We start from the raw sequence: 134,018 nt of genomic DNA on the forward strand, positions 1-134,018 counted from the left end.
TGAGCCAACAATTCAAAGGTTGTTGAAAAAATTTCAAGGAATTGATTCTGCTTCTGCATCTGGGCAAAAGAAAATCCTCGTGTAATCTCAAATCCATTTGTGGAAATCCTACAAAAAGTAGTATTAGTTTATGTCACCATTACGTGAAATTGATCAAACGCGGCTCAGATCGCATAATGCAATTTTTTCCCATGTTTTGGGGCTGGCGGCTCCACCCTGTTGAAAATAAACATCATCTATGCCTATCCTTCAAGCTCAGGCCACAAAAAATCTTCAGTCAATTGTATATTGCGATATCCATTGTCTATTAGGCTCCCTCATTTTCATCTTCATTTGAGCCAATTACTTCACCAGGCCACAAACCAAACCAAACAGTAGATTTTAGTGGATGTACGATTTTCTTGAGATTCAAAATAAAATAAATAATTGGTGCGTACATTTCTGTTAGTGTTTTGGTCGAGCTCCTCCTCCGATTTGTGGAGTGCGTCTTGATGGTTTTCATTAAATGGAGGAGTCTACAATTTTAAGCCGACGACAAACGGCAGATGGTTTATTTATGAGGAGCTTTTTCATGATAGAAATCCACTTTCTGCCGAGAAGTAAATTACTTTTTCTATTTTTTGGTGTTTCGTGACCAAGCTTTCAAACCTGTGCACTTCCGAATGCTAGTCACGCAACATCCATTCGGCTACGGCGGCCCCTCCATTTAGAGTTCTTATAATTCGCACAAGAAATAAAAAATAGTTTAAAAAAACTAAAAAACACGCTTTTATTGCTAATCGAACTAAAAAGTAGAAAATAAATTTTAATGACAAAGAGACCTATAATGAAGTAATAGCAAATCGAACGATGAGTCATAGTCAACTACCTCAGAACAGAATTATAACAAAAATTAAGATACAAATAGAGTAATTTAAATTAGAGTTAAAAGCGTGGGATGCATTTTGCTTCACTTTCATAACCTTCTGTACATAGGTAGTTGCCAATAGAATAATTTTAATATTTAGTATATCAAGCATCCCACGCTTTTAACTCTAATTTGAATTACTCTATTTGTATCTTAATTTTTGTTATAATTCTGTTCTGAGGTAGTTGACTATGACTGATCGTTCGATTTTCTATTACTTCATTATAGGTCTCTTTGTCATTAAAATTTATTTTCTACTTTTTAGTTCGATTAGCAATAAAAGCGTGTTTTTTAGTTTTTTTAAACTACATATTTTTTATTTTCTACTTTTTAGTTCGATTAGCAAAAAAGCGTGTTTTTTAGTTTCTTTAAACTATTTTTTGTTTATTATGAATGAAAATTATTGTTATCATTGCAGTCAGTGAATAAATGATTCGATATATTCGTGTTATATTTAATTCCTTTCTTATCGACTGTGAGTCTAAAGCTATGCAGTTATCGGCCGTGATAAAGAAGTAATCGGGATGAAGAACTTATTTCGTGGAGGGAGCCTGAGAAACTTATTTACAAGAATAAAAAAAGATTTTTCATTTTACAACCAAATTCACCTTACTTTTTGCCCACAGGTAAAAAAAAGAAAATATTAATCCTGGCAATCCTAATAAGGATAATGGAAAACCTTTATCAAATTATTGCATTGTCATCGGTCCTTGATAGGTGTGCAAAATTTCAAGTCGATCAGATGTTTAGAAGCCAGTGAAAATTAAGCTCAAAGATTCCGTTCATACATACATACATACATACATACATACAACCCGACCTAATAAAAGTGTGTTAAAAAAAGAGCTCGGTCATGAAACAGAAAACAGAAACAAAATGTTAACGATAGCTGACCTAATCATATGACCAATCAATTAGCTGCCTCACATTATCTCTCAGTATATTCCATTTTGTGTAGACCACAATCTCCAACGGTATATTCTAGGTATACATTACTCCTGTTGACTTATCTTCACTGAACTTTTACTCTCCGCCATTTGCCTGACTTCCATTTTTGCCAACGCTGCAGATCAACTAGCATGGACTTTCGCTGAACTTAGTCTGACCTGAACGGATTTATTGTGCTACCGTTGTACGGCCAACGAACGGCGGATGTGAGATCTACTATGCTGTATTCTTCACTCTCTTCTCCACCTCAATCGTTCCACTCGTAGTGCTGTAGCTTCGCTCACAAAACTATTTATATGCCGGCTACGACGCCCACGCGACTCCTCCCACGGCAGGGGAAGGCAACGGTAACGACGAAGCTTAAACCATCGCCATTGTCCCGGTCACAGATACATTCCGAGTCACATCGTCAGCAACAGGCACGAGTAAAGGCAAAGCCACTCACTGGTAGTGCATTAAATTTGTTTGTTGTTGTTGCGGTTGTTTGTATGGTTCTTTGTTGTACGTTGTTAATGTTGTAATTGTTGTAGTTGTGGTTTCTGCTTTTTCGTAGGCGTCGTGTAAGCGAAAAATACATATACAAGTTTACTAATGCATGTGTGCAGGTATGCGCGTGTTTATGTATGTATGTTTGTGCATGCAAGTGTATTGCTCTACTATAAGTATTGTATGCATATACATATACCTTTGAATACTTACTTGTATCTGCAAATAAGAACAACAAGCTCATTCATGTTGTACATATCCACATACATATATAAGTATATATATATATATAGAAATACACAAGTGCATGCATATATTTATGTATGCATGTGTGTGTGTTGGTGGTAACACCTACAACATTTGCCAATTTATAACCATAAATAATAGTGTTTTCACTGTTGATGACTTTTGGCTTTTGTCAATATGCGCACATATGCGCTATTATCTACGTACATATACATATATTACATGATCTAGATATACTTACATAGATAAATATGCATATATGTATGCATTACAAGGCATTCATGTGCATATGTAGGACATTTACATACATATAATATCAATAAGGGCATTGGTGTATTCGTACATATATACATACATGCATACATATTACATTCAAACACATTTTATACACACATACGTACATGTGTATATATTATATATACTCCTACTGTCCCACTACATTGCATCGCTTCATTGTTGCTTTTCTCCATATATTCCCCTACTCTCCGGCTGCTACAACCACTTCATTGGCTACCACCACAGTCAACAACACCGACTTGTGCACTAACAATTTCACAAGTAATGTTACTGTTAGTGCCTACATTGCACACCAGCAGTCACGCTAACACCTTTGTTCTTCCTTTTGAGAACCAACCAACATCGGTAGGTAGTTTGGTTTGTTGTTGGTTTTAATACTATACATGCGATCTTCAAAGCAATACAAACACACATACATATGTAGGTACATCTGTACATAGACAGTAAATACAAGGTGCCGGATGGTTGGTTTTTACAGCGAAGCGAACTCTACAAATTTGTATTTTCTATTGCTAAGGACAACCCGAGTTTCCACAACTCAGCCACTTGACTGGGATCAGCATACAAATTATGACTCTCTATGAGTCCCGAAATGCTCAGAATTTTTTTAGAATACGTTGGTTTGCACGAGGTCACCGCTATCAACTCATGGCAAGAAGGACTTTGCAACCTTACAAGTGCTGGTATCAGCTTAGGGCTTGCTCAGTTGGTCTGAATCACACCTATCAATGAAATTTCACGCTTTCAAGAGAGGGATAAGGGTGATATTTGAACGATAACGATTACGAGTTACAGCTGCGGATGAGAAAACCGCACAGAAGGCTATTGTAAAGCTTGATAGCCTATAATCGCTAATCAAATAGTGAGCGTCAAGAAGCCTGAAACTTATCCTCGCGAAAGGACACACACGATTTTTTAGGTCGAAGTGTCGGCCATTAGACACACCACAGATACTAAATTTACCCTCGCGAAAGTAGGGCAGCTGAGAAGAGTGTGATGAAATGATGCCACGTTTGCATGCGTTTTACCCCACATAGCCACCGCATAAGGATATAAGAGTTAGCCTCTCTGCACACCCACTGGATACCCATCGGACAATAAACGGTTACAACAGCCACCATTATCGAGAGCTGTGGACTGTTTAGCCTTAGAAGCTTTCTTGAGCTTCTCCCATTCCCACTTTGTTGCAAGTACCTCTCTATCAGCGCTCGCTGAACTGACTCGATAGCCAACTATCCAAATGCAGGTAGCCAAGGGCAGATTTGGTATATTACAGGGTAGTCATGGGAAAATTAGGTGGATTTAGAGATTTTTCTACTACTTTCGTTCCATGAAAGAAATTATTTTGTTACGAGTCGCATAGATATATCGGCCTTATTTGGCCCAAGGATGATATATTACCAGATTTGTCCTGCAGCCGATCAGTTGATTCTTTGAAATTCGCTGAGAGCTGATTAACGATTTGATTTGGTCTTTGGACTATCGTTAGAAGAAATAGGGGTGACCATGGCTTGGTTGTTTCCGTTTGTTAAGTAAAATTTCAAAAAAAGCTTATTAAAAGAGTACACCGAAGTTCCATGGGATCTGACCGCTGTTAAGCTCTTCAATTCACTTTCTATGCGAAGGCATTTTTTAAAGTTTGGCCAAAGCCGAAGCAGCGTCTCCACAGTCAAACTTTACTCGTGCTTTCAAAGATTTGCCGCAGGTGGCAACACCATGCCATCGTCATCGCTGTGGTTGCAACAACACTTGAATTCTTGTTGTCATTTGAAGTAGTATTTCTTTTGTTGTTGTTTTTGTTGCTTATGTTTGCCAACAATACAAATAAACTGCAAGTGTTGTTGCCAAACTGTTTGCTGTTGTTGGTGTTGTAATAATAGCTGCCTGTTGTTTCTCTTTTGTTTTTGGTTTTTAACACTTTTTTGCACTTGCACACAACATAGTGTCTACATACATACAGATGTGCATACGTATGTATGGATGCCTCCGCTTGTGGTTGCGGCAAAAAAGTAAAATACGCGCAAAAAAAACATATTGTTGCATTAATTATTGTGTTTATTATTGTTTTTGTTTTTGTTTTCATTGTTGCTGTATTTTTGTATGTTTCTTTTTGGTTTTTTTTGCTCCTATTGCTTTACGTGCTTCTGCGCTGGTACCTTTTATCGTATGCACTTACTTACTGTAATTTATGCTGCTTACTTGGCAAAATTTTTGCAATACACACACACACACACACACACACACAAATACATACTCACACACGTGTATACGTAGATGTTGAAGTTTTTTCTCGTTTCATTAGATTATTTTGTAAAATTTTGCCACTTGTAGTTTCTGCAGTTGCCGCATTTTGTAGTTTTGTCATGCCATTTGTTCATTTTTCAGCTGATTTGGCAAAAACTTTAGAAAATCGTGCATTTTGATGAGTCATCGGTAATAAGTTTTAACGCCAACCGCCCGCCGCCACCTACCACCGCCGCTCCACCCAAGCGCCGACCCAATTGTCCGAACTGCAATTCCCCAGCCGACAGCTGCAACAAAAACATCCATCCTCTGTCGGTATATAAAATTTACAAAAACAAAGCCACATTGCCAATATTGCCTTTCATCGTTATTTTCCAATTTAATAGCTTTTTGTTTTTGTAGTATTTTTTTTGCAACATTCTGTTGTTTTTGCTGTTATTGGAGTATTTCAGAGAAATACGAGCGGAAATGATAAATGTACCTTTAGAGTTTCTCACTGTATTGGAGAGGAAGCTGAACGTCAACAGTGGTCAAGCACAAGTTTTAGAGACTCATACACGCAGGCATTTATAATTATTCGTGTATAAAATAATTTCACCTAAGGCAATATCTAAGTATGATCAAGTGAAATACGCTGGCCGTTAAATTCACCACCACCATGTAACTGCCTAGCTGAACAATCGGCAAGCAAATGAACCTCTCAGGCTGACATCAGTACCGCTCAAGCTCTGGCCTAGAACTAATTTAATTAATGCCAAATCTGGTCTAAAATTAAATAAATTTCAAATCTGGTTCAAATACAAAGTCCACTGAAAAATATCTACCCGCCCCAAGTGATTTGAATCGTTACAGACATACAGCCAAATAGTTGTTGCCTTAACGTCGAAGAAGTCCAAATCTCGGAATACTATTTTTGCACAGCAGAGATCTCTAACGAGGGCAAGTAAGCTCTCCTTTTATCTTCATTTATTATCTTAAATTTGGTTCTCTAGAGGACCTCAGTGCATGTTTAAGGTTTGGTGCTACCGACTACAAAGCCTCTACGCCTAGTCGAAGTGCTACATTTGCCAGTGCCTGAGCCACACCCAGGTGTGTCAGGATTCATCTCTTCAGCTACACGGAATTAGCAAAAATTCGGCAAATATACATCTAAATTTCCGACTTTTTACTCAGAGTTTTCAGAAAAATTTCAGGTATGTTATTTTACAGATAATTGAATTTTGGTTTAATAAATTGCAACTTCAAGTAAGTCAAAAATCACATTAATTTTTGACAATTTTTTTCGGTCGCGATCTTGTGCATTTTCTCCATTTAACACCTCATTCACATTTTTTTATATAGAAGAAAAAATCAACGCGTTCTATGAGCCACTTGAAACTTGTACTTCATTTAACTTTATTAAACCACCTGCCTCTTCTAAAAACATAAAAATTCCATGCAGTGTCCACGACAATGTAGGATAAGATCTAATGTGAAACAACTCCTTTCGCACGCTTTCATGCCACTGCACTAAGTTGTAGGTGTACAAAAATGTGCAACAGGGCACTCAAGAGTCAATTGCAAATGACCTGACAACGTAGTACTTATATATATTGATACATATATACATATTGTGATAGAAAATGTGTGTATGTATATACATGCGTTCAAGGTGGCGCCAAATTAATCATCCCATTTTGTTTTTGAATAACTTTTTTACTGAATGAGAAAAATAATTATTTTGAGCGATAAAAATCTTTACGCACTCCATCGCTTTGTATGCTGAAGCTGTCTAGTTCGCAAGTGTCAAATATGATTGACGTACGACGCCATTTGCAAAAATTATAAATATTCCGATAGGGTACATATTGTTGTTGTGTTGGTATGATAATTTCCAAATGCCATGATGCCAGGTCATTTGCACTTAATTGTGAACTGCCCTATTGTATTTTTTAATTTCAAATGCATTACTGCATACATACATACATATTTCCATTCACATGCCGTAGGTACATACATATGTAAGTATATTTATATGAATGCACATAAATCGACTTGTTTGATTGAATAAAAAACAATCTGTCACCAAAAAAAGTATGAATGCGAACCTCTCTTAATTACGCTGACCTTAAAACCATTAAAAATAAAAAAAAATAAAATTTTTTTCTCTTTTGTGTTACTTTTTAATTTAAAAGCACAAATACAAATCCAATCACAAAACGTCTAACACAGCCGCATAAGCGCATTGATATTCGTATTTTAAATGGATTTTCGCTTTAAATTTTTTTTAAGTTTTATTTTCACCGAAAACTCTCCAAACTTAAAAGAACAACAGATCTCGCGAATGAGTGGCGGAAGAAGCACTAAAAGGACGGCGGTAAATATGTAGTATATTAGGGTGGGTCAATTTGTATGGAACTAATTTTTTTCGACTTCGTTCCTAGCAGATTCGGTTTCTACACAAAATTATAAGAAACAAGCCCTCTAGAGCATAGCTCCAAAGTCAAGGTATCGGAGGGGGTGAAAGAAAGTATTTTCCACTATTTATGCGAGTGCCAGGTCTAGCTAAAGCAAGACTTCGCCCTTACGGTAAGCCTTTCTTACAGCAAATTAATGAAATTTCAGACGTAGAGATAAAAAGTTTGCTGCTATACTTGGATCTCACGAAATGGATTTGACTCAAACAAAAACAAAACAAACAGGACATCACACGAGAACAATGGTAGTAAAACTGCGCTAGTCGCTATTTAGGATTCTTTCAATAGGAATATTCTAACACTTCAACAACAACAACAACTACAAGTTAAAGTTCAAAACTTTACACTAATTTCAGAAAAGTTGAAGAAATCTCAAAACACAATTATTAGAAAATTTCTGGATATGCAGTTTTATTGTTCACTAAATTTAAGCCCAATAAACTTCAAGTTTAAATTCACTAACAATTTTTTTTACATACGATGTTGAGAATTTTTCTTCGTATAAAGCACATTTTTGGAAGCCTTTTACATATATCGAAGAAAATCCTTAATACACAAAAAAAAATTATTTTCTTTTTTATTTAAAGAAATTATATGCATATTCTAATAATACAATAAAATATAAAATAAAATATTTAATAATATTTTTTTATTTTTAAAGCGAGCTTCAAAAACAAAAAACAAAAATTAAATTTAAATTCAAAAATTCCCAAGTAAAAGTTTTGACTAAATATAAAAAATAAATAAATAATTGGCGCGTACGCTTCTGTCAGGTGTTTGGCCGAGCTCCTCCTCCTTTTTGTGGCGCGCGTCTTGATGTTGTTCTACAAATGGAGAGGCCTGTAGTTTTAAGCTGACTCCGAACGGCAAATGGTTTTTATGAGGAGGGTTTTTCATGGCAGAAATACCATACACTCGGAGGTTTGCCATCGCATGCCGAGCAGTGACCGGTATTAGAAACAACTGTTTCTATTATTTTGCTGTTTCATGTACGGAGATTCGAACCCATGTACTCCTGAATGGTAGCCACTAAAAATGTGGGGCGCTCGAAATTTAGCTTAGAGCTTTGCTTTAGAGGACTTTTTATCGTATAATTTTATGTAGAGCCGGAATCTGCTAAGAACGGTGACGTAAAAAATGGCCCGCCCTAATGTGTATATACTATGTATATAGTTGGTATGAAATATATGAGAACCATGCAGCTAAAGTGGGTGAAAGCAAATATATGTATATGTAAGTATGTATGTACATATGTTAATATGTATGCTTTGGGTAACCCAAAATAAAGGCACATTACGGAGGAGGAAAATATGATATTCGAAAGTTGCTGGCTTGGTGCAGAATTTAATTTTTAATGTATATATGTACGTATATTTGCGTATGTATTTAGGTGTAAATACATCTCACGGTACATATCTCTTTTGTATTCACAGTTATGGTACCTGCAATCTTCCATTTCGAGATCACATGACCCAGTATGACCAAATAACAATGGCGGCTGTGCGGGGCAATGGCGAAGTTTTCGACCAAAGAATAAACGAAAATGTGTGGAAAGCAAAATGAAGACTTACACATATTCTAAAACAAATTTTTACAATACATATGCGTATGTACATATATGTATGGCTTTATGCATGTATATGTCTTCCATATACTCATACATACATACATACATATGTACATATGTACATATGTATCATAGCACCAAAGTGTTCGTAATTGGTAGTTGTGTTGGTTAATTTTCGTTTTGCTCGGCTTAAGCACAAATTAAATTGCTGCGATAAATCATGTCTTTGTTTACAGCGCCAACTGCCAGTGCTCCATGCCACAATACAACCCAGCAAGAAAAATAATATACTTGCAAACTCATGCTCAAGAAGGCCTTCTGCTTTCCTTATTAATTTTTTTTTTTTTTTAACAATAGAATCGAATAACTCTCGATTATTCCCTACGGTTTCAGTCTGAGATCCATTTTCGTCTAAGTTTTTGTTTATCGCAAAAACATTACTTTTGAGGAGAATAAAATGTAGAAAAGGTTCACATGAGCATTTGAAGAATTTCATATTGAGTTCTGTGTATTTGTGCTTTTTATTATAAAGGAGTATGTAAAACAAAGTTATCTCAAGTCAACCGCAACAGCCAATAGACACATAGTGATCTCGTATTTAAATAAATAGCACATATAATTTTTTTTTATTTATTTATGATTCACTGACTTCTGTCGTTTCTGCGACCAGTTCCCGTGGACTCCAACACTCTTTCTTTTTGAATGTGATGCTATAGCGCTGAGCAGGTTGAGACATCTCGGCCAGATGCAGCCAGAAGAAAGGCATACACACTCAGCCCAACTCAGCTCAATCTTAAGTTTAATAATGGAACTGGGTTTGGTTGAGGTATTTTGATAAGTATGAATATGAATTTAAAAAACAACTACATCAACAGTTTTTTCAGTTATTGTATACCTTCTGGGAAATGCTGCTGTATGTACACTTACATAAGTCCTTCACTGTAGCTATCTCGCTATCTTAAAAGTTATTTATCGTTAGAAAAATTCAAAGGCCTAGATGCAATATTTTCCATATTTTATAAGGTTTTTGATTATTTTATTTAATTTTGAAAAATTTTCAAAAAGCAATTTTGCCCCATCTGTTTTGTGGGAGTCACAAAGTCATAATTTTTGTTATTAGCACTCGATTTATTTGTATGAAGTTTTATTTTTCTACAGACTAAGCGAAATTACAAAATAGTTGCTTAGAAAAAAATGCAGGTTAGTGTCTCAGGAAAAGGTGCCGTTTAGTAATGATATGTAAATGATATTTTAGGTTTAACAGCGGTTATGACACCCTTTTTCTATTATCCTGTAAGAGCAGAGATTTTAATTCCCGGAAAAGTTTTCGTTGTGAACATTTTTTGCTCCTAATTGAAAAATTTTCCTACAGAGTTAATTATATGAATAGACCCACACGCACACATACATACGTACTATATACCTTTAGGTACTACTTTTATACCCTATTTTTCCATGTATGTCACGCTTTGATAATTATAGATTTTTTCTTCTCAAACTTAATGAATTTAATTCCAGTCAATTTACGGGTTTTTTTGAGCTCTACTGATTTTCGTATTCGCGCTAATTGCCAAATGGCGACTACAAAGCAATAATAATCGATACTACAGTGTTGGTTGGATACATGCGTCGGAGTGTTTAGTGGAATAAGCATTTCCACCCCTGAGAAATTTTGTATTATTTGTTGTGAATATGTACATAACATAAATAACTCTCGTTTGTCAGAAAAACTTTGTAAAAAAAAAAATCCAAAATTCGAGAAAACGGATTTAAAGTTTCAATTTGCTATTTCTCACTAAAAAAGTATTTTATTTTAATGACGCAGCTTTAATAGGTACAGCTATGAATTTTTTGAACAACCCCTAGGAAGAGTTGACGACAGTTCCTGCTTATTTAACTAAAAAAATATTTCTTGGGTTATGCCGTTGTTCCAGCAAACGAGCGATATGTTAAGGAGTTATGTAAACGACTCGTGCGCCCTTTATCCCTGTTGTCGACAGCGTGAATTACTAAATAACGAAAAACTTTGTAAAGGGTGTTTTTTTTAGAGGTTAGGTTTTCAAGTTGGCACTACTTTTTTCGTAGATGGTGTTTTTGACAGCTGTCACTTGATTTATGCTCAGTTTGGCTTGCCATTTCGTAATGAATAGACTTACACCTGAACAACGTTTGCAAATCGTGCAAATTTATTACGAAAATAATGGTTCGGTTCGCGCGACGCATCGCGCGCTGCGTCCAATATTCGGTCGACATAATCGTCCATCAGAGTCACTAATTCGATTAACCATGGATCGGTTTCGCACCACGTTTGCTCTAGTGGATAATACGCATCCTCAGAGACGTCGTACAGTGCGCACCGAAGACGCTATTGCTGCTGTGGAGCAGAGTATCGAAGAAGACCCGAATGAGTCCATCCGCCATCGCGCGCAGCAATTGGAGATGTGCCCATCCACTTTATGGAAGATTTTGCGGAAGGATCTTGGTTTGCGGGCTTACAAAATCCAACTCGTGCAAGAATTGAAGCCGAACGACCATCAAGCGCGTCGCACGTTTGGTGAATGGCCACCGATCCCGATTTTCACAAGAAAATTTTGTTCAGCGATGAAGTTCACTTTTGGTTGAATGGGTATGTCAATCAAAATTGTCGCATTTGGAGTGAACATAATCCACAAGCCATTGCAGAGACGCCGTTACATCCTCAAAAAGTCACTGTTTGGTGTGCTCTATGGGCAGAGGGAATCATTGGTCCATATTTCTTTAAAAATGAAGCCGGCCATAATGTTACAGTCAATGGAGAGCGCTATAGAGCCATGATTAATGACTTTTTCGTGCCTGAATTGGACGATGCTGATGTGGACGACCTTTGGTTCCAACAAGACGGCGCTACATGCCATACAGCCAACGCAACAATCGATTTATTGAAGGAAACTTTTGGTGAGCGCATTATCTCGCGCCGTGGACCTGTGGCGTGGCCTCCAAGATCGTGCGATATAACACCGCTGGACTATTTCTTGTGGGGCTATGTGAAGTCGCTTGTCTACGCAGATAAGCCCGAGACGATTGACGTCTTGGAAGAGAATATTCGGCGCGTTATTGCTGACATACGGCCCCAATTGCAGCAAAAAGAGGTCGAAAATTGGGCCTCTCGGCTGGAATTTATTCGAGCCAGCCGCGGTGGCCACTTGCCCAAAATCATTTTTAAAACATAAAGGCAAACCCTTATCTTTATAATAAAGCTAAATTCTTGGCCATAACATTAAATTATATACGTTTTATTTCATCTTGAAAACCTAACCTCTAAAAAAAACACCCTTTATGTTTATTCCAGTAAGGGAGGAAAATATGAAGTAAAAACTAGTTGACTAATTCTGTAAAGTAAAAGAGGACCTTTCAATTATATATAATTGGCGCGTACGCCCGTCTTGGGTATTTGGCCGCTCTCCTCCTCCTATTTCTGGCGTGCGTATTGATGTTGTTTCACAAATGGAGGGGCCTACAGTTTCAAGCCGACTCCGAACGGCAGATATTTTTTTTGAGAAGTTTTTACATGGCAGAAATACCCTCAAAGGTTTGCCATTGCCTGCCGAGGGGAACTGCTATTAGATTCGAACCTACGTTCCCTCTGAATTCCGCATGGTAGTCACGCACCAACCCATTCGGCTACGGCGCCTTTCAGTTGGGTTAGTATATTTTATGACTTACACCAGAAAAGCAGAAGCGTGTTGAAAGTAACTCTAACGATTTTGGTTTTTTTTTACTATTTCCTAGTAAATTGCCGCAGGTAATAGACAAATTTAAACATAATTGAACTGCGTCAAGTTTTTGAAAGCTTTGATATTCCTAATAGGGTTCTCAGAACGACTCACGAATGACTCTGTGTTGAGCTAAAATATCCGGGATTCATATCAAGAAGATCTTATGGCGTAGAGTAGTCACTAACAGGAAGAGCTTTCTGGCACACTATGCCAAGAGGAACGTAGCTACATATTGGCCGAGAAGCGCGTAAGTATTCTAACTTATAGTGAATCGGGAGGCTCAGTTCGCAAAATAGCGAACTGGTCCGAAGCCTAAGATTGACGAAAGGTGTAAGAGAAAGATAAGACAGTTCGCTGTCAAAAAAGCAGCCGTCCTAACAAAATTAGATGTCGAGTTCCGCTTAATGTTGCGAAGAGAAGAATACAGCAAATTTTGAGTCAAGATTCGGAACTTAAAATATCCAAATATCCACAGCCACAAAGCAGCTAGACTCGAATTCGCTGATAATCATAAGTTCTGGGATGATGAATGTCAATCCACAATTTTTAGCGATGCAAGAAAATGTATACTCGATGAGCCTGATGGTTGTCAGAAGTACTGGAGTGATATTCGCGAGCCATGACAAGCGCGTCACTCGGGAAATTTCCACGGTGGCTCTCTTATGGCCTGGTCTATTTTTACCTACCGTGTCAAAATCCCAATTTGTTTTTTTTTTCGCATAAGATGAACGCTGAAAATTAAATAGATGTCTTAGATAATGTTTTATTAAACTTCGTCGAAGAATTTCAGGGTGAGTCTTGGACGTATCAACAGGATGCAATGCTCCAATCAGCGCTAAGCATACAAAGTAGTTCTTCGCGTCTAAAAATATTCCTGTGCTGAAGTGGCCCGCAGTTAGGGCATACCTAAATCTAACGGAGAGCCTATGGAACATTTTTAGCAAGCACGCCAGCTTAATAGTCAAGTTTAGTAGTCTATTGCCGCTTAAGGGGTAGTCTGTGGCCCGAAAAAATGATGATTTTCATGATTTTTGTTTGTTAGTCAATTGCTTTATTTAAAAAAAATAAAAACATAGCATTAATGCATCAAGTTTCGACTTGACATTAGCAAAATTTCAAAAAAAAAAATTAATAATTGTAAAAGCTATCGCTGTTTGTGTGGAGCCCCTTTCTCCAGAAGTCTCTTGCGGTGATCATCACAAGTTCCTAGAGATTCATCTTAAATCAATCGGATAAGAGAAATTAGTTTTATTAATAGATAATCTTGTGCCTGATCGAAGTTTTTTTTTTTTCAAAATTAACAATATGGCGGCCTCAGGAAATATTTTTCAGATTTTCGAGAAGATAACCGACAATCTAAGTGTATATTTTGAAAAAGAAATCCTTCGATCAGGCACGACTTTTTTCTGTTTTTCAAAAGCAGTATAAATTGTTGAATAACTCGTAAATTCGTTGCCACGATGACTCGTATTACGACGACGAGACTTGCCCGATGTATCTATTTCCTTTACGCCCTTGAAAATTATTAAATTTTTACAATAAAAGGTTGCAATAAATTATTTAATATGTTTTGCTTTTTACGTTTCTTTTCTTCCCTTATGCCGAAAGGTGAAAAATTTAACCTTTATTTTTATTTTATTTTTATTTATTTTGTTCAAACAAAAATTTTTGTTCAGTGTCCCGTAAGCTATTTAAACGCTACTTCCAATTTTTTTGTTTTAGTTTTTCTTCATTTACAGTAAAAACCAGTTTAGGAAAAAATCTAACTTACCAACATCCCCTCGCTTGCCTTGAGTCAATATACATATACTACAGAGGATGCAAGCACATACATATGTATGCCCATATGTACACATGTGTATGTACCTACGATAATTGGCAGCTGCGGCGTTTTCTTCTACAGTTTTCAGCTCTCCTCTTCCCATAGTATTCTCCACTATGAACATTTCTCAGCTTTCCAAGTATTTTCTTTTCCAATTCATGCCACTGCTTTTATTAGTTCTCGTTTTATTTTTTATTTTCTCGTTTTTGTTTTTATTTTTTCTTATTTCCATTTCACCGCGACCGCTCCCGCAGCCTCCACCTAGTACTTTCAAATCAAAATTCCATTCAAGTCGAAACTCGCGTACTTCGAAAAACCGGTTCGAGTTTTTTGCCATTTCCTTTTTAATTTTATTATTTTTTTATTTTTTCCTAGTTGTTGTTTCGACTGCACGTTGCTTTTGTTGTTGTGTAAGCTAGGTACTCGTCGTGCTTATTTGAACTCTGTGCAAAATGAAAAAATGAAAAGAAAATAAAATGCAAGCAAAATGAAAAGAAAAAACAAAAACAAAGAAGTATGAAAAGTGTTGTATATGGGTGTAAATACAGCCACATGCATGTGTGTGCGTTACTATGTACTGTATGTAAAAATATGTACGTACATATTTAAATAATTTGTTTCTGCCTGGGTGCGTGTGTATGTAAGTTCGTGTGCTAAAAACTTGAAAATATCAACAAAATCAAAGTAAAAACATAAAATTATATTTTAGAAGCAAAGAAACAATTAAGCGAATATTTAAAATTACAAACGGGTTGAGAATAAAGATGTTTATGTATATATACATATGTACATACATACATACACTTGTATATGACACATTAAGGTGGACCGCATTTCTGTTGGGGCGATCGTATGGCAGAGGAAAATTAAACTGATCCTGCTGGGCATTAAGCAAGGCACATTCAGTAAAGGTGATGGTCTAGACCACCAACAACAACGTTTTGTAATATTCGAAATTTTTCGACAGACGGGAGATTTAAAAATGCAAGAGGATTTTTCAAAGTGTTGTGCACTTCATTCTCGACTAACGTGAATTCTGTTATACCGCGGCAACTTGTTGTAAAATCATCACAAGATTGCTACTCGAGCATCTAATTCAAAACTTTCTCTTTCTCTCAAAACTCAATTAAAATAAAAGACTTCTTGTACGGCAGCGGGCAGATATACCAGGAAGTGGAAGCAGTTCCTGTTAGGGTGCTACCGTAGGTTTCACCCTTGCAGACACCTGCTTGAGCCAGAGCCGCCTCCCAGGGACGTCAGAAGACACCTACTACACTACGCCGACGAGATCCAGGACAAAGCAAACAGATACCTACTGGACCGGACAGTGTTTAGACAGACATTAAACGACATTCACCGGGAGACTGTTATGTTATCACCTTCATAAGCTCCCGTCCAGTGAATGCCGTAAGTCGGTCCAGTGAATGCCGTAAGTCTGTCCAATGAATAACGGAGTCCAACCAACACCCATTTCAGATGAAGAGCTCTAGCTTCCCCGTGCGACCCGCGTAACACTGGCACAATTACGTTCTGGATATTGTAGCAGGTTAAACTCCTGCTTATCCAGAATTGACCCCGACATACCAAACTTATATCGGGCATGTGAAGGCACCTCGAACGACACTAACCACCTTTTCAAATGCCCTTTAAAACCCACTCATCCAACACCCCTCTCCCTCTGGACCCAACCTGTCGGATCAGCATGTTTCCTGGGCCTACCTTTAGATGAGCCTGACGAAGACGACCGATGATATACTCTACGTTGACGGGCTTCTCTTACTGCTACAACAACAACAACAACAAAACAATAGCAACAACCAGGAAGTGGGGGGATAATCGAAAAATAATACCATGATTTGAGGCACGAGATTTCGGCACGCCTGTACTAGAACTCGGGAGTCTCTGATCCACAATGCACCCTCTTTCATAGCTATTAACTGAGTTTGAAAGGCATTGCAGTAGTCAGTTAACTGTGGGCTCAGGTTCAGCTGTGCATCGTATACGTACATCCTTTGTACGATGTCTGACCGAGCTCCTCCTCCGGTATATGGTGTGCGTCCTGTCCGGCTAATATAAAACCGTCAGCTCCCTCTCAGCGAATTTGATAGAATCAGCTGATGGGCTGACGTAGCAGGAGTTAGCAACCGGTTTGTTTACTAAAAAACTGAGACTGTGTAACGAAAAAAGATCTACACAACACTCCGTTGAACGCTTCGTTGCTGTCTGAACCACGACTGATTGGACGAGTGTGTGAATACGTGTGAAATGAGCGGGCAGAATTCGGCTGCCGAGTACTCCTGTGATGTGGCAGCCGAAGTTGCTTGCACAATTTGGTTTTCCACCATAGTTAATGGCCAAACCTTTTATATGGCAGATTTTTTTTTTAAAAAAACTTTTTTATATTAGAAAAATACTCAGCGATTTGCCAACGCAAAATTCTATAAAAAACACTTTTAATTAAATAAGTTTAAATTTTGTTTATTTTTCTTTCCTATACTACTTGTTTTTTAAAGCAAGATTTCTAAAATGTCTTTTCTTTTGGCGTTTAATAGCTTCGCGTAGCTGCGATTCGGCAGATCCTAAGGTGTCTGAAACTTCAATAGATTCTGAAATGAAATATTTATGCCGGGTTAGTAAAATAAATACAGTTTGGTGCAGAACATAAGCAACACAAAGCCAATTTTTTAAATAAAAAAATTTAAAAAGTTGCATTAATTTAAAACGCATTTTGTTGCTTATATTTTGCACAAAACTATTTGCATTTGCATACCCAGCAAAGCTCCATAAAAATTGTTAAAACTCTTCAACGACTTTTTTCCTTGCACTCCATCCACATTGAACTCCATCGTTAGTTGGTCCGTTAGAATGCAGTTCATAGATTTAAGTACACCTGGCTGCAAAATTATTCTCATTGTTTTAATCTGTAATTCAAATAACAAATAAAAATAATACCTGCGAAGGCACAAATACGTCTGAATTTACAACTCACACAGGAGTTCCTATTGTTGTCATTTATTTCCGCATTTAATTTGACTAACTCCTGCTCGGAATTAATAGGGAAATTAATGTGCAGTGGCAGCTCTTCTGCTTGCTGGCGCTGAATTTGGCGAATTACGACTTTCTGCTTAGCGAGCGCCTGCTCTACAGCTATTAGCTGTGCTAAAATAAAAAAAATATATTATTTGCACTTATGCATATGTTGTTGTAAAGCTGATGTTATCACCCCGCAAAATAGAATGTTCTTCTTGGAATGTTTCTGAAAGGACATTGATTATGAAAAGTCTGCATACTACGTACTTTTTTGATTCACAATACTCACTCGTCATCTCCTCGAATTTTTGAGCCGCAAATGAAAAAATTTCTTCTTTGTTGAGAGAGGCGTCTGGAGTAATACGATTATAATTTGAGTAAAAGTTAATCAAATTTAAAAAACAAACCATCTACCCTTGAACGGCAGTCGCTGAATTTTTGGTGGATCTGGTGGTGGCATATTTTATTTATATTTGCTTAATTACCAAAATATTTGCTCAAGTTACTGCTTCACTGTTTACCACAGAAGAGAAAAATTTGCAAACGACAAAGCGCGACAAAAAAACCAGCGTCAATTTTTTAGCTCTTTTTCGCCCGCAATAAATTTTCAAATACAATGTGCCTGCAAGCTCGATCACACCTCACTGGTCGTCGCGTACTGGTTTCACTGTTTGTGAAGTTGTTTCTCCTTGCCTTCCATTCGTCTGTTGTCTTTCGTATGTCAAATGGAAAGAGAGCGATGGGTCCCCAGCACGTATTTTACTATCTACACGGAATGCTGCAGTGGCGATTCACCCCAGCACTTGCAAAGTTCTATTTACGAAAAGGCAATCACCACATCACTTGTTGGAGGGGGGTTGAAAATATACTTAGAATATACATATACTGTCAGCGTAAAAAGTAAGTGTACAGTATATATTGACATTTTGTTATTCGTGATTTTTCTTTAGTTTCAATGCTACGACAAAATGCATATCATGCAAAATTTCAAACTTTGTAAAAAATTGATGAATTTTCAAACTACTTAGTCAGAATTTTGTCGTCAGAAACTGGTAAGAAAAGTGTTTTTAAGCAAATTGACACAAATAAAAAATAGTTTAAAAAAACTAAAAAACACGCTTTTATTGCTAATCGAACTAAAAAGTAGAAAATAAATTTTAATGACAAAGAGACCTATAATGAAGTAATAGCAAATCGAACGATCAGTCATAGTCAACTACCTCAGAACAGAATTATAATAAAAATTAAGATACAAATAGAATAATTCAAATTAGAGTTAAAAGCGTGTGATGCTTGATATAGTAAATATTACAGTCATTCTATTGGCAACTACTTATGTACAGAAGGTTATGAAAGTGAAGCAAAATGCATCCCACGCTTTTAACTCTAATTTGAATTATTCTATTTGTATTTTAATTTTCGTTATAATTCTGTTCTTAGGTAGTTGACTATGACTGATCGTTCGATTTGCTATTACTTCATTATAGGTCTCTTTGTCATTAAAATTTATTTTCTACTTTTTAGTTCGATTGGCAATAAAAGCGTGTTTTTTAGTTTTTTTAAACTATTTTTTATTTTCTACTTTTTAGTTCGATTAGCAAAAAAGCGTGTTTTTTAGTTTTTTTTTTAAACTATTTTTTATTATGAATGAAAATTATTGTTATCATTGCAGTCTGTGAATTAATGATTCGATATATTCGTGTTATATTTAATTCCTTTCTTATCGACTGTGAGTCTAAAGCTATGCAGTTATCGGCCGTGATAAAGAAGTAATCGGGATGAAGAACTTATTTCGTGGAGGGAGTCTGAGAAACGGCTACCCCACTCCATTGGCCAGTTTTTTTTCGATTTTCGTGGTGTGGTGCACTATGAATTCCTTCCACCATGCCAAACTGTTCATAAGGAATATTATTTGAGCGTTATGCGTCGTTTACGTGAAGCAATTCGTCTAAAAAGACCAGAATTATGGGCCAACAACTCTTGGTTTTTGCATCACGATAATGCACCGTCTCACACTGCACTCGTTCTTCGTGACTATTTTGCCAAAAATTCCACGCATATCGTTCCGCAACCACCGTATTCGCCTGATTTGGCTCCGTGTGACTTCTGGCTATTCCCAAAACTCAAGAGAACACTCCGGGGAATGCGTTTCGAGTCGATTGAGGAGATAAAAGCTGAATCGAAGAAGGTGCTGATGGCTATACCGGAAATGGACTATTTGGCATGTTTCGGGGATAGGAAAAATCGTTGGCATAAGTGTATTTCATCGAGAGGGTATTATTTTGAAGGGGATGAAATTGATTTACAAGAATAAATAAAGATTTTTCATTTTACAACCAAATTCACCTTACTTTTTGCCCACAGGTAAAAAAAGAAAATATTAATCCTGGCAATCCTAATGAGGATAATGGAAAACTTTTATCAAATTATTGCATTGTCATCGGTCCTTGATAGGTGTGCAAAATTTCAAGTCGATCAGATTTTTAGAAGCCAGTGAAAATAAAGCTCAAAGATTCCGTTACATACATACATACAACCTGACCTAATAAAAGTGTGTTAAAAATATAAAGAAGATTTACTTACGCTCTTTGCGAAGAGGTTTCGCTTAAAAATGCCATATTTTCAGAGTATTTGAGTTTATACACTTCACTCGCAAACGAACTACGAATACGAAATTTCACACATATTTCACGACAATGCAATTTGTATGGATTTTGACTGTAATTTCACGTGAAACGCGAACTTGGTACTATGCTTAATTTTTGACAATTTTTTTCGCTGAGTTGTTGCGCATTTTCTCATTTAATATTGACAGCGTGAAGATGGATAGCAAAAACCGGTATGATGCGATTGCAATGTTTGTACTTATGCCTGTTTAAAAATAAAAAGGGAAAGAGCAAAAACAAAAGCAAAACGCAGAAAAGTATGGATAAATGATTGGCTAATAGAAGAATGGGAAAGATACCACGAAAAGCTATTAAATTGTTTTGAATTGTCGAATTCTAGAAATGATAAAAATTTTCTGCGTAGACGAAAAAATTGAGGATGTGAATAAAATGGTATTGGACCTAGACATATAGATTGGCTGGTGCCATTCGATTTTTTTCAATGATTTGGGCATGAGGCGGATCGCCGCAAAATTCGTACCAAAACTGCTCAATTTCGACCAAAAGCAGCATCGCATGAACATCGCTAATGAGATGTTGGACTTTATCCGCGACGACCCAAATTTGCTCCAGAGGGTCATAACTAGTGGCGAATCGTGGATTTATGGTTATGACGTGGAAACCAAAGCTCAATCATCTCAATGGAAGCTGCCGTACGAACCAAGACCGAAAAAAGCGCGCCAAGTTCGGTCGAATGTAAAAGTTTTACTTACCGTTTTCTTCGATTGCAGGGGCGTTGTGCATCATGAGTTCTTGCCATAGGGTAAAACGGTCAATAAGAAATATTACCTGCAAGTTATGCGCAATTTGTGCGAAGCAATCCGACAGAAACGCCCGGATTTGTGGAAGAACAAAAATTGGCTCTTGCTTCACGATAACGCCCCTGCTCACACATCGTTGCTTGTGCACGACGTTTTGACCAAAAACAACATACTAATGATGCCACAGCCACCGTATTCCCCAGATCTGGCCCCCTGTGACTTTTTCTTGTTCCCGAAACTGTGGCCCTCCATGAAAGGACGACGCTACGCTACAATTGACGAGATAAAGACGGCATTGAAGGAGGAGCTGAACAAGATAAAAAAAAATATTTTTTGAAGTGCTTCGAAGATTGGAAAAAACGTTGGCACAAGTGCATAATATCTCATGGGGATTACTTTGAAGGGGTCAAAATAGATATTAATGAATAAATAAATAATTCTTGAAAAAACACAAAATTCGCGATACTTTTTGAATACACCTCGTATAATTACATTCTCGAATTGGCAACGCATGCAATTTAAAAAGATATATATATTGTTGCCAAGAATGATAGAAACAAGATTGCGCCCATCAGAGAGTGCGTGCCATCACACTAGTCTAGTTGTATAGTGTTGCCAACCCTTTGCTCTGCGCAATAAATTTAGTGCTTTTTTATACCCAAAATGCGCAAATGTACAGGGTTTGATTGAAAAGTAATGAGCATTCCCGCGCGGAGCGTCAGCCAAGCGATCAACCGAATCGGCTGGTAGGGGAAAATTATCGTTGCTTCACCTTCCACTAGAAACCGGTCCCAGTTCGCTGGCAACAGCGGTGCAGTCAACATAGCCTCGCGCCTGAAAGCTGTTTTAAAAGTGTGTTAGGATTTTGCAGTGGCGAATATGCAGCTGATCATCTTTTTCGACTCTCGAGGCATCGTCCACAAGGAGTTTGTATCTCCAGGAAGCATTGTAAACGCGCCATTTTACAAAGAAGTGCTCCTTCGGCTGAAAAACCGCGTCGCCCGGGTTCGGCCCGACCTCGTCAACAATTGGACCCTTCATCACGACAATGCGCCGGCGCACACCGCCTTCCTCTGCACCTCTGCATTGGCTAAGATGGGGATTCCGGTGCTTCCCCACCCTCTCTACAGCCCAGACCTGTCCCCTCCGGACTTATTCTTGTTCCCGCGCATGAAAAGAAAGCTGAAGGGGAGGCGTTTCGACTCCATCGAGGCGATCCAAAAAACTGTTACAGCCGAATTGAACGCGATTCCGGGGGATGAGTTTAAAAAATGTTTCCTGCAGTGGAAGGACCGCTACCAGCGGTGTATTGACGCTCAAGGGTCCTATTTTGAAGAATATTAGTTGTATAAGCCAAAAGGTTTAATAAAACTGCTTAAAAAAAATAAGGCTCATTACTTTTCAATCAAACTCTGTATCACGTTCGATGTAAAGTTCTGGTAACATTGTCAAAAGCATCACGTTCGAAATGTAAAAAATTCGGCAAATGTGGCGCGCGAATACAAATAAATCGGCATAAAAAATTTTTTGTTTGCCGAACATAAGAAAAATATCAGTTGACCAATTGCAACAGTGTTGCAAATTGTCATCAGTGCAGCAGTATAGCCGCTTTTATTACGTGCCTCGAACAAGCCCTGTAGTTCATATCACCACATTTATTAAAAAAAAAAAACGCTCACGGTAAATTTGCCACACGTACAAAGTGCTTTAAGTAATTCCATAAAAATGTGGTATTTTCTTTACAAAGAATTTATGGATTTCTTTTTCCCGCAAACTAATATTTCACCCCAGTCTTTCGACTTAGGAGTACAGGGTCCGGCACTCGAAGTGTAACATTTAGTTTGGAAAATTTCTTTTATTCAAGTCAAAGTAAAAAATGTGTGAAAATAATACAAAATTAAGAATCAATTTACTTTTGCTCATATGACCACCTTTCCAAATGGCCCAAAGGGAATAATCCATCGGATTCGCGTCTGGTGAATTTGAGAGCCATTGTATGGACGTTATGAAGTTGGGAACGTTGTTTTTTAGCCATTCTTGGTTCACTCGAGCTTTGTGAGACGGTGCCTAGTCCTGTTGAAACGTTCATGGTCTGCCACCGAAATGTTTGTCTGCCTACGGCTTCAAAGCAATCTTCAGGATACTTTCCCGATAATATAATATTTCGCGTTTTCCTTGACGCCAGGCTCGGTGAACATGATTAAAGAGAGCCCATCTGCGGTTACAACGCCCAAAACCATTACCTGTTGCGGGTGCTGACTCCTGGTGGCCAATCGATGACTCAAATTCTCGTATGAACGGTCGGTCAAATAAACCCTACCGTTTTGGGAGTTCACGAATTCCTCAATTTGAAAATTTTTCTCGTCAGCTAACACAATGTTCGGAAATTGACCGCTTTCGCTCTGTCAAGTTTGACTTGTTGCTGCTTTGGTGTGAGATCATGCGCCTTTTGGATCTATAAGGTTTGACTTTGAGATCATTTGTCAGTATGCGGCGGATGCTACGGTCAACTATTATCAGATATTTCGCCATTTGATTAGCACTTCATCGGGGATCTCGTTCAAGTCGCTACTTCACTTTTTGAACCATTTCATGTGACGTTGTACTCTTTTGATGAACACCTCCATGACGTTTCTCAGTGCTACCATTATCATTGTAACCAGTAATGGTCCGATAAACAAAAACTTTATTTACTTTAAGGTGCTCGATCTCACGAACAATCGCTGGTTGTGATCTTCCAGACAAATGTAATGCAATCATACTATTACGTTTGATTACTGATTTTCTTTATTCGCGTTTACTCTCAGCAAAATGCTTCCACACGCTTGTAAACAATACTCTGAACTGTCATTTAGCCAACTAACAGACAACTAACATCAGCTGCGTAAGCGGTCTGAAGTTGGTTACACTTCGAGTGCCGGGCCCTGTAGTAGAAACATGTTCAGCAATTATATCTGCACTAACGCCATTTATTCAGATAAGTAAACTAACAGTGTACGTACTTCAATCAATATCTATGTATGTGTGCACTATACACTCAAGGACAAATAATAAACATTAAATCAACGAAAGAAGAGTAGCCTGAACTGGTCAAAATATCGCTTACATATTTTCTTGAAATTCATTTAGCAATGTGCAAAGCTGACATTTTGAGATTTTTTTGTTTTTTGTTTTTGGTTTTTCTTTTCTCATTTTTATATATTTTTTAAGTATGTATGTATGTGAAAATTAGTGACATTCATTTGAACTAAACAATTTCGGCAAATAATTTTCCTTTTTCCATTCTTAATATTTTGCTGCGGTTATGGTGAAGAAATTATAGTGAATTCTGGGTAGAATAAGAGCTCGAACTGTAAAAAGGGCGTGGATCTTCCGTTAAATGATTTTGTTCTATTTTCACGAGACTGTTGTAAGTAAGAAGACCCAGCTGGCCTTTAAGCAGGGCATCATCAATAATGCGTTTTGCAAACAATTTTTGATCTTCGTCTAGTTTGCGATATTGCACTGCCCACCCATCTGCAAAAATGACAGCTTCGTCTCTCATCGACTGATCTTCAGATTTCTCTAAATGTCTCACTGCTCGCTCCGAAAATGCATCTGCTTTCCTTTTTCTTGGACGTGTTGGGCTGTGTTAAGTCGAAAATAGAGTGACAAATTTACATATAAATATGTATGTATGTATGTATGTATATATCTTCATATTATTAAACACATTTTTAAGTTTATTAAATCAATTGAAAATGTTTATTTTAAGCTGTCCACAAACGGCGTATTTGTTGCAGTTGGAAGAAAATCCATCGTGATTGGCAAAGTGCGGGCACAAATCCCAAGTAAATGAAAATTTTCAATCCCAGGTAAAGGAAAATTGACCCTCGTTGAGATGAGAGTAAGCCGAAAAATGACAAGTTTTAATACATAAAAAAATTTTATACTCTGGATCACTCATTTCCATATTCTCTATCATCTTAATATATTGCAACCATTCTTTCATCCAAACCTGTTTTCCTTTTTTTCGTTTTTTTTTCTTGATGCAATGTAAATAACTGCAAGCTCAATCGTGTCGTCCGCTTTTTTGTTTCCCATGTTAACAGTAGGACGATCGCAGCGAAATGATGCTTTATGGATTTGTGTACAGTGTGTGTGCTACGGACTAGGCACAAATCGCTGGGAATTGTGCCCAGCTTTATCGGTGCCAAGAAATGCCCAAGAGAGGAAGAAAGCTGCAAGCGACTTTGAAAAAAAAAAAATGAAATTTTAATAACAAAGGAACAGCACATTTCAGCTGAGAAAAGTACCGGGAAATTATCACAGGGAAAACAACGTTGAAAATAACAGCTTCGCAGACTTGCAGTCAACAAAGTCTGGAAATGCACCTATCAACGCGAAAAATACAAAGTCACATTTTGTAGTTTTTCCAACACAATTGGCGTATTGGGGTGGCAAAACGCATTCATATAGATGTTTATAAAAATTCGCCCATTTTGATTATCGAAATAAACATTTTCCATTAACAAATATTTACCTTTTCAGTATAGAAGATTTGTCAGAAGTAGCAGCTCCTTCGATTCGGTTCTTCTGGTAACGCAAAAAATCGAGGTGTTCAAAATACCATAACGATGGTACATAAATAGCATCTGCGCCAGCTCTAGATCTTTTCGTTTTTCTTATTTTTTGAAGTTCACGCCTGTGCGATGCACGCAGTGAAGCAATTTTCTTTTTAAGCTCGTCTATTGTGGCATGGGGATCACTTTTTCTATAAGTTTCTAAAATTCTATCCCATGCAAGGGTTTTTTCGATTTTGTTTTTATAATTTTCATTTTTTATTTGCCATAATGCTGGCTCGTTTTTTAAGCACTCAAGTAATTGCACTATTAGTTTCTGACTGAAGTTCATTCTTTCCGCCGATGCACACACTTCAAGCATCAACATAAACTGAGGCAGTTGTTTTTGTTTTCAATGCAATATTCGCTCACCACAAGCGACGAACATGTTCGCGAACCGCTTGCCGAAAATCAACTGTTTTTGATATCCACGGACGGCGAACATGCAGCAGATACGAACATGCAGTGGAGCTCGAGCATGCTCTCGAGCATGTTCGTTGCCTGTGGCCTATTTGCGCATACACATATATGTGTGTTTGTGAGCGCTGCATCAGCCCTGCAGGGAATGCAGACATTCTAGTTCACATACAGCCATCCACCCGTGTGTCACAATCGCTTTGTGTCAAGGAGCAGAAGAACAGAGTCTTGCTGAAAGACGTATGTATGTGCAGTCACCGCGCACACTATCAATCCTCGATTTCACTGGTGCCTCTAGAACCTCTATATATGCAGCAGAATTCGCTCGAAATCCTTCAAGTGTGACCTAAAACCCTAACAGTGGGCACTGTGTTCATAACAATAGATAACTCTGTAGGATTGGAGTCATCTGTCGTTTCTGCGGTTGGTATTGGGAAATCTTTTTTTATCAGAAAAATCCCATAACATATCAGTCCCTTCAGGGTATTTAATTTCGCTTAGAAGCCGTTTTAAGCGTATAACTCGCCGTTCTTCTTTTTGCTCCCACATAAACTCTCTTCTGCGCACAACGTAGGATTTACACCGGAGATCTTCATGCACAACTCGACGAATAAGGCGTCAGAAAAATTAAGCTCGCTGGCAAAGGTCCTCGCCAATGATCGCTTGCACGTGTTGAATTCTACAGATCGGGCAGTGTCAAAATGTTCCTCGACCTTTTTTGAGTTTTGCAACAGATTCTGCATGAACGATTCCGAATGAACGGGCGCACTTAAGAAAATGAGAGATTTATAAATTGATGTGATTTGCGCATATAGCGATAATAACCGCACGCCTCTTCACTTCTTGAGTTAAGTTGTAGTGCTCCTTGTCTTAGCTCAAAAAGAGCAAAACGAAAAATGATGCTTTCGGGAAATTATAGACATTTTTATGCATGTCGTCAAATACCGTATGCACCCTGTTCATTTAATTCATTGCGACAACTAAATTTTTTTTCGCAAACACCCGAAGCCATTTTATTCGGGTTGGGTACAATATGATTTTGGTTCAAAATTTTGTATTTAAAATTCTGTATTCAATATTCTGTATTCAAAAATCTGTAATGCAAAATTCTGTAATGTTAAAATTCTGTATTGCGGAACACTGTAATTTTAAATTTTGTAAATCAAAATTATGTATTGTTAAAATTCTGCATTGCAAAATTCTGTATTGAAAAATCGGAAGAGCATATGGATAAATAAAAAAAGTGCGCACTTTTTTATTTTTCCATATGCTCTTCCGATTTTTCAATATAGAGTTTTGCAAAACAAAATACTGCCAATACATGACTTGTCTTGACCCGTATGGTTTCCTATATTATCAAAACAGATTTACATAAAGCAAATGTACATATGTTTGTATGTATTTGTAGCTTCAGAAACAATGTCAATGAAATTCGAGCAACCGTACTAAAAAATATTGTAGAATAATTGCAATATTTTCTGTATACTTTGTTCAAATACCTAACTGTTTTAATCAATTCCCATTCTTTCATTATACGTTTTTTTGTTGTAAAATTTATAGAAACACAATACGACAACGACAGGACGAAACCCAGCGGTCTTTTGTTTTTGCTTCTCGTTTACAGCAGGTCAAATAAGTTTACAAAGAGAGTTTCGATTAGTTCTATCGATAGTGGCTGGCCAACGTGCATGAATCAAGTTTGGGGAAATTACAAATTTAAAGAAATAATAAAAGTTTTTGTATAAATAAATATTGACTGTGCTTAATATGGCGAAAGTCTCTCATGTTAAGTCTAATAAAAGTAAAGATATGCGGGGTGTTCACATATTTTTTTTTTTTTGGAGCGATCTACAAAAAAAAACATATAATTGGGCCTGTTCTAAAAGAATACAAAAGAAATGTCGTTCGCGTCTTGTTACAACACTTATTGAAAATGTGCATACGATTACGAAGTATTCAAAGAATCACTCCCATGAACCGTTTCCAGATGAGGTAAATGTCGTAAAAGCTAATAATTTGGTGAACAAGTTGGCGAAATCAAGCTTGCTGACTACTAGCCAAATAATCCAGAAATCTGTTGTTGAGACCGTTTCCGTAAGCCGTGACTATTTACCCACAAAAAGTGTTCAAAAGCAAAAAATTAACAGGATAAAAAAAGCGAAAGTAGGACTTCGTGAACCAAATTCGATAGAAGAAATAGATATTCCATTAAGTTTGTATGTTTTGGAAAATGAAATTTTTATTTTGTCAGAAAAATATTTCCACAATGAATGTATGATTATATGTGGAACTAAATCATCATTGCAATTGCTTGATGAAAGCGACTGTTGGATCATGGATGGCACTTTCGATGTGGTGCCTACATTTATGCGACAACTCTTTTCCATACATGGTCGGGTTGAAGGGCAAATAATACCTCTCGTATTCTGCATTATGAGCAGAAAATCACTTACCAGCTATGAAACGTTTTTCATTGAGCTCATTGAATTTGCTCGAGGATATGGCATACAATTAAATCCAAAACGAATCCTTAGTGACTTTGAGATAGGTATTATATCGGCTGCCAAAAAATATTTTCCCGATACGAGATTGCAAGGATGCTTCTTTCATTTTAGTCAAATAATTTGGCGTAAAATACAAAAAGAAAGGTATATTGTGTAATATATTGATATACTGAACAATTTCATCCCAACTACCATAAAGTACTGAATATTTAATTTTTTTTGTTTGCAGATTGGTTCAGAAATATGGAAATGATTCATAGTTTTCCTTACATATTAGAATGTTAAAAGCTCTGGCTTTTTTGCCTCACGACGAAGTCTCTGAGTAGATACTATAATCAATTTTATAGTACTCTTGAAGACGAAGATACAAAACAGTTTTGCTCGTGGTTTGAAAGAAATTACATAGCTCGAGACAACTCCCAGCCAAAATACCCGCCAAAATTTTGGTCAGTGCACGATGAGTCCAATATCGCTTTCCCCAGAACGCAAAACAGTATTGAGGCTTGGCATCGTCGGCTAAAAGTTATTGTTGGGAAACGAAACTCAGGGTTGAACAAACTAATTAATGATCTAAAATTCAAAATGGTCACAAAATTAGTCAAACGAAGAAGGCTGTAAAAGCAAACAACAGAATTAAAAGAATAACAAAAAAAGGCTTATATTAAGGCATGTTTCTTTTCTAAAGCGAATTGCTAGAAATTTAATAATATAATAATTGTTTCGCCATTATAATGTAATAACTTTTGTTTTGAATAAATTTTTTAATTTTTTTTAATTGACGTATGTATATATACCATTGTTTCTATAAAATCAGAATTCCATTATTCATAAAATAAATGTGCTTATCAGGTTATCTGCTTATTTGGTTATATTTTTACAGCATTTTGATCGAAAATAATTTTGATTCCAGAATTTTAATACATATACAGAATTTCAGTTCCCCATCATTTTGATCATACAGAATTTTAAATACAGAATATTGAACCAAAAGAATTTAGGCTGGACACAATTTTTTATTTGATTTTTACAGAATTTTCATCCAAAAGAATTTTGAAAAGCAGAATTTAGTACCTCTCCCATTTTATTCATCATATACTGCTATCAGATGCCGATGAACCGGAAATGCAGTGAGGAGAAATATTTCAATAAATAAAAAACAGGTTTTCGCAGAAAATTCCTCGCAACAACAGGGAATATAAAATATGAATCCGAAATCCAACTAGCATTAATTTTATTTATGTTCCTAAAGTGAACTATTTTATTGGTTGCTTAAGCGCCGATTATGAGCAACCAATAGCGCCGATTTTTATTTAAGGATTTGTTTTAATTTTTTTAGTATTTACAGTCATTTGTAGTCTATTTCTTAATGCTCAATTAATTACAGTATCTGAAACTATCATTTCATCATCATCATCATCATAATTCCTTCGTCTTCGTTGCGGAGCATAGGGCCAAAGCAAAATTTTTCCATTTTATGCGATTCCCGGATATATTTTTCACTTGCTACCAGGTCATTGTTTTGCCCACGGCTTTGTATTCCTCTTCGATGCAGAGTCGCCAAGAGCCCCTAGGTCTGCCTCTTCTGCGCTGTCTTTGGGGGTTCCAGTCCAGCGCTTGTCTGCTGATTTCAGTGCCACCTTTCCATAGGGTATGGCCAAGCCATCTCCGTGTGGAGTTTCTAGTCTCCCATCAGACGCATCCCCGGGTGGCGGATAGGAGAAAGCTCGGCAGATATGCAGGGCAGGTGGGAAATAAAATACCACTCTCGGACCAAAACCAGAAACTAAGCAGCGTCTGCCTTATATAAGCGGCTGAAACCAGCGTCTGGCTCGTAACGAGCGGCTGGCAACAAATACCTGATCCCGCAAGCTAAATTCAAGGTGGCAATCTCATCGCGAGGATAGGAGCCTTAGGCTAATAACCTACTGCCCCCGAAATAAAACTTTCATTTAGTTTTAAGAAAAAAAAATCTGTATCCACTTTAAATATGAAATAAAATATTTTAAAATGATGGAACGAAATGGAATGATTGTTTTTATTTTTTTATTTTAACTGGTCTAAATTTGCATATTTTAGAAACAAATTGGACTTATTTCTTTTTCAGCTAGCATAAACTGATATGTTGCTGATGCATGGCCGAACAATTTCGTAAGACACGGCCGTGTTAAAAATACCACTTACTGGCATAAAAACAAGATAGAAGCCGAATTGTTTGGTCTATTTTTCCCTGCAGAGAGTGTTTTTACTGCAGCTCCGGCGGTAGTTTGAACTTTGCTTACGTCCATCGCAGCAGCGCAGCAGCTTCGGATGGCTGTTCTTTTATTGCTGTCATTGTTGTTGTTCTTTTTTTTATTTACAAATGTACGTATTCTCCTTGTTGTTGTTGTTTCTTTTTGTATTCAAAAAACGCTCAATTTTTTCATTGCAGTTTCGTGCAGGCGTGTGTTCTTCTTTTGTATGTATGTGTGTATTCCTAGACAGCTGCCACTCTTAGGGCATATAAATATAATGTGTAGCTGAGCCTCGCTTTTCACTGCTTGAGCAGAATCGTTTTATTAGTCTCCAAACTGCTCGGACTTTTTTCAATCAAATTTATCGCTCTTATTTGGTAAGCAAGTGGAGATCTCTTAGGGAAGAGTTAATGAAATGTTTAAAGAGATTTTGGTTTCTTCAGCTTGAGTTTTCACATCGCTCGTCCATAAAACACACTTCTTTGAATCCCCTAAATTTGTTTCTAACTTCCTTAGTTCATGCGTTGGAACAGCTTGGATTATTTGCTTTGATACAAAGCTCAGAAGAGCTTCCTTATTTCATGGACCAGCTTGGATTATTTGCTTTGATATAAAGCTCAGAAGGTTGCGTTTGCATTTCGGTCTGCTTTCAGCGTTTACTGGACCAGAAATATTTTTGGCACATTTTGTATAAGATTCCCCTTCTATGCCGCAATAGTCTATGGCCCAGCCTACTTGCTGACGAAATGACTTACCCCTGGTGCTAAAAGCTTAACTTAACAAGAATAAACTCGGAGTTGGGCTAAAATATTTTGTTAGAAGTCAGAAGATACACCATCTTTTATAATTCGTGCAGAAAAACGTATCTGTTTTTTTTTGCGACTCGATTTTTAGAAGTAGATATTTTTTACACGGTCCATCTCAGCGGGGTTATTAATCTAGGGTTTAACCAAAACAAAAAAGGACGAACTTAAAAATTTTAGCGATGTTTCATATGAAACTTTAACAAGTAACTTCCTCCTAAGAGAAACTGCGCTTGTATGGGTGCGCATATTTTGTATATAAAACTTTTTTTATTTGATAAGTCTGCCCGTCTATTGCAGTATACATTTATATATTTGTATGTATGCAAGTGAGGTTAGTATCTATCAATGCCTGTGTATTTCAAAATTCCAATCCGAGTTCACTGGTAGTCCGTTAGCGAGCCAGATGCAGCCCCAAACGGAGTGAATGCGATGACAATATACCGAGAATACACAAAATACCAAATGGGGTACAGTTTTCATGCGTTCTTAAATACTGCGTACATACAAATATATGATATTAGTAAACATATCTACATACAGTGGTGCATATTCGATATACGCACTTTATTTATATCAGAGTTTATTAAATTAAAAAGAAAATCTTTTGCATTTGGCAACTTTCGATACATAAAATTGATCCATTAATGCAAAGGTTCGTATTTACAATAAAATTCTTATTGTTGTTGTTATTGTCGAAATAGTGAGTGCACTTATCATTACTGTTGTTGTTATTGTTTTGGTAAGAAGGCACTTTTCAGTAGTGTTGTTGTTATTGTTATGGTAATGAAGACACTTTTCATTATTGCACGAATGTTAGAATACCAGATCGCACCATCCCTACGCACAGAAATAAAACAAACGAATAGAAGAGGAAGCATAAGCGAAGGGAAGTGGAAATCAAGAAAAAACTGCATTTGGAGGCTTTTTCGGTCGTGCTTTCATTTTTTATTATGCAACTCGAGGCCTCAGATTTGTTCTGCTCACCCAAAAATTAACTTGGCTATTTACAAAAAAGTTTTAGCAGACGCTCTTATTACTTTTAGGCAAGAAAAATGGGCGTGCTCCAGCAGGACAATGTAGCAGGCTTCCAATCACGAGAGCTCTCTCTCATGCAATGGCCAACAGGTCATACTGATTTGAATATTTTGAGTCTGTGTATTTGATTTGCAATTATTTCTGTGGCAAGAGGCTTTGAATGCGATTGGAGTCGAGTGTTGTTGATGTGGCATATTTTTTTATTTCTTCAATTATTGTGGACACTTTGAGATCACGATGAATTTGTGCATTTGATGAATATTAAGGGGCGTTTTGAAATCTTCTGAGGAATCGGTTTCAAGATAGCTGAGTAAAGGAAGAGCTTGAATTTGAAATTTGAAAAGGTGGAGCCAAGGGGCACCAGGAAATTTGGTGGCTCCTAAAACACTCAGGCTGAAAAGCCCATTGTATTTAGAGCTCTGAAAAGAGGGTAGATAGTCAAGCAGGGAAGGAGAAATGTATCAGAGAAAGAGATAGGAAAGAATAGAGACAGAGATAGAGATAGTTAGTCCTGTGTTCCAGATTCTTTAGCAAATCTGTAGATACCCTCTAGTTTTAGAGAAGGAATATTACTCATTCTCACGACATCGGAACCCAAAACTCGTAGCCGTGCTCTAGCAAAGGCAGGACACTCACAGAGAAAGTGCGCAGTGCTATCCGCCTCCTCCAAGCACGACAGGCACACTGAGTCCTCAATGATTCCAATGGTGGTCATATGCTGACTCCACGGGGTTGTGTCCTGTAATAATACCGACCATCAATCGAACGTCTTTCCTTCCAAGTTTTAGTACAAAGTTTGACAGTTTTCTGTTCAGACTTGTCACAAAACACTTTGCAGTTCTGCAGCGTTCTAGACCGGACCATCGCTCTTTATGTAGATTGCCTACATAACCGCTGATCCAATTTATGATACCTGCGAAACTGATTCAGATTATTAGCTCTGGCCCTTGTGGGGGACCGCTGATCCACGGTTGGCCAATTCATCGGCAATTTCGTTTCCTTGAACACCTGGAACCCATATAAGTACAAGCTTGTTTTGTTTTCAGACAGAATTAAGCTTCTTCTTACATTCTTAAACAAACTTTGAGATTTGCTTCGCGTTCTCCAGGACCTTCAGTGCAGCCTGACTGTCACTGAAAACTCCAATCTGTTTTCCGCTCCATCTCCTCTCGATTGTCCATTCGGCTACTGGATGGAGTTTCAGGATGGCAAAAACTTCTGTGAGAGCTTACTTTCGATAGAAACATGAAAATTTCGATGTAGTAACCAATATAGGCTTCTGAGTTCTATGCCTAGAGCCTTCGGTTTGGTGAAAATATGGCTTTTCCATGAAAGTTTGCTATCAAGATGCATGCCGAGATATTTTGTGACGCTAGTATGGGCGAGGATGGGCAAGTTTTTCGATTTAGTGACTGGCTTGGGAAGATTTTGCTTCATCTTTCACACAATGAATTATTTTATCAAGTTTTTCTGGAGTATTTGGGAGGTCATATGGGGTGGGAGTCAACTGTGAGTACGGCAGCATCATCCGCGAACGTTCCGTCTACTGTTTCTTCAGAAGCTGGTAGATCGTCTATGTGTTAATACTGCCTTGAGGTACACCAGCTGAACTTTACAAAAAGTATAAATATTCCAATGCGCCACCCTTTATGTTGTATTAGCTTAAACGCACCTTTATTTATGTATTTTCGTTTCTGCACATCAAGAGCAGTTACACTTTTAAACGAATTTGTGCCACTGTATGCACGAGAATGCGCTGGTGAATACCCAAAGGGCTTGATTGTTAAAATTGTTGTTGCTGTTCTTGCTTATTTGTTGGTATAGTGGATATTCGGCGGTGGATTATGTTGAATGGTTTCTGGTCAAAATCAACTACGAATTCAAGACGATCAAAGTACGTGCATATGTATATGTATGTGTATGCGTTATCCTTAATCAATTTTTGTATGTTCATATGTGTGTGTTTTAGGATGCATTACCAAATTGAGTGTCGGTTTTTCTATCGAAATTATAAAATCCATTACCTTTTAAGATTTACGTGAGCTGGACCGAACTCAAATTACCTCCAAACATCGAGTTTTTTATAAATAAAAATAGCTTTCAAAAATATTTTTCCCAAAAGTAACTTCATATAAAGAAGAGTTTAAGTTTAAAAGACAGTTGCAAAGCACAGAGCTCCATCTTTTCTACGCTTTCCTGAGCCTGGCAATTTGTGGATTTTTATCCCGCCATTCGAATAATAGCACAAAAAAAAGTTTGATCGGTCTGCATAAAAATTTTGAAAAATTTTATCAAGGGAATCAAAGTAAAGGTATTTTTGAACTACTTTCAAATCAGCCCGGCCCACGTACATACCCTATGATCAGAAAGTACCGGGAATGTGTAAATAAAACAAAACAGAGTTGAATTTCAGGCAAATTTATTTTATCTCCTTCAAAATATGACCCGTCTGAAGCAACACACGTATGCCAAGGTTTAACCCAGCCCTCCATGCACCCCTGGTAGCCGTGATTCTCTGTGATCTCCTCTATCGACTGAAATCTCCTTCCACGAAGTGGTAACTTCAATTTGGGAAACAAAAAGAGGTCGCACGGGTCCATTTCAGGTGAATACGGTGCTTGTACGATGTTATTTACTTGGTTGGTTTTGTTTGGTCAAATAATCCAGCATATCATGCAAAATCCAAGAATTGTTTGCCCACATTTCCGGCCGGCCAGGCAGACACTAATGATCCGTTGACTCTAAAAAGTGCACAGATATGTGTCTTACAGTCCTACCAACATAAGAAAAAAATATAGACCGGTTCCCCCAAGTACATTCCCGGTACTTTTTGATCATAGGATATATCTAATATTTTTACGGAATCGTAAAAATCGAATCTTCGAATGTAATAGACTTTTTGATTCCGAGAGAATTACTCGATTTTATTTTTATTTTTTTGGACAATAGGTTTAAAGAAAACTTGAGTAACTCAGCCAAATCCTCACAATTTGGACTTGTAAGGTACATACCTTCGCAAAAGTATTTTCTCACCCTTTCCACATCTTCGGTTAAGTCTATTTCTTGGAAAATTAATATATTCATGAATTTATTTTCGCAAATATCTTCTGTTGATAAATTCAGTTGATTGATTGATTCTGCTGATAAAATTCTTTAAACATTCTTATGCAGATTTTTAAGGTTAAATGTTATAGTGACACTGAATCTCTACATAACACTAACCAATTTAATATAGTACCACCCTATTTTTTTCTTATAAATAATCGCCTCCCAAATTTTCCGTACACGCGCCAACACATTGTTTTGGTTCACACTTTTATAATTTTTATTTAATTTACTGAATTGTTTACCAATTAACAAGTGCATTGACATTTTCTTTGCAGGTTCAATTTTTTTTACGTTTTAGTTGTTACCAATGATTTGTCACTAGAATTGTTTACCATAATAATTAGTTCCCAGACATAACGAAAATGCTAAGAATGAAATTTTCTTTTAATAAAAGACTTTAAATTGAAAACAGTGCTGTTCAGACTTCTTTTACTATATCAATCAGTGTTGTAACAAATAAATAATAAACTAATAAATATTGCGTTTTTTTATAATAAATTAAAATAAGATCCTTTACTGTTAAACTCTTCTATCATCATAAAAAACTCGAACAGCTCACGCAAGTCTTAAATTTTTTTCCGAAATATTTAGCAGAAGTCTTAAAGTGTATTAAATTTTAATTTCGATGGAAAACCCGTACCAGTTTTTTTTGTTTTCGTATGGAGAATGTGTATGTATTCTTTTGTTGGTTACTTTGAAACGAAGATTTAATCGCTAACGATGATAAGGTCAATTTTCTTTAGAAACGTGCATGCGATTGGCATTTTCTCTCGCTGGGTGTGCCTGCACATATCTATACGTTTATGCATACTATGTGAGTGTGTGTATAGATTATTTGTATACATACATACAGATATACTTAGGTACACAAAAATGTACATATGTATATACCCAAGTTTCATTGAAACTTAAGGGTGGTATCTTCTCGATAATTACTCATCTTTGTGCAGATGCTCATGCTTATTTTTTTTTTAGTCATTAGATTCTCGGAAAAACTTTATACTTAACCATGGCCAGGTAGAAAGAGTTTATTAAGGTTTTGTATTTTGTAGTACCTGAGAAGTACCTTAGAAGAGCAACAGAGGCTGAGACTAGTCATATGAGGCATAAATATATTAATTAAATAACGTTACTTAGGCTGATATTAAAGAAGTACCCAAAGCTTCAGTACCTGCCAGTTGTTTAGCAATCCAATTTCTAAGATAGTCAGGTAGCAATCAATTTTTTTCTTGGAATATACAGATATATTATACATATGTATATGGGATCAAGATTGTGGATGGTTTCCAGGAAGATCCGCCGATCTTCGGATTATTGTAAATTGTTTGTAGTCTTAAGTTAAGGATGAGAATTTTCAGCAGGTAAATAAGATATGTATGATATACTCGAGTTAGTCAGCCTTTCTGAATTCGACCTTGCACGCGCATTGCGGACGACCTTAACTTTGTTATCCGTGCCTGAGTGACCATCCAAATTAACTCGCGTTTATTTCACAGTTGCAAACAATTAAATGAAATGTAAACAATTAACTACAGCAGGCGGTTCGTCTTTGAAAACAGTATCGGACAGTTTCAAGCTGACCGCTTACGCAACGTCTTCATCTTGGTCCTCGTCTTCGTTTGCACTGTGATCACTTTCATATGTTTACTACTGCACTGTTTTTCCTCTTCCTCTTCGGCTTCGTCTTCGCTTCCACTCTGTCTGCTGATTGATTCTGATAAGTTTTCAAATGTGTCTGGCTTTAGTATTGCACCATTCGGTTTCCAGAGCCTCTTTAAGTTCGTTTGGGTTCCGAAAAACTAAATGTTTTATTTCTTCAATATGCTTCCTAACATGCTCGATTATGTTGACATCAGGCGACTGAGCGCGCCATTTTAGTAGTTTAGGGCATTTGTAGATGAGCCACATATTGGTTTGGTTCGCGTTATTGGCCTTATAGATAGCAAAATATACCCAACTGGTCGGCACATTGGCAACATTAGCTTTAGGGATGCAATTTATTCATATTGCCTTCTACATTTCCTCTTTGCTCTTCGGCAAGGTGTGGTCATTTGGCTTTATGGACATCAGTTGATCCCCACCAACTCTTCTTAAAAAGCTTTGTAAAGGTCACACGGTCAGCTGACTTTAATATTTGTCTTTATTGGCAAATGTCTGCCCATATATACGTATGTATATGTGTGTATGTACCTACATACATATGGCTCTTTACCAAGAATGATAGAAAAAAGATTGCGCTCATTATTTTTTCCATCATGGCTCTTTACTAGCCAGAATCTACGTGAACTGACACATTCAAACACTTCCAAAGCGCAAGTTCGGCTGAATAATTACGTCGATCACTCAAAACAAAAACACTTTTGTAACGGCACACCCATGTTTACCGCTGCCCCTCAGTGCATGCCTCGTAAATGCACATTTCTCTTCAAGAAGTTATTAAAAAGTAATGCCTCTGTTTTTGTTTTAGTTGCTGATGAGTTTATTAGTAGGAAACAGCGACCAGCTTACATAGGTATGTATGTACCTAAATACATTAAAACATACATACATACTACGTATACTAATTTACTTTTACATACTTATGTATGTATGTATCTCCACATATGTATTAGTTATTGGATTTTGTAATCTTTTTGGCATCTGCACGAAAAATTAGAACGTACAACAACGCGAAAAATATAAATAAATACATAAAATATAGTTAAGCATGGCGCCAAATGGTGAAATGAAGTAAATAACGAATTAAAAAATAAATACATAACTGAGTATACCTAAAAAAATATAGTGAGAAATTAAAAAATCGCTATGCGATAGAAGCGAATGAACTGCCGACGGTCAAACGCAATATTGCTTACAGCTTATTTGGGCCGATTTGTGGCAAAGACGTCACGCGGGGGAAACTATTAGGCCCATTCCGAGCATGCTGGGAGATGTTTAGAGCGGCAAGTGAGCGGTAGTCATGCGATGCGGGAGTTGAGTGAGGTGCAAAGCAGTTCAACCAACAACCATTTCGCACCAAGCTACCAGCCGCTGCAGCGAAACCCTAGTCGTAAAAATATAAATAAAAGTATATGCATGTATACAAACAGTCAAACACAAAAGTAAGCAAACTGCTGCTATAAAAATTTGTTTTTACCATCAAAAATGTGTACGCCTGGCGTTAGGATTGTTGTATTGTTTATGTGAAATGAAGTTTTTATAAAAGTATTTATATTTTACAAATTACCATAAAGCCAGTTTACATAGAGCCAATCCAGCTGGTCAAGTAAAAAGTTGCTTTTACTTTCAATTCAAAGTGGAAAAATTGAGTTTGAAAGCCTTTGAAATTTATTTATTTTTTATTTTTAAAAGCTTACTTGATAATAAAATTATTTAGGCTTTCGGCTGGCTGGTGATGTGTGTTGGATCAGATACGACGGAGTAGGTCGGTGTCCTTTAGAAATGCGTAAATTTTTTTGTTATCTTCAGAGGCATCTTTTAAAAGTTGAAGAGTATCTTTGTTGCTGAAATGGTGATGCCTTTGAGAAGCAAGTTCTGGGCAGGATATCAGTAGGTGGTTCCCACTGTAAGTAACTTTGTTTGCCTCTGTTCATGAATAAGTCGATATACATACACGTTCGCTGGGTAGGATGACTTCGGATGTGATTGTTGGTGTAACGGAAATGTCCGGCAGTATTTGCAACTCTGTTGAATAGGCTAATCTAATGTTCTCTGATGTTCGGCGCTTATTTTGCATAGATAGGTGAAGGGGAAACGTAAATAAAATAATAAAGTCTTCTATAAATAGTTTCTTTGATGATTTCGGTATTAACGTTAATTTACTATTAAAATTAGAAGAAAAAAGAAAATGAAGCAATCGTGCTAATGATGCTGATTTAAAAGACTTTGGGCGCAACAATGGGCGAGGTTTTGACAGTTAGAGGTTTTGACCTAGTATAGGTCATGCAAGGTGGATATTTTTCAGGTGCTCTTTTTCCGGCCTGATTTCCTGAGGATTCGAATCTAGGACAATTCTTGTAATGCTTCGGGGGGATTTTCTTAAAGCGTGGTCTATCCAACTCCATTTCCTTCGAGTTAGCTGGCGTAAGATGGGTTCCTCGTTTATTTGTCTCCATAGTTATATGTTTCTTATTATGCTGGCCCTCTGTCTACAATATTACCCAGCCTGGTACTATTCTAATAGGACTATGAATAAGTTCGTGCGGTTTTTTTTCGAAATTTGAAACTTTATTGACGTAAAATGGTTACAAATTTAATATTCAAAATATTGTCCATCGCTTACTACTACTTTTTCCCATCTTTCTGGCAATTCACGGATTCCCTTTGTGAAAAATTCGGTCGGTTTTGCCGCAATCCACGAATCGATCCATTTTTTGACTTCATCGTAATTACGGAAGTGCTGGTCAGCCAGGCCATGTTGCATCGATCGGAAGAGATAGTAATCGGATGGCGCAAGGTCTGGACTATACGGCGGGAGGGGTAGGACATCCCATTTGAGCGTTTCTAAGTATGTTTTGACCACTTGTGCAACATGTGGCCGAGCATTGTCAAGTTGCAAAATAACTTTGTCGTGTCTATCGGCGTATTGCGGCCGTTTTTCTCGCAGTGCTCGGCTCAAACGCATCAATTGTCGTCGGTAGACATCCCCCGTAATCGTTTCATTCGGTTTCAGTAGCTCATAATACACAACACCCAGCTGGTCCCACCAGATACACAGCATAACCTTCAGGCCATGAATATTCTGCGCCGACGTCGATGTTGAAGCATGGCCAGGGTATCCATACGTTGCCCGACGTTTTGGATTGTCGTAATGGACCCACTTTTCATCGCCAGTCACAATTCGATGCAAAAAACCCTTTCTTTTGTGCCGTTGAAGCAGTTGTTCGCATGCCATAAAACGGCGTTCAACGTCTCTTGGCTTCAATTCATACGGCACCCAATGGCCTACCTTTCGGACCATTCCCATGGCTTTTAAACGTTTGGAAATGGTTGATTGATCAACTCCCAAAGTTTTTGCAACCTCTTCTTGCGTTTGAGCCGGATCTTGATCGAGCAATTCCTCCAATTCGGTATCCATGAACTTTGGCGGCGCACCCTCGCGTTCTTCGTCTTCCAAGCCAAAATCACCACTTTTAAAGCGTGCAAACCACTTCTGGCACGTTCGCTCAGATAGAGCATGCTCACCATAAACTTCCACCAAGATACGATGACTTTCGGCTGCTTTTTTCTTCATATTAAAATAATGAAGAAGAATTCCCCGCAAAAACACATTATTTGGCACGAAATTCGACATTTTCAAGTGTGGTAAAAATATTGTTGTTTACGCTTCAAATAAAAAACTTATACTGACGTTTGTGCCTTACGACAGTAGCTCTCCAATGAATGTTTGGAAATGTGGATCGATGGAATAATAATCAAGTTACGCCATCTGTTGTAAAACCGCACCGAACTTATTCATAGTCCTATTAGTAGTCCACATCTGCTATAATTTGTTCCGAAATTTATAATTTTATAATTGCAGCTTCCCTCTTCTTTGGTAACAGCTAACTTCTTATTAAACGTTCATTTAATTTAGTGACTGACTGTATGCCCGTTTATACCATAAAATCATCGATATCGCGAAACAAACGTCAAACTAATAGCGGCAACAAAAACTGTTGCCCTGTGAGAAATATACAATATTACATAAACCCAAGTATGTACAACAAATTTTAAGATATCAATTAAAAAATTCTTTGATAAATGAATTTAAGATTATCGAACAGTTTTAATGTTGTTATTGGTGCACGAGCAATGTTATTAATACTCCATTTTATTGATGTAGCACTCACACAGAGTATTATATATGTAAATATGTATGTATTTGTTCATTGTGTATTATTTATTCACAATTCGAATTCGTATTAATTACCAATCCACGTTACGGTTCCCGCTGGCATTCCACAAAAAACAGTACTAACAACAATAAATAAACAGCAAATACTTTCGCAGCGACGACAACGAAGACGCCAGCATGACAACACCACATGCTGGCGCACATGGTTTGGAAGGTAATAACAACAAATGCTAAAAAAACTTTTCCATTCATAAGAGTGAGAGAGTGAGCACACGAATGACATGTACCGATGACTGTGTGAGCAAACGAGTCAGCGAGCAAGTTCCAATTTGAATAGCCGAAAGACAGCAACCACAATGACGCCGGCGACGTCTCGAAAGCAGCAGCAACAGCAGTAGCAGTACCATCAGCTGCCGAATGCTACGCGTCCGTATCACGGCAACAACAATAACAAACTTTCGTGTAGCTCAATAGTATACAATAAAGACGAAGAAGAAAAGCAGCAGCAAGCATTAGACATACTGTTGAGTAGAGTACTCGTGCATATAAAAAATGAAAAAATAGCGGCCCGTTGTGACGGAGCCTTTGGCACGAGACTATTTGAAACGGCAATACTCGAAGCAGCAGCAGTGTAGCTGTGGCAATAGCAACACACAAACATGCATACATACACATACGTAGTATGTATGTACTATGTACTGAGATACGAGTTCGCATACCAAACTATGAGCCATAACGCAGAGCCAGCGCCAGCAAAAGCAACACACTCTGCAGTGTAATTGTGTGCATTGTTGTTGTAGCTGTAGCAGTAGTTGTTTTTGTCGTAGTTTGTTGGCTGGTATTGGCACATATCAGCTTTTTGCGAAACCTCACCAAAAGCAGGCAGACGAGCAGACGAGTGGGCTAGCTAGCATATGGAGCTACCAAAAAAGAAACAGCAAAGACAAAAGCGAGGGAATGTTGAGTTTAAGAGCGCTTGGAGAGCGTTTGCACCGTTGCTGCAGTAGAATGTCTGTACATTGTTGGAGCAGTAAGAGAGCGCATATGAAGTAAAAGCTATAGGTGAATTTTTGGCGCTTGGAAATGCTGCTTGGCGCTGAGAGGGGAGTATGCGTGGGACTTTGGAGTGCTGACAGTATGCATTGTCTGGCAATGAAACGAGAGAATGAGCAAATATGGGGGTATATGTATGTATGTATATGTATGTAGATATGTTGCACGTTTGTTTGTATATGGAAATTTGCCATACCCAGTCATATTTTTTTATTTTCTAAGTATTCAGTAATCAAATTTGGTATACACCGGCTATAAAGATATGCACAAACACACTGACAAGCGTATTCCATACACTTGCGCTCACCCTCCAATTAGTGATTAGAATTTGGGTAGACATTTAAGTTTGGTTATTTGTCTGTCTGGCTCCCAAAATGTTTGGTTGTCATTTGAGCACTTCGTTGTGTTGTACTTACAACTGTATGAATGTACATATGTATGTATGTACGTATGTATGCTGCCATAAATAACTCCCCTGCGCAATAAATCTGTCGTAAGCTACATGTTTGCAGTGAAATAAAAAAAAGATAGTTTATGTATGTATGTATATGTTTGCACATATGTAAGTATGTACATATGTATGTATATAACTTTTATTTATTTCTTTCCAGGTGAAGTCAACACTCTTTCCATATCTTTTTGTGTTAACTGTTTGAGCAGGAGCTTGGGGAAAAGCAAGTTAAAAATTTAAAGTTGTTATTGCATTTGAAACGATATGGACCATCCGACCAAACATTTACTTGTAGAAACTCCACTACTTTCTCATAAACGAGGATGGCAAATGAATAACTAACTGCAGAAATGATAGTTATGTCAGAACTTGGTCGTACAAACAGTAAGACGTCATCGGAATATTACATCCAAAATGTTATACTCTGCCGCTGTTACAGCTCATTTAGTCTTGCGCAACTGAAAATTATGTATGTATATGTCCTGATCCCAAAATCGTTTCAGCCTTGTAAGAAAAACCAACTCATAGATGGAGGGCTTATGTATTAAACCGTGCAGCAAAAATAATCGATCAAGTTGGTGATACATAACCAGTGCTGATAACCCCGTCCATCTCGGTACAAACAGTTGCACGTCCTGGCGCCTAGCCACTGCATCTCATCATCTCGGGGAAGTGAACTACTTCTTAACTCAGTTCCTCTCGGGCCACGGATACTTCCGAAGATACCTATACTACATGGGCAAGGTAAGCGATTCCAAGAGCATATACTGCGAAGCGTTGAGCGATGACGCTGAACACACGTTTTTTAGTTGTGACAGATGACGCGCGGAGAGAAATGCTCTGAGGGAGCAGATTGATGACATCGCTCCTCGACACAGTCCAACAAAGCGCAGCCGCACAGATAGAGACACACAAAGAGACAGAGACGAGCGTATATCATAAAAGCTGGCTACAAATATAGTGAACCCAGACGTGGGTGAATAGAGTTGGGCCTTTATGGATGCCGTTCTGGGCCCTCCCGAAGTAATATAGAAGGAAAGGAAAGGATGTCTCCCCAGAAGGAGAGGATTGATCGTTTTAGTGGTTGCACCATACGGCGCAGTAGACGACGATCGCTGTAAGGGCGAAGGCATTTTGAACCCTACCTCACCCACCAAAAACAAAAAAAAACAGGCATCTCTTTGGTGGAAAGCCTTAATTGTCCGATGGAATCGGTTGGATTCTGGTCACGGTCCCTTGATCGCAATATAATATTCCGCGAAGAACCGAAAAAGTTAGATAGAAATGGTTGCAGCCGGTGCCTCTTTCTGTACACAGGATCCGTTGTAATATCATACCTAGTAGACAGATTTTTACGAGGTTCGCCCTTCGAGCTCATGGTCTTTTGTGTCCTCCTATTAAAAGTGTGCTTCTAATTTAAAAAGAAGTGCGTGCGAGTGTCTATCGGACATTTATGCGTAAGCAAGTGGACCCCTTATTAAAAAAAGCTAAGCGCAAAATAAATAAATAAATAGAAACTGCAGTCAAACTGCAATTTCTATGGAAATTTGGCGTTGCATTACGCTTTGTTTTTGTTTCTAATTAAGTCGTTGTATGTGCATCCGTTTTATTAGTTGTTACTTTGTTTACTTTCGCAACCAGTTGTTTATTTATATTTTATTTTAGCTTAGTGGCTCAAGTTTTTCATCGCTCGTGCATGGGTATATGTGAGTATGTATAGGGTGTGCCTTTAAGAGCGCCTTTTTTTAGTTTACCGCCTGCAAATTTCATCACTCCTTACATTCGTCTCACTATATTTCAGCATAATCATAATTCACATATTTGCTGTGAGTCTGTCTATTAAGGGAATACCCATTTTGTGATTCTGAGGTCAGTGTGGAGCGCTAATGGGCTTCTGTGCCGTACTGAATCACTGTAAATTTCAATATTATAATTTAACAATAAAGATTCTCTCTAACGGACTGCACCAATTTTTTTAACGGAGGCAGAGCTTCTTTGAAGTATTTAATCCATCTGTCTCACGGCCAGTCATTCGAAAGCCTCTGTGGGTTGCGCTGTGGTTTCGAGTTAATATAATAAACTTTCTATTGTTAATAAAATTAAAAAATAAATAAATAAAATAAATAAATTATGTCAGTGATACAGCACTGATGTTTGAGAGCTGGAGAGTGTAGGCCCAGAGTTTTTGTCGTCGAGAATTCGAAGGGCGCGCAATACAAGGAAATTGCGATATGATTTGGACACGAACTTTATGCGATTTGAGACGATTGAACTTCTTTTTCCAGTTTTTTTTGTTTGTTAATTATAAAAAAAAATCGATCTTAGATGCGCCATTTATTAAATTGAGCCATCGTTATGCCGAAATCACACTGAAAATTTATTAAAAACAACAAAATGACGGGACAGTCATTTATCAGATAGGAGTACATCATCATTATATTTATATATAATTGGCGGGTATACCCTTTTTGGGTGTTTGGCCGAGCTCCTCCTCTTATTTGTGATGTGCGTCTTGATGTTGTTCCACAAATGGAGGGACCTACAGTTTCAAGCCGAATCCGAACGGCAGATATTTTTTATGAGGAGCTTTTTCATGGCAGAAATGCACTCGGAGGTTTGCCATTGCCTGCCGAGGGGCGACCGCTATTAGAAAAATGTTTTTCTTAATTTTGGTGTTTCACCGAGATTCGAACCTACGTTCTCTCTAAGAATTCCGAATGGTAGTCACGCACCAACCCATTCGGCTACGGCGGCATTATCATTATACATACCTTAAAATGAGGGTGTAGATATTGAAATATATGAAAATAGTTCTCGTTTCAAAAAATACGAAATGTTTCAAATTATTATTTTTTCTTTTTATTTTAAAATAGGTGGTCTTAATTGGACACCCTTTATATGAAAAGATACATGCTCATGCATTATAATGTGTATGATACTTTGTACTTTGAGGAAAATACATTAGCAAAAATCATAAAGAAACAAAAACATTATTGGGCTAATTTATATAGACGGCCTTCAAATCTCTTGCCAGGTTTACATTTTGTTTTTTAGCATTTTAGTTAATCGGCCATGATTGTTGCTGTGCACTCCCAATTTCTTGTTTTTGTGTGTGCCGAACTGAATGTTTATGGAATTGTACGTATATGTACATACGTATGTATGAATATGTGTAAATCCAGACCGTTCCGATTGTGCAAAAATAAATGTCATGAATGGTACCACACAAAAAAAATAAAGATTACCCAATAAATTTGAATTTCCGTTTTCAATTTGAAACTCGATACCTCTAAATTGATCACCCATTACAAGGAACTATCTCTCAATTCGGAAATACCACAAGAAAGTTCAGCACTAAATCATAAATCTAACATGGGGCTGTCTAGGTACAGGGTGTGCGGTGACAGAATTAGGAATGAAAAGCTAAATTAAAAAAGGATTTTTAAGGAACGATTTCAAAGAGGACAAGCGCTATTTTTTTTTAATTATTATCTCGAAATATTGACCGTTATACTCAGATACATTCTTCGAATCTCGCCTACGTACTCGGTCCCACTCGCTGGACAAGCGATGTCGGGATGTCATTAACCTCGTGAACGATATTTTCTCTTAGTGCTAAGATGGTGGCTGGCTTTGTTTCATAGACTTTTCTTTTGAGCTGCCCCCACAGAAAAAGTTCATAGGGGTAAGATCGAGTGACCTGGGGGCCAGGATATGTCTCCGAAACGGCTTATCAGGTTGTTAAGGAAGAAATCACGCAGTTTATCCATTTCCTCTGTATAGTGTATTTAAACTATGTGTGGGTACTGAAGGACGGTTGTTCTCTTATTAATGACAGAAAAAATTCCTGCAGCACGCGCTGATAAGAGACACCTGCCACATGAATTGCTTGCCCTCCACGATTTTCAAAAAAAATATGGTCCAATTATACAACTGTTTGTCAATGCACACCGAACCGTCACTTTGGGACTGTGAAGTGGCTGTTAATGTTTTCATAGCGGGTTCTGGACATTACGTCACCATTAATGACAATTTTGCTTATTTGCACTTGCGTTTAAATAAAAATGGGCTTCATCGCTCCAAAATATAGTCTCATCATACGGTCAGCGCGGAAACTTTAAATTTAAAACGTAATTATGTCCCCGAACACCCTGTATCATTTACTTGTGCTAATATGTATGTCTGTATTCACCTTTAGATGTTACTATTTTGTTACATAATGTTCTTGGTAACGTATATACCTATATGCATAGCTATAAATGAGTGTGAGGAAGATAGCGCATAACCTCGATTGAAAGTTTATATGCACATACGTACAGTATATTTCCTGAATGTCTGTATGTTGCCCGCGCATCACTACACCAAATGACGTAAAAATTGTTATACATTCATATTTTGGTTGAAGGTTATAGGCATGTTTTTATGATGGAACTCCCTTCCCACAGCCCCCAGGCCGCGCCACCACTCTCATTCGTCACTAATAATCGAATATTTGCTTAAATTTAATCTAAAACATCTTAGTTTTTCCTCTTTCCCACTATTTTTAGCACACTCTAGACTTCATAATCTGCATAAGCTGTTCAACTATGACCCAAATGCAAAGTTCAAAAACGGTTTGAGATAGAAATTTAATAAAAATAATTTTGCTTGATATTTTTCTGATTGGTTGTTTTCAAGGCATAGCAACGGATGCCGGGTATTGTAATATTATGGTTATTAATAAAAAATTATTTTCTATGAAATTATTGTTTTTAATTCTTTTATATACATATCCTAAATCCCTCAAAACGACTCCTACGCGAGCAAAGCCGCGGTTAAAGCTAGTATTTCGAACGACTGAAGGCGAACAAAAATTGCTAAGCATTTTATGGAGTGACGAACGCCAAAGAAATTTTTAGTCAAAAATATTCTTGTCAGACATAAAGGGTCTTTCAAACAACGTGCCTAGATATTGTTTTAAAATATTTATTTTACTCAAAATACGACTCTTAACAATTATACGTGAAAAATCATTTATTGTCTCTCATAAGCACGTCTGAGATAAAATCCGCCTAATTGTTGAGAGCGTCGAGATATCGATGTTGAAGGTTGTTCAGCAGCACTTTGCGCTTGTTCTTCTTGATAACCGCTTACGGGATTTTGACCGATTTTAACACAGCGCGCCAGTTGTTTCTTTCTCGTGCTAAGCGGTGTCAGTTGGACACATTAAGTGAAGCCAAGTTCTTCTCCAACTGATCTTTCCAACGCAGAGGAGGTCTTCCTCTTTCTCTGCTACCACAAGCTGGTACCGCATCGAATACTTTCAGAGCCGGAGCGTTTGTATGCATTCGGACGGCATGACCATTGAATCTTTATCCGCTGTCATCGTAAAGCTCATACCGCCTATAGTTCCATCGCCTGCGATACTCGCCGTCACCGTGCAAAGGTCCAAAAATCTTCCGCAGAATATTTCTCTCAAACACTGCAAGGGACGCCTCATCGGATGTTGTCATCATCCAAGGTTCTGCGCCATACGTTAGGACGGGCACGATGACAGCCTTGTAGAGTGTTAGTTTTCTTCGTCGGGAGAGGAGTTTACTTCTCAAATGTCTACTTAGTCCAAACTAGCACTTGTTGGCAAGAGAGATTTTACGTTGGATTTCCAGGCTGATGTTGTCATCGGTGTTAATGTTGGTTCCTAGATAAACGAAGTCTTTTACAACCTCGAAATCATAGCAGTTAACAGTGGCGTGTGTGCCGATACGCTGTTTGCCAGTTATTTGTTTGATGAAAGGAGGTACCTCGTTTTGTTCTCGTTCAGCACCAGACCCATTCGCTTTGCTTCTTTATCCAGTTTGGAAAAGGCAGAACAAACAGCGTAGTTTTTAATGCCGATGATGTCAATGTCAACAACTGTACGCTCTTATAAAAACTTGTGCCTGAGCGATTAAGGTATTCGGCACGCACGAAGTCACACGACAGCGCGTCACCCTTTGAGCACAGCAGCAGCAATATTCTCAACAAAACGTCCAGTTTGGTCTGCCAGTCCTCTTTCTATCCTCAACAGAACCAGGTTTTTTGAAATTTTTTCACCAACTTTAGAATTGTCGACTTATAAATTCGATGAAAACAGCTTCAAAATTTTCAATTTACTATGTAAATTTACGTAAGTAAAGGGAATGATACTGCTCATGGATACCTCCATAATTTGATTTTAATCAACATATGTATGCAAAAGAAGAGCTGGTGTTCATATCTGCAGATCTTGATTATGAAACTCCACAATAAATTCGACCAATGCGTCCTTCAAACTGAAAATGGAGATTTCTCACTCAAAAGTGTACAAATAGCGAGATTGTACTGTACTTGCATGTAAAAATTTCTAGAAATTGTCAGACGAAGTTTTCATTTATCGTTGCTGCATAAAACTTCTTTATAACTTATTTGAAAATCATTCACGACTTTTTCACCCCCTGATACTGCTGTGAGAAACAAGAAAAGCAACTAAACTAATAAAATATGTTTTTTATTTTCTTGCAATATAAATATGTATATACATATGTATGTATGTGCACTTCTACTTACGTATATATGTACATATCTATGTACTTATTAAAATACATAAATTTATTATTTAACTGGTAATAATCTCATTGGTATTGGCCTTTTCATTCTCTTACCACCTTCCATCGCTACAAAGGTACACCACACCAGCGGCGTTGCCACCCGGTGCTGCACGGCGCCAGGGAAGAAAAATATAATGTACATACATACATACATACATACGTCCATTGTATATTTATACATCTGCGGCACACATAAAAACAAATATGTAAATATGTATGAAAAAAAGAACCGCCACACTAAACACGAAGCTGTCAACGAGCGCACACGAAGCATTGCCGAACACTTCTACAATGCTTTCGGCCCACTGGTAATGTATACCAAATACGAGTACATAGCTGAGTCCCTAAGCTACACCGCGCTGCAACGCTTCTTGCCCACTTAAATATTCACTCGTGTGTGTGTAGGTATGTGCATCAACACCCCGCACTCACTGCTTCGCTCCGCAATCATGCCTCGACTCTTGGCTCAAGCTGCAGTGCGGCTGTTGCTAGGTCATTTATTATGCGCTGCGCCACGAATTTGCTGTTGGCAATTGAGGCGCCTCCATCACTCGTCTCTGTTTTTGTTATTGTTATTGTTATTGTTGCAGTTCTCGTGCCGGTGCTGCACGGAAAAGTTATCGAAAGCAATTCGGGAGTGGCTGGGACATGGCAGGCGTTGACTCAAGGAGAAGAAGGTGCGGTGGTAATGCAGCCAAATGCGCATGGAATATATACTAACACATACTACACACAACCGCATTTACTTACATACGTATAGACGTGTACACGATGCCGTTTTCGTTTGCATGAGGGGCTTAAGGGGCGATGACGAACGCAAGGGTGGCCCTAAGAGTGTAATGGAAAATATGGCAGCTCAGCAATGGATTTTCGATAACCAACGCATACACACATCTGCATCAGGTTTTCACAGTGTTGGTGCGTAGCTAAGTTGACTGTGTGCTTATGCAGCGTTGGCACAGAACCGATGCCGATGGCAAGTGAGGTGAAATCATTAAATGGGTTAGGGGCTACGGGTCGTTCCCCACGGGTTATTGGCATGGGAATGAATGTAGCCCTGATGTTGTTGGAGTCAATCGTGCGCGCTGCTACAGTTGTTTTTGTTGTGTTTGCACGATCCGCCGGTCAGCTTAAAACAACAAAAGCCATCAAAGTGACACGAACAATGGCTGACGAAGCAGCAACGAGTTTAAAAGGAAAAAAAATGCTTACATATATACATCACCCATACATACACACACATGTATGTACATACATATTTTTACCAATACATATGTATGTATTTGCAGCAAGTCCGGATGCGAACAATTGGTTTGCGATTGTGTTGGTGTGGCTGGTCTATGCTACCTACCCTCCGCTCACCTAAACTTAAGCTGCTTGTTGTTTGGTGATTTGTTTGGTCGCTATGGGCGCCAGCATCTAATGGCGTAGATGCCCGGTTTTAATCTAATTCCAATTGATTGATTTTCTAAACTTTGCAGGCGCAACACTCAGGCTGCCAGCCACATTTCAGTGGCGGTGGAATTGCAAAGTCGCCACCCGGACAATATGATACCATATCCCATCAAACCACACGCCACATCCCAAAATATGGATCATGATGATATGTATGCGTGCATGCCTAGTGGTGTTGGGCAGATGTTGGGCTGCCTGACGCCAACCGCATGCCTTGCGAGTGAGTGCGAGCTAGAGCTGTAGAGGCTGTACACTCGGTTTAGATTCTGTGCGGACGAGTATGTGCTCGCACCAATTTTATATAATACAAGCACAATAAATGCAGTGCGCATATGGAAAATTGAGCTACACATATATGCATGTGCAAGTATATGCATACATACATGCATACATATGTATTATTGAAAGATATGACATACATACATATGTACTTATTTACAACGAAAACACCCATGAACACATATATAAACTTTTCACAGCACATGTGCATATGTATGCACGTCTGTATGTAAGCATGTACGTTATTATGTAAAAGTTTATGTGGAATGGTAGTATTAGAATGCTGTATTCTCGGAAGTCCAACGACGGGTCATGTTTAGATATGGGATCTACACACACACATGCAAACGAGCACACAAGCGTATATATATCTGCGTACATACACAAGTTAATAAGTACACACAAGTGCATATATGTACATATGTACATATACATATATAAATATTAATATATAATAAATATTCTTTCATCCAATTTTTTGTATAGTGGCGCTTTTGGGAGCTTCTGCTAGATTTAAATTTAAAACTAAGAAAAAGATGTGCAAAAATGAAAATCCTTCTCTATCAGTGACAGATTTGGAAGAGTAAAAATTACATTAGCAGGCACTTGCGGTTAGTACATTTGGGCAATCCATAATATCAAAATTTAAATTTCAGTCATTATTATTATAAAAAAATTTGAAAAATAACTGGTTTGTTCCTGTTCAAAAAGTAAGCGATCAAAGTCAAGATCAGGGCACACCTGTAAGCCCACCAAATGTAAACAAAAGTCTGACGTCATCAATTGGGGTATTTTAATAAACATAAGATGATATGAAACTCTCATTTTTCTGCTGAGAGCTGGGGACTATTAGCAAAGCCGAATCAGTTCACGGTGGAAAAAATGTTATAACGGTTCATCCACTACATATGTATTTAGTTCTGATTTGATGCCTAATGATTTTTGTTGAAAACCCAAATCATGGCGGAGTCTCCAACGGAATGGAAAATTCTGTTACAAATAACCTAAATGCAAACAAAGGCTTGCGCATCCTATCGTAGGATTTATAATTTTTACAATAGTATGTACTATGTACATCATAGAGCAAAATATATATTTTCAAAAACAATAAAGGACAAAATTACTGTCTTTTTTATTATTTGGCTTGAATACAAATGGAAGCAATGATGCCATTCATCGCGAAGGACTTGACCAAGGTGAATCCACATAAGATGACTTCCCTCTAGCAGATCTGAATTTATTTTCTTGGTTTGGTTCTAAAGGTGGTGTTGGTAAATCAGCTGATTTGTTTTTTGTTTCTTTCGCCGTGTCCATGTGGCTGTCAGCCCAGAAGGAATCAAGGCGAATTCATTTTTTGTTTCCTACATTTCCAGCACTTTGCTTTGACAATCAAACGTACAGAACATTGTGGTTGGTTTAGTGTCACCAGCTTTAATGAATGCGCCTTGATACATACATATACTGATATCTTAAGGAATGACTTGTGAAACTGGATAAATTCAAATCCAACTTCAGTAACATACTTTCTGAGAGACAGATTAAAAAGTTGGAAGACCCAACCAAACAATTCATTGGGCTTGGGGCGATATGGCACATTCAAAACCCTAAATTGGTACATGGATTAAGGGGTTATATAAAGATAGAAGGCCGAAAAAAGCGAATTTTACAAAATTTTTTGTGAGAAAACTTTTATCTTTATTCATCTTCAAATTTGTCACATATTATGTTACCTTTTAACTGTATTCTTAGACTTAGTATTAGTAAAAATATTTATTTGGAAAGGAGCTCCTGGAGTTCCTCTCAAAAAAGAGGTTTTGCGGTGACCACTATATTTCTGAACTGGATTCTCCGACATTGAAAAACCAAACAGATTTCGTTAAAGTAATGTTAAATCTAGTAATTAATTGAAGGAATTAACAAAATATTAAATTGTTTATACAAAAAATTTTTATCGACGAGAAAAAATCTTCTTTTAATTACTAAAAAATATATTTAAGAAGCTCGTGTTAAAATTTGAGACTAATCGGTTTAGCCGTTTGGGAGTAATGTTAAGCACTTCGAAAACACCGTTTTGAGAAAAACGCGTCTAAAGTTTGAAAAGCACTTTCAAGCACTCTGAAACACCTTTTCAAATTTGCGTGTAACTTCGAAAATATTACCGGAGCGATATTAAATTTTCTGTGTGTATTCTTAAATGTATGTATGTACATTAAGGAAATAAAATTAAAAGAAAATCGTGTTTTTGAAAATTCTAACTGTATATAACCCCTTAACAGGCCTTCTGAGAATGGAAAAATATCCTTTTTGTGGGAAAATTATAGTTTTTAAAATACAATATGTAGGTTGGCAATTTTTTTTTTATATTTTTTACCACCTTTTCAGAAAAGGGACTTACGCCTCTTTTTCCCTTACTTCTAAATTACATCAATGGATTAAAGGCATCAGAAATCAGTTGTCAAGTATTATAAAACCATGTATTATTGAATAATGGCAACAACTAACCTTTGTATGTATGTATGTATGTATGTATGTATGTATGTATCAATATAAAAAACGAAAAAAAATTAAATTTCCTACTTTTGAATCAACCCGAAGTTTAACCCACTTGAAACTTGCATTCTGTACTACCGAACTGTGTAAATTAAAATCATAGCCATGCCATACTAAAATTGAATGGGCTATAAAATAGCAGACTCAAAATTTTTCTAAAAAATTCTGACTAAAAAGGTTTGAAATTTTAATGAAAACTAGCTAAATTTTTATGCAATTTTTCCTAATTTTACACCAAACAGAGAATGGTTCCATGTGTAGAAGTCCACGCAAGTGGGGAAAGTTACTGATCGCCATTCACTTGGGAGTGGCCAGGACGATTCTTCTACATAAGGTTCAAGCAGCTCACAACGGCCGGGATTAGCCCACGTATCCTCTGGGTAGCTTCCGAACACCCGTTCGGGAGTGAGCTAACGTGAGAAGGCGAAGCATTCCAGGATAGCTGGTTGTGCGCTGGGTTTGGGACCCGCCACTTAAAAATCCCCCCCAATGAAAAGAATTAACAAGCCTCGGATGAGAACTGCCTTTACTGATGACGACCCCTGCAAACGAAATAAGGAATATGATTTGAGGGCATGCACCTGGAATGTCCGGTCCCTTAATGGGGAAGGTGCCTCTGCCCGGCTGGTTGATGTCCTCGTGAGAGTAAAGGCTGACATCACTGCCATCCAAGAGATGCGATGGACGGGGCAAGGTAAGAAAACCATAGGACCTTGCGACGTCTACTACAGCTGCCATGTAAAGGAGCGCAAATTCGGTGTCGGATTTGTTGTGGGAGAGAGACTTCGTCGCCAAGTACTGTCGTTCACTCCGGTGGACGAGCGTCTCGCAACAATCCGCATCAAAACCAGATTTTTCAACATATCGCTAATTTGCGCCCACGCCCCGACGGAAGAGAAGGACGATGCGACCAAAGATTCCTTCTATGAGCGCTTGGAACGTTCCTATGAGCGCTGCCCCCGCCACGACATAAAAATCGTGCTTGGCGACTTCAACGCCAGGGTGGGCAAGGAGGGAATTTTTGGTCCCACAGTCGGAAAATTCAGCCTGCACAACGAAACATCCGGTAACGGACAGAGGCTGATCGACTTCGCCGGGGCCCGAAACATGGTAGTCTGCAGCACCAGATTCCAGCATAAAAAGATACACCAAGCTACCTGGCTGTCTCCTGATCGGAAAACGCGAAACCAGATCGATCATGTTGTGATAGATGGAAGACACGCTTCTAGTGTATTAGATGTACGTACGATCCGAGGACCCAACATCGACTCGGATCACTACCTTGTTGCAGCCAAACTGCGCACACGCCTCTGTGCAGCAAAAAACGTGCATCTACCTACGCAAAGAATGTTCGACATCGAAAAGCTGCAATCACAACAGACAGCCAGAAGATTCGCCACTCGACTCTCACTCCTGCTCTCGGAGAGCACTGCCCAACAAACCGGCATGCGCGAGCAATGGAGCAACATTTCTCGTTCCCTACGTACCGCCGCCGAAGAAGAAATCGGATTCCGGCGAGCCCGAAAAAACAATTGGTACGACGAGGAATGTCATGCTGCCGCAGAAAGAAAGGATGCCGCCTATAGAGCCACGCTGCGATCGGGCGCAACGCGAGCCATGTGGGATCGCTACAGAGAGCTGAAAAAGGAAGAGAGACGTATTATCCGACAGAAGAAACGAGAGGCCGAAATACGTGAGTGCGAGGAGCTTGAGATGCTGGCCAATAGGAACAACGCCCGAAAATTTTACCAGAAAGTTCGGCGTCTTACAGAAGGTTTTAAGACCGGGGCGTTGTCCTGTAAGAACAAAGACGGTGATCTGGTGACTGACGTACAGAGCAATCTTAAATTATGGAGGGAACACTTCTCGAACCTGTTAAACGGTGACAGCTGCGCATGTCATAGAGAATGTGAAGATCCCGATACCCCAATCGTTGACGACGGAATTGTCGTTCCGTTACCCGACCATGACGAGGTGAGAATAGCAATATCACGGCTAAAGAACAACAAAGCCGCGGGCGCCGACGGACTGCCGGCTGAGCTATTCAAACATGGCGGCGAGGAGCTGGTAAGGTGCATGCATCAGCTCCTATGCAGAATATGGTCGGATGAAAGCATGCCTGCCGATTGGAATTTAAGTGTGCTCTGCCCAATCCATAAGAAGGGCGATCCTGCAATTTGTGCCAATTACCGCGGGATTAGTCTTCTAAATATCGCCTATAAGGTTCTAGCGAGCGTATTGTGTGAAAGGCTGAAGCCCACCGTCAACCAACTGATTGGACCTTATCAGTGTGGCTTCAGACCTGGAAAGTCTACCATAGACCAAATATTCACAATACGCCAAATCTTGGAAAAGACCCATGAAAGGAGAATCGACACACACCATCTTTTCGTCGACTTCAAAGCTGCATTCGACAGTACGGAAAGGAGTTACCTGTATGCCGCGATGTCTGAATTTGGTATCCCCGCAAAACTAATACGGCTATGTAAGATGACGTTGCTCAACACCAGCAGCGCCGTCAGAATTGGGAAGGACCTCTCCGAGCCGTTTGATACCAAACGAGGTTTCAGACAGGGTGACTCGCTGTCGTGTGACTTCTTTAACCTGATGTTGGAGAGCATCGTACGAGCCGCAGAACTTAATCGCTCAGGCACAATTTTTTATAAGAGCGTACAATTGCTGGCGTACGCCGATGATATTGACATCATCGGCCTTAACAACCGCGCTGTTAGTTCTGCCTTCTCCAAACTGGATAAAGAGGCAAAGCGAATGGGTTTGGTGGTGAACGAGGACAAAACGAAGTACCTCCTGTCTTCAAACAAACAGTCGGCGCACTCGCGTATCGGCACCCACGTCACTGTTGACAGTTATAATTTTGAGGTTGTAAAAGACTTCGTGTATTTAGGAACCAGCATTAACACCGATAACAATGTCAGCCTTGAAATCCAACGTAGAATCTCTCTTGCCAACAAGTGCTACTTTGGACTAAGTAGGCAATTGAGCAGTAAAGTCCTCTCTCGTCGAACAAAACTAACACTCTACAAGACTCTCATCATGCCCGTCCTAACGTATGGCGCAGAAGCTTGGACGATGACAACATCCGATGAAGCGACGCTTGGAGTGTTCGAGAGAAAGATTCTGCGTAAGATTTTTGGACCTTTGCACGTTGGCAACGGCGAATATCGTAGACGATGGAACGATGAGCTGTATGAGCTTTACGACGACATAGACATAGCGCAGCGAATAAAGATCCAGCGGCTTCGTTGGCTGGGTCATGTCGTCCGAATGGATACAAACGCTCCGGCTCTGAAAGTATTCGATGCGGTACCAGCTGGTGGTAGCAGAGGAAGAGGGCGGCCTCCTCTGCGTTGGAAAGATCAGGTGGAGAGGGACTTGGCTTCACTTGGAGTGTCCAATTGGCGCCGGTTAGCACGAGAAAGAAACGACTGGCGCGCTTTGTTAATCTCGGCCAAAATCGCGTAAGCGGTTATCGCGCCAATTAAGAAGAAGAAGACACCAAACACAAAGAACTTCAATAGTTAAATAATATTTCATACATAAGTATGTCTATAAAATTCTCATATATATACACACATACTTATGCATGTATGAACAGGCTTCTATTTACATATTTACATAGGCGTATCGTTAAAACCCACAGTAAAGTCAATATGAAGAAAGCGTTCAGTTAGCACTTAATTTCAACAACCGTCATCGCCTACGAATTCATGTCATCAGATCTTCGACAACTTTGGTACAACATACATGTATGCATACATACATACTTCAAAATTAATTTGCATTAGTAAATATCTAAAAATTTACTACTTTAAGAAACTGGAATATAATCAAAATCATCATAAAAAACTGTAACGCCCCCAGAACGCCGATAAAATTGTGTTGGCGGCATCGCTAAAAAAGAGAAGAAAATAAAGTTTCTTGATTAGCAGCACTAAAATGTAGCAACAGTGGAAAGTGGAGAATGGTAAATGTACATATGTACATATTTACATATAATTTTTGTAGAAAAGTGCAATTATTTCACTGTTTAATCAAGCAAATTGCCATGTTTACAGCACAAAATCGAAGGCAGCGCCTACGCCTGCCTGTGAAATTAAGAGAATTAAAAAGGGCGAGCATTCTGCCAACTGGGTTGTGCGGTATATATGTATGTATGAGTATATTCATACATACTATGTATGTATGTATGTACAAGAGAAAGGGTAGCAGCGGCGGCGAGGGTAGAGCAGAAAACATGTTGCGCAAGCAAACAGCACGAAAATATAAGAAAAACAAAAACGAAGCATCAGACAAAAATTACGGAAGTGAAAAATAAAAAAATAAATCCACTCGCACACTAGCCGTCTGTTGTTGAAATACTGATAGCAAATTAAACGGGGCCTCTCAGCTGGTTTCATAAAGTGGTTGTAGCTCGCCCGTTTGTCTGCTGGCGTACTGGCGTACTGACGAGCCGAATGCTTGACGTTGTGACTATTAAAGGGCAATGTGGAACGTGTGGAGGGGTGCAGACAAAGTGAATTACACAGAACAAAGTTGGAATGCAAGAGAAAACGAAGGAAAAACGAACAAATCAACTGGTTAGATATTACAAAAATGGGCAGAATCGCTGATACTTTACGGGTATGTATTCGACGACTACGTAAAACGCATAGGTATTTATGGATGTATTCCATTTATATACATATTATATATGTATAAGCATACATACATAAGTCATCAGTTGTGTGCCGATCAATACCGTCGCGTCATAGTGAAAGCAGACGGTCGTTTCCAATTGGGTACGCGGTGGAGAAAAATTTTCAGCTGACTTCGGAGGTTTGCATTGAGAGGCTTCTGTAGCCCTCTCCCACCGCTATGGTTCTAAAGGTAAGTATTATAGTATACATACGTAAATATGTATGTAGATCTAGTATAGCAAAATTTACATACTTGTAGATATGTAAAGAAGTGTCTGTCTAGCGTTTGGAACTTGAACTATCGATTTTTTTGAATTTGACAGCTGAAATGACATTCATGATGTACCAGAAACTTTAAGGTACTTGACCACCTTGGAAAGCTAAAAAGTACAACATATTCAATAATTTTTTTTTCATGTTCTGTATAATATATTAAAATAAATTTTTTTTTAAATTTTTATTTAGAGCTTATATAATACAAAAAAAAATTGATTTATTAAAATTTCTTTTTTTAACATATATCCAGGAGGCGCCAAAGTCGAGGCCTGAAGAAAATCATGTCTTGCGGCGGACAGTTAATCTTAGAAATGGTAATTCTAAAACAAAAGAGAGAAACAAAATTTTCAAAAGGAAGGTTCCTTGCGTGAGAATTTACCACAAACTGAAAAAAAAAAAAATAATAAAAAAATGGCGGATGTTTGAAAAAAAGTTAAGAAAACACCCCTGTTTTTCACAATGTTATGCTTAAAAAGCAATACTTTATTAACTTTTTTTTTGCAAAATGTGGTAAATTGGCATACAAAACATCTTAACAAATAAAACAAGACCAAAATCATTAAAATCGGCTAAGCAGTTTCGGAGATAAAGTGTCCGCCATTCGAAAAAAAGTAATTTCTGGAAAAACGCGTTTAAAGTTAAAACTTGCTATTTTCTTTCAGCTGAGTCAGCAAGTAATGAGTGCAGGATGCGCCTGCACATTTTCACTGATTTCACTTTGTTAGAATTCGAATTTAAAAAAACAGTTTCAGGTGATGATTTTTAAAAGTATAAGGATTGAAAAAATGTAAAAAAAAAAAATTTAATTTTTTGAAACTTATAAGGTGGTCAAGTACCTTAAGTGTGGTAAGATATTTACTAAAGGCGCTTGATAAAATTGGAGAAAATTAAAAACGAATACCATAATGAATATTGAATAATCAGCCAAAAAGATGATGCTAATTGCCCACCAAGAAGCAGTGAGTCGACTCCATTCGACTATTTTTTATGGAGTGTCATCAAGAATAAAAATTACGTCGACCATCCAGAGAATATTGAAATGTTTTAACATGAAATGAAACTTAAGTATGCTGCAACGAGTTCAATCTACAATAAAATACTTAGGACTACGAGGAATGTACTGTGGTAAATAGCTTGTGCTGATATTCATGGGTATCTTGAGGTCGATACAAATGGCGTGGCATTAAAAACGCAAGCAGACGCCACATACGCAGGTTACTGACACACATAAATGATGAGAAGGCTCCCAAATGTAGAGAAATATGGTCAAAGACAGCTTAAAAGGGATACATCAACAGAACAGGCATGATAAAGGATTTTCCAATAAGAGGTGTTATTCTGATATTCAAAGAAAAATGCTATTTTTTACTATAAATGAGGAAGGTATGCCATTATAAAGAGGAAGGTATGCCGTTAATAGCGGAGAGTAATATCAGGCAAATGACCACCACGACCACACTTACAGGACAATATCCTTTTCATGAAATTTTCCATAACCGAATTGCAAAGGGGCTCAGGAACTCCATCTTTGATGTCTTGAATCGACCCTGGGCTGTTGGCGTAGACCTTCTCTTTCACGTGGCCCTAAAGAAAAAAGTCACAAGGTGTTAAATCACAAGGTCTCGGTGGCCAATTGTGATCACTTCTTCGAGAGATAACATGTTCCGGACCCGATTCCCGTAAAAGATCAATGGTTTCGTTGCTTGTGTGGCACATAGGGCCGTCTTGTTAAAAATAAACGTTATCCAGATCAATATCATCCAATTCCGGCCATGAAAAGTCGTTAATCATCTCTCGATAGCGCAATCCTATTCAAAATAACACCTGTTATTGAAAACCCCTTTATATGAAGTCTAATTGTGAATTTATTCTGCAAAATTTTTCCTATTCACTCTTGTTTATTTTGTTAAAATATTTTGTGAGCAATGGGCCATCGACTCTTCACTCTTTCTTCCAATTTTTTTCCTTATTAATCAAATTACTTATTGTCTCGCGATAGGTGTAATATTTTATGAAAGCAAATACAAATGAAAAACAAAATCGTGAATTGGAATGGCCAAAGAACTGAAAATATCGCAAGACAGCATTCGACGCATATTGAAAAATGAGCTCAAGGTCAAAGCTTACAAGTTCTAAAAAGCACACGATCTTTCACCCCAGCAAAAAAAAGTTCGGTGCGTAAGAGCAAAGGAGTTGTTGCGCTTGCACAAACGTGGCGAATTTCCTAATATTGTGTTTTCTGATGAGAAAAATTTCCCAATTGAGCAGTTCATAAACACTCAAAACGATCGTGTTTACTTGACCGAACACTCATACGAGAATTCGGGCCTACGTATGGCCACTCGACGCAATTTCCCATCGCAAGTAATGATTTGGGTCGCAGTGACAGCTGATGGACGCTCTCCTATCGTTTTATCGAGCCCGGTGTCAAAGTGAATGCGACTTATTATCGGGAAAATGTTTTAGAAGCTGTTTTAGAGCCGTGGCCACGCAAACATTTCGGTCGTAGAGCATGGACGTTCCAACAGGACTCGGCACCGTCTCATAAAGCTCGTGTGAACCAAGAATGGTTAAAAATTCCTCACTTCATTTCGTCCACACAATGGCTTTCGAATTCGCCAGACGCAAATCCGCTACACTATTCTATCTGGTCCATTTTGGAGAGCAAGGTGAGGACTAAAAAATATGCCAGTATGGATGCGCTGAAAAAAGCGATTATACAAGAATGGGCCAAAATACCTCAAGATCACATTCGTGCAGCATGCAACTCATTTTTTGACCGTTTGAAGGCTATAGTCAAGGCAATATGGGGTCATATCGCGCTAAAGTGAATATATGTTAAAATTGCAAACATTTTTGAGCAATTTTGTCTTTGAAATCAATAAAAACTAGTTTCACACAAAAAAGTTATGGTATTTTGAATAGGTAACACTTCATATCGTTCACCCTGTACACATATTATGTTATCTTTTAACTGTATTTTAAGACTTAGTATTAGTAAAAATATTTATTTGGAAAGGAGCTAAGGCTGATTTCCGGGAGCTCCTCTCAAAAGAGACGTTTTGCGGTGACCACTATATCGCTGAACTGGATCCTCTGAAGTTAAAAAGAGGTTGTCTGTAAAGTCGGTTTACTGACGATAGTTTAACGTGACAACGTCATAAGAAAATATTGATGGAATGGTTGCAATTTTCAAAACAAAATTTTAATTTTATTTGTTTGATAGATATTTTGTATGGATATAGAGAAGGAGGTAAATGGAATCGCAATGGAATAGGTCAAGTTACATTTACAAAAACGTGAAAAATGACGAAACATTTATCAAATTCATGAAAGATATCTTCAATTTCGATTGTGCATCAGACGTTAACAAGTCAACAACACTAAGAGACACCATCATCGATTTGCCTTTTTCAAGACACTTTACATTCGAAACACTCCCTTTCATTTCCTACTTTTTCTATCATCGTCCTATTCTCAACAAAGAAATAGTTCATTACCATGCACACAGCAAGAAGGCATATGCAAATACAAGTATGTGAATTTATATACAAATGCGCATATACATACATATATACGCTCACTTAAGTAGGAGAGAGCAAGATGTCGAACGTTGCCGTTCGTTTGCTTTGTTTGTTTTGTCGTTCGTTCCGCGCTTTCGCTTGCAGTTCATTCAATGCAATGAGCAAGGTAACGACAAATGAGCAAGGTAACGGCAATGAGCAAGGTAACGACATATGAGCAAGGTAACACTAATGAGCAAGGTAACACTAATGAGCAAGGTAACACTAATGAGCAAGGTAACGACACATTTTTTCGTGCGTGCAGCCTGTTAAATCGAATTATAAGACGTTATCACGTCAAAACCTGAACAGACTTAAAAGTTTGCCGTGTTCTTTCAAACTCTCTGAATCGCCTTTTGAAATTTGCGTGTAACTTCACAAAAATTGTCAGTGTGTATTCTTAAATATAAGTGCATTAAGAAAAAAATAAAAATACTGACGATAGTTTAACGTGACAACGTCATAAGAAAATATTGATGGAATGGTTGCAATTTTCAAAACTAAATTTTAATTTTATTTGTTTGATAGATATTTTGTATGGATATAGAGGAGGAGGTAAATGGAATTGGAATGGAATAGGTCAAGTCATATTTACACAAACATGAAAAATGACGAAACATTTATCAAATTCATGAAAGATATCTTCAATTTTGATTGTGCATCAGATGTTAATAAGTCAACAACACTAAGAGGCACCATCATCGATTTGCCTTTTTCAAGACACTTTACACTCGAAACACTCCCTTTCATTTCCTACTTTTTATATCATCGTCCTATTCTCAACAGAGAAATGGTTGATTACCATGCACACAAGAAGAAGGTATATGCAAATATAAGTATGTGAATTTATATACAAATGTGCATATACATACATATACATACATATAAATATATGCTCACTCAAGTAGGACAGAGCCAGATGTCGAACGTTGCCGAACGCGGGGGCCGATTGTGCTCTTTGTCGTTCGTTCCGCGCTCTCGCTTGCAGTTCAAGCACATTAGCTTACATTTGCTTGAGTACGGAATAGATTCGTATATTTGATATGTCCATATGATTTGTATGCATTTTTACATATAGATTTGTTCTTTTTGAAAATTTCGCGAAATTGTATATTATATGTATATGCATGTTTATATACATATATTAGTATACAACATATCTTATAAGGTATGTGGTAAATATTACCATACATTTTTTTCTTCATATATAATAAAAAAAATAATAATAATAACATTAAAACAACAGGTATTATTAACAAACTTGGTTTTATTTTAAATTCTTCAAGTAAATCAAATTAATAATAATCAATAAGAAGGCATATGCAAATACAAATACGTGAATTTATATATGTACATATGCGCATATACATACATATATACGCTCACTTAAGTAGGAGGGAGCAAGATGTCGAACGTTGCCGTTCGTTTGCTTTGTTTGCTTTGTCGTTCGTTCCGCGCTTTCGCTAGCAGTTCATTCAAGGTAACGGCAATGAGCAAGGTGACGACAAATGAGCAAGGTAACGACAAATGAGCAAGGTAACGCTAAATGAGCAAGGTAACGACAAATGAACAAGGTAACGACACATTTTTTCGTGCGTGCAGCCTGTTAAATCGAATTATAAGACGTTATCACGTCAATAGATTCTTTGAACCTTAAACTAATTTAATAGCTTGCACTTGGTCACTGTCATTCATCGACTTCAGAGTTGAAGTAAGATGGGTGGCTTCCTATGCTAAGCAGATTCATTGATCGAATTCCGGGTTATACCACAGGTATTGAGGCGTTATGTATAGTATGCACATGCAATGCGTTGCTTCTCAAACCACACAGGAGCTCTAAACTTTATTTGGTTTTCGACGACTCCTGCCAAATGTTTCCTTCACGTTGTTTTGGCACTGTAGCACTGATGCCACCGTGGCTGAGGAATGTTTCTCGTCCATATTCCAGATGCGCTTTGAAGGTCAACGAAGACCATGGTTAGTTTTCTAATATACTAAATTTTATTTATTGAATTTAATTGAGTGACCAAATTTAAGTAAGCAAATAAATAAATTACAGATATTTCATTACAGATTCGTAGAAATAAAGACATTTAATTTGTAAGTATATTCGCTTAAACTGAGAATTTATATACTACGTACATTCATACAAAATCAAGTGGTTTAAATATTTAAAATTGAGTAGGTGAAATATCAACTTGAATTTCATCAAACAATTTAAAGGATATGTGAAAATGTGGGAATAATTAAATTTAGAGAAAATGTGTGAAAATCATTCGAAATACTCTCGTTCACCCTCGCTGTATTTACTCAATCTAAAAATAAACTATAAAAACTAGCATTTTTTTAACACATACTTGTTATACGACATTAAATTGACTGATAAGCATCGAATTAAATCTGTGTATGTTACATACCTGTATACATGCACATTTATTTGCATTACTAAGCTAAAATGCAATTAAATGATAAAGTTGATGAGCTTTATTTTGATAATTCATATCTGTTAATCGTTGCATATATGTATGTGTAGGAATGTTTGCGCTTGTATTCAACACTTAAATTTAAATATTTAATCAACTGATTAAGTTGCTTAGTTAAAGGGCTCGCTGTTTGAATGCCGTAATTGAAGCTCTTACAATGTTGGAATAGTTCAAATGCGCAGTTTTTATAACTGATTACATGTAATCATATACATTTTCGAAGTATTGTATAACTGAATATTCTTTGGCCTGACAAGAATATAAAAATGCACGCAAGTATTATTAACACCCCCTTCTCGCCTTTTTCAGATATTCCATATGAAGTATATGCCGTATTCCAAAGATATCCACATAGCAGCTGCTACAACAACGAGACGTCGATTTCGTTACCTCAGACTGTTTCACCATTTAGAAAAAAGGATGTTTCCCCAATTAGCAAAATCTAAGTTACAGCTGGCTTCCTTATTGTCTAGCATCTCAAGCACTGGGTAGCTGCGTTTTTCGGTCTCGATTAATTTACTTTAACGTTGCCAAACAGCTATAAATAAGCGCAACATCAACTAAAAGCTGTGTTGTTATTGTGGTTATAACCAGGTAAAAGCTTTTTTTATAGCGGTAGGCACTAGGCAGGCAATGGAAGCGTCCGAGTATATTTCTGCCATGAAAAAGCTCTTCATTTGCCGTTCAGAGTCGGCTTAAGTCTCTAGGTCCCTTCATTTGTGAAACAACATCAAGACGCACGTCACAAATAGGAGGAGGAGCTCGGTCAAACACCCAAAAAGGCATATATTTTTTATATTCCTATGATGTAAATGCCGTATTCCAAAGATATCCACATGCAAATAAATCGATCGTTAAAAAATTAATCAAAATATCAAAAAATTAGTCCTTAATTTTTTTAATCTAAAAATATTGACAGTGCAGGAACTATTAAAACAATTTTAAATGTTTCAACCCAAGGCATATTCATTAAAGGTGGTGGCACTAGACCAACAACAATATTTTATACTTTTGATTGTCAAAGCAAAGTATTGAGAAACTAGAAAACAAAAGATGAATTCGCCTTGATTCATTCTGAGCTGACAGTCACATGGACACGGCGAAAGAAAAAAAATATATCAGCTGATTTACCGATACCACCTTTATTAGATTCGCCTTAAAACTGACTGAATAAATTATCACTATTTGTATCGACAAAAACAATACTTAAAAACATGAATTCTCGGACCAAATTAACCTTCACTTAATAGCAATGTTGCAAAGCATAAATTGTTTGAAAATAATGGCGAAGTATCCACCTAAATATATGTAAATTCATCAAGAAAGCAACAAAGCTCACTAAAAACTTCAATAAGCAAAATTGTACCCATAAGGAAGCCGACTCTAAGAAAATAGAAAAGGTTTACTATTTTTTTTCCAATAATAAAGGGTGTTTTTTTTAGAGGTTAGGTTTTCAAGATGAAATAAAACGTATATAATTTAATGTTATGGCCAAGAATTTAGCTTTATTATAAAGATAAGGGTTTGCCATTATGTTTTAAAAATGCTTTGCTGCAATTGGGGCCGTATGTCAGCAATAACGCGCCGAATATTCTCTTCCAAGACGTCAATCGTCTCGGGCTTATCTGCGTAGACAAGCGACTTCACATAGCCCCACAAGAAATAGTCCAGCGGTGTTATATCGCACGATCTTGGAGGCCACGCCACAGGTCCACGGCGCGAGATAATGTGCTCACCAAAAGTTTCCTTCAATAAATCGATTGTTGCGTTGGCTGTATGGCATGTAGCGCCGTCTTGTTGGAACCAAAGGTAGTCCACATCAACATCGTCCAATTCAGGCACGAAAAAGTCATTAATCATGGCTCTATAGCGCTCTCCATTGACTGTAACATTATGGCCGGCTTCATTTTTAAAGAAATATGGACCAATGATTCGCTCTGCCCATAGAGCACACCAAACAGTGACTTTTTGAGGATGTAACGGCGTCTCAGCAATGGCTTGTGGATTATGTTCACTCCAAATGCGACAATTTTGCTTATTGACATACCCATTCAACCAAAAGTGAACTTCATCGTTGAACAAAATTTTCTTGTGAAAATCGGGATCGGTGGCCATCTCGTTTTGGGCCCATTCACCGAACGTGCGACGCGCTTGATCAGGTGTAAGTCTATTCATTATGAAATGGCAAACCAAACTAAGCATAAATCAAGTGACAGCTGTCAAAAAGACCATCTATGAAAAAAGTAGTGCCAACTTGAAAACCTAACCTCTAAAAAAACACCCTTTACTTATATTTTTTTCATTTCTTATCTCCACTACCAACTTCTTAATGACTTAATACTCGTATACGCATACGCCACCACACCTCACTGCGCGCTGAATTAATTACTCTCCGGAAGTTGTTTATTTTCCTTGTTTTCCTACGCCGCTATTGCTCCTATTACATACATTTTTGTGCTTATTTTTCGTTATTTGAATTTCTATTGTGTAAATTCATTATAAATATTTTTTTTTCCTTATTTTTGCTGTTTGAATTTCTGTTTTTGCATTTGTAATTTTAGAGGTCAGCCAAGTCGTCGTATTTTGTTTTTCATTTCTTTTTTCTTTAGCTGCCTCTTCCACGTTGTATACAGTTGCTGTTTTGTTCGGCTTCTCGTTGTTGTCGTTTTTGACTTTGCTTTATTAATACATTGGTGTATGGGTTTTCCTATTGTTGCTACTTTTGCTAAAATACCAACAACAAAATTATCGGCTACTACGCCACTTAACTACACTTTGCTTTGCTTTGACAATTTTACACGCGTATTAATTATAAATATATGAATATACATAGTAAATATGTGCATATGTATATAATAGTATTTTTCTTACTTTTCTTCAATTTGGTTTTATTTGGATTTTTCTTTTTTGCTTCTCTGTTATAAATTTTTATTTATGTACGTTTATTTGAAGATCACCGTGACTAGCAGTCTTGGTGCACATACACGCAGATATATTTTACTATAAGAAATATATGCATACAAACATATATTCACCTGTAATTAATCTTATCGTCCCTGCACATTGCCCGGGGCACCCCTCTTATGTGTATATGTATATGTACATATGTTGATATGTGCCTTTGCTATTCTCTTATGTGCGAGTGTATGTAAATACTTTGAATCAATTAAGGTTATATAATTGTCGACCTTGTCCATTTCGAGTGCTTTTACAACAAGCCGCGGTTGTTGTTGTCATTGCATGTATTATATGTAGTTGTTGCTTTTATTATGGTTGGCGCTGTTACTGTGCTTTGATAAATGAAAAAAAAACAGGGTCCCCGCAGCCATACTGTGGTTTTTGTAATATGGAAATCTTAAATCAATTTGCTAAGGAAAATTCACTTTATATTTCATAAATAATATATAACTATAAAATAAGATGACTTATCAAATATTAAGCGAGAATATTCAATCAAAATTTATATCAATTAAAATATTGAAGGTTTATATTACAATTTTCTTCCGAAATAGGACATAGGACGCACCCCTACTTTTTCTACCAGTACCACCTTTAAACACTTAATTCTTATTTTATATTATTTTCAATAAGTTAAGCTCAAGGGATATGAAAAACTCCAGCTTTGAGGGAAACGAAGTAATTTGGAAGAGTAAAGATTGTAAAATTTGATTAATTCATAACTCGAAATCCATGAACCCTCTTTTCAAAAATCTGATAGAATGTCGTTCTATCACGGTACAAAACTCCAGGCTTTCCATGTTATAAGCAAACAAACTGGTAATACGCGGCTTCAAAACTAAATTTGTTCGTAAAATTTCATTAGCCCTAACACTAAACAAATGGAGCTTTAAATTTTATTACAAATTTTCTTTCATATCTGATCTACGGAAAATCATGCGAGAAGAAATAAGATCCGCGTTAGACAATAAGAGTTCGTTTTTCGTTGGTTTAACTATGGTGAATTTAGAAACTTTATTTAATACCGCAAAATTGAACGTTTAAACTTAGTTCAACTGGAAAGCCATTTATACAATAAAATATGGCTGTTTACAACGATTATAATTTGTTTCTAATTATCAAAATTTTGTTATTGAACTATTTATGAGAATTTGATATTGGGTTATTAGTCCAATGCCCAGTTTCAAAAATTAATTTTAAAATTTAGCAAGGTGTTAAATTTGAAATTTAACTGTTTAAAATTTAATGTAAATTATTATTTAACTATTTAAAAGTCTGATAAATTTAAAATTGATTAGTGAAACCGGCATGAACTTCTTACTTATTTGTTTTGCTCTCATAAATAAAACTTTCATTCCGAATCCATTTGAAATAATCTCTTCTTTACTCAAGTAATTCACCATTGCTTGAACATACCCTCCGTGAAACATGCGACTCTGCACATAAATATCTCATTTCATCTCTTTTTCACACATCAACTCAGCCCTGAACTATATAATGTATGAAATGATATTATTACATTCGCTCTTTTAATGAATAGCATTGGCAACTCTTCGCGTTGCACTTGTGTCTCCCTTTTACACTTTGAAATTTCGATTAGTAGTTGAATTAGAAAAGACAAACCGTTGCCCAACTTGCCATTAAGTGTGCATGTGTGTATTTGACTGTCATTTCATTACCTTGGTGTGTATTAAATTAAGGCACAAAGAATAGTGTGAATGTTTAGGTTTTGGTAAACCTGTCGCAGAAAATTTGCTGTGAGAAAAACTTATTTAATTAAATGGTAATAAGAGAAACGTCCCCATTTCTTTTTAAATTTATATGTGTTCGTTGCTTGATGTTCGGTGTCGTTAAGTTTCATGAAAACTTTTCCGTGTCGCGCATATTGGATGCTCAACGCGTAATACGAAAATAAAATAGTTTTACCTCTTGAAAATCGTTGCGTGTTCTACTGTTGAACGGTTTTTGTGCAATAATCTTCATGCATATTGGGAAATGACATGGATAACCTTTTTGTTGCGCACATACATAAGTCGAATATAGTTCTCCCACTTGGCTATTATCGCTAATACAATATATATATTTTTTTGTGCAAGGTGATGTCGTCGCGCTGACGTCGCATTGGTGTGGTCTTATTTTAAAGAAATTGAAAATAGAGAAAAAAAAATTCATATTAAAGATTTTAGTGCATTGGAAGCTGACTAACAGCAGGAAAATAAGAAAACAAAAGCAGTGCAAAGGCAGCAAACCCGCAGACAGTGGACAAAGAAATCATACGAAGCTTAAAGCGAGTGCAGTGCTGCACAGTTCTGTCGTTCGTTCGGTTGCAAATTGGAAAAAATCGTAATTAAGTTTTTGTAATCAGTATTTGGGTGTGTGTACCCTGAATATGTAAAAAATATTTAATCGCTCCTCTCAATGGACGTCTGTAGTGCGTAAAACAAAGTTGCCTAATTCATTCATTCATATGATAAATTAAAGCTATAAAGAAACTAAACAAATGCGGTCAAAAAGTTTAATGACACCAAAATAGTGTCGACAGCAATCTACTCAAATAAAATAAATATAGCAAAAAGTGTGCCCAATTAAATTTAAGCAATTGAACGTGCTGACTTGCCACATTTTCAATAATCAACATATCCAATTATGCTACTGGTGGGAATATGGCAACGCTGTATTGTCACAATGTTGCAGTTTGACATTAAATTTACATCTCTCTATAGCTGGTCTGGTCTAATCTATATGTAAAAAGCAGTTTGTTTTCGTTGTAGAAGAGAAACAACAAGCGCGGCTTTGTGTTTACTTGTTTGCTGTTATCTCTGTTTATTTTTTGCCTTCATATCCTTTTTAATAATATTTTCGCTGATTGCCATTCTGCTGGTTACAAAATTTTCGATTCGCTAACAACGCAAACAAATAAATCTGCGGGCAAAATTTGTTTTTGTTTCTTTGGTTCTGAATCTAATCAAAGTATCGATGGGAAAATCAGTGCTTGGTTTTGGAAGCAGCGTAAGTGCATATAAAGTTTGTACAAAAACAATATATTTCCACAATGCATAAAAAACGTGTTTAAATAAAGCAAAGTTTCCAAAACGAATTTCGTATTGGTGATTTTCCAGGAAAACAGTATGAATTTTCTATCAAATTGAACATACGGTTAAAAAAACGAACTGAGTAACAACAACACAAGGTAGCCTTGAACTTTTTCCCTTCACATTAATTTTTGTCTTGCTTTCGCTCTGCTTCTTTTTCTGATTTTTTGATTATCTCAACGAATTGAGAAAAAATTTTTGTGTGCATAAAATTTTCAACTCGTTTTAATTCCGATTTTTTCTCATTTTTCCCTTAACTAGAATTGAAATATTTGCTTTTAAAGAGGAGGGGAGTACCAAGAAAGTGAGTGTATTTGAAGCTGCACCAAATATTTTTAATAAAAGCTACAAAGAAATACCAATTTTTAATTTTGGTGCGCCAGCAACAAAGCAAAGTGCGAAAGTTGGAAAAGTCGGCTGCACAACTCCAAAAAAAAGTAAAAAAGAAATTGCTGTGGCAGCGACTCCTTGCTGAAACTTGGAGGCTGGTCGGTTGTTCGCGGCCATTGTGGCAGCCAAAAAAAAAGGAAGACGAAGTCGATTTGATATCAACGACGTCCCTGCTGCTGCTATTAGCATAGTCGCCGTGAAGTGTGTGTCATTGAAAGCAATAAAATTAAAGACGCCAAACGAAACTATTGAGTGGGTTAATGCGGAGGTAGGTAAAGCGCTGAGGAGACGTTAATCGGAGTTTCAAGTTGCGCATAGCTGGAAAAGGTGCTAAAAGTGTCGTAGTGAAATTAATACATATATTGGCTGCTGCAAACGTGTGAAGGGCAAAGCAAAAGTGGTGGTAGGAGCGAAATTGTATTAGTCACCAAGCAAGTCGTTGGGGATATACGCAAACATACAGTGTACAAAGCTCTGGGTATTTGCTGCTAATCAAACAAAGATTTTTCGCCATTCACGAACATCTCAATATTTCCACTGATATACCCGACAACCAAAACGGCTGTATCTAATTGCAACTGAGGAAGCATCTTTTGTGGGCAGGAACTGAAAAGAGCGCAACGAGACACTTGCAATATTGTTAATATATCAATATGGAGTCAGATGAGGATTCGTACGAGATGGAGAATGTCGATTCTGGAAATGTATCGTCCGGCGACGAGGGCGATGAAGATTTCGGTATGGAAGTCGATATACCCTCTTCACATGATCGTCAAATGGAAACAGAGGAATATCAGTACGAAGTGCTCACCACAGATGAAATAGTACTGCATCAGCGCGAAATAATCGACGAGGTTAACAATGTACTCAAGGTAATTTAAAATACGACACTACAAATTAGTTATAGAATTGTAGTAGATGGTAAAATCTTGACAGCAAATAACGTAAAAATTTAGGGTGTCATAAACTATTTGAACGTAAAAATATCTTTACTAAAAAGATAAAATAAATTGATGTACGTTCGTACGCATGTATGCAAATTGTTTATCTGCATGCCAAGTTCTGTTTACTTGCCTTATCACTTAAGTCATCTTGACGTTTTCTATTGTTCTGTGACAGACTGTTTGGTTTTTATGTATGAAAACATGCTTGAATGAGACATGCGCTTTTCTTGCCGGAATTCAATGTATACGCGGGCTAAATTAGTTTTCATATTTAATGTTTGCTTCTAAAATTATACCAATGCTGCAATTTTAGTCGGTACAGTAGCGTTATAAAAAAATGAAATATAGCGATTTATTTGTATTTTGTTGTTTATATAATTATTTCGGTCGACTAACGCGTCATAACACTTAAAAAAGCTGTCGGCGACGGTGGCAAATGAAATAAGCATTAACTGATAGACATATTTGTTGCTTATTTTTCCATGACACGGCTTGCAATAAAAACAAACTGCACTTCGGAGGCGATATGACATTGTAGGTCTCCATTTATAGGGATCTATCAAGATCCTCACCACAAATTAGAGGAGAAGCTCAGCCAAACACCCAAAAACGGATATATGGGCCTATTAGAAATATATACTTGCACATATACTATGTATGTATGCACATATATACATGCCTGATTCTAGTTAAATCTCAGATTCAAAGACTTCTAAAATATTTGAGTTTTTAAGAAACAAAATTTAATTAGCAGCATTTTTCCGCAGTGCAGAATTCTCGCTTTTAGGCAGTTCACTGGCATTCATACCACCTCAGCGTGCTGATATTGTCGTTCTTAATGACTTCCTGTTGCTGAGTGCTGCCTGTCGCGGGCCTCTAAAAGACAAAAAACTTTCAACATTTTGCAAATCGCGACCTTCACGTTGAAGGTTGCCAATTACACTTTACTATACTATAGTGGAATGATATAACGGATGTTTTTGCTATTGCAGCAGCTTGCACCCTTGCCTGTATTCGCTTTCCTAAAAACTAGATACCTTTAACGTACATATGCATGCTTAGTTACTTTCATTGTTTTTGCTACATATCCTCCCACACGAGTGGTCTTGGAGACAGCATGAGAAATGTGGTACAACGAAAAAATCAAACCGAGATTTGCAATTGTGTCAGTAAAGAGCAGTTACGAAATATGTAACAGTCACATACAGGCGCTCTGTTGACCTATTTAAAAAAATTTTGTATATACTCGCATATGCACTTTGTTAGTGGTATACAAAAAGAAATGCATATACATATACAGATAAATACCTAATCTTTCGCTTTTTACACACGCCACGTCTAAAGTTTCCACTGCATTTCATATGCTTTGCAATGCAATAATTATTTGATTGGTAACTTACAATTTTTCCAGCAGTTTTTTAGTATTTTCGGCATTTTTGCCTTGCAATGGCAAAATAGTTTGTTTGCAAACAATAACATTTTGTTGTAATTTGGTGGCATTTTCACATGTATGCATGTATGCATACACAACAAAAAAGCATGTTGTGGCAGAGATCTTGCAATGATTCACATCTTTTTTCATTTGTTCACTTACAATAAGGCGCAGCTGTTTGTACTTTTCTAGGCTATAAATAGAAGCTTTGACGTTAGTTTATCCCTTTGTGCTGCTTTTGTGGCTGCCAATTTTATTGCTGTTCATGCGATTTTCGAATATGAATGCCTTTTCGTTTACATAACATGACATTGAATATTAGCAGTTATAAAAATCGATTGGGGCAAGGGCTCTTATTTCAAATATAACTTAACTGCGGATATACACAGTAATATAAATGTATTCCCTAGCTAAATAAAGTTTAGAAACTCATTACGTTGAAATTATATGTAAATATAATCAAGTTTATATTGATAAGTTTTGACTATTATTTATTTTGTAATTTCAATTATTTTTTTATAAAAATAAAGAATCCTGCAAAGCAAAGTTTCAATTTTGTATAAAATTTGTAAGAACTCGGCAAATTTTCATCATTATTTCAAACTTTCAACTTAGAATTTTTAGAAAATTTTCGGGTATGCAGTTTTATAGATCATTGAATTTTGGTATGAGAAAGTGCAATTTTTTCTGCTGACGGTGTTGGGTGAAAATACGCAAGCCCGCGACCGAAAAAAATTCTCAAAAATAATTGTGATTTTTTACAATTTTTTAAATACCTGTAATCCTTTTAAATAAATATATCCAAGTGATTCCAGTATTCACAATAACCACTAGCGAGAAATATACTATTCTATTCCTAGACTCACCTTCGACAGACTCTTCAAGACGAGCATACCGTCAAGAAGAGAGTGTCAGACACCAAGGCCATTGAGAAGCGGCCTTCTTCACTGCGAGAAACTTAAAACTTTCTCCCACTAAATCCACGGCGACCCTATTTACCACCTGGACAAAGGAGGTCAAGCTGCCACTTCAGGTACACGTCGACGATACCCCAATTCCGACGATAAACAACCCCAAAATTTTGGGAGTCACCTTTGACAGCTTGCTCTCCTTTTCGGCGCACACAACCGCTATTGCAACGAGAGTACAGAATCGCAACAAGGTCCTCAAGTTGCTTGCCGGCAGCACTTGGGGCAAAGACAAAGAAATGTTGCTGTCGACTTTCAAAGCAATAGGCCGACCGGTTCTGAACTATGCCGCGCCTGTCTGGTCGCTGGAACCAGTGATACGCAGTGGACGAAGCTCCAGACCTGCCAGAATACTGCCATCAGGACCGCGACAGGATGTCTCCTGATGTCCCCTATCTATCATTTACATGACGAGGCGCACATGCTCCCGGTTAAGGAGCATAACAAAATGCTCGGCAAGCAGTTTCTGCTTGGGTGTCACCGTAGGCCTCACCCATGCAGACACCTGCTTGAGCCTGAGCCACCTCCCAGACACATCAGGAGACACTTCCTCAACTACGTGGACGAGATCCAGGATAAAACGGACAGACCTCTCCAGGATCGGACAGTATACAGACAGGCTATGAACGACATTCATCGGGAGACACTTACCACCTTCCTAAGCTCCCGACCCCCGAATGCCGTTATCGGAGTCCAACCACCACCCATCGCAGACGAAGAGCTCCAGCTTCCTCGAGAGTCCCGCGTAATCTTGGCACAACTACGTTCTGGATACTGTAGCATAGGGACGGGCAGCAGAGTGGCACGCTCGCAGAAGAGCGTGCTAGCAAAGTGCTAGATGGGGGGGCGACAAACTTACATCAGAAGGGTAAGCAATAGGCGTGTACGTATATTAATCACTTCTGAGCAACGCATATGTGTTTGTAAAAAAGAGAGTGAAGCTTTGCCAATAGCAAAGTTACCAGATAAGGGTACTTCATTCCATGTTAGGGGATTTCGAAGTGTTGATCGTTCATATGAAATAATAAAATGCTTTTGGTTTTTTTTTTATTGGAAACGCTTCTTTGAATATTAACATCATCTTTGCAAATTTCTATTTTATTTACTTTTATAATTTTTGTAATCAAGAAGCATAGGCGATTTTATAATCAAGAAGTTTGAACATTCGCATGTCAAAGTTTCATAGTTGCTAAACTATGTGGAGAAATATTTGTACTGACAATCGGTGTATATTTTTCTGAATGAAAAAATTGTCTTCGTTTACATATAAGTAGTTAGTGCATTTTTTTAAGGAATGCTGGTCACAACAGCGAACAGTAATCTCAACCAGCCATGTTTTATTTAAACAATGCATGTTATACATTTTATTTTGTTAAAAAGGACAATTCATACATGTTTCCATTAAAAAAATAGAGGATTTTTTCAAAAAAACATTGAGGAAATTATCATAGCAGAGTGGGTATTCTTGGTGAGTACTTAGTTGCTCTCAAATTCAAATCACACGCATATGGCAATGCGCACAGTATGACAAAATACACAAAAATGATTAGAGAAATTTGTTTGCATCCGCTCATGGATTTCGCACCATCGGTGGCAACGCAAACCACTTTTCGCCATGATACACCGATGCGTTCAGTACATTCATTAACACATTGAAATAAATCTTCACCTTTAGTCGTCCCTTTCATTGGAATAATGCCCAAAGGTTCTTCACATATATTTAGGTGGGCATCAACTCCTCGGATAAAAATTGCTAATTGGTCTATGTCGGATACATCTGTACTTTTGTCAAATACTTAATATACAAGACTTCACCAGTTCGCCATCCGAAAATGCACGATTCTCAAAAGAAAGGTTTAACGCGATTTCATAAGTTGCACGCTTTACATCTACAACGTAATCTTCGCTTTCCTAAGAAATTAAAAAAAAATTTTAATAATTTGAATTTTTCTGACCTTCTGTAATTTGGCACATCGAATCGGGCTCTTCGTTTAGACTTAAGGATTTGTATATACTTTTCCTTTCTTCTCCTACATATTCATCATAATCACTCCTGTGCAGCTCTTAAGGGGGAAGTCTACTGTGAATTTTTCAAAAAATCGATTTTTTTTTTATTAGCTTAAAAAATACTTTGAACCCTCTTAAATAAGGTACAATATGTGTTACAGCTGGCTAAATTTTTCTTCGTTGAAATTTCGACCTTTTCCCGAAGCGCTCCAAAGCGCGTACCTGCTATACTGAAACTTTAAACGCATTTTTCTCGAAACTAAGTTTTTGTATACGGTGTACACGATATCTCGAGTTCTGATAAATGAATCAGCTTAAAAATTTAATTATATATTCTCTGTAATAGTGTCTCTCGTCTGACATAGGATTTTTTTGATATCGTTATTTGTTAAATTGTTATAAACAATAGTAACATCAATTTTAGGCAAAAAAAAAGAAAAAAATTTCAAGAATTTTTTTTTCAACGCCAAAATTTTTTATCGACATAATCCTACGTCAGACGAGAGTCAATACTATGTATATGATAACAATATTTTGTTTTTTTGTTTTAGATCACCGAAACGTAAGATTTCATGTACACCGTTTAGGCACCTAAGAAAAGCGGACCTGCGCTTGCAGAAGTGCCACAGCGGCCATTTTGAATATTTTGACTTAAAATTTTTTTTTCAAAAACTTAAATATATAATAAAGATAAGAGTTTAAATAGATTTTATGTACGAGCAATATTTTGTTAGAAATAAAATCCGGAAAATAAGCCTGTTTTTTCCCTTGTCACAGTAGACTTCCCCCTTAATGTCTCTTTATGTTAAAAACCTTACACACCACACGTTTTTCACATACAAGGCATTGTAATTCTCCGTCTACATATTTGCATAAAAAAGTTACACTCCACTTCGGATTCAAATTAAACAATGTTCTTTTATTTGAGGTCATGCTGAACCAAATGTTTTATATTTAATATTTTATTTATATTTGCTTATCTAAATTAAAAGTTAAAACAGAATAATATATTACACATTAGAAATAAATTTATGTTTTTGTCGGCAGTTGAACACTGTGCACTTTGTTTTGACGTTCGCCGTTTCAAATTTTTAAATAGAATTTTCAGCACTTTCACTGCATCCACACCATACAAATACACTTAATATTAGTGGTTTTTTATGCGACAATAGTATGTAACTTACGGTCTCAAAAAATAGCGTCGAAAAATGAAGAAATCACGAAAAAACTGATTTTATTTATGAAATGTCAAAACTTATGAGTAAGAGTTGCCGCAGTTGTTAAATGTGGGAATCAATTTTGGAAATTGTTGATTTTATTATTCATGATTTATATACATATGTAAGTATATACTATTGGTTGTTTATTTTTATTTGCAGTTGTGCATTTCAGAGTGTATTGGATTTAGATGGGCGAAATTAGTTTTCAATCACCTCCTCTTTTTATGAAAAATAAAAGAAAAAATGGTATCATATAGTAGCTAGAAATTCTGAAACATTGACAAACTTCGATAGCTGAAGAGAGTTAGCAATTTTATAAAGTAATTTGCTAAAAAATTTGATTTTCTGGATTTCTTAGCTCAATTTAAAAAACATCAATTTAAAAAATTATATCAGATCTCAAAAAACATTTAAGTAATCATAAGATAAGTGTGAATGATATACAGATTCGTCAGTATATGCAGTGATCAATATTATTGAAGATTTAACTGTCATTGCTTTCCAATATGTAAGATTTTAATTTAATCTCAAATTGAATATTTTCAGAGGTCTTAATCTTCTTCACATCTAGCAATTAAAAAACAGTATTACGCGAACTTTTGAAATGTTTAATTGCTTGTTTATTGTTCTTCATTATTTTAATCCATTATTATAATAGAAAGTTTAATATGTATTAAATTTAGTTATTGAAGAAAAATCTACCAAAAAAACCTATTGTTTTAGAAATTTGTTGATATGAAGTTAAAAGTTGGCATCCCTGGTAAGAATTCATGAATAATTGCTCTCTCATTCAGGATACAAATACAGACACAACTCGCTCAATTTTTCCGTTTCTTCCCTGTGCTTTGTTATCCCCCTTCACCTAGCACTTTTAAGCACGCAGAAGCACACGCTGCCGCACAGTGCAAATGTGCTGAGTTTGCCCATCACTACTGTAGCAGGTTAAACTCCTACCTATCCAGAATCGACCCCGACATACTAAACATATGTCCTGCATGTGAAGGTACCCCGCACGACACTAACCACCTCTTCACATGCCCCATCAAACCCACTCATCTAACACCTCTCTCCCTCTGGACCCAACCCGTCGAAACTGCCAGTTTCCTGGGCCTACCGTTAGATGAGCTAGACGAAGACGACCGGTAATTTACACTACACTGACAGGGCGAAGATACTGCTACAACAACAACAACAGAAGCGGGGAATTAAATTTCTATACAGATGGTTCCAAGCTAGACAATTATGTTGGCTATTTAGTATTTTCGAAGAAATTAAGACTTGAACTATCCGTTCGACTACCAGACTACTGCAGCGTCTATCAAACAGAAGCTCTAGCTATAAAAGAAGTGGATGCGTATATAAATACACATACCGTAACAAAAACTGCTATAAATATATTCTCGTATAGCCAGGCGGCCGTTAAATCAATGAATGCGGTTACACTAAGATCAGAGGTTGCACAGGAATGACGGGCAGCCCTAAAAGATATTAGTGTAATTTTCAAGGTCAGCCTTATTTGGGTTCCAATGCACAGAGATATTGAGGCAAATTGGAAATTCGATGAGCTAGCCAGGAAAGGTACTACTCTTCAACTGCACAGTGATAGCAGTATCATTGGGATACCTATGGCCACGAGCAAATTAATAAATAAGAATAACATTCGCTAAGAGGCCAATAGGGCGTGGAGAGATGAAGACACAGGCGTAACAGCTGGGTTACTATGACCACAAATAAATAAGAGAAAGACAAAGGAATTGCTTAGCCTTTCAAGTGAAGATATCTCAAAGGTCGTGGCCTTACCGTAAGACTACCACCATAACCTAACCTAACCTAGTTCCATTGTCCATTAAGATATGTGGTGCGTGTCTCTTAACGGTAATTGGAGACGAGCAGTCTCTCTATCTCGGAGGGTGTCAGTGGAGGCTAAAAGTTTTAGTTGACTTACACATATGTATGTATGTAGGTTCCTAATAGAGTTTTCTATACCATTCTTAATTGGTGCAGCATAAAAAATTGTTGCAGACCGAAGATTGATATTCTGACATGATGATATGCGTTAATTTCAACCATTTTTTTATTTCCATTAAATTTTAAATATCTGTTTTAAATACAAGTCTATTTAAAATGTTCTTATTTCTCTCCCTGCAGCTACCGCCCACAATAATCCGCATACTGCTGAATCATTACAAATGGGACAAGGAAAAGTTGCTAGAGAAATACTTTGATGGTAATACGGAGGAGTTTTTCAAGGGCGCACATGTCATCAATCCATTCAACAAATCCACCAATCCAAGTCGACTCAAGGTAAACTTTTACTAGCATCCATCACAATTCACCCATCACCATTCCACTTACTGCAGTCCAAAATTGCTTTATCCGCACCAATTATATATTGACATACATACACACACCCCATAAAGTCTGCGTTCACATAAAAACCAAACATAAATATATAATTCAAATCAATTTACTTGCATGCATTTCTCCTTTATATTTTTAAGTTTACAAATCAAAATGAAAAAAAATTATACAGATTCCTGTCTTCATTTTTGAGATAACGAGATGTATGTAAGTGCCGCAAATTTTTCTTATTTTCTTCTTATTAACATCTTTATCAACTTTTTAAGCAGTTTTTCTATTTTTCCTCAGTTTTCATTATTTTTCTTTAGTTTGATTTAGATTTTTAACGAGCTCAGTGGCACAACTTAGTTGAAAGAAGTAATCATTTTTGTTTTTTTTTTATTCGGGTGTTTTTTAAGAGCTTGAGAACTTAAAATGATAACAGAAAACAGAAATATTGCTGGAATGATTTTTTTTATTTAAATATGGTAGATAATTGCATGGCACCGTAGACCTTAGTACCCAGTGTGCTAATTAAGTTAGGGTGGTATTGTATACGATTATATCCCCTACAAATAATAACAATATCAAAGCATTTATTTTTTGAAAATAATATCGGGCATATGTATTGTCGCGGCGGCTACGAGTTACATGGTCCAATCGACCATTCTAATAGATCGATAGTTAAGCATGCTGTGTGGCAAGTTGCGCCGTCTTGTTGGAACCAACTGTCGTCGATGTTTAGCTCATTAATTTTTGGAAACAAAAATTCAATCAGCATGGTTCGATAGCGCTCGCCATTACTGCAACACAGCTCCTTTCTCATTTCGAAAGAAATAATAACAAATAACGCTGCCAGCGTGTGAAACGCACATGAAATTGACGAAGTACTCTATGACCTGCGCAAACAGATTTAGTTTTTCAAAGTGAATTTCCACTTGCTTGCCAAAACTTATTTAACAGAAATGGCAACACAGTTTGCTATTCTCAGCTACCAAACCATAGTTATCGATGTTATCGATTGTTCTCATGCGGCCAAAAGAAAAAACACCCTATATGTGTAAATAATTTTTCCAAAATAGAGTAAATCTTGTATTTTTGGAATGATGCGCAAATCAGGAGTTACTCTTGGTGGTACAGCCAAATATGGAGGTAGTGGAATTTCGGTGTGTGGGTGCATGGTGACAAGTGGTGTGGGCCAGTTGGAATTTATTGAATCGAGAATAGATAAATTGGGATATTTGAATATTTAAAGAAAAATATAAACTGAGTGCAGTAAGTCTTGACTTATGAAGCACCTTTTGGTTCCAACAAAATAAAGTTCTGAAGCACATGGCAGATATCGTTAGACTTAGGCTCTTGTACAACATTCAAAGACAGCTTCAGATAAATGAAAAAAAATCAATGTCATCTGCTTAATTTTTAATTCGTTTTAAAACTGAACGCAGACTTTGGGTTGCTCTATTTACGTGTTGTGTAACTTGTATATAGTACATTCCGTTATCTCAAAAATTGAATCAGGAATCTAGTTTATTCGTTTTTGCTTTTTGAACCTAAAAATGTAGAAAAGAAATAAATTACAAAAGAAAAAAATGGATTGAATTATTTATTTATGTTATGTTTTTATTTAACCTATAAAAATTTGTAGGGTGAACGCACAGTTTATGTGTGTAAGCAGAGAAATAACAAAAAGCTTTTTCTTCAGATGATCAAAAATCCTGTAGAGGAATGTGAAATTTGCTTCTCATTGCTGTCACCAGATGTAAGTAAAAGAGAGAATTTTTTTTCTCACTCCTTTTCAGTTCGTCACTTTTTGCTTAATTCATTAATCACCTCTCCTATGTACGTTATAGAGTATGACCGGTCTGGAGTGTGGCCATCGCTTTTGTTTGGCCTGTTGGCGTGAGTATTTAACCACAAAGATCGTCACCGAAGGTCTCGGTCAATCCATCTCGTGTGCCGCGCATGGCTGTGATATTTTAGTTGACGACGTTACTGTCACTAAACTAGTAGATCCGCGTGTCAAAGTGAAATACCAACAATTGATCACAAACAGTTTTGTCGAATGCAATCAACTATTGCGCTGGTGTCCGTCCGTTGACTGTACGTACGCAATCAAAGTGTCGTATGGCGATTCGCGTCCGGTAGGTTGCAAATGTGGGCATGTCTTTTGTTTTGCATGCGGCGAGAATTGGCACGATCCAGTCAAGTGTTGTTGGCTGAAAAAGTGGATTAAGAAATGCGACGATGACTCGGAGACATCTAATTGGATCGCGGCTAATACCAAAGAATGTCCCAAGTGCAATGTGACGATCGAAAAGGATGGCGGCTGCAATCACATGGTGTGCAAGAATCAAAACTGCAAACACGATTTCTGTTGGGTATGCTTGGGGTCATGGGAGCCACACGGTTCGTCGTGGTACAATTGCAATCGCTACGATGAGGACGAAGCAAAGGCGGCGCGTGATGCACAGGAGAAGCTGCGCTCCTCCTTGGCAAGGTAAGTGGAGAGATTTAAAATAGGAAGTTTTAAAGAAATTTGTAAATGTTTTTATTTTTCCAGGTACTTGCATTACTACAATCGTTATATGAATCACATGCAATCGTTGAAATTTGAAAATAAACTATATGCGGCAGTCAAGCATAAAATGGAGGAGATGCAACAACACAACATGTCTTGGATCGAAGTGAGCGGGAAAATATTCCAAAAAAACTTTGGTTGCTAAATTTAAATTTTCTTTGGATTCGTTTGCTAGGTGCAATTCTTGAAAAAGGCTGTAGATATACTCTGTCAGTGCCGCCAAACACTCATGTACACATACGTGTTTGCCTACTATCTGAAGAAGAATAATCAGTCAATGATCTTTGAGGATAATCAAAAGGATTTGGAATCAGCAACAGAGAAACTATCTGAGTACTTGGAACGTGATATAACGTCAGAGAATTTGGCTGATATTAAACAAAAAGTACAGGATAAGTATAGGTGAGTGGAGAGCAACAAGCCAATGTTTAAGGTACCTTAAATCCGTACATTTGAACTTAAAACCATAGTTGAAAAGTAAAAAAACGTCAAAACAAAACTTCAAGTTTTCTACGTCTATCTGGCCTTTTCGGACTACATTGCGTATACGCAACTGCACGCTCGGTGCATTTTCTCGGAGCTTTTCGTTTTCTCTAAAAAAGGGCACAGGGCGCTTGTGATCAATTGGAATTTTAAGAAATTTCAAAGAGAAAATTAAGCAATTTAAAGTGGAATTATTATCATTAAATTTTTGATAATAGCGAAGTCAGAACTTATTTGAAAGATTTTTTCGATCACGAGAAGGTTTTGTTCTCAACTTATTTTCAATAAAAAAAAATTATTTATTTATTTCAAGAATTTTATGCTTTCCCTGTGTTTATGCCTTCTCCGGGACAGAAAAGTTTGAATAAATGATATTTTGCTTCCACAAATTATGTTTCAAAATTGTAAACCGATGTAATATTTATATTAAAAATTTATCAAATTTTCATTTTCTATTAAATCGTCGTATATACGATTTTTTGTATACTTCTTGATTATATCCATTTTTCACTCTTTATCTCATAGGTATTGCGAGAAGCGTCGGAAGGTGCTTTTGGATCATGTACATGAAGGCTACGAGAAGGACTGGTGGGAGTATACAGAATGACGCGAATCCTGGATGGATGATTAAACAGCACCAACAACAAATTATTTTCATTAAATAAGCAACAGAAAACAGAGCAGGGAAGGAGAGAAAGCAGCAAGCGGAAAACGATCAGTTAAGAAATCAGTCTGTGTTTGTCAAATAAAAATACAAGCAAAATCAACAATAACAAACGAACCAAAAATATGTAAAAAAAGCGCAATCAAATTAAGCAGAGTAAGGTCAGATGTGGAACTAAACGGGGAGGAGAAGTGGAGATGAAGCGCAGAGGGCGAAAGGTATCGAGGCGTGGCAAACACCAGTCAGAGAAAGAAGTGGGGCAAGCAACGAAGACTAAGTTGCAAATTTATTATAAAATTTCCTCAAATAAAGAAGAGAAAATAAACAAAATACAAGAAATACCAACATTTCAAGGACACACAAAAGCAATGGCATATACTATATATATGTAGATATAATATATATAAATATGCATATGTGAATTACAAACATGCAGCTGCAGCGCAAGGGGCGATTCGTTGGCCAAAGGTTTGAAACCCACTTAAATGAGTCTACATTCAGCTGGACACAAATGCGTCAGAGAGCGCGTTGCCTTTTCTGGCAGTTTAGGCCTTTTTATAGTATGTGCAGCAAAGCTTTATCAACTTTAGCAATCCTTTGAAATGCCTGCGCAGCCAATAAGTGGTTGTGCCGAGTTACACCAGTCTCCAGCGCTTACACCCAAACACATACTTACACGTTTGCGGGAACATGCTTGAACTCTACTCTGTTCTACTCCGCTCTGTTCCACTTCGCCCTAATCTACTTGGCCGAATGACACACACACACATACATAGGCGCGCGCCCGCCCTTGGTTTGGTTTCTTTGGTATTTCCAAGCATTTTTGATTGCCAATTAATTCGTCATTGCTTGCTGTTTTCATCGTATCTCTACTTGATTAGTTTTTATTAAGCAAATTAGCGTTAGAGTGGCGTTTTAAATGAAACAACACTTATGTAGTTATGTAAAGCAAAGCAAAACAAAAAGAGAAATAAATAAAAAGCGACAGAAACTCAATGCATAGGGCATGCATTAATTTGAGCGAGTAGGTAGCGTATCAACGCAGAAGATATTTAATGCGCGAGACATGCGAATTTCATGCAAAAGACTTGAATTTGCTCCCGCAAAGGTTTCGTATTACGTATCACTCGGTCGCATTGCGTTCGTTGCATTGAATAGAAGATTTATGTTATATAAAGTGTTTAGAAAATGGAAGCAAATAAATTTTTAATAGGTTTGTGTTTTTTCAATGAAAATTAACGCAAACAAATGTTAAGTTTTTTCATAATTGTCATTATTTTTACGTTGATTTTTTTTCGTAGTGTATAAAATTGCAACCGAGCCCAAAATCGCTAACTCTCTGGAAAACGAACACAATAACAGCGACAACATCAGTATCATAAAAAAATTAAACAAATTTACTACGCAAATTTTAGGCGCTGATTGAGCCAGAAGGAATACAAAAACAAACACAAAAAAAGATTCGAAACATATTTGGAATCTTCTATAGAAAATTTGCATGTAACTAAATATTAGCTGTGTAAAATTGTGCAAAATTGGCACACAGGCAGGAGAAATTGAATTAAATGCAATTATTATAAAAATAAATTTAAAAAAAAACAAGTAAAACAGAGTAGAGTCCACAATTAGAAAGTAAAATTAGCAGCTATAAAAATTTGTTTAAATTATAAAAGAATAAAAACACAATACTATGTATAACAAATTTAAGATGATAAAAATATTTTAGCAAGCAAAAAAAATATTAAAATTAAAAAGTAAATAGTTTAAAAAAACAGCGAAACAAACTATAAAATATAAAGGCATACACACATACACACATGCATATATATAAACAGCTAACACCAACACAAACAAAAAGTAAATAAAATAGAAAAAAAGCTATCAACAACAACACCAACAACTTAAAACAACAAGCGCTAAATTATAAAAAATAAATAAAATTAAAAGCAAAAAATTTAAAAATGCAAACTCATTAAAACATTTCATATTTTAAATTAACTGTGCAAATTAGTTGCCAGAAAGAGAGTGAAGATAATTTACATATTTTGGTTTGACTAAAACAATGTATAATACAATAAAAAATATAAGTAGAATTTGCGAAGAAAAAACTGAAATTTTTCATTTCGCTGAAATTGGCAGTTTATGCAAATTTTTAATGAGAAAAATCAGTAGAATTTTCGAAGAAAAAAACTTAGATTTTTAATTTCACTGAAATTTTAAATTTATGCAAATTTTTAACACGAAGCATATTATAAATACAAAAGTATAAAAATTTTTCATAATTTATCTTGATTGTGCATATTAGTTGCCAGAAAGAGAGCGAAAATGTATTAATTTATAATAAAAAAAATCTGTAGAATTTTCGAAAAAAAAACTCTCAAGCTTTTCATTTCACTGTAATTGGCAATTTATGCAAATTTTCAATGAAAAAAAAATCAGTAAAATTTTCGAAGCAAAAACCCTTTTAATTTTTTAATTTCACTGAAATTGGAAATTTTTAATGAAAAAAGTCAGTTCATTACCTTTTAATTTTGAAATAGTAACTACAAATGTTCGCGAATTTATGGCAACTAATAATCCTTAGAGTTTTGGCTGTTGCAAAATGCTTTTTAATTTTGTTCAAATGAAAAATATTGTTTAAACGAAAAATATACTACATAGAAATTTGGAGCACCTAATAAACCCGAGAAAGATTGCGTGACGGCACGTAATCAAATATGTTTTCCATTTTCGTTATTCTTATACAAAACAATACTCTTGCCTTGGAGTCTCTGAACTGAAAAAACTCGATTTGATCTTACTCAAAATTGTAATAAAAAATCAATATAAACAGCAGGAGTAACTTTATATTTTCGCCTTCTAACCGAATCGGCATACGAAACAATTTAATTTAAAATATGCAAGTCTCGAAAATTTTGTGATATAAAATATTAAGAAGGATTTGAAAATGAAAGAAAAGTATAAAAACGTTGTAAAAATTAGTTTTAAAGTTATATTTTTGCTTATTTGCTTTTGCGAAGAACATTTTTTTAACGTAGTTTATATTTTTTATTTTTTTATTTATTTGCTAACAAAACTAAGATAATCATTAATGGACATATTTACATATATAAAATTTCGTTTTCCTCGCGTTAGATGCTTTGGATTTCTTTATGAAAAACCTAATACGTCACAGAAAAAAATTCAATTGGAAAAATTACCGAGTTTGTTTGCTTTTAAAACTAAACCACTTTTCGTTTCTTTTCATTAAAAACAACAACTAAATTAGCCACACAAAAGTTATCGCTTTCAATTTCCAAATTTTTATTGTAAAATAAGTTCAGTTCTCCTTGTATGTATTTGTAGTGTGTGTTAGCTGACTGCTTGCTTGCTTTCATAAACTCATCTCCAACGCTAGGAATCAGCGCTGCTGCTTGGCGCTTTGAAAGACATAAAATTAGTGAAAATATTGTTTCTAATATTATATAATATATAAAAAACTATGTTTATAGAATCACAGCCCATCCAGTTGTGTCTACAAGGCATTGTCCATTGCCTCTTCCTCATACACGGCCCTGCAAAAATTACCCACAAATTACCCATTATTTTCACTGTATTGCATAACAAGTATCATAACAACAAAAAATCGCAAATTTTATTATAAGTAACATAAAAAATAATATAAACGTTTAAATTTGAAATTTTTGAAAAAAAAAAAATTAAATAATAATGGTCTTCGATGCTTTAAACATTATGTAAATAGTTATTAAAAATTATTGATTAAAGCAGCAAAAACATCAAAGCGAGTAAAGTCGAACAAATGAACAGAGAAATAAAAATTGCAAAAAAAAATAATAAAATGTAAAAAATAATATATCCCCTGTGTTTGTTGTTTGCTAGAATTGTGGTAGGGAAGGGTAAAAAGGGAGAAGTATTTTCTATGGAAAACTAATGGAGGGACAAGTAGCGCACTTCCTCATAACTACATACCACCCTGATCAAAAAGTTCGCGGAACAAGCGCCAGGTGGCGCTGTTGTTGTTGTTGCTCTAGCAACATAGACATTCCCCGTTGCTGGAGTGACAGTCCTTGGCGGGTTAAATCCGGGTCGTTTCGGTAACGTAGAATCGACTGCCGTGGAAACGCTCCCGGTGGCGCTCCTTTGCTTATGTTGTCACATTTTATCGTCATCGCTTGACATTTGCAAAAGTTATGCTGTCCTGAGTAAATCTACTTCTGCTCGTGTTTTCAATATTTTAGTTTTAAAAATGGATTTGTAATAACGAGTTTGTATTAAGGGGTTATATACAGTTAAAATTTTCAAAAATTGATTTGTTTTTAAATCTTTTTTCTTAATGTACATGCATACATTTAAGAATACACACAGAAAATTTAATATCGTTCCGGTGAATATTTTCGAAGTTATACGCAAATTCGAAAAGGCGTTTCAGAGTGCTTCGAAGTACAAGGCAAACTTTAAACGCGTTTTTCTCAAAATGGTGTTTTCAAAGTCGGTGACTAGCATTACTCGAAAACGGCTGAACCAATAGTCTCAAATTTTAACACGAGCTTCTTAATTATATTTTTTAGTAATTAATCTCACCGATAAATATTGTTTTTTTGTTATAAACAATTTAAAGCCGAAATTTTGGTAAAAAATCGATTTTTTAAACTTTAACGAAATCTGGTTTTTTAATTTCCCAGTTCAGAGATATAGTGTCTTTTTTTAGAGGAGCTCACGGAGATCAGCTGTAGATCCTTTCCAAATAAATATTTTTACTAATACTAGGTCTTAAAATACAGTTAAAAGTAAACATAATATGTGTAAAAATTTTTGGATCAATAAATTTAAAAGTTTTCTGGAAAATTCGCTTTATTTCGGCCTTCTAACTGTATATAACCCCTTAAATATTGTGTCAAAAATGGACTGAATGGTGCGAAAACCTTAGAAATATTGGGAAACTGTTGCGGTAATGATACTCTAAGGAAAACAGCCGATAGCCGTTTACGAGTGGCATGAACGCTTCAGAAGAGATCGTGGGTCCATCGAGGACGACGAATGTAGTGACAGGCCATCGCCGTCGACATTGAAAACCGATGGAAACACCAATAAAGGGAAAGAAAAGTCGATAAATAACCGCAAATTAGCCATCAAAGATCTGGAAAGGCAGAGGACTTGAACATTGCGTATGAATCCATTCAGGCCATTATAGGTAATGATTTGTGTTTGCGCCGTGTAGCTGCAAAGTTGATCCCAAATGGCCAGAATTTCATGCAAAAAAGGGACCATGTTGATATCACCAAAGGCATGATTTCCAAGGCTGAATCCGAACCAACATTCATCAAACGCATCATTACTGGAGACGAGACGTACGGTTTTGAGTACGACACGCAAACCAGATATCAGGCGAGTGAGTGGAAAGCTCCGAATGAACTAAGACCAAGTCGTCAGTTAAGAAAGAACGCCATGCTCACGGTTTTTATGGATTACAACGGTATTGTATACGGCGAATTTTTGCCAGAAGGGTTAATGATTTCCTTGTCCTGCTGTTGTAGTCTTTCGCGCAGATGACTTCGCACTCTCTTTCTTTTAAGCATATTTTTTTCAGTTCGAGGGTCGTTTGAAAAATCCGTGTAAAAATAAAAACTACTTAATTATTTGGTGTAAACCCTTTTTATTCTTCGACATAGTGTCCTTTTAAGCTTATACACTTCGTCCAATGCTGTTCTAGTTTGCTGATCCCTGCCGAATAATGGGATTAATCCAAGTCTGAAAAATATCCATTCGTTTTTGAAATCACCTCCTCGTTTGAATAAAAAAGTTTCCGGCAGCCATTTCTTAAAATTGGGAGACAAATAGTAGTCCGAGGGAGTCAAGTCTGGGGGATGTGAAATTAGTGGGAACCCTATTTCCATTAATTTTGCGACCAAAACTATTGAGGCGTTGTAGTGGTGGGAAAGTAAAATCACTCGACTTTCTCTACTCAAACGAATACCAAACATAGATGCTACTGGTATCTGCATGAGTTGGTAATTTAGCACCGTAACATTTTATGTTTGGTTCATCCCACAGCGCCAATTCTGCTTACCAAAAGTTGCCCACTGAGCACATTATATCATAAGATCAATCTTCATATCAAGAAAGGTGAGGCTCTTTCCCATTTAAAGTTAGAGAAAAGGTGAAAATCGTTTTGACCCTAAAGCCTTTATTCATTCGCTTTACTAGATAAGATTAGGTAGGTAGGTAGGTGAAATGGTTGAAGTACCAGTCTGGCACTCCCCAAGTAGTACTGAAGCGCCGTTTTGATACATTTATGAGACATCCAACAGGCAGATATCTACAGCCAACCAGAGCGGTTGATATAATGGAGAAGATTATTTGGATTTAGGTTGGCGCACTGCCCCAGGCTGTCGAAGAAAGGAGCACCCAGTGAGTCGTCTAGCTGCCAATCCCGGACATTTACCGAGAAAATGCTCAACAGTCTCCTTCTCTGAAAGGTTCCCACAGCTTCTGCAATGGGGCTTAAATGGTAACCCTAGCTTTTCCGCGTGTGTGCCGATCATCCCGTGACCGGTAAATACAGCGACGAGTTAGGAAATTGTATGGCGAGGAAGCCAAAGGACTTTCTGAGTCCTTCGTATATTGTACTGGAGCCAAAGGGTTTTCGAAATACCACATGAAGAAATGGAGCTTCATCTTTTCTGCGCTTCCCTGAGAAATAATTTATGCAGTTCCCCCTTAACAACTGTCAGGGGATGCCGATGACCGGGTAAGAGGCCTCTGAGGCCAATTTAGTCCCCTTCCTGGCAAGCTCATCAGCAATTTCATTTCCATCTATGTTCCTATGTCCTGGAGCCCATATCAGAGAAATGTTACTTGCACACCCAAGATATTTCATTTTCTCCTTACAGGAGCTTACTAATTTCGTTCTGCACCATGACGTCGTCAGAGCCTTGATCACGGCTTGACTATCGGAGAAAATGTTAATATCTCCCTCGCTCTAGCGTTCCCTAAGCATTTTGCATGCCTGCAGGATCGCAAAGACTTCTGCTTGAAAAACACTAGCAGTGTTCAGCAGATTAAAGGAGATAGATAAAATGGCTGATTTAGAGAAAACCTCTGCTCCGACTCCCGTTTCCATCTGGGAACCGTCAGTGAAGACAGAGGTGCAAGCTTCTTTGCAGATTTTCCAATCCTGCCTATTTGGAAAGATAACATTATTTTACATAATTTGTAAGTGCACCTGATAGCCTGAAGGAAACTTCGGAGGGAACAAGCTACTAGATTCTTCGATGGGTCCTTCGCCCCTATGCTCAATTCTGACAATCGATTTGTACGTCAGAACTGTTTCGGTCTTCCAACAGGGTTTCCCCTGACTTCAGCCTGATCAAGTATAGTTAGAGATGCTGCTAACTAAACATAACAAAAGGCGCCAGTTATCTCTCTCACTTAAGTGCATTTGATGCCGTTGCACATCATTTTACGTGAACAATTCATTATTTCTGCAATTCTCGTTAGTTTTTGTACTTTTTCGTAGGGGTCTCGAATAATGTTTTTCTGTTTAAGTGAGCGGTGAGGTCCTCTTCACATGAATTCCAATATAAATTCTCTTGTGCTATTTAATAACTTTGCTTAAACTTTCACCAATTGCTCCATTTTATTGATTACAAAAAAAAGACAAAAATTAAATACAAAAACTTCGAAACATGGGTAGCAATTAGAAGTGTTTGAAAAACTATTACTAATTTTTTTGAACAGGGTTGCCATATAATTTTTCAGCAAGCAATGCAAGTTTGGTCTGGTGGTGAATGAGGACAAAACGAAGTACCTCCTGTCTTCAAACAAACAGTCGGTGCACTCGCGTATCGGCACCCAAGTCAGTCAGTCACTGTTGACAGTTATAATTTCGAGGTTGTAAAGGACTTCGTTTATTTAGGAACCAGCATTAACACCGATAACAATGTCAGCCTTGAAATCCAACGTAGAATCGCTCTTGCCAACAAGTGCTACTTTGGACTAAGTAGGCAAATGAGTAGTAAAGTCCTCTCCCTACGAACAAAACTAAGACTCTACAAGGCTCTCATCATGCCCGTCCGCACGTATGGCGCAAAGCTTAGACGATGACAACATCCGATGAAGCGAAGCTTGGAGTGTTTGAGAGAAAGATTCTGCGTAAATTTTTGGACCTTTGCACGTTGGCAACGGCGAATATCGCAGGCGATGGAACGTAAGCTGTATGAGCTTTACGACGACATAGACATAGCGCAGCGAATAAAGATCCAGCGGCTACGTTGGCTGGGTCATGTCGTCCGAATGGATACAACAGCTCCTGCACCAGCCGGTGGTAGCAGAGGAGAGGAAGGCCTCCTCTGCGTTGGATATATCAGGTGGAGAAGGACTTGGCTTCACTTGGTGTGTCCAATTGGCGCCGGTTAGGACGAGAAAGAAACGACTGGCGCGCTTTGTTAAAATCGGCCAAAATCGCGTAAGCGGTTATCGCGCCAATTAAGAAGAAGAAGAAATAAATAAATTTTTAATAGAAAAGAAAAGCATTGGAATTGCGACTTCATTGACTGCGGACGCTCTTCTTCTGTGTCCTTTTTTATGCAAATTCTTGTAAGTAAACACGCAAACCCACTTCTCGTTTTTTCTTACTTCCAACTTTTATTTAAAATATGAAATTAAATTTGTATAATCGTTTTCTTGAAACTTTTAGTTTACTTTTGGTAATTACGTGTATATATGTATGTAAATTCTATTACTGTTTACTTTATATTAATCGGTAGTTACATATATATATTACATGGCTAGAAAATTTACAACAAATTCCTAAGCGATATTACATTAGTACTTAGATGTGTGTGTATATGTTTTGATTTGTTTTTGTGTTTGCGTTTGTATGTGTACATGCATTTATTTCCCACTCAATTAAATCCATTCTTGAAATTCGTTTGTTCCGAGTATTTTTCCCAAACTCGTTCATTTCTGCTCCACTCCGCCTTCTTCCCTTCCTTCCTTCGCTCCGCTCTCAATACCCACTCCCTTCTTAATTTAATTCCTTGCGTGTTGTGTTGGGCAACATCAAACACATGAGACCACCACCTATCAACAGGATGGCCACAATGAAAGTCGGTGCCGGGCAATACTGATCTAAAAGTGTGGCGATCACAATGTTACCAATGATGCCACCCATACGCGCCGCCACCATGGATATGGCCACACCGGTGGCGCGCAAATGGGTCGGGAAAACTTCGGTGATGAGACAGTCCAAAGCTGCATTTGCAGCCGAGATGGCACCGCTAAACACAGCCGTCACAATCAGGTTCTGTGTAGAGTTGAAAACGAAGTACATGGCTGCCGAGCAGACGCCAGCCGTCATGGTGCCAAATATGAGGAAGAATTTGCGACCCAACAAGTCCATACCCAAAATGGCGATCAAATTAGCTGGCAGCGCCGACGCCAATGAAATCAACGACTCTTGGAAGACATTCTGCGGTATGTTCGACGAGCAGACAGCATTCTCCGCCTGACCCTTGCCCACTACATATTCGGTAACTGTACAGACGCCGGCACGCTCATTTGGAAAATCTTTGCTGTACTCATCAAAACGATTGAATAGCTCAGGGAACCACATCATCAGACCATAGTAACCAATGTGGAAGGTAAAGTTGATGGTGATGGAGACAAGTGTGAATTTGAGTATTGGCGAAGTGAACAACTGTTTGCTGTGGTCGGCCATACTCGACATCATTTTGCTGTATTTGCCCTTGACACCTGCCTGATTCTCCTTGATCTCAGCCAACAATTTCTCATCGATGTCCAATTCGACAACAGGATATTGCTCTGCTGGCTTCTTTGTGTTTGTGACGAAAATACCGCGGAAGATGGCCATGGCTCTTTCCTGTTTGCCCTTGGTCAGCAGGAATTTTGGCGACTCGGGTAGATAAAAGAGCAGGAAGGCGACCACGAATGATGGCAAAGCGCATACCATCAGGAAGACACGCCAGGTTTTGTATGTAATTAGATCCGTTTCGAAGCCAATGCCACTGGGAATGATGAGCCACGCCAGGCCGGCAACAAAGAGATTGCCGAAGGTCCAAAAGGCTGCCATGAAACTCAACATGGAGCCACGTTTCGCTTTCGGCTGGAATTCGGCGAAGTACGACCAAATTACCGGACCGCTACCGCCGAGACTGGAAGAGAAAGATGACATGCCGATTAATAAGGGAAGAAAAATCGACAAAAATATAAACGAAGACGAACAGTAAAAAAATGTAAACAGTTAAAAAGTTAGGAAGAAAGTTATGATTTGGGCTGGCTGCACATTTTTTTCATTTAACAAAAGAAATTTCAAACTATGGCTGCTCAAGAAATTCCTAGTAAATGTCACAAAACTTAAGGCGGAAGAGTCACTTGAGTTTGCGGACTGCATTCATTTTCACGCCAAATGCAGACTTGTATCTAAATTATTATTATTTTTATAAAAATGCTGCTTCTAATTAGTATTTTACATAAAATTGCAAATTATTTTTACTGAAAATTACGTTTAATTACTGAAAGGCTGAAGAAAAATATTTTTTTAAAATTAAGTCTCTTAAAACATTTCATACGCAGACAACAGGGCGTATGAGTGACTTTTGATTTTACTCACTGCATATATGTAAATAAAATGCACGGCGCTTTTCCACCATAAATTTGCATAAGCCCCCGGATGGGTATTAATATTGTCTGTATGCACGTTAATATGTATGTATGTTAATAAACACACTTTTTCAAGCACTGTAGCGGTTTTTGTTTTGTTGTTCGCGCACAACGTTCATTATTAAAACGTCGATTTATTGATGATTTCAAAATTTTGTTTACGATTTATTTCTCATTGAGCGCTTTTTGTGTAAATAAACAAAAGGCAGGCAGCCAGGCAGGCATTGCAAATGTTTGCAATTTTCGAATATTACAAATTTGTTGATGAACTTAAAAAATGTGAGAACATATGTAGCTATGTGGGCAGCGCAAATATATGCGCTGTTGTAGCAAATTAGCACCTCGCAAGCCCGGCGTGAACTCAAAGTATTTCTCTTCTCTATATAATTTGTGGAAATGTATGTACAAATGTGTGTACAAGCGAATATACTTATGCTATGCATATATATATGTGTGTGTGTGTACGAGTGAGGCATGCAATACAAAAGAAAGTGTTGTGCCGGCACATTTTGCTCGGCAGCATACTTTCGGCTGGTCGCTGCTAGGAGAACCGCGCCCGCACACATTAACGCCCTCAGCTACACGCCACTCTGAACAATAAAGCTACGAGTAATTTAATTAACACCAAGCCGTGTCTTATTTACAAGTCCGACTCTTACAGCAGCGCTCTCGCTTCGTCAATGCCAGTGATTCATTTTAGTGTTAGCGTGTTGTGGCGTAACTAATGATGGTTGATTGGTTTCTTTTTGCACTTGTTTTTCAACATTTTACTAATACTATAACATTTGCATGTACATATACGTGTGTGTGTGTGTGTGAATACTTACGCCGCACCGTTGAGAAAGCGAAACAACATAAACCACTCGTAGGTTTGCGAAAATGACGATGCAACAATACAAAATCCATTCATGAAGGAGATCACAATCAGCACCTTCTTACGTCCCACTGCATCGGCGATGCTGCCCCAGAAATAGGCACCCACCATCATGCCAATGAAAATGATCGAGTTGAGCCAACCTTTGGAGCTTGTGTTCAAATCTAAATCACATTGTGCCGACGGTAGGATGAACGACATTGAAATGACATCCATTTCCTCGCTGGTGCTCACCAGACCACAAATGGCCAGTAGGATATAATGGAATTTGCCATAGCCGCATAATTCGATGGCCTGCTCAAAATTAGCACGTACACCAGTTGAGCGACGACCATCGGCGCCTGAGCCTCCGCCATTGCTGCCACCGCCGCCAGCAGAGCCTTGTAATGCGACTCCGTTGTTAGTGACTTCAATGACGGCCGCACTGCCCTTTTCTACGTCATGCTTATCACCGCCAGCACTGCTAATGTCCGTCTCGTAACCCTTGTTGACTGCTGCGAATTGATATTCGGGATCCTTGCCACCACTGCCCAATGAATAGGGCTGTAGAATGGAGCGATTGTCGATAGAGTTGTTTCTGCTGCTATTGTAGTTTGGTTGGATGCCAGCCTCTACATTATAGGCTGTGAGAAAGAGAGCGAGAGGGAGAGAGAGAGAAAAATAGAGAAAGATATAATTAATTGAGTTTATGGCAAATCAGTAAATTATTATTGCTTTTTAATTAATGAAAAATGTAGCATTCGAAATTCTAATACTTATGAATTATTTTAATATTTATAAGCAGTTGCTGATAATTATTCATAATAAATATTCGCTTTCCTTTATTTAATGAAAATTTTTGTGAAATTAAATTTTTCAAAAAAAGCAATTTTATTAGTTTTAGAAGTAATCGAAATTTACTATTCAAATATCCTTTCAAAGCGCTTAGTAAGCATTTATGAGCATTTGAATTGCCTTCAATGTGATTCATGAACTGCTTTTCACAACATTTACGTCAATAAATGCTAATTGTTGCTAAAAAGTTTATGAATCATACAAATTCCCATTTTAAATACTTAGTTTTTAATACGGAGTGAATATTTACTACTGCCGGACAGCTAACCTTGATGTCAATTCAATTAGATGGCTTTGATTAACGTATGGAAATCATCGCACGCCAGAAATCGTTGGGCGCGAAATACATACATATGAAAATGCTTATGTAAATATAATATATAAATTATGGCCTAATATTGATAATTTTCATTAACTTTAAAAACCGTCAGTATTCTCCTCAAATATGGAAAGTTTTAAATTATAAAAAATGTGATAATTTTAGAAAATAATAATAATAAGGCCGCCGGTATTACCAAATATTTTCAAAACAGACTCATCAGTATAAGCAATTCATAAAAATTTGTCGTACAAGTCAACCGAATTTGCAAGCAAGCGAAATTTCTTAAGTTTGTTGATTATTATTTGAAAAACCGCAGATAAGTACAAAATGGAAGTATTCACGTGCTTAATGAATTATACACTATAAACATATATATTTTTCTATTGTATTTGCATACTTACAATCACTTTTATTCTTAATCGAATCACCTTCTACCATTCTATGAGTTCGATTTTTTGTTGGCTTTTCTCTCGCTTGAATCGAGACGAATAAAATTAAATGAAGGAAATTGAAGAAGTGAAATTAATCACTCAAAAAAGTTGTTGGGTTTTTGTTTGCGGTGTTTTGTAGTCTTGCCGGCTTGCGATGCTGCAAAAACCACTATTTATTTACGAGGTGTAAAAAGTAGTTAGTAAAATTTCCGTATAAGAGAAATTTTAAACAGTTGATTGAATGATTTTAACGATCTGCAATGAAAATAAAAGAAATGTGTTAATAAATAATTTTATGAAAGAAAATTGAAAAACTAACTAAAATTAAATATGACGTTTTATTACTTTAATTAATTTGCGAAAATTCCAAGATTTTTCAAAATTAGTTTATGAAAAATTGGTGGCTATAATATAAAATAAGAACACTTTTTACATATGTAAATAATAAATTTTTTGAATGAACAAATTGTATAAAAATTAAATTACATAAATAATTTTTTATATAATTGTTTTGTTAACACTATCGAACAGCGAATATCTAATTTTTGGGGGACTGTACATTCCTGGGTACTGTGCGGGCCTGCAAGTGCAGCATATGCGGCATTTCTTTCTGTCATCGAAATAATTACGACAATGCCGCCTGAAATCAAAAATCTATGCTTTTGCGTAAAATTGAAATGAACAATGAGCTCAAAGTAAACGGAGTTTCGCGGCTTTTATGGCAAACGAAATCTGCAGTATCGTCACCAACGAATGACGGACGAATAACCAGATGTAATAAAGTTCGCACTACATTTTCGATTATGATGCAATTAAATCAGAAATAGTTGAAAAAATCTGAGAACAAATAATTGGCGAAGAGCCACTGAGGGTGTGCGAGTTTACTAAGTTCTTGAGTCCACTCACACTGTCCGTGTATCTATTCGTAACTGTGAACTAAACTTTGACGCACCAAAGCATAGAGAAGATTGAAGAATGGCTAAAAATGTAGGCTTCTTGAAAGAAATAAAGAGCGAGATAGCCCAAGATACGTTAGTGCTAACCTATCATATTCTGCGAATTTGGCCTGCTGTGACTACTCTTTTTACTTAAACTTGGTCTGCTGTAGTTACTTCAGTCAAATAAAGTGTTTATTTTTTAAACGAGCTTTGTGAATTTTAAGAAGCTCGATAAATTGTATTGAATATGTGAAGAGGGTTACTAAATTGTAAGACCATTAGATTAAGGGGCACTTCCCTGGTGCAACTTTAACTGTAGGCATTTTAGAATTTACAATGAAAGAACCAACTTAAGTGCTTTAAATTACAAGGAATGCTTTAAATTAAAAGGAATATTGTTGAAAGGGAATTATTGGGTGATAACTTAAATTCTACTTGAAAAAAAATTAAGTTTTTTGTCTAGACCGATAACTCTTTAGCAAGTATTGACTCCGAAAATTGCTCAACTCCGACTCTACTGATAAATAAGTAGTTACCTCGCATACCTTCCTTTGGAAAATCGCACTAAAATGAGAATATCACTCTTATTTCAAAATATATGCATTAGTATAGAGAGCAAAGAAATTGATTTATTTTAAATAATCGCTATTCAACAGCTTGAGCACCAGACGGACGCGTTATCAGCGAAGTTCAACCACACCTATCAGCGCGAAAGTATATACGAGTATTAATGTATGCATACTTATATTTTAATTGAGGCCTCTACAGATGCTAAGTGTTGTTCTTTATAAACATACATATAAAAATATAAAAGAGGACGATCGCACTTTGACCTTAAGATCTTTTGTGCCCATATAAGTATAAACAGGCGCGCTCGGCTACAGATTTTTATATGTAATTGTGCGACAACAATTGTCTCTGGATTAGTGAGTTGACGACTATCAGTTATCAGTTCACGAATTTTAAAAGAAATAAACAGTAATATTAACTGTAAGCTCGAAAATAGTTCTTAAGCTAGTTACAGGTTTTCCAGCCGGTCACCGCAACTTAAGGAAGGAATGCATTCTATATTCTCACCTTTACAGACTAACGATAGGGCAGGAGAACAGATAAGATAAGGAGCTGTTACGAGGCTGATGCTTTGGCTCCCAGAGACCATGTGCTGGAGAGCAACTCATCAAAGGTTTTAAATAAATAGAATTAAAATAATATACTTTTGAAATATATTAAGAAAATTCAATGCATAAAACTAAAGCACCATTTTTTAAGACAACCACAACTTTTTAAATTTAGTACCTACTATTTGAAGACAAAATAGGTATCAACCCTTAAGTCCTAGTCAATTCTCTAATCAATCCATGTTGTATTGCTTCGGAGACCAGTGAACTCCGCTAAACTGGATTTAATTATAAGAAAGTATAAGTTTCACTTTATACCACTGATTTACTAGATTTTCGCACGAAAGAAATGTTCAAAATGACACCGAGCAGCTCTCGCAATAGCAATTCAAGTGATGGAAAATAAATAAAAATCTGAAACTATAAGTACTTATCTCTCAATGAGCTAACGAGCTCTAAGGTTGTTGTTGTTTTCTTTTTTTTTTTGTTTTGCTGAATAAAAATCTCCAATGAGCTACAGAAAAATAATGAATTGTAATGTGTGACCATTAAATTAAATGCCAGAACGAAACCAATTTCGCGCAGATGTTTGCTAATACTCGTACATTACAGATGTACACGCATTAGGTGTCCCAATTTATGTGGAAAATTTTGCAGATTTTACTGATTTTTTATTGCCGTGCATTGTTCAGCTCCCTAGGCACTTAGGTTAAATACAGTTTTAAGCCCCAAAAGCGAATTTTCCAGAATATTTTCTGAGAAAACTTTTAAATTTATTGATCAAAAAATTTGTACACATATTATGTTATCTTTTAATTGTATTTTAAGACTTAGTGAAAATATTTATTCGGAAAGGATCTATAGCTGATCTCCAGGAGCTCCTTTCAGAAAAGACATTTTGCGGTGACCACTATATTTCTGAACTGGATTCTCCGACATTGAAAAACCAAACAGATTTCGTTAAAGTAATGTTAAATCTAGTAATTAATTGAAGGAATAAGCAAAATATTAAATTGTTTATACAAAAAATTTTTATCGGCGAGAAAAAGTCTTCTATTAATTACTAAAAAATATATTTAAGAAGCTCGTGTTAAAACTTGAGACTAATCAGTTTAGCCGTTTTGGAGTAATGTTAAGCACTTCGAAAACACCGTTTTGAGAAAAACGCGTCTAAAGTTTGAAAAGCACTTTCGAGCACTCTGAAACGCCTTTTCGAATTTGCGTGTAACTTCGAAAATATTCACCGTAACGATATTAAATTTTCTGTTTGTATTCTCAAATATATCTACATTATGAAAAAAAATCGATTTTTTGAAAATTCTAACTGTATATAACTCCTTAAGGTTTAGAATATAAAATTTGAGTATAGCTGGCTTAATTTTGGTGGACCCGAGTCACGGATTAAAATAAAAAAATGTCTCTTTCTTGGCGAAATATTCATTTATTTTTCACAACACAGTTTTTAATCACTCATCGACCGAACGGAGCAAATTTTGTAATCTAAGAAACCAAAAAGTGCACGAAATCGAAAACTTGTGAAAATTCGGACACCCTTAATATTAAATACGCATTTCACAATGTCAGCATTTTAAAATTTCGTTGAAGTTAAGTATATTTTCATTACAAAATATGTTTACATTTTTTGCATTTTTATTTTTTATTTTGCTAAACTGTCCAACACCTCCATAACGACAACATACCAGCCCACTGCATGTATGCACATACAATTGAAAAACACTTAGCTTCACACTTGCTAATCTTCAAGAGCACACAGGGCTGCATCAAGAGCAACAAAAGCGTGAATTAGCACGCCGGTATTATATAAATAAGCGTTAAATTGGAAGAAACTATTTTCACACCTACATACAAACATAGATACTCGAAATCGAGCAAGAACACAAATAATAGATTAATAGCTAATTCTTGATGACACTTGTAAAATTTATGATTAGAAATAATTAAGTGAATGCTGGAAATTCAAGTGCTCGTCGCGTAGATAGCAAATTTGTTTGTTAATTCAAGTGTAAACACTTTTCAGGCTCTTCTAGTGCGATAATTCGTAGAGAAACAGCTGATTAGTCTGATTTGATTGTCTGTTGTACATAAGACTTTTGAAAATTTGCTGCTCCAATGTGAGGCATACTTATAAACGGTTTTCCAATAAGAGGTGTTATTTTGTTCGTTGTGCAGATCAATACCATCCAATTCCGGCCATAAAAAACCGTTAATCATCTCTCGATAGCGCAATCCATTCACAGTAACTGTTGCTCCAGCTTCATTTTCGAAAAAGTAAGGTCCAATGACTCCGCCGGACCATAAACCGAACCAAACAGTCACACGTTGAGGATAGAGAGGCTTCTCAACAATAACTCTTGGATTTTCTGAGCCCCAGATCCGACAATTTTGTTTGGTGACGAAACCACCGAGGTGGAAATGGTCCGATCGGCCGGCTTGAGTTCTGGCTGTTGAGGCTGGACTTTATAAGCCTTAAGACTCAAACCTTTATGCAAAATACGGTGTAATGACGATTGTGGAATACCTAATTCCAAAGAACGACGAGGAATGGACAAACTTGGGTTTTCTTCACCACTTTCGGCTACAACAGCATTATTTTCGGCTGTTATTGAGCGACGTGCACGGGTTTTATTCTGCACATCACTAACTTGTCCCAACAGCTCGAATTTTTTCACCAATTTCTGTATTGCGGTCCAACAAGTTGCTTCAGGATGACCCAAAAATGTTCCAGTTTTACGAACCGTTCCACCATTTGTATAGTGAATTTTAATAATTTCAGTGCGTTGTTTAAGCGTGTATCGTTCCATTTGTGGCGTAGTTTCTACTTGTCAAATATCAAAATGTGACAGATTCAAAAGTGACGTCTACTGAAATAGCGGGCTACTCAAAATAACACCTGTTATTGGAAACCCCTATAGTATGACTTAAGTATGTACGCTCTGTAAAAATAACATTGGTTGACTTTATTCGCTGGTTAAGAGCCATTTATTGCAATTTGTATAAATGAACTTACTTATATTATATTTTATAACAATTGCTTTGACATTTCACTGTTCATAAGTATGTTAACATTTGTTAAATTGTGTCACGTATTAAAAAAAATATCCAGTTCTTTGAGTTACCAATTCAACACCATTTGAGATCCGGTTACATTAAATTTATGGCATATTGCATCAGGTTTTGGCTGTTGTGTAAAGGTATGCAGATAATTAGGGATTTTTCTGCTTTGCTTTGCTTTTTATCGCATGAATGCAACTCGAGTACCCGATTACATGAAATGTGCAACAGCGCGTTGTGTGTAGCTGTGCTTCATATGTATATGAACCGCTGGTGATCTTATAAATATTTTTAAGCACATTTTTATCTTCCGCATTAGGTAACTACTTTTAGCTTATTAATGTGTTAGCCATTAAATATTTTTCAATCAGATTAAAAAATGTAGAACTTTGCTGAATTATGAATCAATTGCTATGCGCTAACTGTGCTAACTGTTTCCCGTTGCCTTTTCCTTTTCCGTTTAATGCTGCTTTCGCTGTCAAATTGAAAGGTTGCATGGTGTTGCGGAAATTCAAAGATACTGCCATGTGTCATGCTACGAATATTTGATTAGCGGCACAGGGTGTTGTTTGGAATAAATGTTTAACACGTTGACTGCCGAGCGAAATTTGCTGGTTATCACACAGCGCCGCAAGTGTGCATCACATATTTATATTTGAATTGTCATACATTATATATATATATCCTGTTATATGTTTTCAATTTTAAAATCAAACGACAGAAAATATAATTGACGCAATATTACACCAAAAACAATGCGCCGGCACCCATTGCCCGGCGCGGCGCCATTGAAAAGCCATGCGCCGGGCAATGGGTGCCGGCGCGGCAGTCAACGTGTTAAACAGTTGTATTTGTTGTATTTGTTCGCAATAACACTTCTGGTTGATTTTGTAAAAAAGGCTTCAGGAAGCGAAATTATAGGCAGCCTGGAGCACACAAAAGCATGAATAAATTCACCGATAGACAATTACATTGTTTAATGAGGAAATCGATAATTTTTAACTTATGATTGCATGCTAACATGTCTATTTTGTCGTTTATTTACCTAAGCGCGCTTCTATTCTGATTAGTAGCGAGCAACTTGCCATAAAATGCTGAGATGTGGAAAAATGGAGTCCCCATCTCATTAGGCAGTTATGCTAAGTCACACTCACTTCATTTAACATACATATAATGCGCATTAAAGCTAAATAGTGTTGACAAATGTGATAACTGCAATAAAAATAAAATAAACAAATAATTGCCGCACACACTTCTGTTAGGTGCTTGGCCGAGGTCCTCCTGCTATTTGATCTTTTTCCACAAAATGGGGGGCGTACAGTTTTAAGTGCGAACGGCTCCAATAGTTTTCTTGAACTAATCGCTTATAACCGCTTGTTTTTTGCTCTTTTGTTTTTATCGCATAGCGTAATACCACATTTTAAAATAAGTGTACGTCAATAAAAATAAGTCAATAATAAATATTGACGATTCGTATTTAAAATCGCTCAGATGATAAATAAAATACCACAAGTAGAAAATATACCAGCTTTTGGAGCGAAATTAACGTTAAACAATAAAACGCTCGATAGCGGCTCAAAATGTGGCAGATGTGGCGTAAACAAAAACAATTGTAAGCTTGCAGCATAAAAGTTTAAAGAACAAAGCAACAATTTCAGCAAGAAAAAAACCAAGTAGACACAGCCAACAAGTTCCTGTTCTCCTTCAATTGGACTACGATTTGCGCAGCGAGAATGCACATACCCGTACGTATATATGGAAAAACATAAACAAATGCAGCATAGGTAAAAAAGAAAAAAGAATACAACAAAGCAGCATTCTAATGCAACAGTCGTTACAACTTGTTTTTATCTGTTGTCCCAATAAATGGCATTAGACCAGGTTCAATGGCAATACAGGCAGGCAATTGCTTTTTGTGCGAAAAGGTGTTTCTATATTTTCAATAGGCGCATAACATAACTTTTGCAGCGCCCAATTGGGGAAATTTCAGCTGCTTCATGGAATCAAGAGACCTCTTGCTACTTGACTTAATTTGAATTTGAAATATGCGAAATTCCACTCGATGTGAACTGACTTTACGACTCTTTTAAAAGCCTTAAAATTTCGGTATTAGTTTTTAATAATTTCCAAAAACTAATCGTTCGTGAACTTCACCCTGCTATGTGGATGTATAAAAGTATAAGTAAAGGTTAAACACGTTTTGGCACTGCCACATTTTGCAAAAATTTATAGATGCGTTTGTTTTTAAATACAATTTTGTGTGCTCCTATTAAAAACCCGTTTTACACATATAAATTGTAGTTAGCTAAAAAAGTGTAATGCTCGTGCATTTCATTTGCCTGCTGAAAACTCGTTTTACCAAAAATTACGATTTGCTTTTGTTATAATTTTTTGCAAAGCTGTAGTGATAGGTCATTAGAAGTAAATTGATTTAATGAGTTTTTAATTTGTCAGCAAAATTAAAATTAATATTTTTGTTCAAAAATATTGTTTATTTGTTTATAGCGTGTAGTTAAAATAAATTAATCATTTATGAAATATATACGAGTATATACGTATGTACATATATGTAAGCAGAAGCAAAAACCCTTTCAATTATTTGCCTTATTTAAAAACTGTTTTTTTTTAGTAAAACCTGAAACCTAAATCAAAATCCCATGGAGCAGAACGCCTTTGCGGGCTCACTAAAGCTCGAAGCTTTCAATGTTTGAAAATACACGGAATTTAGTCAACACTTGATGGGAAATCTAGGACAGAGGCAAAAAAATGTAAATACAAATGTCCCTCTAGATAGATAGATAGATTGATGTCTGTCTAAATAGAGAGGAATTAAGAACGCTCCCTAGCTATTATACGGAACTTTGTACTCTTCGTTATCTTTTCAAAGTTTGCATGCAGTCGTTCGAGAGACTATGCAGCCGCAGTTGAACAAGTTCGATTATAGTAATATATGGCATGTGGAACTATCATTTTGGATCATTTTAGTTGGTACAATGAATCCTGCTTTTTTTTCTACAATTGTGTGCACCTACAACTACTTGCCGCCTTTTGAAAGCATTTCAGAATATTTTTCTCGGAGGGAATCTTCTTTTACGGGAAAAATATGAAGCTCGATTTTCAGGCTATTTGAAAGGCTTAAACTCTTCCTGTCCAAGCGGTAGCAAAGAATTAAGTTGCTTATGCCGGTTGCAGAAGAGAACCTTTTGGCCTTTTCGCTATAACAGCAGGAAGCTATAACTTCTTGTCGTCTTCTGAAGAGTATTCCAGAAAGTTTTTCATGTGGGAATATTCCCTCAAACACAAGAGATGTATTTTCGTTCTGTATTACATATACGAGGCGAATTTTGTTTACCGACTACTTGAAAGAACTTAAGTGGTTCTTATCGACTGCTTAGCTGCCAATCTCAATTGCCTGATATTTGTTTGTACATAATCACAATATTTGCCGAAGATGTTCTCAATAAATGATTAAGAATAGCATTGCACGCCAAATAGTTAAATATTTTCCATTTTTTCTACAGCACTGCACAGTGGCGACTCGTAACAATTTACACACACAATACATTTTTTTAAATAGTCTACTCTGCAATTTAATTGTCACGTTTAGCTTGCAAATATTTGATACGAAAATTCACATTAATGCACGTTTGTAAAAATTGTTCATCAATTACCTTTCGTCTCAAATTGTTTATAGAAATTATTATGGCTTTACTGCTACGCTTGGCTGCTGCTACTCCACTGTGCGTATATGGCAAAGACGTTTTAAGTATTATTAAAATGATTGATTGACTTATTATTTGCTTCAATAAAATATAGTGCGAACTATTTTTTATTAATTTTTGATTTTACCCAGATCACCGTTGTTGGTTTTCAACAATATAGGCTATCGTTATGTCAACGAATTTTCGTACTTTTTAGTCCTACGTGTAGTTTTTGTAAAATCACAATATACTTGCACTTTGTTGTTGTTATTATTATTATTGCTACTGTGGTATTTGCTTGACGAAAACATGAAGTTTTCCAACACTTTACACACCAAACACTAAACTAGCAAATGCAACACGCACGCGCATTCGAGCCGTAATATATTTTCCCAAAACTTTTGATAAGAAACTTTGTATGTCTATATGGAATTGTGAAAATATTTTTTTTGCGCTTTTGAAAGTCGCGTTCGAGCACAGAAACTGTGTGCGCGAAGAAACTTAATAGCAAGTGATAATAATTGCTAATGTAAAGATTGTCGGGGAGAAACTGAGTATGGTTAACGTACCGAGTGACGATGACCGATCGACCGCTGCTATGAACGTTTTGATGTTGCGTTGATACGCGTCGAATGCGCTATAGCATCTGAGATCAGCAACAGTTGCTTAAATATTAATGGAGGAACAAGTGCGGTGCGTTTTTGGCAGTGGTTAACTGCGCCTCTGTGTGAGTATGTGTGTGGAGCGTTTGGCACATGAAAACGGAACGTGAGCTGCGGCACAGTCACAGTCAAGCACATTTACTTTTAACGCACACAGTAAACGGTGTGACACATGAAACGGATCGAAATACCGGAACGAAATGGAAAAACGACAATTCATAAGCAAAAGCATGAGTTGAGCGTGCGACAAAAAGGATGAAGGGAAGTATGTAAGTGAGCGATGTTGTTGAGCGTTTATTAATTAATTGCGGATCGGGTATTGTAGATAGCACAAAAGTACGATCCCAAGCAAAGCAACGAAACGCCAAACTGTGCCGTAGTTTGGTTTGCAAGCGAAGTCGTTAAACTGCGATTGCTGCGAGCAAGTAGCGGCGGTGCTAAGTACTTCGTATGGGCAGCTTGGTATTTGGAGCAGCGCTGGCTGCAATTGTGATTGCAATTTTCTTCAACACTTCAAGGCAAGGCATGTAGGATGTGGAGATGCAGCCGTAGCAGATAGATTAAGTAAGAAATAGAGAGCCTGATTCGCGCAGTGGCGAGAAAGCGATAAATGCTTATGGCACCAAGGCACGTGCTGCTGATGGGCGTGAATCAACATGCCGAATCTAGTGCGATTGAAAAATGCTGACAAAGAAGTAAATTTATAGTACATTATAAATATTTTTATTTTGAATTTATCATGGTACTTCAGTGATTGAAAGCACTAACAAATGTTATTGGCATTGAAAATGTAGCGATAAGAGTACAGAGTGTTAAAGACGATCGAAATTGACTTGGGCAAGAATAGCGGCTAACAGCAGGCGCATGAGTTTCGGGGAAACTATGCTGCTGTGCATTTTGAATAGGTATTTTTACAACAATTATATGCATGCACGTACATATATATGTAAAATCATTTATTGATGTTGTTTAAGCTTATTTAATATTTGTAATTAAAATCAGTACAGCTTAAGTGGCTGGGCGACGGTTTCACACGCATTGTGTGCAAATAATTTTCGATGCAAAGAGTGGCGCAGCCAGGCTTGGCGCTACTAGCAAAAAGTAAAAAGCAAAAAAAAGATCAAAAATGAAAAACAAAACAGCATGCAATAAATAAATTATTGATTCATATGTAAATAAGCTGTTAAAGAGTAAAGTGTAAAAAATAAAAATAATACTGCTTTTACTAAAGGCATTTACAATTGAAACTTTTATTTTTTATGTAACTGCGCATTTATGCTTGCGAGTCAGCGCGAAAAAAAGCAGAACATGTGTATGTTTACTCGCAATGAGTTTCAGAGCGTGAGGACAAATTTAAAAATAATAAAATAAAGTGTAAATGAAGCAGCGTTTGCATGTACATACTCACAAAAAATATTAATAAAATAGTACAAAATATAAAAAAGCACGAAAATGTTTAGTAACAAAATAATTTTCGTATGGGTGGCATAATTCGATAAATTGGTGGATAGAAGATTTAAATTTTTTTAACTCCCTACAGTAAATTTATTCGCTTTATAGAATTATGCGATCTAAAATTAGCTTCGCTTATTATTATAACTTTTTTTTACCACTACTGTTATTGTTCTTATTGTTTGTTTGTTATATTATTCGGTTATTTTGCCTTTTGCTCTGCTCCAGTGCGGTTAGTAGGTGAGTCTACTAAATTTATATGTATGGATGTATGCAGTAGTTGTAACACAATGCCAGTACAAGCCAACCGGCAATGGCCGGCAACTCGCCAACTGCCATTAACGCTTGTCTAATTTGTTTACAAATATTAGGAGTTTGGTATGTAGCTGTCAAAGTTAGACAGTAATTGGTAAATGTTTCTATGATTTTACCGTTAAATAATTTAAAATTAACTTTTTTTACTTAGTTATTAATTGCCGAATTATGCAAAATAATAAAGGGGTAAGCTTTGTAAAGAAAATTTAACTAGCTGAAGGTGATTGGGCAAAGCACAATGGCTGTGCGTGTAATTAAATATCAAAGAGAAAAAAGCAAAGCATCACAGAAAAAAGCAAAAACAAAAATATTTAATTATGTAGGTATTTCGGCCCGCTCAACACACAACTAAAGGCTTGAGCACTTCAACTGTGCCAAAAATTAAGGAGGCTGTCACAAATTGACGGGAAGAGCGGCCTAGATCTGTCACCTTTATTTTTATTATCAATAAAAATTTAAATAACTGAAACCGGATTATTAAAAACAGAGATACACATTTATTCAACCAGTGATTCCCTGATCGCTGACATTAAGCGCACTTTCATTTTTTGTTGTATTTTTTATTGCATTTCAAATTTACTTCATTTGCTTTATTTAAAGTGCACGGAAATGTTATTAATTAACTGATTTGTCAAATAAATTTTGTTGCATTGACAAAATTACTCACATAGGGGAGTATTTGTGTATATTTTTATGTACATATGTATGAATATACACATACATATACAATACATATAATGTGAAATTCACTTTTTCTTTTACTCTATCCAATTGAAAGTAAATATTGAGAAAACAAGTAAACCTGAGTTATGTTTAGAAAGGGCATCTGGCTAGCAAGAGCTCTTTTCACATAGAGAAATAAAATATCGCAGACTATCGCGAACTGATGATGCACTCCTGCATATAAGTACACCGACTAGTCCCAGATGGACTAGAAGTAGACGAAACTTTGCGACATAAATTTTAAGGGGGCAGATACCTATAAAATTTCGAGAAACAAATTTTTTTTTCATAAAATGTTAATATAATCCTTTAAGAATATGGCAAAAAAATTTTAGAACGTAAATTTAAGTATTTTTTATATTATAGATCGTCAGCCGTGATGACTCTATTCTTTACGTTCGAGCGCTGGGAGAAGTATAGTTACATTGCCGACTGTAGACGCATTCTTCTCAAAACTATATTTTTCGAATTGGCGTACACGATAACTCGAAAAGTTATTTGACCGATCTCCCTGAAATTTTGCACATATCTTTTTTATGATATTACTTTCTATGTGAATTTACAAGTTTTCGAAAATTTTTCGAAAAAATAATTTTTTCGAAGCAAAAATGGTAGGAAAATTCACCCCAAAATTCATTGGTTTTTATTTTTTAAGCATTTTATACCGCGAATTTTTTTTTTCATTTCTGTTTAAATAATAGAGAAATTTTTGGCTTTTTGTATTCAGGTCACTGACGCCGATGCTACAATGCCCGCCGATTGAGAAGCATCGCTGCGACCTTCCTGGAAGAATTGAGTGTACATCCGCCATTTTAAATGATTAATATAAAAAAAATTTATATTATTTTAATGTATAAATAAACTGTACGCTAATTTTGAAAAAAATATATCTTTTAGAGGTGGTGTTGGTAAATCAGCTGATTTATAATATATAATATTTTTTCTTTCGCTGTACCCATGTGACTGTCAGCACAGAATAAAACAAGGCGAACTAATTTTTTGTTTTCTACTTTTGCAATGCTCTGCCGTGACAATCAAACGTACAAAACATTGTTGTTGGTCTGTTGCCACTACCTTTAATAGATTCGCCTTAATAGCTAATATTATATGTTAATAGGTTCACATATAACTAGAGTATCTACTTCTTCGTGCTTAAATTTCAATCCGTAATTAAGTAGCGAGATTACTCATATAGAATTTCCAATAAACTGTTTATTAAAAATTATGAATTATGGGTTTATATTACAGAAAAAAGCGATCGCAATGGCACAAGAAGCAGTCGAACTTCTTCTGGACCTGTGGTAGGAGAAGCTAGCTGCCCCAACTACAGGGCGGCAAAAGCAACTCGCATACTCGTATATATGCAGACATAGCAGTGAAAATGACTATTGTGTCATTGCTGATTGTGAATTGTGCAGTTAATCTGCCACATGTAGATACCGGATAGATTAATTTTTGTGGATTCATCAGTGATACTCAAAATGTTCTATGAGCGGTTGTTTTTAGGAAAATTTGTCGAATATGCCAATTACAGTTTTTTCTTTTCATTAGCTTACAATGATAGAATAGTTTTTTGGTGCAATCAGATAAAACTTATTGTAGCGCCGCTATTCGACGGAGCTAAAATGATGAAGATACGGGTTGGGCCATATAGCGTTTGCTTTTTGAACCACCTATTTTTTTGAGAATGGTAACACAAATGACATGTCAAATGTGTTCATAATTTACATAAACGTTTGACATTTACGAAATGGGACGCTATACGCTTGAACAAAATTGGGAAATATTGAAAACCTATTTCCAAAGTGGTGAGTCTTCTTCTTCTTCCGCGGTTACAGTAAATGGCAAGCGTTAAAGTGACATGCTCAACGAGGTTTTGTTTCCAAAAATTGAAGAGGATGACATGGACGACATTTGGTTTCAACAGGACGGTGCAACTTTTTCATTCATAAAAGACAATGTTCTATCTTGAAAATAAAAAAAAAAAGTTTGAAAAAATATTGATTGTTTTTTTTTATAGCCGATTCAAAAAGCAAATTTTACATGGCCCACCCTATATATTCAAATCATGAATTAGCTAAGTGATATGACTACTTTGGTCTTCAATTTATTGCTGAAATTATAAATGAGATTATTTCTAAGTTACAAAATTTGGTTGCTAAAATTAAGGCGCTTTTATTATACCAATTTATATTTAAATATTTTTTTTTTTAATTAAAAAGCCAATATTTTCTTTGAAACTTCCGGCACACAACTCATCCCTTTTTTCTGTAATTCATTAATTAGTTTCCATTCCCCGAATCTTCACCCAGCAATCCAGTTATGCATTAAGCAGCCAATTAAATGCGTAACACACATGGCAATTTACATACTTATTTGCATTCTTGATTAATAACTTTTATTTTTTGTGAATTTCCATGACTTGCAAAAACAAAACACTCCGCAACTGTCCCTGTACGAGTGTAAAAATAGCAACAGGTGTTGCACTGCATTTCATTGCTTCGCATTTCATTTACAAATAAACTGCATCACAAGGTTTTTGCTTTTGCATGGAATTTGTGTGTAATGAAATACTTTTTTTAATACAATAATATCATCATTTTTTCGTTTGCGCCCACTTCCAGGCGCGCCGATGGCAAAATATTTACATTTTACAAATAATTTTTTTTTATTCAGGCTGCTTTTTAACAAGCTGGTTGGAGAATTGTTAACATACGCACACACATACATATATGTATAAGTAATTTATTGTAATTCTCACAAAAGTGTGACTGCATTTACGAATTATTGCGCTTCTGTGAGTTAACGGCAGTTGAGTGCTATATTATGAGTGTGTGAAAGCGTACGGGGAGCCCTTTTGTAGGCTCATGGTGAGATAATCTTTGACTTTCGTGTAACACATTGAGAGAGGAAAAAAGTAACGGTTTTTGCGAATACGAACGCATGGCGACTCTATTAATATAACATTTGACAGTCTAGTTGAAATTTAAAACCGAATAAAGTGGATTGAGGAATAAAAAATATAATACAATATTATAAAATTAAAAAGGTTAAACATTTTATAAAAAAGGATTAAAAAAACAACAAGAAATTAAATAACAAAAGGAGAGTAGGATAGGCCAACAAATTTGATAGAAATACGAGTTTTAAGAAAAACAAGTTTTGAATTGGTTTAGTAAAAAAAATTACGTAACTTTTTACTACTTAAAAAAATTAGTTACTTATTAAAAATTAAGAATATTTCAAAGCATATAATATAAGTACATAAATATAAGTTAAAATTAAAATGTTAATAAAAATCAAGCGGATTAAGAAAATAATCCCCTAATCCTTATACAGATTTGAACTCTTGGCTCATAGAAGTTAATTGCCCTGTTTCCGGTGGTGTTACGAAAAAATTCAATTCCACACCTCCTACCACTTTCGGAAATTGATAACCACTTTCCGTTGGCAATAGGAATTGAAGGGTTAAAATGCTGCGAACGCAGTGCACATTTAGCTTATCAAAATATATAATAACTTGTACAGTTTATTACATAATTAATGTGTCTTTCTATTTTTATTCGGAGATCATTCGCTTCTGACCTTAAAAAATGTGCAACCACCAACTTTACCCACAATCTTGAGTTGAATTAAATATTTTTATTTTTATTTTATTTTTATAAATATTTATTATAGTCTTCTGTGCAGATACAGAATTCACATACATGCATACATACATACATATATACGTATATGCATGTTTGTTTTTCCCAGTTTTTCTACGTGTTCTACGCCCTCTCAACAAACACGCCTTTTAACTTTTGTAATAAGATTAACAAAAAAGTGCCCTTAACGGTCGTGTGGAAATTTTTTTACCAATTAGCATACAAATAATCGAAATACTTAAAAAATGCGAATTGCAGTGCAGAGGAATACATTAAATGCGTGCGGAAGATAATTAGAGAGAAAGGTAAGCAACGTAAACACTTGTGTGTGTGCATGTATGTATGGATGTGTGCACAAAGAATATCAGAATGCGGTTAAGAGCAAAAACAAACACAAAATAAATAACAAGTGTGAAACAATTAAAACGTATTTATGTTTGAATAATAAAAAAGGTGTGTTTCGCTCATTTGAAATTCAATATTAGCATATTTATATAGCACAGGTGCATGAATTTTTTGTTTTTCGGCTCACGTGACACTTCAAGTGCTGCTGCGTACGTATTCCCTTCTTTGCTGGGCTTGTATAGTTTGTTGCTGTCGAGCTGATGCGTTCGGGAGCGTCAATGTCATCAGCAAAACTTGCCAAAATTGATTAACAAGGCAAATGTCAGGGGTGGTCAGTTTGGTTTATTTTTGTATGTGTATGGAAAAGCGAGTGCTTGGTATGTATGTATGCATGCATATATGTATGTGTGACTTCATACCGGAGAATACATTTTTTCTGCTGTTTGTGTTCAGAATAGAAAGTTGATTTCCATTTTTTCTTCGTGACGGAAGCAGAAAGTGATGTATGAAAAAATGTTTAAAAAATTTCGTTTCAAATATAGGGTCCTTCAATTGTGTGGTTTTTGTGTGATTTAATTAATTTGGTTTTTAACTTTAATTAATTTTATTCAAAAATATAGTTCATTCTACTACAAAAACCATTAAATGTAAAGCCTCAAACTTTGCACAAAGTTTATAAAAATTCGGCGCATTTTCAATAATCAGAATTTCAGAAAAAATTTCATGTATGCAAAATTTCGGGTATACAATTTTATAGTTCATTAAATTTTGGTACAATAAAGTGCAAGTTTCAAGTAATTCAAAAATCACACTGATTTTTAGAATTTTTTTTCGGTCGCGGTAACGTGCATTTTCTACATTTAACGCCTACTCCATGGAAGAAAACGCCAGCAGAAAAATTGTAAAAATCTACGCGATTTTTGAACCACTTGACATTTGTACTTTATTATACCAAATTTCAATGGTTTATAAAATTGCGTACCCGAAATTATTCTAAAAATTCTGAGTATAAAGAGTTGATGCAAATTTGCCGAATTTTTACAAATTTTATACAAAATTAAAAACTATCCTTTATATGGGTCTTGTTCGTAGTATGAACTATATTTTTGTAAACAAATAATTGAAGTTATAAAGTAAATAAATAGTCAAAAATATATGGCGCAAAATTTCTTTTTTCTTGTATTTAAAAAAAACAACTCGATCTTGAAAGGCCCAACATTTCGTTTAATCCTTCAAAGACTGACATTGAATGTGTTTAAAATATATTTAAAAAATAGTCTTACGAGAGCAAAGAGTAGATAAAATATTAAAACGAGTCATTGGGCCAAAATTCTGCAAAATCGACAATTGAGCTGACTTGAATAATTTTCATAAAATATGTAAATAAATATTCTGGCCTGTAGTCTTAGTCACTAGAGTCCTTTTGCAAATCACTTGTAATATAATTATTTATAACTGCATTTCTACAAAAAAAAAGTGAAAACTTGATTTTACAGCAATTAAAATATCCACCCAACCTAATGGGGGTACAAGAAAAGACATCGCTATTTCGGGGATATTCAGGAATACTAACTGGGGATAGCTCCTTTAATTGAAGGACTCATGACAAAAAAAATATTATATTTGAGTACAAGACAACAACTATGCGCTCTTAGTAATGGTTGTGAGAAAGATCATCTGCAAAATGTCTACGATTTTATTTTGTCACGTCGGTTCCCTTTTTCATACTCAGTTAATGGAGTCTTGTTAATTTAGAATATTTTATATTTCATTGTATATTTTGAATATTTATCCACATATACATATGAAAAGAAACCCTCATTCTACAAAAATGCCAAATGCTTACAATAAAACAAAGAGTTTTGAAGAACCAAAGAAAAGTAAAAATGGAAGGAATTACATTTTTTCTTATATCAAAACTATTGGTATTCTACACTAAAAATTTATAAAATATTTCACTTGACTTTGATGAAAAAATTCTGCATTTCACTAAAGTGTCACAAATCGGTGTATCAAATTTGTTTTCTCAGATATTGGCATGCGTTTTTCTGCTTCAATCTGAGGATCTTTTGTGCCCTACATAGTCCTTATGGAGCACTTTTTATATATTTTATCTGTAAGTATAAATGTATGGAACATCACTTAGCAGCTCTGCCTTTCTGTCCTTGTTGCCTAATTTGTATCACTACTAATCTTTATAAAAAATATTTGCATCCTTTAACGTCCTGATAAAAATTTTCTTTAATACATTTGCATGATTCGCTACTAACCGTTAATTGTTTTTGTATTGTTGCTGCTGCTGATCGTCACTTTCGCAAACCCACGAATTAGTATATGCTGAAATGCTATCGCAAAACTCCAAGCTGAGTCAAAATACGCCAACTATGCAGTTGTAGATAAAATCAAATTTTCTTTACAATAAAGGTTAATGAGCACTTGACGGCTCTAAAAACCGTTTGACAATGAGTCTAGAACTATGGCAACACCGCCTTATATCTGGGAAATTTTCTTCGCCTAGACTATATGTTTGGTTGTGCATGAGCGTCGGATAACTACGCGCATATTATTTGTATTGTTCTTATTGTTTTTGTCGCGCTACTGATAAGTGATTTTACATACAGAAGCTGCAAGTGATCCCTATCGCTGGGTGAAAACGCAAGAAGAAGAAGGATAAGCAATAAAAAAGTACAAACAACAGTATGGTAAAGCATAGTGAGGGGAGTGGAGGGGAATATATGTATAGGGTGGAGTAGAGGAAAAAATTATTAAACACCGAGAGGCTGGTGATTGTTAAATGGTGTATGTGCCCTAAGCACACCCTATGTACGTACACACATACACACACTTGCGCTCATGTTTGTTTGTGTGGCTCATGTGCTCGATTGCATATCACTTGCAGATAGCACCGATACTAAGATACTAACTACCTACGTAATTTAACATTATAAATTTTATTGCAAAATCAAAACACATACGCACACACACATTATTTACCGTTTTTATGGCAACCCAGCGGGATCGTGCAGTTTATTTAAATATTTTGTTTAATATCTACATATATTTTTTACGCTGTTTAGTCAATTGTTGTTGTTGTATGCTTGTATGTGGATCACATTTTAAACATGTTTGCCATGCATTTGATATATACGTACAAACATATTTACTAGTGATTTAGGGCGCCCTGTTGTATTTTCCACTTTCCACATTTGTTCGTTGTTGTTGCGCGTGCGATAAGCCTGCCAGCTTCCAGACATTTCTAAGCATTGTGCTTTTAGTTCATCTCGGCTATTTTGCCATTATAACAATCAACATTTGTTTGTTTCTGATTGTTTTTTGCACATATTGTAAAACCAAAAATGTTTACAAACTCTCACGCTGAATAATTACGTTAAGTTATCTCAAGTATTTTATAGTTAGCGCGAAAAAATGAGTTTTTCGTAAAAAATGCGCACGCGCAATTGTATTATTCTATAGCACTTAGCCGCTGCCAACAAAATAGAATGTTTGCACTTATAAGTGGCCTAAAACATTTAGTTATTGCTTTTATCCCACTGAGGGACGGGAGAAATGGCTTTTAATCATTTCAATTTTTTTATGATTGCCAAGGAAGGCAAAAATTAAAAAAAAAACTACGCAGTTAAAAATGAAATGAGATTTTGCTAATTTCCTTATTGTGGCTGGTTGTGATGGCGTCGCATTCCGGAAATTTATAAAAGTGAAGAATTTTAATTGTAAAGAAGAAGCAGTCTATAAAAAGAAAGTACTCCTTGGGAAATCAATTGCATGCCAAAAGTGAAATAAGGAAATCAATCATTAATAAAAAATGAGGTATCACATGAAAATTTCGAACTGCTTGAACTAGAAGCAAACCAACCTGTTTTTGACCACTATCATCAGGTGGTTGATATTCGAGGAGAAGCAGATGGAGAAAGTCTTACCGATGGAACCATCCCTAATTAAGTAATTTTTGTTTCAGAGTCAACTCTGATTTAATGGCTTTCTTTAAATAAATGGAAAGGTTTACAAAATATATTCCACATTTTGAAGTTTTAATTTTGATAAAAAATTTAGTTACGCTTAAAGCGCGGCATTAAGAGGTTAACTTCAAGGAAACATTTTCCAATCTCTTAGCTACAAAATAGTTTTGCATAGATCAAATTCCGTTTTAAAAAGACTTTCCTTCGAAAGTTTATATCTAAGTAGTTGTAAAAAAAATAGTTATATACAAAACTCTAAAGATTCGGGAATTTAAAAATAATTAATTAATAAAAATTGAAATTAAAAATATTTGAAAAAAGATGTATGACCAGATAAGGACGTCACTGGCCATAGATCCAGAAGTGCACCTTTCAAAAGGAAGTTTGTGTGAATTAAAGATTCTTTGCGCAAATTGTTTGCCAGAAAATATTTAAGTTAATCTGGACTTTTAAGAGTTGCATAACTGTTGTTCTTTGTCGGAAATATATATTTTTTAAAATATTCATAGCTTAGAAAAATGTCTTATACCGTTTTTTCTTTAAATGTATTCTCCAATGTCAATTCTAGTCGTAGCTCGCTTCCGCTTTTTAAATACAAATAAATATTTACAATTTTTCATTTTCATAAGCTGATTCTCGTGCAAGTCCATGCAAATATTTGTAGCTTTAGACAAATGTGTATGTAGTTGTAGACGAAAAAAAGTTATTAAGTCTTTACATTAATTCATTGTCAACGCACACATGCAAATGCAACTACGAATACAAATACAAATGAAATGAAATTTCTTTTAATACAAAGTTACCTTGCCAGCGGAAAATAACAACAAAGCACACGTGTATGTATGTGTATTGTATATACAATACATCAAAACTGTTTGCAAACCACTACCGAGGGGCTGACGTTTTTTTGCTTTAATTAAAATGTACTTGAAATTTATGGGTTCATAAAAAAGTTTTTCTTGCGAGTAGATGAAATGCAATTGAAGTTCATTGGCGAAGTGGATTTTTCGGTTAAACACGCGAATAAGTAAGATTATTACGAGTATTCTGAGATGCAAACATACATTTTATGTATACATACTTACATATATATTGTATATATATACATATATATTATATATGCATACATATGTACAAAAAAGTAGAGGCTGAGGAATAATGGCTGCCGAAAGCGGAAGTTGTGGGGTGCAACTCGAGAAGTGACACGAATATTTTTTTGAAGGAAAAGAAAACAACGCAAGGTGAAAACCCAAGCCAAATAAATGGCAATGAAGGGCACCTGAGTGATAATCCAGGTATCTGCAGTTGGATGAGGTTAAGGATTTAAAGTTGTCAGTGATGATTTAATGAATAAAACGTTCGCTCGTCTACCCCCCAAAGAGTTGAGGCTATGCCGCAGGAACGACACTTATTTGTATCTGGCTCAATGACTCATTGCACGCCGGCAGCATTTCGCAAAAGCTTATGAGAAACATTTTAAAATTAACAAAAATACGACAACAAACAGAGACATTTGTAGATGCCACAGCTAAGTTTTTGTTTGAATTTCGAAGGAACAGCCACAAGAACGCAGATCCGTTTGACCAACGCCGCTTCTAGCCCTTTTAAAGCCCTTGTTGTCACTTGAGCCAAATAATTAGCTTGAGTCATCACTGAAGAAGCAATAGATCAGTTTGCTCAGATAGAATGACGGAAAGGTTTAATTTTATGTGGCGTTCGGGTTTTAAAGATGTTAGAGTGGCTGTGAAATTAAATTTGATTTAACTATTATTATTAGAAAAGGCCAGACGATTGAAAAGTAAACGATATTTCAGTAACTTTTGTGGAAAAATTGCTTACATAGGTACGACCTACTTATTAAGAAAAGGTCTATTCAGCAATTTGGAAAATAGGCTTGGCGGTCGCATGCATTGGTTATATAAATTCTTTACTTGTTCTTACTTTAGTTGTAAATTATGAACGAAGTTTTTCCCAAACACTGCAATAAAAGTTATTTACTGTTGCTCTTTTGACGCAAAACAGTCACCGAAATTCTGTACCTACCATAAAATGCAAAACGTGTAGCTCAGACAGTCAAGCACATGACAAAAACTGCTTCGAACGTGAGTTGCTGCAGCAATATCAGCAAACAAAAATTCGAAATAATAACGAGAAAAAACTTTGAAGCTTGTTTTTGTATGAAACGATAATCAAATGTCAAAAAGCTGCCTCTTTTTTCACTTTCGCTGCTACTGTGCCTACTGCTGCTGACGTCTTTTGCTTTAAGTCCGATAATAAACATAAAAAGATTAACGTCACAGCATCAGCAGCAGCAGCAGCAGCAATGGTCTCTCAAGTGTAGTTCAAGCTACTTCTTGGTAAGTGTAGTTTTAACATAAAATGGAGAAATTTTTTGCTCGAATTCAGATAAACTTTTAAATAACAACAATCGTACACACACACGCACATCAATCTGCGTATGCATGTACGTTTGCATGCACGTAGGCATTAAGCGTATAAAAAAATTATAAAATACGTAAACATAAATAAATATAATTAATGCACATGATTATAAACGCACACACATACACACACATAAATACACAAATATTTGCTGAGACAGATGGACAAGAGCTGACGTCAGGCAGAATTTAAGATAAAAACTCTTAGACTAATTTTAATTGCCTGTTGTTGTGTTGTCAATTGTTGTTTTTGTTGTTCTTATTGTTGCTATTTATAACTGTTATTATTGCAATTGAAGTCCCGTGAGTGCTGCAGCTGGTTTTTATTACGAATCCGAACAGCTTTTTACTTTGGGGGCGGATGTTTGATTATTGATTATGGATCGAAAATTGGGTGAGGTTGAGCTGCTGGCAAAGACCAAAAAATGGCAGAACTCGAAAAAGCCTGAGCAAAGACATCTTTTTTAGCCTCACAACCACACACAGCTGTTGACAGCTTCCAAGTGAGCTACCAATGGTTTTTTATGCCTCCATTTAATTGAAAAAGTATGCCACTATACTCAGGATTCTTCTTCTATACTCATACAATATCATATAGTGATAATAGAAGTGAAAGATAACTTTTTCCTCTTCCGCTTATAGATTTTGCAGTATCATCGGGAACTTATGGGTGTTAACACGTCAATACAAGTGGCTTGCACTTAAAATAAAAAAATAAATAATTGGCGCGCACACTTCTGTTAGGTGTTTGGCCGAGCTCCTCCTCCTATTTGTGACATGCGGATTGATGTTTTTACACAAATGGAGGGAGATACAGTTTTAAACCCACTCCGAATAGCAGATGGTTTATTTATGAGGAACTTTTTCATGGCAGAAATACACTCGGAGGTTTGCCATTGCCTACCGAAGAGCGACCGCTAGCTCACTTTAAAGAACTTTACACCAAATTTTAAACTTTTCAGAATTACTTATTTATTTTCAAAATTTTATTTTGAATTCAAAATCTAAAAAAAAAAATTCTTATTATGCCGAAGCCTACAAAAGAATAAATTTTCCGAAAAATTGAGCACGATGCCCAAAACACTCTCTGAATTAGTAATCCTGACAGTCTCTAAATGATTAAGCCACCCAAGAGCCTTCTGTGTCCAATTCCCTCACACTGTCCCTTACTTTGTCGAAATGCTTTCTTGGCACATAAAACACTAACTAAATAGATTAAGTAGCATCAAAGTGGCTTTTCTCACTTTCTTATTGTGCCTTAGTTAAAACAGCGCCTTTCATCGTCATATTGGCATACGAACTGTAACTGAAGTAACGAAATAAATTGCCTTAGCTCACAAGCAGCGACTAAAAAATCAATTAAACGATGCAGCATCCAGCTTACTTTGGCTGCATTCTTCTCGAAGACGATCAAAACGCGAAATGGTAGCAGACCTTATGCAGAGCGTATAGCGGTTTTATTGTAAAATGCTTCTAAAACAAGTTAAATTATGAGATGAAAATTGCTTATGAGTATCCTTTATAAAAAATTTAAAAAAATATATAATAAAAATTCTAATGGAAATATCTACGGGTGTTTTGATAAATTCAGCTAGGAAAATATAGATTTAACAATTTATGTCCTCACTAAAGAATTCCTCATTCCGGGCTTTTCGGTACCCAAACAAAATGTGGATATCCGCATACCGGGGTTAGCGGGACTCAAACCTTGTACTGCAAATAAACATATGTCAACCAAAGTAAGTCGTCTCGTCGCGAGTTAAAGGTTTATGAAATTGTGAGATAAATCTAACGTGGCCTTCCTGTTTTCAATTTATTCTAATACAGCAAAGAGCCCCTAGCAGAGAGCTCCTATCGGCGGGCATTTGTTGCGACCGGGAAAATAACAAAAGAAATAAAAGTTGTACTTTTGGTACAAATATTAGTTTGGTGTAAAAGAAATCCATTATTTTTTCGTAAAATTTTTGCGCAAATTGTTAAAATTGTTTTATTGTCGATCTTTAGCTCCTGGGTGATGCTACGACGACTAACATACCGATCAACTTCAATTATTTCTGTGAGTTTATCAACATTTTCTTTAATTTCAAAAATGTCTGAACCGGATCGAGAAACCAAAATTGCACATAATTAGCTGTTACAGTATCAGCATCATAAACACCATTCACGATTTCAGCAGCCTGGCTTTCATTATCGCCTTTATCAAAGAAAAACTGTAAATGCATCGAATTTTCTCTTTGTTGACTTCCATTACTAGCACCCTGTAACTCACAATTGGATAGAACAAACAAAAACCAGTAAAGGAAATTTTTTAGTGTGAAATGACACCTTGACAACGACCATAAACATCAAATTGTTTGATCATTACTTTACGAGATATCGATCACTACAGCCATCTACTGAAAAATAATGGATTTCTTTTAATACCACCTGCTGGACAAGCGTACGGAACCATGAGTGACCACCTATGGCAGCCCGATTTCTCTTTGTTTGCCTTATATGATACAAAAAACATGCAAATAAGAATGAGCTGAAATCAATGATAAGAATTCAAATGTTTATTTTTTTTTTTTTAACCATATTAAGAAGTTAGCGAAAAATATACCAATAAATTATTTACAAAATTTTCTTTTTAAATTTTCTAGAACAATTGAAAAAAAAATTAAATTTTAAATAATAAAATGGATTAAACATGTTGACGTTTTTCACAGTTTTAAAGAGTTAGCGAATTTTTTTTTTTTAATTTTAAAAATAAAAATAAAAAACATTTATATTATTAAAGAATACAACTTATTAAAACTTTTGTCGTTCTTCACAGTGTTTACAAAGTTATTTCTTATTCAAATACGGGGCATTTATTTATTTTTAGCGCGTACCTCATACGCCACGGGCTATATTCAGGGAATAATAGGGTGGCTGCTAGCACGCCAAAAGGAAGTGTTCGCAAGAAAGAAAACAAACTTACGAATATTGAAAAACAAATTAGAGCGAATGGACAGACTTATACAAATGACTAACAAGAAAAAAGAAGAAAAAGACAAAACACTTTAATTCGTTTGTTATTGCGAATTAAGTTGATTTAGCTGTATTGTATTGTATTCATTTTGCTTTTTTCAAATGACTCAGGCTTGTTTTTGCGCACATTTCAACTTTTCAATTGATTAAGAATTTAATAGTAAGCTGAGCGCGCATTTAAGAGCACACACACATACATATGTGGATATAAGAATATGTCATCAATGTCCTTAAAAATGCCTGCAAGCAATTACAGAGTCAGGCAATTTTTGGACAATAAAAAAATTACAAATAAAAAATTTAAATAAAAAATTGCGAAACAAAAACCACGCTTGTTTATGAAAATTAATTAAATATTGCGTTGGGTTTTTTTCTGTTTTATTTATATTATCTTTTCTTTTTTTTCATTTTTTCTTTAAAAAAAATACTTGGTCTCGACGGCTTTTGTATAATTTAAAAATATCCACATGTGCGCGCAAATATTAGAAGTCTATACAATAAATTTTGTAGCGAAAAGAAAAACAAAGAAATGGCAAAGAAAAAATAGTGTAAAAAAATAGCACACATATGAATGTACACAGATAAAAAATGTAAAAAAAACTAAAAACACATCCAAATAAAAAAACGCATACACATCACGAGTGACCGTCGCGTTCCTGCCATACGCGTATAGTCTGACGCTTAGTTTTGGTTATGGTCTGCCGCGACCAGCTGCCACTGTCACTGATCTTGCTTCGACACTCTTCCCCTCGATCTGCCACTCTTTCCCTCTCTCCTCTCATGCAATCCACTGTCGCCCAGTGTCGCTGGGCGCCGACGTGCTCATATGCAACAACGAAAATACTACAAAAATATGACATTTTGGCGCATTTGGCCTTGTCCATTGTCTGTGCCGGTAATGGTGCCTTTAAAAAATGTGAACATATAAATTTTTTGTTTTTGGATTTCTTCCACATAGCAGTTTTACATATTTTCAGCAATGATTTTTCACCACAAAACGGCGCAGGAAAGCAGAACGCGAAAATACGTAGAAAATGAATGTTTAAAATGTTTTTTACATCTATGAATGAGTGCGAGTGTGTGTACGATTGAGTTGTGTTTAGTATACATGTAGCTATGCAGCTATTGGCAAATACATACATACATACACACATCATACATGTGCGAATTCATATTCGTATAAAAATAACGCCGCCCAACTGGCTGTTACGGGGTGCTGCGAGTCCAGCGAATTGTCGCCTGAAGTCGAAGTAGAGTCTGGGCGCTGTGGTCCAACGACTCTTTTGCTTTGACTAAAAATAACTTTTAGCAGAGTTAAATTCATAAAAAAATTAAAAGAAAATTAAAGATTATTGACGTCAAAGAATAAGCGGGAAATTAAATAAATAAGTGAACCCAAATAAAAAAGATTAATAACTTGATTGCGGATAGCTGAAGGCGGGATGGGCACATAGCAGAAAGTACTAAGTAATTCATTATTTATAAGAACATTTGTATGTATGTATGTATGTGTGCGAGAATATAGCGGTAATAAAATGGACTTGAAAGGCTACGGAAGCGAAAGGAATTACTAAATAATATTAAAATGTAAATAAAAATGAAATTAAAGTACTAAAATGTCTATACGTGTATGTAAGTATGCAAGCATGTACGTATGTAGACACATGTGGGCTGCTGGAGCTACGCACAACGGAATACGAGATTGAAAGTAAGATTTATGACAGAATCAGCAAATGTAAAATGTACCTGCCTTTTTCAAAAGCTGCGAATTGTATGCAATTCGCAAGAGAAATCAGTTGGAAAATTTAATTTTCGAAATAAATGTGTAAATGAAAATTAAGAACAAAATTTTCAGTGGTAAGTAGGAAAATTTGACTTCGTGCGAAATAGCAAATAAATCGCTTTTTTTATTTTTTTGTCAATAGTCAAGCTGCGATCAAGGCTCTGACGACGCCACCATGACCATTTGGTCAACTCCTGTAAGGAAGAGATCAAATCTCTTGGGTGTGCAGATATCATTTCTCTGATCTGCGTACCAGGACATTTTCAATAACAACCTGCCTTCGGCTAAGGACAACATACCAAAAGTTTCCTTCAAAAGTCTAAATTTTTCCTGAGTGTAACACTCTGAGAACCAGTATAAAATTCTATTATGGTAGGTATGTATTTCTCAAACATGAGGAAACAGTGCTTGGGCAGAGATTTCGTTCTAGAGGCTACAACTTGGAAACTATCTTCCACTAAAATTCCGTCTAAATACTTCACATCTTTCCTATTTTGAGATGATTAGTCGGTGATGATGGCCACTTTTTTCTTTACCGGCACCAAATTCAACTTATTAAAATCAATTTCCTCACTAAAAAGCCAGCTTTCCAAGTGCTTACTCTCAAATCGTACACTTTGAAAAGTTTGTTGTGGTCGCATATAACATTAACGGTCGCACATAACATTACGCATCAACTATAAAAAACAATGTTACTGAAGAAAAACACCAGAAATCCCTGGCCATTTGACTGCCTGCGTAACCGCTTTCGTTAAAGAGTACGAAGTTCAAGAGAAACTGAAGTAAAATTTAAGTGGCCAGAGATCGGGAGGCTGCTGGCTTATGACAGTTTTTAAATAAAAATTATATAATTTAAGTACAAATTGCTTGTTTGAAATGTGTATCGAACAAACGACCTTGCAATTACTAGTCGATGTGCCCCTAGATATGTGTCTAAAAAATAATTTCTAGCTAAAATTGCTGGTATTTAAGTAATTTCGCAATAGTTTTTGCCATTTACCTACCCACATATATATTCAGCTGTCTGACAGACAGCCACATATACATAGCTATACAAGATATTTAAAATCAGCACATAAAAAATAATTTTGCGAGAACTTTAGCTTTTGAAAAGTAGATTTTTCTTGTCTACAGCAGCTAAACCACGCAACGCTTTCCGATTGGCTGGCGACTACGGCACTTTCGGCGAAAGTAGTGACGCACAAACGTCCATCACCCCAAATATTGGCATTTCTTGCTCTTATATTTGGCTATCGTTGTTTAATGAACGGTATTTTTTTGTGCTTTCTGGAAGTGTACTTAATGAAATATTAAATAAAAACGCTTTTTTCTTCACCCACCACAGCCACTCATCAGCCAGCCATCAGTGTGGATACGCCCATGCGCCGCCACTCATGCAGACATTAATGAGTTAAAAATTTGTTTATATAATTTCCAAAATGAATTATAGTCCTCCGTATACTTTGTATGTATTTTTATTTAGGTAAATATGTAGCTAAATATGTAGTGAGCATATATATACCCACAAGGATTTATAACCATTGACTAGTCTGTTAAAAGTGATGACATAAATACAAACAGAAGGAAGCATAACAATAAAAAATGGCAAAGATTTGAAGCTCTATTAAATATTTTTTATTTTAGACGCATATGCCAAGAGAGGTTAAAAGTAGTAAAAGAGTTGCGTGAAAACTAATTTGTTGTTTGTTTGTTTTTTAACTATTTTATCAGTTAACTGTTAATAAATTATTAAGTAAAATCAAAGAGACAAGCGCTTTCAGATTAGATTCCAAGTAAACAATGTTGATTTTATACTTGAGTTGACTGATGGCACATCCAAGTACCCATGCCCTCAAGCTATGAGTATTTGTGTGCTTTCATTCTGCTTTTGAGCCTACGTGAGTACAAGCTTCGCCAACAAATAATCGCATATGTATAGATAATCCATTTTGAGTAGGGGTTTAGGAAATTTTCAGTCAAAATGCTATCACACGAAATGCACGACCAAAGGGAGTGAGCACACGTGAAATGAATCATCTACCACACCCTGTGTAGGGCCGAGCTGGTCGTTTGTGTTTTCTGTCCATTAGCCGGCGCTTGAACCGATGTTTCTCCTTCTTGTGTGGAGGCGACCTTAAGAGGTGCTCGTATTTGAATTTTTGTTGGAAAGTACATGGCTGCGTATTGCACGAATTCGTTTTGTAAAAATTTGGTTTATGTATTGTAAATTTAGCAGCAAGCAAATCATCATTAACAAAGCAAATCCATTTAAATTAGCAGCCATAATGGGTTTATTTGTAAACAAATGCAACTAATTGATTTTAATACCCGGCGAAAACAAGTGTAAATGGGCAATAAAAATCGAAAGTAAACATGGTGTATATACATAGCGAAATTAAGTGAAGAACAACAGAAGACGCGCGCAAAAACAATAATAATGGAAGCGTAAAACAAAGGAAGCCAACGTTGAAGAGGTAAATTATAGAAATAACAGAAGGAGGTATAAACAAAAAAGAAATAAAAAGTGTGTAAGCTGGCCGCCATCACCGTTTACATATATGCATTCACACAAACATACATAATATGATACATAGGTTTGCATATAGTGCGGGCAAATTGTCGCACATTTGTGGTGTCGCCGCAAATTGATCACTCGCACTTCGATTGCCAGTTGGCCGGTGAGCGAAACATCATCAACAACTACAACAAATACGCCTATGATTCTTATGAAAATCCACCGTCCCCAGCCAGCGTTCAGTCAGTTTAGACTGGCGCGCGTTTCATTTAAATGAGTTTAAATTGACACGCCGCGCGAATATGTAGCAAACGTAGCAGTGCACAACAACAAATGTCTGCCAAAGTAACAATAACGATAACAATAGCAATAGCAACTATTGCAGCGCCAACAACATTATTGATACACATAACGCGACGACCCGACAACCAATTCCAACTCGTTACAGTCAGTTTATGACCAGTTTAATCCAAGTAAACGATTTCCCATTTATTATGTTTTTAAATGTATGCAAGGCGCGCAATTGTCCAGTTTTGGTTGTTTTGTAGAGAAGAGAAAATGCAAGGGCATTGCGTTCAAGAAGGGCGAACAGCGTACAGGGTGGTACAAATAAGAGTTTATTTTCGTATAGATGACGCTGATGATACTGGCTCTCAATAGCTTTTGCCACTCGACATTTTTACAGTCTATCAATAGAAAAAAAAATGAGGACTTTTCGCATGGACCACGCCGGAATAATGTTGGCAAACTATTTTGGAACTGAGAACTGTATTGCTCAGTGTGTACATCAGATATGGTTCCTTTTAATTATAGAAACTGTACCTAATCTTCGTTGGAAAGGAGATTTTTTTAAATTCCTTATATCGTTAGTTTGATAAAGCGTAATTAGACTAGGTGTGGCTATTAAAAAACGGGGCTGTCACTGTATAAGAACTTATTTCGAACACCGCTACTCCTACAACGCTTCCCTTCTTCCACTGTCACGTGCTTCTACACGCGTGCCGTTTTCTTTTACACAACCTCAACGGACTGACATTTTTCCCCATTTAAAGCAGATTTTACATTTCAGCATTTTTACAGATAGAAGTCGCATGGCAAGATTTGGCAGGTAAGCAAAATAACCCAACCCTGGGTAAGAGTACTGGGCTAAACACCTCTTGGCAGACAAAGCGGAATATGGTAAGTCGGTGCGTTCATTTAGGATATCCAGTGACTTTTTCCCCGAATTCGGGTAATTTTTTCCTTGCTATTGTTTTGCGGTTCAGCAAAAACGTAAGGGTAGTAATATTGGTTAATAGTTTTCTTTCAATAAACTATAATTTTCAGTAGCGGTGAAATTTCACAAGGAGTTCTTAGCTCTTTTGCCACATTTAATATTTCAAGTTATAACTTATTTATTTACATTTTACATTTTTACAATTTCACACCAGAACTAGATCAGGCAATAAGATCTCGGCTTATTCCGCCACTGGGACCAATTAACTGAACTTAGTGGAAGGCGTACAACTATCCGCTTCATTATCGTTCGTCAATTTGTGCCTTAAATCAGATCGAATTGCACAAAGAATGCCACACAGAATACTAAAAAAAATTATTATAATTCATTTTGAGCGCTGAGCTTGGTAACTGTGTTATTAGCCGTCGTGACATCTGGTTAGTCAGTGCTGCTCAGAAGTAAATTTTTTTTTTTCGAAAATCTAGAGGCGTTTAAGGCGCGCAACGGTAGATAGTTGCGATATGGAGCCAGTAACCATAAATACCATTGATAGAATGGGGCAGCAATACAAAAAAGGCACATTTCATAACTATTAGGCTGGTTTGCTTATTCCCATAAAGCTATGATATTCCGAAAATAGTATTGTAATTATGCTACATTTTCTGTAATTCAAAAAAATAAAAAATAAAATAAAATAAAATAATAATAAAAAATGTATTTGTGAAACACCCTTTTACGTGGACAGCATCAAAACCACATCGCTGAACGTCGACGTCATGAACGAGTGTCACCACCAACCAATCTCATCAACCAATTCGCACTAAAACAATGTTGCGATATTTATAACACTGCACTTTTACAACAGCGAACACAAGCACAGACACAAAACCTCAAATCATTTACTAAGCCGCATTTTCAACAAATCATAAACACTTTCACACTTTCGTACGCTTTGATCGTTGGACACTTGCTGGCTATAATATATGCTGTCTGGCTACCTTTAAATGCTGCATGGTATAATATTTAAAATTATCATCTACTAATTTTGTTGCTATTCAAAGTACACTTTTCTCATTACACTTTCGGTACATACCCTGGTCTCCGGTGTTTTCCGGTGTTTGCTGATGCAGTGTTGCCCAGCAAATGGCCCTATATTGTTCCGATTAGCTTATATTGTCTAGAATTTTGGTACTGATTCCTTGTGGAACCGTTCGAAATCTTTTAAAAAACATACGCACGCACGCTCGCACATTTCTGCGCTATGTATTGAAAGCGTTCCACATACGATACACTTTTTGCATATTCTGCTTTTGTTCATGTGGCATTTCTTTCGCGGTTTCTGGTCATTCACGCTACATTGTTTGTGTTTCGCCATTACACATGGAAGAGTGTACGGTTCTGTGCTGTTGCTTCACAAAATATTCATGCCAATTTTGAATGTGTTCCAAAACTGTGAACGATTATTGCAGGCGCGCAGATAGAAATTTGGAAATCTTGTGAATGCGTGCTAGTAGTGGTTGTGCAAAAAAAATTTAATTTTTGGTTCATCGAAAATTTATTTGAAAAATAGTTTTATTGAAAAAAAGGAGATTAATATCTTTCTTTAATCGGCTTATTTGCTTTCATAACTTTAAAGAGTTCAACCAAATTGTAGATGAGTTTGAATATGCAAGTTTGGCTTCGTAAGTTGAATATCGTTGCGATAAATGAATACACCCAAGATGCAGTTAGGTAAAATAGACGTATATGGCTTAATAAAGCTACGAAATATAATTCTTTATAAGCACACAGTATTAGGAGATCTTCCAGGAGATGCCATAACACATGGAGAAAGTTTTGCGATCCTGATTTAGCTTAACATGAGTTAATCCAAATATCGACGTACTATTTTTCTTAGAGAACTGGTTGCTAAGTGGTTCCACAGGCCACCCAATATTAAAGTATTGTAGTTTTCACTGATTACCAGCAAAGATTTATAGATTAAACGAAACTTTGTTTATGCGTTAATACTCATCACAAAGGATTCCGGTCTACGTTCAAAGAGGTAGAGAGAAGTGGTTACATAAAATTACTCTATTATGAGTAGAATGAAATCTTGGATGGTCACGTTGTATGTCAGTAGTAAACGCAGTAGGAAAGAAAAGTAAGTGTAAGCACAAAAAAATAGGTACACGCGTGCCAATGATGAGGAAAAATATTCCTTCTAAGTCAATGGCAAAATTAAATATGTTATAATCAGTGGAAATGTTCTATTGTGATGACCCGTGAAATGATTGTTGAGCATTCATGACTAGAATCTCTACGGGTGTTGCTTTCGGATTGAGCAAAAATACCTTTTCTTACTTATGACGAGTTTCTGAAAGGTAGTTTCTATCTTCACTAAAAACATCCAAAACCGGAAATATAATGATTGCGGTTTGTTGAAGGGAACTCCTATTATAGTCTTCAATCTTCGTGTCTCTAGGTATACAAAGCAGAAGCGACACATGCTCCTATAAATACACAGAGCTCAGCAGAGGGTAGCAGTAGGGGCAGAAGAAGGATACTTAGTCAAAAATTTTGTAATAAATATCCAATTTTCAACTAATTCAAAGTAGGAGATTCTGTCATCATTTTTGGTTCAAAACCCCGGGGACGAAATACCAAGTGATAGAAAAAAAAATTCTAATAGCGGTCTCCACTAAAAATAGCACTAAAAATGTTGTAAGTGTGGGGTCAAATGATTGTAAAAAAATTTCCAGAATTTTTTGGTTTTATCAAATTTATCAGTTGTAGTCATTTCTGTAAAAAACATAAAAATATATCAAAAACTTAGCACGCAAACATGTCCACCCGCGTTGACAGTCGCGTTTCACTTAGTTTGTTTATAATTGTCGCTCGGGCATACACTCACACATACATATGTGTACATCTTTTAACTTATTATATTAGAATAAAAATTAAACAAGCAAACAGTGAACACATAAAAAATCATATGCATATACATATACACCAACCTATACTGCACGCTTAGTGGGTACAATGTCTAATTTGACGTGCAACGCAGTTAGAAATTAAATATAATCAAATTTATTTATCACAAATATAAGAAAAATATTTACATTTCAGTGAAATGTGATAAGCAAAGTTGTGTGAGGGCGCGAGAGCAACAGGTTGTTGACGTATAGTCTATGTCGGCCGGCTGATGATTATGGTTGACAGCTGAGAAACTGCAGCCAAAGCAAAAACATAGGGCATATTGCGACGGTACAGCATGGCGTATGAGTAACAATGGCGCATAGCGTTGACTGAGTGGAGAGTTTTTGTTATTTCTTTTGCCTCTTTATATTTACATTAGTGATTTGATAATTTTCAGTGTGAGTTGAGGAAGTGTGATAGCGTAAATAGGTTTGTAGATGTGTGTGTGTATGGTGTGTTTACCTATCTGTATATGCATTTTCCGACAAATAATTGCATACAAACTTGTCTGTCAATCTGCGGGAGCAACATTGACATGCCCTTCACATTTACAAAATAATTTAAGATAAACAATGTCTAACACCGGTACTCGGACAGTGATTGTTAGTTATTAGTGACTATTAGGCGCTATAGCAATTAGTGAGGGTTGAGTACAAAATTCGCTAAATTCCACTTGATAAAATTCTTTATAGCGAAATTATGAATTTCTAAATTCTGTATTAAAAAAATAAAGATTCGGAAAGTTATACTAAAGCGATATTAACAAAATATCTACTGCTCATTTTTTTAAACAAATCCATTAAAATCCATTAAAAATTTTTTTTATTAAATATATTAGAAACTAGCAAACCCGGCCCGCTTCGCTGGGCACACTAAAATAGAATAGATATGGTTTAGAACAGAAAAGATATAGTTTTCATATTATTTATTTCTTTATTCTTTATTCAAGCGCTTTGGGATAAACAATATTTTTTGTTTTTCTATTTGTTTTTGAGTAAATATAAAATATAAATTGAAAATCAGGAAAAAAGAAGATTGTTTTTAAATTTCAAATCAACGGAAATGAATAACTAAGAAACAATCGTCTTTTTTCCTGATCATCCATGAATTTTTCGTTTGAATTTATATGTTTTATTAAGCATCGGAGCTTTTTTAACCATTATCCATTTAAATTTTTCAAAAAACAAAAAACGAAAAAATTTTTTTTTCCACGAACACATAATTTCATTTGAACATTCGGATTTCACATTAATTCTCAAATTTCGTAAGAAATTATTCACTGTTCCAAAATCCACTCCAAAAAAATTCACAAAAAATGTTTACACTTTGCACTTACGTCTTCTCCTTATGGCATCCAAATCAGAAAGAAATATTGACACATTGTAACTCACACTGTCAATTTGACAGTTCAGTTCCGCCCCAAGCGTTAAAAAAGTAAACGACATTATGGCTGGTTCAAAAGAACGCTGTACGCGTTGCCAGTGTTCCGAATTACAACCAAACTTTACGAAACCCATTTTCAATACTTACTTAACAATGTGTGAAAGTTTGGTTTAATTCGGGGCAAAGACACGGCGGGTCCACGTTTTGGCATATATTTCGAGACCCTAGTCATCAATAGGTATGAAAATTACCCCGGATTAAATCACTTATCAACAGCTTTCATTTGATACCCAAATTGTACATACACAACCAAAGGTTACCCGTACCCCATATTGTACATACACATCCGAAGGTTACCCGGGTCCACGTTTTGACCTATATCTCGAGACCCTATCTACCAATAGGTATCCAAACTATACGGAAACCAACTTCAATACCTACATACTTAACAATGTGTGTAAGTTTGGTTTAATTCGGTGCAAAGGCACGGCGGGTCCACGGTTTGGCATCTATTTCGAGACCCTAGTCATCAATAGGTATGAAAATTACCCCGTATTAAAGCACTTATCAACAGCTTTCATTTGATACCCAAATTGTACATACACAACCAAAGGTTACCAGGGTCCACGTTTTGACCTATATCTCGAGCCCCAGTCACGGAGCGGCATGAAAAATACATTCACCAACAGCTTCAATTTGATATCCATATTGTACATACGAATCCGAAGGTTACCAGGGTCCACGTTTTGACCTATATCTCGAACCCTATCCACCAATAGGTATCCAAACTATACGGAAACCATCTTCAATACCTTCTTAACAATGTGTGTAAGTTTGGTTTAATTCGGTGCAAAGACACGGCCGGTTAGCGAACACACACAAAAAGTTGACATTATTTTATATATAAGATATTCATGCCCAGTTTCAAACAGCAGTCAGCAGGAACTTTAATGGCGAAGATAATTTACCGTTATATAACATTTTAATGATAGCACTAATCATTGCTAGAGTGCATTTATTTCCTCATTGCACCATATTTTCATTATCTTTCATTTTCCTATTTCTTTCATTCTCGGAAATCTTCTTTCTTTATTTTTTTACTTTTTTGGCTACTTTTGTTATTTTCCTTCTTTATCTCGCATATTAAATGCATTAGTTTTATTCATCTTCCCTTTTCCGATTTCCCTGCCCTATGCTATTGTTTACCTACCTTTTGGATAATTCAATTTGACAATCCACAACGTATAGTAGCCGCCAGCGAGCAGGTAACAGCCGCAGCAGCGTGCACAGTGACGTTGTTGTACGCAAATAGCGTTCGTATCGATGATGTAAACTTTGAGGTTGACGTTAACGTCAACGCTGCCGTTGTCTTTGTCGTGGTTATGACTGATAGCGTTGAGTTGCA

General features: G+C 36.4%; 5 protein-coding genes across 17 annotated transcripts; 2 read left to right on the forward strand and 3 right to left on the reverse strand.

Moving 5' to 3' along the window:
• Positions 1 to 14,693: 14,693 nt before the first annotated feature.
• On the reverse strand, positions 14,694 to 26,221 carry LOC128859228 (uncharacterized). Of its 3 annotated transcripts, XM_054096043.1 has the most exons (3): positions 25,708 to 26,221; positions 25,183 to 25,415; positions 24,427 to 24,811 (listed from the first exon to the last, which is right to left on the reverse strand). In XM_054096043.1, exons 1-3 carry the CDS (start codon positions 26,112 to 26,114, stop codon positions 24,759 to 24,761), a joined length of 693 nt encoding a protein of 230 aa, XP_053952018.1. In that variant the 5' UTR covers positions 26,115 to 26,221; the 3' UTR covers positions 24,427 to 24,758. The 3 variants fall into 3 exon arrangements, with proteins under 3 accessions (XP_053952019.1, XP_053952018.1, XP_053952017.1); XM_054096044.1 differs by lacking the exons at positions 24,427 to 24,811; positions 25,183 to 25,415 and adding an exon at positions 14,694 to 15,171 and having other exon boundaries at positions 25,708 to 26,218; XM_054096042.1 differs by lacking the exon at positions 25,183 to 25,415 and having other exon boundaries at positions 25,708 to 26,218.
• LOC128859229 (uncharacterized) lies at positions 15,180 to 18,769 on the reverse strand. Of its 2 annotated transcripts, XM_054096046.1 has the most exons (6): positions 18,173 to 18,769; positions 18,048 to 18,110; positions 17,952 to 17,984; positions 17,718 to 17,887; positions 17,499 to 17,649; positions 15,180 to 17,334 (listed from the first exon to the last, which is right to left on the reverse strand). In XM_054096046.1, exons 1-6 carry the CDS (start codon positions 18,216 to 18,218, stop codon positions 17,225 to 17,227), a joined length of 573 nt encoding a protein of 190 aa, XP_053952021.1. In that variant the 5' UTR covers positions 18,219 to 18,769; the 3' UTR covers positions 15,180 to 17,224. The 2 variants fall into 2 exon arrangements, with proteins under 2 accessions (XP_053952021.1, XP_053952020.1); XM_054096045.1 differs by having other exon boundaries at positions 18,048 to 18,711.
• A 1,665-nt stretch (positions 26,222 to 27,886) lies between the features above and the next one.
• LOC128856762 (uncharacterized) lies at positions 27,887 to 29,417 on the forward strand. The gene is made up of 2 exons (XM_054092077.1): positions 27,887 to 28,851; positions 28,937 to 29,417. Exons 1-2 carry the CDS (start codon positions 27,971 to 27,973, stop codon positions 28,965 to 28,967), a joined length of 912 nt encoding a protein of 303 aa, XP_053948052.1. The 5' UTR covers positions 27,887 to 27,970; the 3' UTR covers positions 28,968 to 29,417.
• A 40,335-nt stretch (positions 29,418 to 69,752) lies between these two features.
• On the forward strand, positions 69,753 to 85,210 carry LOC128859230 (E3 ubiquitin-protein ligase ariadne-1). 8 transcript variants are annotated; one of them, XM_054096053.1, is made up of 10 exons: positions 70,835 to 71,102; positions 71,213 to 71,283; positions 71,447 to 71,489; positions 71,569 to 72,447; positions 80,295 to 80,450; positions 82,135 to 82,248; positions 82,340 to 82,986; positions 83,050 to 83,173; positions 83,243 to 83,469; positions 84,076 to 85,210. In XM_054096053.1, the coding sequence occupies exons 4-10, from the start codon at positions 72,229 to 72,231 to the stop codon at positions 84,155 to 84,157; spliced, it is 1,569 nt and encodes a 522-aa protein (XP_053952028.1). In that variant the 5' UTR covers positions 70,835 to 71,102; positions 71,213 to 71,283; positions 71,447 to 71,489; positions 71,569 to 72,228; the 3' UTR covers positions 84,158 to 85,210. The 8 variants fall into 8 exon arrangements, with proteins under 8 accessions (XP_053952025.1, XP_053952026.1, XP_053952022.1 ...); XM_054096051.1 differs by lacking the exons at positions 70,835 to 71,102; positions 71,213 to 71,283 and adding an exon at positions 69,783 to 69,876; XM_054096048.1 differs by having other exon boundaries at positions 71,447 to 72,447.
• Positions 85,211 to 92,831: 7,621 nt separating this feature from the next.
• On the reverse strand, positions 92,832 to 115,801 carry LOC128859232 (synaptic vesicle glycoprotein 2B). 3 transcript variants are annotated; one of them, XM_054096056.1, is made up of 4 exons: positions 115,599 to 115,801; positions 97,326 to 97,610; positions 95,722 to 96,391; positions 92,832 to 94,386 (listed from the first exon to the last, which is right to left on the reverse strand). In XM_054096056.1, exons 2-4 carry the CDS (start codon positions 97,360 to 97,362, stop codon positions 93,240 to 93,242), a joined length of 1,854 nt encoding a protein of 617 aa, XP_053952031.1. In that variant the 5' UTR covers positions 97,363 to 97,610; positions 115,599 to 115,801; the 3' UTR covers positions 92,832 to 93,239. The 3 variants fall into 3 exon arrangements, with proteins under 3 accessions (XP_053952031.1, XP_053952033.1, XP_053952032.1); XM_054096058.1 differs by lacking the exon at positions 115,599 to 115,801 and adding an exon at positions 106,754 to 106,771; XM_054096057.1 differs by lacking the exon at positions 115,599 to 115,801 and adding an exon at positions 106,155 to 106,740.
• Between the last annotated feature and the right edge of the window lie 18,217 nt (positions 115,802 to 134,018).

This window comes from Anastrepha ludens, chromosome 3 (assembly GCF_028408465.1).
Source record: "Anastrepha ludens isolate Willacy chromosome 3, idAnaLude1.1, whole genome shotgun sequence".
In the NCBI taxonomy this organism is placed as follows: Eukaryota; Metazoa; Arthropoda; class Insecta; order Diptera; family Tephritidae; genus Anastrepha; species Anastrepha ludens.

Coding starts and splice junctions, on each gene's coding strand:
- LOC128859230 (XM_054096050.1), top strand. CDS start 72,229: ATGGAGTCAGATGAGGATTCGTACGAGATGGAGAATGTCGATTCTGGA. Junction 80,451..82,134: donor CCAATCCAAGTCGACTCAAG/GTAAACTTTTAC, acceptor AAAAATTTGTAG/GGTGAACGCACAGTTTATGT. Junction 83,174..83,242: donor ACAACATGTCTTGGATCGAA/GTGAGCGGGAAA, acceptor TTCGTTTGCTAG/GTGCAATTCTTGAAAAAGGC.
- LOC128856762 (XM_054092077.1), top strand. CDS start 27,971: ATGGCGAAAGTCTCTCATGTTAAGTCTAATAAAAGTAAAGATATGCGG. Junction 28,852..28,936: donor CGTAAAATACAAAAAGAAAG/GTATATTGTGTA, acceptor TTTTGTTTGCAG/ATTGGTTCAGAAATATGGAA.
- LOC128859232 (XM_054096056.1), bottom strand. CDS start 97,362: ATGGTAGAAGGTGATTCGATTAAGAATAAAAGTGATT. Junction 96,392..97,325: donor GATTAAGAATAAAAGTGATT/GTAAGTATGCAA, acceptor TCTTTCTCACAG/CCTATAATGTAGAGGCTGGC. Junction 94,387..95,721: donor CGCTTTCTCAACGGTGCGGC/GTAAGTATTCAC, acceptor TTTCTCTTCCAG/TCTCGGCGGTAGCGGTCCGG.
- LOC128859228 (XM_054096042.1), bottom strand. CDS start 26,114: ATGTTGATGCTTGAAGTGTGTGCATCGGCGGAAAGAATGAACTTCAGT. Junction 24,812..25,707: donor AAATCTTCTATACTGAAAAG/GTAAATATTTGT, acceptor GACTTAACACAG/CCCAACACGTCCAAGAAAAA.
- LOC128859229 (XM_054096045.1), bottom strand. CDS start 18,168: ATGGTTTGTTTTTTAAATTTGATTAACTTTTACTCAAATTATAATCGT. Junction 17,985..18,047: donor AAAATTCGAGGAGATGACGA/GTGAGTATTGTG, acceptor ATGTCCTTTCAG/AAACATTCCAAGAAGAACAT. Junction 17,335..17,498: donor TTTTTATGGAGCTTTGCTGG/GTATGCAAATGC, acceptor ATTTCATTTCAG/AATCTATTGAAGTTTCAGAC.